Source organism: Mytilus californianus, unplaced genomic scaffold (genome assembly GCF_021869535.1).
Source record: "Mytilus californianus isolate M0D057914Y unplaced genomic scaffold, xbMytCali1.0.p SCAF_4, whole genome shotgun sequence".
NCBI classification, from domain to species: Eukaryota; Metazoa; Mollusca; class Bivalvia; order Mytilida; family Mytilidae; genus Mytilus; species Mytilus californianus.
In genome coordinates this window covers 84,286,927-84,431,105 of record NW_026262690.1, presented here as the reverse complement: position 1 = coordinate 84,431,105, position 144,179 = coordinate 84,286,927, and the positions used below count along the sequence as shown (strand labels likewise).

The following is a 144,179-nucleotide window of genomic DNA, read 5'->3' as shown; positions in this document are numbered from 1 at the left end:
GTGAAACCGTGCAAATTCTAAATTGAAATATCTGGAAAAGTTAGTCATGAAGGTATTTTTCTCTTTGCATATACATGTATATCCACATTCACTTTGTGTCATAATTTCAAGGAAAAATCAATGTAAGATCCATTTTGTACCACTTGCCCTTAACCATCTTCTATTTTTATCAAATGTATATATATACCAGAGGCAACAACCAAAACAACCATCTGAAGATTTTGTATTGTCAATGTGAATAAAACAGTACAAACTGTTTACTCACTAATGACCTTGCACTGCAATCTTTTTTTGACCTTGTACTGACACAATGAGTGAGTGAGTATTATTTGATTATAAACTTACAGTAACATCTTCACCATGAACATTATCCAATCCATCTTTCTGTAGTTCATCTAACATATAATCTACAAGCAACAGCAATTAAACTGATGTTATTGACAATGCATTTGAAAAAAAAATCGATCAAATGCTACAAAATTAACCAGTTAAAGCTAATTGGACACAATAATGTAAAAAAGTAAAGCTATTCAGCAATTTCTCTGAAGTACACAAAAGTAAAATAACAAAAATACCGAACTCCAAGGAAAAATCAAAACAGAAAACCTCTGGTTTTCAAAAGGCAAAATCAAAAGCTCAAACACATCAAATGAATGGAAAACAACTGTCATATCCTGACTTGGTACATGCATTTCCTTATGTAGAAAATGGTGGATTAAACCTGGTTTTATAGCTAGCTAAACCTCTCACTTGTATGACAGTCGCATATAATTCCATTTTTCTGACAACAATGTCTGAAAGAAAAGAAAAATAAACTGTTATCACAGAGATATGTCTCGCCTTTTTGTACTTTTGATAATGCAAATGCTGAAATTAAAATAGCAATACTTTAACATGTAAGTTATGCAAACATTCAAAGTCTATGAACCATGACTGAAGATACATGGCTGAACAATCTCCATGGAAATGAGATGTGCCAATGTTATTATAACTGCATACCAAATACCATTGACTTATCATAAGTCGTTCCCTTTAAACAAACCTAAACACAAACATTAACTTGTAAACTATGTAAAAGTTTCAAAGTCAAACGACCATGACTGAGGGGGTGGGGCCAAATATTCTCCATGGAAATGAGATGTGCCAATACTTATACAACTGCATACCAAATATCACTGACCTACCACTAGTGGTTCACCATGAACTAGACCTAAACACAAACTAATACATTGTTGACGCTGCCATCGCCGCCACTGACGCCAACACCGGAAACAGCATACCTATGTCTCGCTTTTTGACTCCGTCAAGGCGAGACAAAAATGTCAAAAATAGGGGTACAGCAGTCAACATTGTGTTATAATCTTAATCACTATAAAAACAAACAAATATTTCAACAAAAAAATGACATATAGACAAAGCACATAAGCAATAAACTGTTAACACAGAGATATGTCTTGCCTATTTGTTATTTTGATAATGCAAATGTTGAAATTAAAATAAAAATACTTTAACATGTAATTTATGCAAATATTCAAAGTCAATGAACCATGACTGATTGTACAGGGCTAAACAATCTCCATGGAAATGAGATTTGCCAATGCTAATAAAACTGCAAACCAAATATCATTGACTTTTCAAAAGATGTTCCCTTTAAACAAATCTAAACACAAACATTAACTTGTAAACTATTTTTCAAAGTTTCAACTGCATACCAAATATCATTGACCTACCACTAGTGGTTCTCCATAAACTGACCTAATCACAAACTAATACATGTAAACTAAGCAAAGTTTCAAAGTCAATAGACCTTGACTGAGGGGGCGAGGCCAAATAATCTCCACAGTTATGAGATGTACCAATGCTTATACAACTGCATACCAAATATCATTGACCTACCACTGGTGGTTCCCCATAAACTGACCTAATCACAAACTAATACATGTAAACTAAGCAAAGTTTCAAAGTCAATAGACCTTGACTGAGGGGGGCGGGGCCAAATAATATCCATGGTAATGAGATGTGCCAATGCTAATACAACTGCATACCAAATATCATTGACCTACCACTAGTGGTTCAACAAGAACTAGACCTAATCACAAACTAATACATTGTTGACGCCGCCGCCACCACCGCAGCCGACACCGGAAACAGCATACCTATGTCTCGCTTTTTGACTCCGTCAAGGCGAGACAAAAACGAAAGACAAATTTTGACATCCGTTTTTGTGTTATTTGGGGGTAATGCTCTCTAAATAATATTACATAAATCTACTGTAAATTCTAATTCAAAGTTAAAATCAATAGGAAGAAACAAAAGAGAAAATAACTTTCATTTCAAGAACTGAAGTATTTAATTCAAAGAGTCTAAGTAACTCAACATTTATCAACATTTAAATCCTTACCAATAGCATTCTCTAAGTTCTGTGAGCCAGCTATTCTGCTACCAAACGTGTCAACAAAAGTAGCTAGTCTATCATAGGACTGATTTCTTGCTCTTCCATTGACAGACAGGTTAATAATAGCATTAGCTACTTCTAAAAATACATGTAATTGTTCAATTCTATGAATTAAATTATAAATTTTATTAGCATGTTAATCATAAATATAAACCCAGATGTCAAATGACAGATTTTTAATAAAACAAATAGCTCCAAGTTGGGTTACTTTCTGTAATCAATATTTAAACACAATGCTGCTGAATTTATAATTTATTTGGCAAATTTGCAAGTATAAAATCAAAATTTTCAGATATTCAGCTATTTATCATAATACATATGGTTTTGGTGTCATGGTGAACATAAACTGAATGTATATATCAAACAGTAGCCCTTTTTAAACATGCAGAAATGAACTGGCATTCATTAACAAATGTAGAAGTCTGATCAATCTCTTCTACAAACAAATGATAATATACACTACATAACCAAGAACTTTTTCTGACTTAAATAAAAAATGTCTCCAATTTCAGCTACCTTGATAACTCTTTACTTCATCATGGACATCCAAAAATCTTTGTTTCAGAGGAGTCTGTTCAAATGTTTCCACATATCTGCCTGCAAAAATAAAACAATGATTGTCTTATTCTTATAATGAAAGCTGATTGATTTTCCAGTAAAATCCCTAAGTACTTCAAAAGGTTATACTGAAAATTCATTTTTACATTGTATTGTTTGGTATCATTTTTTGTTGTTAAAGAAAAAAAAATACTGTTTTGAGGGTTTATTTATTATAAATTGTAAAAATTAAGATATTTTTATCAAAAAGGTTTTGTTTTTTACTCTGTGTTATAAAGAGAATCATTTGATGTTTTTTCTAATGTCATACATCTTTTTATAGCAAAATCAATAAGCAGTCCTGAGAAGAGTTAGAAAAATAGTAGACCCTTGTTTGAACAGAGAAATGCAACAAAATACAGTCTTTTACGGGCATCTTATGAGAGACAGAGATCTTTAATAGTTTCCAGTCCCAGCTGTTAATCATTTTCATGATTAGATTTAGCCCAATCATTGTGATGTCTATTGAGGCTATTTTTTAATTGTTTTTTCAATTATTCTTCCTTCAACAGGAAGACGTCCTTATCATAAGTTGTATCATAACAAATGGACAACAATGGCTACACAACTGTTTACACCTCAAAAACTCTGAGTGTAAACTTGTGCAGTTGGGAAAGTTTTAAGGCCTAGGAAAAGCTATATGCATTTTGTGTCTCAACAAGAAACATGTTCGTCTCTTGTTTATCAATATTAACCTATAACTTGATAAAGAAAACAATTGATAAGCAGGAAGAAATGCAATATCATTATGAGTCTTCTTAGTTTGTTCTCTATTATGACCTCTTTCACTAGAACCTTCTCCTTTCCTCTATATCTTCCTCCAATAGTTGGAGTACATTGAGCTTTACCACGTAGAGGTTGGTTAGTAGTTATACTAAAACGAATAGGTAAGTAAAACATATTGTACAGTCAAATTCCTGCAAAACAATTTCTATGTACACAAAGCATATTCCACAAGAATTTGTTTCAAAATAAAAATTCCATATAATATGCCAAATCCTTGAATATGCTAAGATGGTCGAGTGGTCTAAGTCAGTTATGCCAACTATCCCGATTTTGGGGATTACAAGATATGCCCCATGGGAGGGGTTGGCTTGACTATTTAAATCCTCTATCATATGAACTTAATACCTCAAAATAGTTATTTAAATGAGTATAATGCCATTTAAGTACATTTATACTCCTTAAAATCATAGTACATCTTATCAAAATCAAGGCATGTCCACAATTTTTTAAAGGATCTTTAAGCCCGGGTTCGGAACTGTGGATTGTTCAAATGAATGTATATTAAAACAAGTGGTGGCACAGTTGCAATTATTCTTCGGAAATACATACCAAGGACGTATGTTAGTTATAAATCCTTGTACATAAGAATGGACAATAAAATAAATATTTAGCATTCTCTATTTCTTTCGGAACCTGCTTCATGCATAAGCCTTACCGTATAGTCAGCAAGAATGAAATGTGCATCCCGCACACAAAATATAAAAGGTCTGTAACTAAGTTTTCTTAGTGACCATATGATTATTTTATATCACAAAAATTCGTAAAGGTTTTCGCGAAACCCTGTGTGTCTCGCCTTCGATTCAGCTGCTGTCAGTGTAAAAGTTTACTTGCTTCAGACATTATCTCTTAATAATAAAAAGGCTTCTGCCAAGGTTTCATGAAATTCTATGAAGGTTTGATAAAGTAATTGATGTGTAACAAACTTTAACCCAAGCCTGTATCTATTTGTTAAATGTAAAAAAAAACTTAAGTCCATTTATCAGTTAAATACGGAGAAATGAAAATAAATACTTGCAAAATTTTGTTCTGAATACTGTATTTTTGTCATAACTAAGTTTCTGTCCAAATTTCCTAAAATATCCCTGGCATGGAGGTTTGACAAAGTTATTGGTGATTGAAAAACTTTAACGTCAGACTGTATCTACTTGTTAACTGTAAAATAATAAGTCAATTTATCAGTAAAATATTGAAATATTAAAATAAATATTTTCAAAATTTTGCTCTGTATTTTGGTCATAACCAAGCTTCAGTCCAAATTTCCTAAAATTCCATGAATGTTTTGACAAAGTTATTGATGTCTAAAAAAAAAACTTTAACCACAGACTGAACCTAAATGTTGACGCCGTCTACGACGGAATCTAGGATCGCTATGTCTCGCTTTTGCGACATAAATGTCGCAGGCTCGACAATAAAATGGAAATTTATGTATCAACACCATATATTATATGGATTTGAAATTTGATGATTTTAAGGCAAATTAAAGAACGTGCTTTCTATACAAACATTTACTACATTTCAGAAAATAAAAGAGATAAAAGCATTATTGTTTTCGATTTTCAGATGTAGCTAAACGAGCCTAAGTCCTTTGGCCTCTAGGAAGACTTTAATATGAGCACAACATAATACAAATGGTAAAAATCAGTTCACTTACGTCAGATCAATACTAACCACTACACAGCTAACAAGTTAAAAAGACAAACGACACATAGCACCAACCTGTGAGTATTCGCAGTTGCTGAAAGCTAGTTGAATGCTCAATTCTAAATAACAAATACAATACCCCCACCCGACTAAAGTATATCTTAGATACTAATTAATAGACATATAATTATTCAGAACAAATTCGCCTGGCCTTTCTTTTAATAAGAGTGTAAATGCTGAAATGTCTCGCCTACTTTACTTATCATGATTGAATTAATGTTAAAAGTGTAATATAAAGTTTTTACTATAATTTTCAAATGAAATTAACATTATCAATGATCATTGTAAATGAAATCAAGGTCAAATGAACCCTGCCAGACAGACATAAACACCTTACAATCATACCATACACCAAATATAGTTAACATATTGCTTGTGGTATCAGAGAGAAACAGACCTAATAACGAAAAATTAACATTGACCAATAAACCATGAAAATGAGGTCAAGGTCAGATGAACCATGCCAGACAACATGTACACCATGCAATCATTCCATTCACCAAATATAGTTTACCTATTGCTTACAGTATATGAATAAAATGCTCCGCTGGGGCGCAGCTTGATACGACCGCAGAGGTCGAACCCTGAACAGTTGGGGCAAGTATGGACACAACATTCAAGCTTGATACAGCACTGAATTTGGATTGTAATTAAATATTTGTCACAGCATAGGTTTCTCACACAGAATGAAAGTAGTCTAAGAACTTAAAATTTTTTAATTTACCTATTCAAACCATATCATTATTATTTGCTTTTATATATAAATCAGAAATAACCAATTTAAAATGGAAAATTTTAAAGAAAAAAAAGGAAAAAAAAATCCCCCCCCCCAAATTTTTTGAAACCCCCTTATGATTCATCACCCCCAAACTCAATCCCAGCCTTCCCTTTGTGGTATGGTACCTTGCAGTACAATTTCAGAGAGATCCATACACTTGAACACAAGTTATTGTCTGGAAACTAGAAAAATGCTTATTTTTGGCCCCTTATTCCTAAACGTTTTGGGCAAGTACCCCCAAACCCAATTCCAGCTTTCCCTTTGTGATATGGAACCTTGTAGTACAATTTCATAAATATCCATACACTTACACACAAGTTATTGTCATGAAACTAGAAAAATGCTTGTTTTTTGCCCCCTAATTCCTAAAATTTGGAGGCAATTACCCCCAAAATCAATCCCAGCATTCAAACCCTCAATCAGCATCATTTAACAGTAATATCTAAAAATGGAAATTACATAATAAAGGTATTAAAATAGAAAATGACATCATAGTCATGGCTAAAAATAAACAAAATCCTTAATCAGCAACATTTTACAGTAATATCTAAAAATAAAATTCCTTTGTAACCATAAAAGCCCATTTAAATACATCATGACAGATATTAAAATAGAAAATGACATCATAGTCATGGCTAAACATAGCAAAAACCTTAATCAGCATCATTTAACAGTAATATCTAAAAATAAAAATTTCTTTGCAACCATAAAAGTAAAACAGAAAATGACATCATAATCATAGCTAAAAATAAACAAAAATTTTTTTTATTACCAAATTTTAAATGGAGTTTATTAAACTAAAACAATAAATTTGCAACCATAAAACCCCATTTAAACACATCATAAAAGTATTAAATAATTCAACTACATCATAAGGCTATAAAAATAGAAAATGACTTCATAGTCAAGGCTAAAGGTAAACAAAAAACCTTCATCAGCAAAATTTTATATTGGCAAATTTCCAATGAAGTTTATTATACTAAAATTGTTGGCAAATTTCCAATGCATTTATTAACAATAAAGTTATTGGCAAATTTCCAATTTACATAATTCAAAAGCAGTGTAAGTGAGATATTTAAATGAGTTTGAATTACCAACCTTACACTGCTTTTAAATAATGTTTTGTACTTATTTGTCTATTAACCTGGAAACCCTTGTTTTTTCACCTTTTTTTCCCTTATTATTTAAAGGTTTGAGCCATAACCCTACCCCAAAGCCAATTCTTAAATTCCAATGTAACCTAAATTTACAATATACATAACTTCAATTCAAGTTTTTGATAAAATCAAACCACATCATTATTATTTGCTTTTATATCTAAATCAGAAATAATTAACCAACTTTAAGTGGAAAATTTTCACACATCACGCCCCCCCCCCCCCCAAACTCAATCCCAGCCTTCAGTTTGTGGTATGGTACCTTGCAGTACAATTTCACAGAGATCCAATTACTTAAACACAATTAATTGTTGGAAACTAAAAAAAATGCTTATTTTTAACCCCTTTTTTAGCCCCTTATTCCTAAACATTTGAGCAATTATCCCCCAAACTCAATTCCAACTTTCTCTTTGTGATCAGAATTAACCAACTTAAAATGGAAAATTTTAAAGAAAAAAAAAAGGAAAAAAAATCCCCCCCCCCCCAAAAAAATTTTGTGACCCACTTCCCTTTGTGGTATGGTACCTTTAAGTACAATTTCAGAGAAATCCATACACTTGAACACAAGTTAATGTCTGGAAACTAAAAAAATGCTTATTTTTGCCCCCTTTTTTGGCCACTTATTAATAAATGTTTTGGGCAAACATTTTACAATAATATTTAAAACTGAAATTAATTTGTAACCTTAAAATTAAATAGAAAATGACATCATAGTCATAGCTAAAAATAAACAAACTATTGGTAAATTTCCAATGGAGTTTATTATATTAAAACAATAAATTTGCAACCATAAAAGCGCATTAAAATACATCATAAAAGTATTAAAAAAAATTTAACTACATCATAAGGCTATTAAAATAGAAAATGACATCATAGTCAGACTAAAGGTAAACAAAAAACCTTCATCAGCAAAATTTTATATTGGCAAATTTCCAATGAAGTTTATTATACTAAAATAATTGGCAAATTTCCAATTTACATAATTCAAACATAGTGCAGGTGAGATATTTAAATGAGTTTGAATTACCAACCTTACACTGCTTTTAAATAATGTTCTTTACTCAATTATTTGTCTATTAAAATGGAAACCCTAGTTTTTTAACCTTTTTTCCCCCTTATTCCTTAAACGAAAAAAAATAATTACCCCTTTTTTGACCCCCCCCCCCCTTATGATTCATCACCCCCCCCTTCCCCCCCAAACCAAGCTCAATAACAGCCTTGCCTTTGTGGTATGGTACCTTGTAATACAATTTTAGAGAGATCCATACACTTGAACACAAGTTATTGTCTAGAAACTAAAAAATGCTTATTTTTCACCCCTTTTTAGGCCCCTTATTACTAAACGTTTTGGGCAATTACCACAAAACTCAATTCCAGCTTTCCCTTTGCGAAATGGAACCTTGTAGTAAAATTTCAGAAAGATCCATACACTTACACACAAGTTATTGTCATGAAACTAGAAAAATGCTTGTTTTTGCCCCCTTTTGGCCCCTTATTCCTAAAATTTCGAGGAAATTAACCCCAAAATCAATCCCATCATCGACCCTTTGTGATATGGAATCTTGTAGTACAATGTCAAAGAGATCCATACAATAACACACAAGTTATGTCTGGAAGTTATAAAAATGCTTATTTTCGGCCCCTTTTTGGCCCCTAATTATTTAACTGTTGGTACCATAACCCCCAAAATCAATCCCAACCTTCCTATTGTGGTATTGAACCTTATGGTAAAATTTCATAGAGATCCATTCACTTAAACTAAAGTTAGAGTGCGAAAACCATTGTGTATTCGGACGACGACGCCGGACGACGACGACGACGACGACGACGACGCCAACGTCATACCAATATATATATACGACCACAAAATTTTTTTGCGGTCGTATAAAAACAAAGATAACCATGAAAACTTAATTGGCTAATGAACCATGAAAATGATGTCAAAGTCAGATGAACTCTGCCAGACAGACATGTACACCTTAAAATAATTCCATACACCAAATATAGTTGACATATTGCTTATAGAAGTTGATAAACAGACAAAACATTGAAAACTTGACATTGACCAATGAACTATGAACATGAGGTAAGGTCAAATGAAACATGCCAGTCAGACATGTACACGTTAGATCACGTTACAATCATTCCATACACCAAATATACTTGACCTGTTGCTTATAGTATCTGAGATGCGGATTTGACCACGTTTATTAACTGAACCTTGACCACTGATCCTTAAAATGAGGTCTATGTCAGGAGAACCCTGTCTGACGGACATGTAGACCTTGCAAGGAACTCATATACTAAATATAGTAATCCTATTGCTCATAATAAGTAATAAGTGAGAAATTCACATGACAAAAAAAACAAGATTTTTTCCCAAGCAGTCGCTGAACCATGACAATAAGGTCAAGGACAAAGGACATATGCCAGACGGAAACTTCGTAACATAATGCATCTGCCTATAAGTTATGAAGCATCTAGGTCTTCTATCTTCTGAAATATAAAGCTTTAAACAAATATTTACGCTGTCAACGGATTATAATCCCTATGTCTCGTATTCTGAAACTTTCGTCGCAAGCGAGAAAAAAATATATAGGCCTATATAAGTACTTAGACAAACTCGCCTGCATGGTTTCTGGGTATGAAAGCTTCTATTCATATAAAGGCCTACTCTATTTCAAGATCCAGTATCCAGGTTGGAAATATCAGCGACTCATACATGTTGTATATGTATCTGGTATTGATCACGGAACCATAGCGATATATATGGTGAAACAGTAATGTTTAAAAGATTCCGTCAAATTAACTCTTTAAGGTTCATCATAACAACCGGACAAAAATGGCTGTGTTTATTTGTCGTTTTTCGGTTTTTTTTTGTTTTTTTTTTGCAATTACGTGTCTGTGTGTCATCATCTTGAAAGTTTGAATATCCTGTTGGTACGAGCACACTAAGTCACAAATTTTCGTTATTTATCTATTCCGCGGTAGTCTATCACAATAAAACTTATTATGCCGTAAATATACATTAATTTATCTATACAATGGTGTATAACACGCCCACTTTGCTGTCTGAAAAAACAAACTCATCAAAGATACAAGGCTTATAATTTGGTATTTGTGGCTGGCCAATCCTAAGCGATGTATCCTTCTTACAATGTATATTCTTAATTGTTTTACGAAGTTTGAACATTGCTAACCTATTGTTGTCTCTATTCTATCGTTAAATCCGTAGTTTAATTGACAGTTCAGCAACATTCGACTTTCTGTAGTGTACATACTAAACTAGCTGAGATCTTGATTTGACATTCATAAGCCCCAATTTTTCAAATAATTGCATGCAAAATACAACGAAGCCAGTCTCATTAACTACTTTATATCAAAGTGTACATAGGCAAGCTGGCTAGCCATGAAATCAGGTTCAACCCACCATTTTCCTTAAAATTTCTGTACCAAGTCAGGAATATGGCAGTTGTTATCAAATAGTTCGTTTTGTATGTATGTTGTTGGCGTTTGTTTTTGTGGCACTTCAGTGTTCCTGTTGTTCATTTGTTTTCCTCTTATAGTTGATGTGTGTCCCTCGGTTTTAGTTTGTAAACCGGATTTGTTTTCTCTCAATCTATTTATGACTTTTGAACACCGGTATACTAATGTTGCCTTTAATTAGCGTTATCATAAAAGCATTCAAACTTCTGTAGTCAACAGCAATACAGTATCAAGTATTAAAAGAGAGGCGAAAGATATCAAAGGGACATTCAAACTCATAAGTAGAAAATAAACTAACAACTTGTCTTGCTGATCATTTTTGTTTCTAAAAGAGTTGCTCTATAATTTATAGTTTTCAAGATAATATGCAAAACACTAAAAATTGTAAAAAATCGTCTTTAAAGAGCAAGAACTCCAATAAGCAGTCGACTGACGAGTTCAGCAATGTTTGACTTATTTGTAGATCTTGTCTTGCTGATCACTTTAACTATTTTAAGATTCTCAGTTTGATTAAATTTCACCCAGTAGTTTCAGAGAAGATTTTTGCCAGGTTAATGGACGACTACGGACGACGGACACCAAGTGATGAGAAAAGATCACTTGGACATTTTTGTTCAACTTTTTATCTTGATAAGTAAGGTAATAAATATCATACTGTTAATTGGATATCTGTCTATATATTATTAATAAAATGCTTGACATTAAAATGTGTATGATCTAAAGAGCAAAGAGTGCTGTTATGTGCTAGAGAAGATGGCTGAAGTTGAACATAGCTAACAAGTCAGTGATTATAGGGATTATATTGCACTTTACTCCAAAAATATGCACAAATTCCTGACTGTTACTATAAATTAAAAAAAAATATTATACAATACATCAACGCTACAAGCTAGAGGACACAAAAAGTTCAATTGCTCAACAGAATGTCAAGAAGGTTCTCCCTGCCTAAGACTATAACCCTTGAAATGATTTTTTTCTAAACTATTCAATGCATTTTTTTCAATTTGTCCATCAGATTAATCAGAATCTAGAAATAATTCTAACCACCATAGTTTTCATCTAATGAGGATTTCTGTATAAAGCCTTCCATACAATAATCATGTAAAGTTTGGTTCAAACTGACGTATTAATTTCAAAGATGACAATAAGATTTCCAATCGAGTTTAAGTGAAACTTATTTTGCATAATTTCTCCCAAATCAGCAAAAACGTGAGGATTCTCACAACCATCATTTCTATAAAGCTAGGTACATTTGTGACTTCTATTCGAAGATGGATAAAAGACCTAGTAGTTTTAGAGAAGAAATTTTAACACTGATCTTTCAGAATTTAGCATTGCCTATCACAGCCATAGTTCATTCGATTGGAGCAAAGTAATGATTATTTTATAGAAGCTTTTCACGTATTCCTTCTGCCAAACCTAGGTAAGACTGGCTCAGTAGTATTAAAATTTTGATATAGGATCCAATGGGGAATCCATGTGGCAAAATTTTGAGGCTGAAATCATCATTTGTCGTAGCTTTGTTCTTAACACACCCTCATTGTCCTAGATATGTGGTAGACTTAACTGTATCTATTGTATCCTTTATTTCAAGTTAGATTGGATAGATGTGTTGAACATAGTCACCAAACTCTGCGGTTATTTAGTAAATGATAGGACATCATATATATAGAGGAACATGAAGTTAAAGGATAATGCTATCTTCTTTTAATTCTTTCGAAGAAGCCCACGTATGAAATCTGCTCATAAGATACCAAAGTGACATTCCAACTCATAAGTCAAAACAAACTGACAATGCTATGGCCAAAAAAGAAAAACAACGAAAAGACAAACAACAGTACACAAACTACAACATACAAAACTAAAGACTGAGCAACGAGAATCCCACCAAAAACCGGGTGATCCCAGGTACTCCGGAAGGGTAAGCAGATTCTGCTCCACTTTTGGCACCCTCCTTGTTGCTAATGTAAGTACAAACCCGGTGATCAGTCTAATTCAATAGGTCACATTCAAGGAAAAGAGGACGTGATTGTGTTTACGACAATTGGAACACATCTGTCGACATCTGTGAAACAGGAATTCCATAACAGTCAACTTACTGATAGCGCCCGTAAATATTTTGAAGGGATGATTTCAACTTCACTACTTTATACTACTGGTTCGATAGCTTCCTTGTAAGCAGCCCAAATTTAGGTATCCAACACAGTGAAGGAAGATCCAATTATCCATCTTTGGTTGAATTTCCAAAGGAACATACTAGTAGAACAAACCTTTGATTACCTCCTTAGTAAGTGTCATTGGGTATATGTTGAGTTTCCAAGCGAATTGTCAATACCTTATTCCTTTATCAAGCAGTTTATGTAATGTGATTTACACACAAAACCGATGTTGTTCTCGACTCTATCTGCGGGAATAACAACATCGTTATCATAAAGGTAGGACAGGTGCTTAGTAACATCTGGATTTTCAAAGATCAAAGTAGCATGTGTTTTCATAGACCCAATCAGTTTTTAATTCTATTTTGTACCAACAAATTTCACATCCTTAACCAATTCAGAAAGAGTACCGGTAACTAGGTCTTCTTTTTTGGCGTTTAACTATAGTCCTCCACTTAATCCATCAGTGTTTTGAAGTTGTGTCTCCAATTGACGTATTTAGCTTCACACTATTTGGGCATTTGGATAACACATTTCACAGAGAAGAGTTATTAAAAATGTTCTGGTCACCAGTATTTACATGGCTAGCCGGATTACATAAATGGGGAACTAACAGTGAACTGATTTGCGATGCAGAATATTGCCCAAGTTGATAGAGACCTTTGTCGGTAAAGAAAAGTTTTAGAAAGGATCTTTTCTCCTTTTCAGCTTTTCCTATGCAAACCAGTCGGAAAAGTCTGTGACTGGCAATATCTGAGATGATACCTGTAAGTTTGTTTTGATTTGAATGGGAGTTTGTAACAATGGTTTCCAAGCATAATTTATAGAGGGAAGGAACGTTGAAAGAGTCGTGAATAAAGCTTCTTGTGAATGTGATGAATACCCAACAGCTTTTGTATAAATGCAGTATTCATATTTAAAATTTGAAAGAAAAAATAACCTAGTAGTTTCTAGAAAAAATTGGAACTTACCAATCAGGATAAACTTTTCATTCAAGGCTTACCATGCTTTTTTTCTAATGATTCAGTCTGATCTAATTGTTTCAGAGATGTTGGGGAAAAATGAGAACCGTTTAGGAGATGAGATAAATGTGACCAGTTAACGGTAGCAAGACAACAAAGTTGAATCTAACTACACTTTTTCTAGAATTATACATCAAACGTTATGTTTTATAGTTTATTTCATATCAGACAGAATATTTAACTTAAGACCTCTAAGAGAAGTCCTGTTTATTTAATTACCAATGAACAGAATACAAATTTGACTCTCGAGTGCATTGATAAAAACATTGAGATATCTGATCAAGCCGTAGAATAAAAATCTGATAGATAACAAGACTAAACATACATGGACTCTATAACATGCATAAAATATTAAACAATATCATTTAAAATCTAACATGATATTTCTATTAATACAGCAAAGAAGACAAAAGTAAAACAATAACAGTTTCACATGATATATGAGTAAAAACAAAGCTCTAAATTGCTCAAAATGTATGAAAGTTCAACATGTGCAAATAATCTGATTACAATGTCCTATACTAGATACTACTGCAAAATTACCAGCCATATTTGTAATCTAAAGCATTATGCAGACTGTTTTATGCACACTACATCCTATTTGGATTTTATTTTACAATAAAAAATTCTACCTAAAAGAATCTTAGCACTTTAAGCTGAAAACTCACTGTCTGAGATCACTATAAATATTTAGTAGATTAATCCTCCCCTAATGGCTCAGAATTAAGTGTGTGTGTTAGGGTTAGGGGTATATTTTTTTTTAAATCTATGTATGATTCTGAAAGCTGCTGTAAAAATTTAAACAACTGTTAAATTTTATTCAATGTGCCTCCTGACCTACTCATATATTCAATTATGGAACATGACTTTAATCAAACTTAATAATGTAATAATACAATGAAACCTGCATTGCCTTCAGATTCATAGTGCTAAAAAAAATGATTCTGTTTAGCTTGTATGAAATAACATGGAAACTGAACAATACATGATAAGAAAATGTTGCTTAGTAACAATAAATTGACAGATAAATTATTTCACGGTTTCTTTGACCAACTTTCATCATAGCATAAGCAAGATTTGAAATTTGAGCAACCTGACCAGTAATATCCCAAAGAATATATAGGGTCAACAGCATATTCAAAAATAACCAAAGAGACAGCAAATCTATAAAAAGAGAAGGTTCATAATATTTAAATGTTGAAAGAATAATATAAAAAAATAACTTTTTGAGATCAAATGAGAAATTGAATTGTTGTGTATCATATTTAATAAAACATACATACTTTCAACCAGTGTGTCGGATGTATCAAATTTATAAAAACGAAAAATATTCTCACAGATCTAAGTTTACAAATATGCCAGCATAAGCCATAACCACCTTTACTTAGCATTCTCTTCTTTCAACAGGCATTTAAAAATTTTCCTCATAATCTGAATTGTGTTGTTTTATGGTTTAATTCTACTTGTAAAATCTCATCTAAGATACCAGGCTTTATAATTTGTAACAATGGCTATTAAACATTCTCCAACCAACCATATAAGATCATTGCTGCCCCCTCTACCAGCCTTGGGACAAATAACTAATGTTGTTTCTCTTTTAGCTGTTGGGTCTCTTTGACATATACCCTAGAACTCCGTTTAGTCAAATCAAAGAACAGTGAAACAAATTATGTCCTTAACTAATATTTACAATATATGCCATTTATAAGTCACCTATAAGTGTACTGATGCCCTTAACATCATAAAACATTACTACATGTACATATACTTTCATTCAATCTACATCTTCTCAATGTATCATTGTTTCTTTAGTACAATTCTAAAATTATGCTTTTAAAAAACTCATCAAAGATACCAGGCTTAACATACACACATAACGAATACACAAAATAAAAATATGAGCTTGCTAATCACCAATCAAAATATCATGTCGTGTTTTGTATGTGTGTAATAACAGTTCATAACAACAGCATTCTGTCCAGCCGTATGTATTGATATTTAACTGGGAACTAAGCAATGAAAAAAGGCAGCCCATACATAGAAACTGAAATGACTGAACCTGAACTTTGGGCAACATTATCCTTTTGAGAGAACATTTGGTGTAAAACCTACTATGTGCTGTTTTTTCATTATATTCAATTTTACTTTTGTAGTTCAATTCTAAAAAGTTTTAAATAAATAGGAACCAAACATTCAAATTATTAATGAAATACTTAGCTTAAACTTCATATAATGCAGGTGGAAAATTACAAATTGTGTAAAAACATTATGTGCTGACAATAGTTTGATTTCACTGCCACTGGGGGTGGGGTGTCAAAATTTTAAAAGAAAAATGTCTCCTGCTGATATCTGGAGAGTTGACAACTATACTTTTTGACATTCAACATTTGCTTCACTCATCACAATTGGAAGATGTCTACTTGCATGATTACCGAGACTTCATAATAATGATTTTCTATAAATTTTCAATAAGAGCATTAATGACCTTTCCATGTAATTATTAAAACTTGGATTCGTTTGGCAAAAATAAAATGGTAATAATATATCTCATATTTTTTTTCCGCTGTTTCAACATCGAATAATTCATGCATACAAAAATTTCAGAATTTACAGTATTTAAGGTCAAGTGTATTTTATCTTATTGTACCTTAAACCAAAAAAAATCCTCTCACAAAGCTAAAACATTAGATTATATGCTGACCTCAGTTCAAGTCAGCCATAGCATATTTTATAGATGGACCATGGTCTTACATCTCAAGACTCTAATCAGATATAACAAGGGGACTGGATTCTAGAAGAATCTGGCCTTTGTATATTTGGGTACAATATTTAAGTGTAACAGGTGAAATTCATATTCAATTAATGAAACTTTTAGAAAGTCTAATTTTGTTCTTTCTTAAACTCCAGAATTTCAATTTACATTTATTATTTTGTATAATGCTTAATTTGTATTAGCTACACATAATTATAATTCAAATTATAACTTAACTCATCATTTTATTATTTTCCAGAAATGTTTGAGGAAAATAATAAAAAAAAATAACATTTTCTACAGTAATACATTTAATGTATAAAATGATAAATAAAGGAAAGCTTTTTTGACGCTTTAAATACAAATCTTTTCACAGAATTTATACAGTTTTAAATTTGTAGTCTGTAATTGCAATAAAAGCTGAACACATTCACCCTAACAAACAATAATAACTGACTAAAAAAAATAACAAACTCACCGGTACACATACCAACCCCTATGATATTAATACACAAAACTTGCCATTGAGAAAACAAACTAGTGGCTACATGAAGTCTGTTCTAATCAAGCAAAAAAATTAATTTTTCTGTAGGCATTGTATCCTTACTTTAAATTATTTTTAGAAGTAAACCAAAACTAAGAGCAGAAGACCTAGGGACAACTTTCCATGAAGGTTTTCTTGTATGAATTGAGAAATTCAACAAAAAATATTTATTGCATGAAAATTCAGTTGTAGCATATGACTGGTAATTAAAGCACATAAAAATACAATGTTTAACAAAAATCGGTGCTCTTAATATCACAGTGTTAATCTTGTGACACACAATTTTACTTGGTAACTTATTCACACTAATTTTTTTGGGAATAAATTATCTGATTCATTGATAAAAATATTATACATTTGATATTTTATACATCAGAATATATAAAAAATTATTTTTACTTATCTGAATTATGAATAAAAATATTTTATATAAAACACAACATTTATAAGTTTCAATAATCTTTGAAACAAGAGATAAAAAAAATGAAGTTGAAAACATTCTTGTTTAAACTGGCCTGAGATAAGACTGAGCTGCAATTTATTTATGCTTGTATGTATACAGTACAGACATATGACTTTTTTTTGTCACCTATGAAAATTTTGAATGACCAATCTAGTCAAAAATAAACACCCCTTACCTTTCACACTTTTTATATATCAAATATTAAAAAAAAAAGAGTGTCATAGTCTAATTTGAAAACAAGATTTTAGTACATCATTTGTCTTTTTACGCTGGTAAGAGAAGTCACTAACAACATTTAAACTGCAGTACATACATACTCATCATGTTAAGAAACATCCTTAGAATTGTTCCTAGAAAACAAACTAAGAACAAATTTTCATAGTTTTCCTCTAAAGCGGAAGTGTTATTCTATTAAATTATCAATTTCAAAAGAGAGCACCAAAATACCGTAATACCAACAAAAAAATATTTGAAACTTCCATACATCAATATAAATGAAAATGTAACTACTTCTTATATTTAATGTCAAAATTTGTATATAACTTTAACATTTCATTTGATCTACTACAAGAATAAATGTGTTGCTTGGCAACTCTCTAAGAATTCCCATAGACTTGAAAAGTAGTGACTTAAGTCAATGTCAAGCTTGGACAAAACTTCCATACTGAATTAACTTAACCTGAATAGGCATGGCTTAAATATGGCTAAAAATGCTATGTTATTAAATGAAGTTCTATTTGAGAAAGGATAAATACTGATACTAATTTTAAATCATCTATATAATACTGTCATACCAATGTAATACAAACCCTTATTGAACATGTTGGTAAATTAATCAGCAACTAAAATTTTTTATTTTTTTAAAAGTTACACAGCCATTAACAGCATGCCTGATCAAGTCAAAATTTGAAGTAATACAATGATTACTTTAGTAATACACTGATTACTTTAGTAATACAATGATTACTTTAGTAATACAATGATTACTTTAGTAATTCAATGACTACTTTAGTAATACAATGATTACTTTAGTAATTCAATGATTACTTTAGTAATACATTGACTACTTTAGTAATACAATAATTACTTTAGTCTCTACTTGAAATACTGGGAAAAGGTAAGCTCTATCCAATCAAGTACTTCAAAGTTTACAGAGATAATTAACTAACATAACAAATATCACTAACAGTAATAAAATTCCAATTTCATTCTATCATTAACAGTATAGTACAGGAAACACTATTAAAATTCAAACCCTGCCCAATCAGGTTATTCTAGGACAACAATACTTTCCTGAAGTAATCAGTCCTTCACAAAAAAACACCTATAGACATATCACATTGACTACACCTGATAACATCTTTAAATTAAAAAATGTAAAATCATATTTACAATTCAATATAAAATTTCAAATATATAAAGGTGAAGAGATAAAATTTAGTGTGACCAGGCACAATATAAAATAGAAACCTAATTGTACCTTCCAAAATTTGAACTACTTGTCCTCTGCTAAGTATACAAGTACTATTATTTTTTTTTAATTGTCAAAAAGGCAACATAACAGAAAATGAAATCATATCACAGAAAATTTAGTTTATAAGGATAATTCTATCACAGAAACTATGTTTCAAATAAGGTTATATGTGAAACTAACACACTTTAATGTGAACAAATTTCAAAACAAATGATTATTTTAATAAAAAGCTTTGCAGACCACATCAAAAATCTTCACAGCCTTTTAAAATTGTCAATTCAAACTGATGATACAGCATGGTCAAGAGAATATGACAACAAATATTCCTACCAAGTACTTTTGGAAGGACCAACAGACACCAAACCCCTCCCCCTCTCACCCCAGCTTGTCTTGCAAAGGACAATTAGAAAAATAATGTATGTTTATATGTAATTGCAATTTGACCCTAAAAATGAAGTACTTGCTTAAACATCAAGTTAATCAAATCAATGGCCATGTATACAAGAAGTTTGAAAATGGAAGGTACATAAGATTTCTATATAAATAACAAATGTGCACTTTATATACATGTACAAATATTCAAAAACTTTAAATAGTACATTTTCAATTAAAATTCAATTTTTTTTACAAGCATTTTTATATACATATTCTAAAACTGTGGCGTAAAAACAATGCACTTTTATCAATAAGACTTAACAAAAGTAGAATGCAGAAACAACAAAGAACTACATGTACTGTAACTATCTCAGACTCTGTCTTAAAAATATAAAGAATACTATGGCTCATACCAGATAAAATATAGTCCTTAATGATATCATGCCTATAATGCTGACGTAATTTAAGTACCGGTACAATATTTTGTAAGATACAAGCCAGGCTTAATTCAAAGGTTGCTCATGAAGAGAAATCTAGTCAGATTTTCAGATGCTACATACATGGCAAATAAAAATGTCACAGAGGTGACACAATAAAAACAATTCGCCAAAATAGTCAAAAAGCGAGATGGTTACAATAACAAGTGTGCACACACAGAAAGGTCTCTCCTGCTTAATTTATTGAGATTTATTCAATGTTGAAAATATTTTAAGATAAAAATTCAAAAAGTAACATATAAACTTAACATTATTAATCAGTGTACTTGTCTAGTGTATTTCTTAAATAAATTTTCATTTTCTTCAACAGCAATCCAAGAATATAAAGATTAATTTTTTATGCACAATTATATTTTTTTGAAGGGTCTATTTTATGATATTCACAATTTTTACATTTGTAGTACATTAAAAAAAAAATTTCATAATATAAAATTATTTTTCAGTATGATTTTAAGAAAGGACCACCAAGTGATTTCAGAAAGAGGCTGCACACCTTTTTCTTTTGAAACCACCATTTTGACCGTAAAGGTAAAGTTAAAATGTAATTTTGTTTTTGTTGTTGTTCAAATGCACATCTTTTCTAAAAGTTCAAACAAACAAAAATATGTATGCTAAATTCATAGCAGATATGTTGTATTATGTGCTTTTGGTAAATTCTTCAGTTTATTAACCACTCACAACTTGAGAATGATTTTTTTGTAATGATACATAATGTTTTTTTCAAAATGAGGCTGTAAGAACAAACAGAATATAATACTGATCTTCTGAATATACATATTATGATTCTAGTGAGGGATGTCAAAATACTTACCTTCTAAACAGCAATGATCCCCTTAATGTCAAAATAAAATGACTGTATCTATAATTCAGATTTTCTAATATGATTTCCAATATAAACCTTCCTAGAAATTTCTTCAAAATCTGTCAAGAAACATCAAATCAAATAGAATGCTTACAAAGCATTTTTCATGTTAGTGATATTTCTAAGGGCCATAAGTATAAGACTGGTAATTTTTTTGGTTATGTTTTGCCAACAGTCAATGACTGAATGACAATGATTAAAAGAAATCCTTACCAAATGATTATTTTTAAAATTGAGGGTTCAAAATAGTGGCCTAACATCTTCTTCTTTTAATCTTTGTATTCAACATCACTAGAGTCAATTATATATTCATTAATAATTTTGATTGTGTTCTTCAGAACATATCCTAATGTATTCATCTTGACAATGGTTGCACAAAAAATCTATATAACGTTGTGAGTTCTGGTCAATATCAACCAACAATATTGATAATAAAAGTCTGATAAATTTTAAAAAAAAATATAAATTGTAATGTTTACAAATTTTAATTTCAAAATTAACCCTGATGGCCTCATGTGTAAGCATGCACAAACAGGATAAAGTAAAGTAAATAACACAGATTTAAAGAAAGGAAAGGTGTAAAATCTACTTGGCCTTATGATGAGAAATGAAGTCATGGAATGTTTGATTATATTTACAGTTGCACCAAGAATGAAAGACAAACAACAACCACATAACCTACAGAATCAAATATGTACCTTAGTATAACAAATGTATGTACCTTAGTATAACAATACACCTTATCGCTATTTGTCCGCCATTACTGGACATCACACAGTTTCAAGTAAAATTTTGACGTCACATTAGAAAATAACTGATGCCACAATGGAAAAGTGGTTGTTGTATGACGTGAATAGTTCAACCGGCGCAGATTCTCGGGTCAAGCGGCGTAGATTTCCAGATAGCGATAAGGTCTATGTTAGTTGTTCGATTCCTAGTCATCATAGATAAAACAGGGATCTAAGATTACATACATATCTTGGTATATAACACCTTGACCACAGCCCTTTCAGCATAGGCTTGTAAAATTTTTATTTGGCAGTAAGAATTACTACTACAGGCCAATAAAATCTTTACAAAAATGTTGCAATGTGTGAGTCCTGTCGCTGCAAAAGTTTACCATGAAGACTAATAATATGTCTGTTTCATAGTCATCAAAGTCAAAACAAGGATCTTACATATCCTAGTTAGAATACTATATTAATATAGTACAATAAACACTTATTCTGTTACAAATATAGGCTGAGTTCACAAGAAAAATCAACATCATTCAAGTTTGGATAAAGAATGTTTCAACTCAAATCACCTTAGATTTTGCTTATTTTTTACTTTTTTTATATGATAAGAAGTTGTAATAATAATTATCATACAACTCTCATTTAAAATTGGGAAAAAAAATAATCTGAGCTGCCATACTCATTTAATTTTTGATTCTCAAATGAATTTCGGCCATATCGTACAGTACAGGCTAACTGTATTGGATTCTGTAAGCTATAATAATTCAACAATATAATCTATAAAGTACACTAATCATCTATAACAATAGGACTAGTCCGATGATTCACATCAGGATGATCCTCTTCGTTGCTTTCCTCCTCAATCTCCTCATCAGTATCAACGACATAACTCTCGGACTCGCTAGCGGAGAATTCTTCACTATTGTCGTCAATCACGATTACATCCTCTTCATTCTCCTCTTGGGAATTGTCTGAATGTTTTCGTTTCTCTCCACGACTACTCTGAAACAACTCTGAGGCACTGCCAGTTTCTTCTGTTGCCACTGTAACATCTTCTGCAACATTGACTTGTTCATTCATGTTGGCAGGTGTATGAGTGCGAGGCACAAACCCTGTACTACAAATAGACGAGGTATTTGATGCACTAGAGATGCTTGATAAATTTGATAAATTTCTCTTAGGTGATGGCTGAGAATTCAACTGACTTGATGATTCGCCAGAACTTGAGGAATGAGTGCTGTCTGAAGAAAAACTACGATCTTCTACTGAATTTTTCATCATTTTACGACGTTTTAGAACCAAAGGGGCTTTTGCCACATCCTGTAGTCTGAAACCTTCCCGAGTAGCTTTGTGAAAGGCACCTAAAGTTACGCTGAGTTGACTATTAACTGTATGATTTAGTACACCCGGTGTCCTCAGAGGGGTACATGAGTAACATGAACTATTATGTCTATTTAGCCATTCATTGTCTTTGAGATCGTCCATAGTTAATCTCTTTGATGGTTCCACTGTTAATAATCCTGCAAACAAAAGTAATTCTTATATACATGTAAATAATAAATATGATGATGATGGATGGCTGCTTAACGTCCAGCGGCAAATTAATTGCACATTCAGGATGAAAATATGTTGATTTAATATGAATATTAACCCTGCTTTGTACTAAACTGACAAGCTGAGCTGGATTTTTAACGTGCTAGTTCACAAGTTATTTACAGTCTGCAGGAAGACATGTCATCTTACCCGGACACATTATTCTGACTCCAAACCAACCAGTCTTTACACTTACTCCTTACTTATGCATACTTAGGGGAGAAGTAGCAAATACCAATTTTAAAGTCTTTGGTTTGACCAGGCTGGAGTTCAGGCTGGAATTCGAAAACCCACTACCACCCCCACTCGACTTCTAGTTTTCCATCTTAGGGTAATGGAATCAAATCAGACAGGAGACTCAATCTTAATTTAGATGATATCTAAAAACATTTTAGAAAATCCTATCAATAATTAATTAATTGTTACTGTGTAATACCACCATTGATTTTCCCCTATTAGTCTTTGTTAAATTTGCACTTTTCAAAAAATTGTGCAGAATTTATCTTTGTTTCAAATAAAGAAATACTTGGCATGAGTAAAGTTTTATCCTGTCCAGTACTATAGAAAAAATTTCACATAACATTTCATTGCATATAAGAAAGTAACCATCACTGGAAGTTAACCAATCAAATTTCCCCCTTTTTTAACCTGTGTACAAGCTTTAGTAACCATGTAACCTCAAGTTTCCAAAATATTCTATAGAAACCCCAAATAAAAAAATAATGGTGCTTTGAAATACCCAAGATATATGTTTATGACCCAGAAATGTTTTACTGCAATGAAATGTAGGATCAATTACCTACAACTGTCAAATTCAAGGGAATATTTTTTTCCGACCTATTTTCGTATGCAACCGGATGTGACGTACTATGATTTGGTGGTATTACACCTAAAGAAGACTTTTTTGTTAAATAAACTGAATGTGACTTTTTTCCTTTGTAATACTGGTTATTTCAAGCATTCCTGTCAAGATTTTTCATAATCAGTTCAATAGTTTGAGAAAAATCTAGTATAATGTAAGACGACATCTACAGTGTTTCGAGCAAAATTTCTTCGAAAAATCCAAACCAAGCCGCATCATGATAGAATATAGTGTGGACCAATAAATGATCAAATATTTATCTCATCTGCCTACAAACAGTTGAATATGATACAAAAGATGACTTTAGGATGATAAATACTACTAATGGACCTCTTTGTCTTCCTTATAAGGTCTCTTTTGGTCCATTTATACCTCTCATTTCCTCAAAATTTCTACTTTTTAGGCCAATAAATAAAATTTTTGGGGTAACTTTCACTCATTTATGATAGAAATGTTATAATAAATGATTAATTGAAGTATTCAAGCTGAATGAACTATCCGTATAAAAGTTTACTGTCTCCAAGGAGGTTTCAATAAGTCCTTACGTAAAATTTAAATTTACACCGCGTTCCATAGAGTGACATAAAAAGCTTCTCTTTTGGTGAATAATTTGTTGTTACTGCTTTAAAAATAATTTCATTTACTTAAAACTATATAGTTTTTAAAGTATTTCTTAGGAAAAATTTTCTGGTATAGCAGAATATAAGAAATAAGGAGAAAAAGCTCCCCAAAAACTCTAAGTATGGCTTGTTCTGTCAACTAATTAATATTCATGGTAAAGTCCTATTTCAAGGAAATTTTCTCATAAAATGTGTTTTGGAGACTCAATCCACTCAGAATATTTCATTATTTGTAATATTTCACTTAAATAGCAAGAAATTTAAACACATGAGAGTACTCACAAGGTCAAAGGTGCATGTACAGCTTCCCATATTAAATAGGTGTAATACCACCATTGATTTCCCCCTATTAGTCTTTGTTAAATTTGCACTTTTCAAAAAATTGTGCAGAATTTATCTTTGTTTCAAATAAAGAAATACTTGGCATGAGTAAAGTTTTATCCTGTCCAGTACTATAGAAAAAATTTCACATAACATTTCATTGCATATAAGAAAATAACCATCACTGGAAGTTAACCAATCAAATTTTCCCCCTTTTTTAACCTGTGTACAAGCTTTAGTAACCATGTAACCTCAAGTTTCCAAAATATTCTATAGAAACCCCAAATAAAAAAATAATGGTGCTTTGAAATACCCAAGTTATATGTTTATGACCCAGAAATGTTTTACTGCAATGAAATGTAGGATCAATTACCTACAACTGTCAAATTCAAGGGAATATTTTTTTCCGACCTATTTTCGTATGCAACCGGATGTGACGTACTATGATTTGGTGGTATTACACCTTAATCAAATCAAAGGAGGATGATAGCTCTGTAGTCTGTCATTGTTCTCAGAGTTATAAGGGCCAGTATCAGTACTTCTATAAATACTACTGAAGTACTAGTAAATATGAGTTGTAATTTTGGCATATGCACCCTATTGACATATGAAACTGTCTATAGGTTGCACTTTGTAAATAAAGCTGTTTCACAAACCACGCCTCTTTTGGGCAGATATATAATATTCATAGATATTTTGTTTTGTTTACCTACTGGTTCCCGGATATGATCTTTATGTTTCATCTCGTAGAGACATAACTTTGGAATGTTACCAGTATAAATACACATGGATAGTGGCTAAATTGAATTCTGAGGAAGACCCAAAGTGAAGGGAGGGGTAGTACAGAATATGACAGTTGTTTTCCATTCGTTTGATGTGTTTGAGCTTTAAATTTTGCCATTTGATAAGGGACTTTCTGATTTGAATTTTCCTTGGAGTTTGGTATTTTTGTTATTTTACTTTTTAGTATTAGTTTAAAATCTTAGAAGTTCGGGTCATATAAATGTTGAAAATATGCTGCACAGCCCTATATTTTGACCTTAGTCGTGCATAAGAGCTTTCCATTCTAAGATATAATTTTTTACGAAACTTCATAGTAAATGTGATACAGTTTTAGCCGTATAAGGAGTTCCTATGGGAAATTGCATTGTCTATATTTACAGAAGTGCAACCTATCTATCAAAAATTTTGAACTTTTAATTCTTGCATTTTTCAAACTTCTTTAAAAAGTTACATTTTATAATTCTGACCTTGAATGAGATCTTTAGCTTGTTCTGAAACATCTTTCCATTCTGGTGTGGAGAAATCAAACTGTCCCCCCTTTATTCTCTTCATGATGGATTCAGCACTGTCTTCATTTTTGTATGTCTGAAATGGCACTGTTCCCGATAACATGGTGTACTGAAAAATATAAATTTACTTGTTAAGAGGGTCTGCATGGAGTTTACAGATTGGAGAATAATGGGAAAAAGTGCAGAATAAAAGGCTAAAAAATAAAGAATAGAGATTAATGAGCAAAATAAATAAAGAAAAGAGAAAAATGGTATAAAAATCAAAGAATAAAGAAATGAAGGAACCCCCATCCAGACCTTCTTATTAACAGTTAATATTAGTTTCCATGATATCTTTTACTAAACTGATAAAACCCATAAATAAACAATTTGAACTGTGAGATATTACTCTTATCATAATATCGAATAATTATTTAGTAACAGGAAGTTGTTATACAATGGATTATAAATGCACCAATCAGTATAGCTTGCTAATATAAAGCTTGATACAAAATTTCAGGAATCTATGATTGAAAGTTTCTAAGAGAATTTCAATGAAAATTTCATACATAGCCCTTATGCATTAGGATATATCAATATCAATTAACATGAAGTAGATGAACAATGCATCTGAAAATGCATCACATGGTAAAGCATGCTAACAGGAAGCTGGCTACCAAATTTCAGAAAGCTCTAATTTGACTTTCCTGAGAAATACAACAGAAACTACATTGAACAGACAAACATAGGTAAACAAGTATCATTCAAATCAGGGGTATAAAAAAAACTAAATTCTAGACAACATAATTCACATGAATAATCAGAAGGTTACTAACAAGAATGAAACCAAGACTACATAAATCACATGATTGATAATTAGGCTACTCATAAGAATGCATAAAAAGAAACTTTTTTTCTCAAGTTTCAAGGGTGAAAAAGGGGGTGCATACTATGCAGGAGTGTGTTTTATACACACCAAAAGAAGGTAATCAAAAGGTTACTCACAAGAATGAAACCAAGACTCCAAAAGTCACATGACTGATCATAAGGCTACTCACAAGAATAACACCCAGACTCCACAAGTCACACGATTGAGTATAACCATCTTTTGTTGTCCATGTTTTCAAAACTTCTGGTGCTGCATATGGCAGAGTGAAACACGGGGTCTCCAATTTCTGCATCTCAGGTTTATAAAATCGTGCAAAACCAAAATCTACTATCTTTATTTCTGCATTATCTGTGTCATCTTGAAATATTAAATTCTACAAGCAAAAACAACAATTCATTTTTTGAAGTACGTTTTGAAATGATAAGATTATTCATAAAGATGAGAATAATAAAAGTTGCTTACTAAACTTTGAAATTTTAAGACTTATTTGTTGATATGGAAATTAATCAATAAACTGTAACTTATAACATTAGCATTTCTGTAGCAGACGTACATTTTTCCAAGGACAAAATTGAACTAAAGCCTGAATCACTCATCTGGAAAAAATTATGCCACATTTATATTTACAGAAAAATCTTATTTACAAAATCTTCCAAGACCAAGGATTTTTGGGAATGTGGCAATACCATGCCCAACTTTTCCTGTTTGTCCTAAAATCTCCCAGACAAGTAAATATGTTCGAACTACTTGTCTCTGACAAGTTATTTCTGTAATAGCACAACCAGTAGGGAAAAGTAAAATAGCTTGGCTAGTAGATTTTTGTATAGTATTAGTCCTTGGACAAGTGAGAAATTTTGATATTTCCACACCTCTTCATATAATCAAAGCGTATATCTTTAGATAATACAATTGGCCACCTTGAACTTGCTTAAATGTGCAAATCTCTGGCACATCATTGTACATCTTACAGTAATATCAAAATAAAGATATACAACCAAATCCCTGTCCTTTGATAAGGGTAATTTTCCAGTTAACTTGTAGATTGTTGTCTCAGATATACTGCTGATTCATTTATTATACTGGTCAAAATTTTCATTGGTTGAGGAAAAATTGATTTTATGGTTTCCACAAATTCTGCGTACAAGCCTCAAGTAATTTGTATTTCATTGAACACTTCAATTAATGGTTCACAAATACAATTGAATAGGTCCTGATAAATCATAAAAATGTTGTAAAATACTGCTTAGTCTGAGGAAAAAATAAATGGGCACCAAATAAATTTTTGAAGTATATCTCAACATGACATAGCATCAAATGTATCACAATTAATTTTTTGGCAGACTGTGAGATCCTCATGAGTAGTAAAGGACGTTCAACACCTCCATAGTAATAATACAACTAATCTTACCTCTGGTTTAAGGTCTCTATGTACAACTCCTTTTGAATGCATAAAACTAACAGCTTGCACAAGTTTAAACATAATTTCACTGGCCTCAGGCTCTGTAAAATTCTTTTTCTTTCTTAATCTGTTTAATAATTCTCCTCCTTTTAACAACTCCATTACAATATATGTGTGTAACTGAAAAAAAAGTTTAACAGGTTCAAAGTCAGTCAGAATGATATTAACCGCTTGTCCAAAATATGAAGAAAATTATAATTTATCCCATTTTTTATTTCATTTTTTCTGGGCCTTTCGGATCTAATTGTATGGCAGTTAGGGGTTGAAAGGCACCTTATATTAAAACTATAGAGGTAGTGGGGTTTGAAACATCTTTTCACACAATTCTGTATAAAATTTCTAATTAAAATTGTATGGCTGAGGGTCTTTTGGGAAAAACAAATTTTACAACAACCCCCAACCCCTAATATAATTACTTTTGGAATAGCCACTACTTGTAATTTTTGTAAATCATAGGAAATTTGGATGAGGCCAGACCTCCAAATCCTTCACTTTCATCCTTGAACTGTTTTCATATGGTTTTGTCATGTATAGAAAACATAAAACAATAAATGTTTTCCCCAAATTGCACAGGTTGTAAGCTTAATTTTTCTTCTTTTAATTGCTCTTACTTGACCGAGTACCAGAATGTCCTCCATAAAGTAGGTAACCTGTAAAAATTATATACTCCAGAGTCAAAAGTCAGTTATATCAAAAGAATACAATTCAAAGTCTTTTAATATAACATTACCTCATCACTGAACACATCCATTATAGTGACTATATTTGGGTGACCTTGACAGTGTTTAAGGATTGTGACCTCTCTAGTACAATCAATACGTTTTGTTACTATTTTTACTGCATACTGTGTGTTGGTGTCCTTTTGAAGGCATTTCCTGCAAGTATAGATACAAAGTTTTCACAAACTATTACTGTTTTAGTTTACAAACATCTTTTACTATGGAACAAATTTCTATGATACCTTCTGCAATGTAGCCAGTGCTGTAGTCATGATTCAAATTTGGATGATATGGAAGGCATTTGCATCCCCAAAAATTTTGTATGAAATAAAGACCACTCTTAAACGTACAGGCATTCATTTGAAACTTCTGAAGCTCTGTGAGTTCTTCGAGCTCACATCAAATGTTTATGGCCAAAAAAATTGAAGGCTCTTAAGAAAGTTCTAAGTGTTCCTTGAAAAACATTTTATATGCAGTGTAAGCACCCCACTGATGGTCATCTCTAATTCCAAAATGACTTATAATTTACAATTGTTAAGCCTGAAGGAATTATAATTCCTAAATTGTTTTAATTCAGTCTGCCATGTCATTATTGAAACTAAAACCACATTTTGATAGTTCAAAGACAAATGATTTGCCCCTCCACACTTTTGTTCATTGTACTTATCCTCACTGTATTTTTTTAAGGAATTTGGAAATGACAAAATGTTTGATGTTTGTATTCAGATTTCTAATTTTTGTCAATTGTAATCATTACTACAAAAACATAAAAGTATTTTACCTGCAAACTGAAAAGCTCCCATCTCCTAGCGGTTTACCAGACAAATCAATTTCATATTTCTGGAAAAATGGTGAACTCTACAAAACATCAATATCTTATTGTATTGGCCAAGGAATATGAATTAATGTTTTAGTCTTATAAGAGATACTGCTTTTCTTTAGTTAGATAAATTTGGAGTACTGTGCTTAACGTCATTATAAACATGCAGTGAAAATGGTTTGTATATCTCTCGATTAATTTTTTAAAACTTAGGAAATATGGCATGCACTGAGACTTTTATATTTCTTGATAAATTTTTATTTATAGATAAATTCTTATGAAAAATAAATGTATTGTTTCCTGAGAAAATAAAAACTCTTTGGTCTTCTTGTCAACTCCAGTTTATAGAAATGCTCCAGGTTCCCTCTATGTAATATCTACTACAAAATACTGTAAATTTTGTGGATGCATAGCATCAAAATTTAGACTTGTCTTTTAAGTTCTAATTGTGATGACAATTAAACAATTTTTGTTTCATATTTTATAAACCTTTAAATATTTCTTCAAAATTCATAGAAATTTTTTGTGTAGAAATAAATCCATTAATTACTTACTTACAATGGTAAAACCACTAATAACTTACTTTAAAATGGTTGGCATATACTATATGTCCTTCACTGGGCTGATTTTCCTTCCCTTTGCACAGTAAATCTGAACTGATTGTGTTATCACTGAATATTATAGATGGTGCTACATACGAATAACCCTGAAAATAAACAAGAGTGCATATGCTGAAATGTCTCGCTTGCTATCCTGACCATTGATTTTATGTTGATAGTCCTAAATATAAAGTTTGACTACAAGTGTCACATTAACATTTTTGATCCAAGAAAATGAGGTCATAAACCAAGCCGGAAATACATGTACACCTTTAATACAATCATTCCATACACCAAATATAGACGACCTATTGCTCATAGTATAAAAGAAACAGACCTAACCATGGAAATTTTATATTGACCAATGAACCATAAAAATGAGGTCAAGTTCAGATGAACCCTGTCAGACAGACATGTACACCTTAAAATCATTCCATGCATCAAATATGGTTGACCTATTGCTTATAGTATCTAAAAAACAAAGTTAACCAGGAAAACTGAACATTGACCAATGAACCATGAAAATGAGGTCAAGATCAGATGATACCTGCCAGACAATATACACCTTACAATCATTCCATACACCAAATATAGTTGACCTATTGCTTAAAGTGTAAGAAAAACAGACCAAAACACAATAAAATGCTCCGCAGGGCGCAGCTTGATACGACCGCAGAGGTCGAACCCTGAACAGTTGGGGCAAGTTTGGACACAACATTCAAGCTTGATACAGCTCTGAATTTGGATTGTGATTAAATATTTGACACAGCATAGGTTTCTGACACAGAATGAATGTGGTCTAAGAACTTAAAAATTTTAAATTGGACATTCAACTATTATGGTCCAATATCCAAAATCTAAATACATGGTTAGATTCAGCATATCAAAGAACCCCAAGAATTCAATTTTTGATGAAATCAAACAAAGTTTAATTTTGGACCCTTTTGACCTCAATGTGGACAAAGTTGATAATGGGGCCCAAAAATCAAAAATCTAAATACATGGTTAGATTCAGCATATCAAAGAACCCCATATATTCAATTTTTGTTGAAATCAAACAAAGTTTAATTTTGGACCCCGATTTGGACCAACTTGAAAACTGGGCCCATAATCAAAAATCTAAATACATGTTTAGATTCAGCATATCAAAGAATCCTAAGAATTCATTTTTGTTAAAATCAAACTAAGTTTAATTTTGGACCCTTTGGACCTTAATGTAGACCAATTTGAAAACAGAACCAAAAATTAAGAATCTAAATACACGGTTAGATTCGGCATATCAAAGAACCCCAATAATTCAATTTTTGATGAAATCAAACAAAAGTTTAATTTTGGACCCTTTGGACCTCAATGTGGACCAATTTAAAAACGGGGCCCAAAATCCAAAAACTTAATACACGGTTAGAATCAGCATATTAAAGAACCCCAAGAATTCAAGAATAAAACCCCATTGAAATTGGTCAAGAAATAAGCAATTTATACGAAGTATCTTCTTTTGTACAATACTGTGCAATTGCATATTTCTTGCTATTGCGCAATACTGTACAATTGACAATTTCTTGCTATTGCGCAATATTGTGCTATTGGATATTTCTTGCTATTGCACAATACTGTGCAATTGAAGATTTCTTGCTATTGTGCAATACTGTGCAATTGAAGATTTCTTGCTATTGTGCAATACTGTGCAATTGAAAATTTCTTGCTATTGCACAATACTTATTTTATAATAATTTACACATCCTGTTTGGTGTGTATCTCCTACCATATCGTTATTATTTGCTTTTAAATATAAAACAGAAATAACCAACTTAAAATGGAAAATTTAAAAAAGAAAAAAAAAAGGAAAAAAAAAAAAATCCCCCCCCCCCCCCCAATTTTTTGAACCCCCTTATGATTCATCACCCCCAAACTCAATCCCAGCCTTCCCTTTGTGGTATGGTACCTTGCAGTACAATTTCAGAGAGATCCATACACTTGAACACAAGTTATTGTCTGGAAACTAGAAAAATGCTTATTTTTGGCCCCTTATTCCTAAACGTTTTGGGCAATTACCCCCAAAATCAATCCCAGCATTCCCTGTGTGATATGGAACCTTGTGGTACAATTTCAGAGAGATCCTTACACTTGAACACAAGTTATTGTCTGGAAACTAGAAAAATGCTTATTTTTGGCCCCTTTTTGGCCCCTTATTCCTAAACGTTTTGGGCAATTACCCCCAAACTCAATTCCAGCTTTCCCTTTGTGATATGGAACCTTGTAGTACAATTTCAGAAAGATCCATACACTTACACACAAGTTATTGTCATGAAACTAAAAAAATGCTTGTTTTTTGCCCCTTTTTTGGCCCCTAATTCCTAATATTTTGAGGCAATTACCCCCAAAATTAATCCCAGCATTCCCTGTGTGATATGGAACCTTGTGGTACAATGTCAGAGAGATCCATACACTAACACACAAGTTATGTCTGGAAGTTACAAAAATGCTTATTTTTGGCCCCTTTTTAGCCCCTTATTCCTTAAATGTTGGTACCATAACCCCCAAAATTAATCCCAACCTTCCTTTTGTGGTATTGAACCTTATGGTAAAATTTCATAGAGATCCATTCACTTAAACTAAAGTTAGAGTGCGAAAACCAATGTGTTTTCGGACGACGCCGGACGACGCCAACGTCATACCAATATACGACCGCAAAAATTTTTTGCGGTCGTATAAAAACTTATCATTGAGAAATGAATTGTGAAAATGAGGTCAAGGTCAAATAAAACTGCCAGACTGACATGTATATTGTAAAATATTTCCAAACACCAAATATAGTTGACCCATTGCATGATTGCAAACAGTATTAGAAAATAAAATGGGGAATATGTCCATTGGACACAGATGATGCCCCCGCTTGCATCTAACGTTGTAAAGGGACATAACTCAAGAACGGTAAAAGTAACGCTACACAAATCCTTACTTGATCTGAGTTTTGTCGTAATAAGCATTGAGTATAAGTTTCATAACATTTGGTTGAGACAAATTTAAATTAGAAAATGGAAGGGGCATAACTCTAGAAAAGTAATAGTGACACCACCCAAATTCAAACTTGATCTGTATTTTGTGGTAATAAGCATTGTGTACAAGTTTCATAACATTTGGGTAAGGCAAACTAAAGTAAGAGAAAGGAAACCAATTTCGGGACGTACGTATGGACGGACGTACAGATGGACAAGGGTAAAACTTAATGCCCCCTCCACTATGGCGGGGCCATAAAAAACAGACCAAAACACAAAAACTTAAGTTTTACCACTGAACCATGAAAATTAGGTCAAGGTCAGATGACACCTGCCAGTTGGACATGTATGCCTTACAATCATTACATACGCCAAATATAGAAGACCTATTGGTTATAGTATCTGAGATGTGGACTTGACCACGAAAACTTAACCTTGTTCACTGATCCATGAAATGAGGTCCAGGTCAATGAAAATTGTCTGACAGGCATGAGGACCTTGCAAGGTACGCACATACCGAATATAGTTATCTTTTTACTCATAAGAGAGAAATTAACATTACAAAAAATCTTAACTTTTTTTTCAAGTAGTCACTGAACCATGAAAATGAGGTCAAGGACTATAGACATATGACAGACGTAAACTTCATATCCTAAGGCATCTATATATACAAAGTATGAAGCATCCAGGTCTTCTACTTTCTGAAATATTAAGCTTTTTAGAAGTTAGTTAATGCCGCAGCCGCCGATCACTATCCATATGTCAAGTTTCTGCGACAGAAGTCACAGGCTCGACAAAAATCTCTAAAATATAGTCCTTAGGCAAACAATTCTGTTTGTTTAATACATCTTGCCAAAGATTTCAAGAAACAATAGGTCAGGTTTTTCTTTTAAAACAATTGATTGATTAGTGTTTAACACCCCTTTCAGCACTATTGTGCTATTTCGTTGCAGTCAGTTTTTATTGGTAGAGGAAGCCAGAGTACCCAGAGAGAACCACTGACCTCCAGTAGGAAAAAAGACAATCCTAATCAATTAAGATTGGAGTCAAGTGTACTAGCCACATGCAGAATTCAAACTCACAACCTCAGCGTTGACATGTTAGTTATACAGCAGTTTGACTACTTAGACCACTTGGCCACCAAGACAACAATATCATGGGCTCGAGTCCAAATAAATCACATGAATACACATGTAATATTTTTACTTGGGACATTAAGCAGCCATTGATCACTGAATATAAGATTAAGTTATTTTCTATTCATTTATGTGTTATTGATACAAAGTTTATCTTAATATATAAATATCAGGTTTTTTTCTGTTTATTTTGGGAACAAATTGGACCATTGGTATATAAAATTTTTGCTATTCACCTACCTTAAATATTCTCTCTGCATTATTAGGAACAATAGCTGGTGAATCTGCAGGTATCATGTTGGTAAATTCTGTGGCAAAGTTCCTAACATCTAATTCATGCTGTATTTTTGGAACAAATGGAGCTGGTGCATTTCCACGGGCCAGTTCATTCCAATTTAGAGTCTAAAAGTACAGTCACTCATACTTATGAAACTGTTTAGAGATTAAAAAACACTTTCAAAATGAAATCATTATTCTATTCATTATTGAAACTATACGATGGATATTTTACATGACTTAACTACTTTAAACATTTAAAAAATCTACCATCTGATTTCTATTTTCTATGTTATCATTGCTAGATATATATGTGCTCTGAATGAGGAATGTTTAGTGAGTATCATTCACAATCTGAAAATAAAAATCTCACTGGCTTTGGAACTTCAAAAGATCTAAAAAGAGTTTACAAAATTCTAGCATTTTAAGTCAAAACTTTATTTGCCTTAATATATTTCATTGTCTAAAAACCCCAATTTTTAATACTGTCAGTAGAATATTTCCTTTGGCACTTTGAATATAATAATAGATTACAAGACACATTATACAAACCTTAAAAAACTTGTGTTTCTTAACTTCTGCAGCTCCTCTAGATCCAAGTCTGTCATGTGGATCTTTAGTTAGAAGTTTAAGTATAAAGTCTTTGGCTTCGGGAGAAAATGACTTTGGTATTGGAGGACTTGCTTTTAAAATTCTCCTAAAAAGGAAAATGAAATCATTAGGTTATTTATTTAACACATCATTAATGGGTGACAAGAAGTCACTTTTCACATATGAACAAGCATAGTAATGGTAGTGAAAGCTACTTAGTAACAGAAAAATATAAATCACCTTGATACTTCTGACTGTGTATTTCTTTCTCCTTCTACTGTGAAAGGTGAAGCACCAGTTAAAAGTTCATAGGTCAAGACTCCTAGAGACCACCAATCTACAGCCTGCAAACAAAATGTGTATATTACTGTACAACTAAAGTTTAAGATTCTTGATTCTGAGAGACTATGATTTAGTAATTCTCAAGGTAGTTCAAGCAATACCAGGTGAGTAAGAATGCCTTTTTATTGTACATCTTTTTGTCTTCAGGTTGATCTAAAGAAACATCCATCATTTTTTAAATTGCTTCATGAACCTAAATATAAATGCTTCTTGAAAAGCTAACATACTTTTTTCCTGATTTCTTTTACCTAAAAATTAACATGTTGTATTTTTCATTATATATATCTAAACAACCACAAAATACTATTATTTAAAATTCTGAAATCTTAAGGATTTCACACACGTAGATTGAAAACTTACAAAATCATGCCCTCCACTGCTGCCTTCAACAACCTCAGGAGCCATGTATTCTATAGTGCCACAAAAGGAAAATGCTCTGTGGTACTGAAAAAAAAACCAACAACTTATGAAGACTTAATTTATGCAGATCTTAAGATTAAACAAAATTTTTGGTTTGGTTTTAATGGATTGTTTTGTTTTTGATGCAAATAATTTTGTTTATTATAGTATTACTATAGTACCACAAAAGGAAATGCTCTGTGGTACTCAAAAAATAATAATGAAGACTTAATTCATGCAGATAACTGCCCTTGAATTTTATGATATACACAATTTTTTTGCTTTGGTTATTATAGATTCTTTTGTTTTTTATATCTCTGTTTATCAATGGTCATGTTTGACCTTATTCTGCTTTTGCCCTCTGACTTATATGCAAATAAATTGTGATAACTTATAGTCTTTCAGATAATCAATAGTCATGTAACCAGAAATTGCAAGTGTTGCATTTCCCAGAAAAAAATATAATAAATAAACCATACTTTCTATTGTCACAATATTGCATAATTTCAAGGAAAGATTAATATCAAAATGAAACAATCTATAACAACAAAGGGGGAACGTTGCTGCTAAATATAATAATCAATACACCATACAATATACAAATCAGTTATGAAGCAGATGACTTCCCATTAGTGGTCTGCTGAAATTTTATCATGTTTAAGGTGGTATACCTTATCTGTTGGTAAAAATTCTTTACTGAGACCAAAATCTGTGAGTACAATATGACCAGAGGAATCTAGTAAAATGTTCTCAAGCTTTATATCTCTGTAGATAATTCCAAGCTGAAATACACAAACATAAATTATACACAAAGTCAGAATGCAATTTACATAATAATCTATTTATAAATCTACTGAACCTTAATTATTTTGTAAACTAAGGCAAGTAAAGAGGATTTTTGTTGTGTAGATTTTGTGTTAGTCTAAAAACTTTATATCTACATGTTTTGAAAGTAAACTTAAAATTAAGCTTATCAACTATGCAAGTTATTAGTTTTTGGTTAGCAATTGACTTTTAGAAGGGTAATCTTGAATATAATCAATGAATGTTAAGCAATCAACGTATATCCACTTACCTTGTGTAATGTTTCCAATGCCAAAGTAATTTCTCCTATGTAAACCCTTACATCTTTCTCCTCAAACTGTTCATTTGAATTTAAATGTGTAAACAATTCACCACCACTAACATAATCTGAAATAGAGTAAATAAGTGATTGTTTCCACAACTGATCAAATCAATCACAGTCACCTTTTCAATTATAAAGTAACTTCATTACACTACAACTGAACATTTTCATTATGCTCCAGGTAATTAATGTGCTCCAGGTAATTATTATGCTCCAGGTAATTATTATCAACCATATCAATGTTCAATTTATCTTCACCAGTTAACAGGGCAATAAGGAACATCACAATCCTATTGTGTTCACCTGTTTTGTAGCTCATCTGGGAGATTATTCTGAGATGAAATGTCTGATATGGCAGATTTGCTAAAATGATTCTATACACCTTATCGCTATTTGCCTGGTGTTACTAGCCACCTTAGACAATACCGTAAAATCTTGACGTCATAAGAGAAAATGTCTGAAGAAACAATGCAAAAGTTACTGTTGTATGATGTCAACAATTCAAGTGTCGCAACCTCTCGAGTCAAGTGTTACAAATTCCAAAATAGCAATAAGTCTATTTGCACCTATTTAATCTTCAGGTCCAACTCCTTCAAATCATAGCAGTTGTCACTCACTCAGTGTATCCTCTTTAATTTTGTGGCATGTAGTATAAGGATATCATGACACAAATGGACATTATATCCTCAAATTTGACAGAGTCTACTTTTTTCTACAATTCCAAATTTTATAGTAATATGTGGTCCTTTTTTCCAGTCCCATCCTCTGAATGGCTGAGTGATAAAAAATTCAAATTGCATAATTATTCTCAACATATCCTGTTGATAAAGAGAGGCGAAAGATACCAAAGGGACATTCAAACTAGTAGAAAATAAACTGACAATGCCATGGCTAAAAAAATAAAAAGACAAACAGACAAACAACAGTACACAAAACACAACATAGAAAACTAAAGACTGAGCAACCTGAACCCCACCAAAAACTGGGTTGATCTCAGGTGCTCCGAAAGGGTAAGCAGATCCTGCTTCACATGTGGCACCTGTCGCGTTGCTCATGTTAGTACAAATCCAATTATAAGTCTAATTCGGTAGGTCACATTCGGGAAAAGGGGACGGATTGTAGTTACGCCAATTGGAACATATCCACTGTTATCTGTGAAACGGATATTCCATAACGGTCAACCCACTCGTGGTGAAACTTTTACATACTCTACACAACAATAGTGATTGATTGATTGTTGGTTGCTTAACATCCAGTGGCAAATATTTCATGCATATTCAGGACGAGAACAAATTAACAATAAATTCCATAGGTAGGTTCTGTAATAGGGGAGTCCGGGATTAAGGTCCGAGAAATTTAGACTGCCACGGGAAATGAGGGTATATTGGATAAGGACAGAAATTTAGCCTTGCAACAGGTCACCTACGGACTCCTCAAAGAGTTGTTGCAAGGGTTCTTAACGTGCAAAGAGCGTGGCATTCTCTTTACACGAGGCATCAGATTTAACGTCCCCATTCTGACCGGACTTGGCTGCAAATTTGTACATCCTGCACAGCCATAACGGACGCCCCACTTTGGCGAGGGTTTTACTGCCGGTCGGAGGAAGACCAATGGTGACCATATTTCTATTCCCCAGTCACCCTTGGGGGGCAAAAATAGTGAGTACATACAAGTTGATTCAGTTTAAAATCTCTTTAGGTTGTGATTTTTCACAATGATTGCAGTTGTTTGTGGATTTTTTATTCTGAAATATATCTGGGTATATTCCTTCAGTATTATATAACAGCGACTCATTTCACAAAAAATCACCTGCATTCACCCTGTTTCACTGTTATTCACTCATCACCAACCAGAGTGATTTTAAACAAAATATCCTTGTGTGTACTGTACATCTGCACTTACCTAGTATAAGGTGCAGCTTAGCTTCAGTTTGGAATGCATAATGGAGTTTGACTAGAAATGGTGATTCCCTGATAGCCTCTAACACCTGTCTTTCTGTACGAGTATGTTCTGTTGTTTTTGTTTTCTGTACTATGGCTGCCTTCTTTAAAACTTTCATTGCATACAGCTTGTTGTCGTCTTTACCGCCTATTTTTCTAACCAAAAACACCTTCCCATAAGCTAAACAAAAATTTAGAGCATAGTTTACATGCAATATTGATAGATTAGTCATGATTTTTCTCATATTTGTTGAAAATTTATTGTTTTATTGTCTAATAGAAGGTCCTAAAAGCACAAACATAAAACTTTTGCCCGATATCCATTATTTCTTTTTTTCAGTGCTGTCCAATTCCCAATTTAGAAACTATCTACAAACTTAGAAAACTAAAGGCTCTAAAGAGTCTGTTTGTCTCACCTTGATTTATTCACATTATCAAAATTGAAGACTAGGCCACACCAATTTGATTAATAGTTCTTTGGACAAAAGCTACAAAAAATATGGTGTAAGAGAGCGAAATTTTTTTGTTTTTATATATTTCTTGAAAATGAGTTTTTTTGAGGCGAGCGGTATAATTGTTTTTTTAAAATGTGTGATTTAGAAGTTGTACAATTTATGTACATGTAATAACTGTGTTATTTCATGGAAAAACAAGGAGCAACAGATGCTCTAATGCATATAATTTGATTTATTGGTGCCTGTACCATATCCGACTTTCTTGTCTGACTGTGGTTTAGTTAATTTTGGTTATTTTCTTCAAGTAAGCTTTGTCTATGTGAATTTTCATTTAAATCCCTATATATATTTAGGAAGCATAGCAGATGCAGTTTTACAAGAGGAATTATGTTAGTTAGGTAACTAAATGACACATTTTGAATAAAATTAAAATATGTGTATGTATCCAAAACAAGAGTGCACACGCTGAAATGTCTCGCCTTCTTTACTAATCATTGATATTATGTTGATAGTCCTAAATATAAAGCTTTATTACAACTGTCACATAAACTTAACATTAACCAAGTAAACTAAACATTGACCAATGAACCATGAAAATGAGGTCAAGGTCAGATGAACCATGCTAGGCAGGCATGTACAGCTAACAATTCTTCCATACAACAAATATAGTTGACCTATTGCTTATAGTTTAAGAAAAACAGACCAAAACACAAAAACTTAACACTGAGCAATGAACCTTGAAAATGAGGTCAAGGTCAAATAAAGCCTGCGTGATTGACATATAGATCATAAAATATTTCCATACACCAAATATAGTTGAACTATTGCATATAGTATTAGAAAAAAAGACCAAAACTCAAAAACTTAACTTTGACCACTGAACCATGAAAATGAGGTCAAGGTCAGATGACACCTGCCAGCTAGACATGTACACCTTACAATCATTCCATACACCAAATATAGTAGACCTATTGCATGCAGTATTAGAAAAAAAGACCAAAACTCAAAAACTTAACTTTGACCACTGAACCATGAAAATGAGGTCAAGGTCAGATGACACCTGCCAGCTAGACATGTACACCTTACAATCATTCCATACACCAAATATAGTAGACCTATTGCATGCAGTATTAGAAAAAAAGACCAAAACTCAAAAACTTAACTTTGACCACTGAACCATGAAAATGAGGTCAAGGTCAGATGACACCTGCCAGCTAGACATGTACACCTTACAATCATTCCATACACCAAATATAGTAGACCTATTGCATACAGTATAAGAAAAACAGACCAAAACACAAAAACTTAACTATAACCACTGAACCATGAAAATGAGGTCAAGGTCAGATGGCACCTGCCAGTTGGACATGTACACCTTACAGTCCTTCCATACACCAAATATACTAGACCTATTGCTTATAGTATCTGAGATATGGACTTGACCACGAAAACTTAACCTTGTTCACTGATCCATGAAATGAGGTTGAGGTCAAGTGAAAACTGTCTGACGGGCATGAGGACCTTGTAAGGTACGCACATACCAAATATAGTTATCCTATTACTTATAATAAGAGAGAATTTAACATTACAAAAAATCTTAACTTTTTTTTCAAGTAGTCACTGAACCATGAAAATGAGGTCAAGGACATTGGACATGTGACTGACGGAAACTTCGTAACATGAGGCATCCATATACAAAGTATGAAGCATCCAGACCTTCCACCTTCTAAAATATAAAGCATTTAAGAAGTTAGCTAACGCCGCCGCCGCCGCCGTAGCCGGATCACTATCCCTATGTCGAGCTTTCTGCGACAAAAGTCGCAGGCTCGACAAAAATGCACCTGAAAGATATTTGATAGTTTTCATTATATGATAATGATTGTTTATTGTTGTAGTTCAGTTTTTCTGTTGTTCCGTTGTTTTTTTGTTATAGTTGTTATAGATGTGTTTCCCTCGATTTTAGTTTGTTACCCAGATTTGTTTTTGCTTAATCGATTTATGACTATTGAATAGCGGTATACTACTGTTGCCTTTATTTATTGGCTGCTTGACATCCGGTTGGAACTATTTATGCATATTTAGGATCAAAATAATGAGTGAGGTGAATATTTCTTGCTTTGTTCTAAAACAACATCCTGACTAAGATAGTTGTATTGCTGTACATGTAGATCCAAATGTATTAAAATATTCCCTTAAAATACCTGTCACCCAACTCACATGCATTTTTCTTACTGAGCAAAATACTCTTTCCTTTTGCTCCTTAAAGCTGTAATGCATTTAAAACTCTTTAGCTTAACTAGAAGTGGTTGAACCAATTACACCCCTAATTATTATGAGCATGCCAATCACAATACGGCATCACCTTGGTCTCGTTGGAACTCTTTAAATTCCTCCCAACAAAGTGTTTTGCTTGCATGCCAAAAGACTAACAAGGGTATATGGGGTTTCATCAACATCAAATACTTCTGTGACTTTTTAAAAAGTTCATGGGAATGATCGGGGGTGACAATGGTTCTAACAAATATTGATGTTTGTGGTCATCGAACGAAAGATTTCTTATTTTTGCATCCTAGAACAGGTCTTTAAAGGTAAAACGAGAAGCATTTCGGATAACTGTGTGTTCAATAACTACTTGTCCACCGCAATGAGCTGACACAACTGCATGTTGGCATCTCAAATTTTGACTTTTTATTTACAAATCGATTTATTACACGTGTTTTTAAAACTGTGAAAACAAAATTTCAAGGAGAAACTAATTTTGGAGCAGCATGCAGACCAAAAATTTGCGGAAGCAGTCATTTTTTTTTTTTATTGAAAAGTCAATATCTCCAAAACAGCACAAAAATCCAAAGAACTATTAATCAAATTGGTGTGGCCTTAGAATGTAATTCATGACTAAGATATCTTTTTGTTAACCTTTTATTGTATTGTATTGTAAGTGATTATACATGTTATATGTAACTACAAACCCATCAACAAGTTACACTTATGACCAAATTTACTCACAAGATGATGTGAATATTGTTTTTTATTTATAACACATTTATTACGCATTTTTCCTACATGTAATTTTAATATGTGTAAACTGGGCCAATGCACTCACACACTAAATAAAAGTCAAAAAGCTTGTGTATTCACAAACCGAAAAAGTCTAAAAGACATTTGTGTAAAGTTTGTGAGTGCATTGGCCAAGTTTACACATCAATAATTTTAAGGAAAAATGTTTTCATCCTTTAAAATTCTCATCCCAAACATTTATTTTTTCCTGTAAATTTTACCTTTCAAGAAACTCCAGCATTCCATTCATGTGTATTGTGCAAGCATATATCACAGTGAAATGGATAAAGTTTCCAGCAACATGATCTATCAACATGAAAATCAAGGAAAGAAATTATAAAAGGACCAATCACAATCAAGTTTTTGCAGATAAGCAAATCATACAAAAATATACACATATATAATTCTAATATCTGCTGAATGTGTGTCTCAATATTTACTACTTACCTCCTGTTCCTAAAACTTTTAACAATTCAAAATCTGCCATTGCAACTTTTCCCTGGCCTGTCATGTTCACTGGAAATGCAAAAAAAATATTTGAACTACAATAAATGGTACTTTAAAGAAATGTGAAATTATTTTATTTTATTGCAGAACTTGTCTGTGTATAGCTGCTTCTTAATATATATGCAAATAATTTTGGATGTAACATGTCTTCTGATTGGCTGAGTGTTTTGTCTATCAGCTCATAGACATAATTTTGTCATGTGACCGTGACGTCACCAACGTTTTTTTCAAAATTTACTCCTTAAAAATGGAATTTAAAATTAAATTATAAGGAATGACTGTAATATTTTTTCTGTCTATTTGAAATAACCTAAAAATGTGGTGCACACTTTTAAATAACCCGCTACGCTGGTTATTCAGTGTGCACCACATTTTTAATGTGATTTCTTCGTAGACAGAAAAAATATTACAGTCATTCCTTTAATTTATCCAAATAGCAACCAGTCACACAAAAAAATACTACTTGTGTTTAGAGTTTACCTACCTGTCCTAATTTTTTATGCCTCAAAACATATTTTGACTATTTTTGGTAGTAAATCATGGCCATACAGCTCTCAACAATGAGCTAAACCTAAACTGCATAGTCACCTATGAAAGGCCCTAACATTATCAAACTGCAAAACAATTAAAACGAAAAAACCAACATGCCATTTTATTACCAAACTGCAAAACAATTAAAACGAAAAAACCAACATGCCATTTTGTTAAAACTTAACAAGATTTTGTCAAGGGGCACCCCCTTGTTATCATCTGGAGAGCAAAAAGACCTATAAAGTTATGATAATAAGGGGCATAAGTCTTTAAACATTAAAGCCAAAGCTTACAAAACTGACAGTATTATATAGCTCATCACATTGTGTTTAAATTCCAAAAGATTTGGTCAAGTAGTAGTTTGCTTATCATCCAGAAATAAAAAGAGTGACGAACTGACAGATAGGTGCATCAATATATATACTCCAGCCTCATTAAGGCAGAGCTATAAAACTTGGTGGAAAATATGCTCACTTTACATATATATTCAGCTTTAAAAAAAACTTGAAATTACATATTACCTGTTTGGTAGTTAATTTCTGCACAGCTATGTAACTGAATAATTTTCTGTTTTGAAACCATACTGAGAAGTGATATTTTAAATGCTACCATTTGAAAAGCAACATCTAAATGACTGATACAATGTATTTGAAAGCACTAGTTTGTTTTTGCTTCTGTTTGTGAATACAAATCATTTGAACAAAACTGTTATTGATTTTTTTTATCCTAGTAGCTGACTGGAAAATCACTCATGCATGTCATGATTTGCATTACGTGCTTCATTAAACACATTTACACTATAATTTACATCAATTATAATAACCATTTTTTTATAAATAATTAAAGGGTGTATAAAATAATGCAACAATTTAATTTCTATTTCTTTTAATTTAGTTTATAATTATTTTCTGCAATATTTAAACTTGGCCATAAGTTCACTTCGTCAGACATTACAAATAATAATATATTTAACTTGTCTGTTGAATATGTTACATCAAGTTAATAAAATGTAGTTGGATATGATTGACAAGTGCTGACCGTATTCGCTTTTACACATACACATATGTTTAAAAGACACCCGGACAGGTAAAAAAGATTGGAAGGTGTCCAAAAGTACATATGACCTGATCATTCAATCTAGGTCAGATTAAAACTGAAGTAGACATAAAAATTGTTCTTCATGGCTGCATTATTTATCTAAAACTAATAAGTAAGGTAATGTTAACGGACCAAGTGGATGTTCATAAACTCTGCAATATTTTCAATTCCAGACTGCAGTTGTTTGCTGTTTTTTTTCGTTGCATTTTTAACTAAATAAAAGGTCCACAAATGCAACCGTGCATGATATTAAGTAGTATGGTATTTTTTTTCTTTTCTGTGTGAATATAGAAGATTTTAGTTCTAAAAACTATGCAAATATATGAAGAAAAGACACCAAGACCATAACAATGTTTTTTTTGCATGCACCTAAAGACACTAATTAACTAAACTGCCTATTCACATCGTAAATATTTAAAAAAAAAAACGTTATTCCGCTTCTAATTTATTGTAATAAAAAGATTTTTTAATTCAATCAAAGACTAAGAAATGAAATTTTATTTGCAAAGTAGTCTAGGTAAACCTTTGTATGAAACATACATATATTATAAATAATAAACAGGCCATTGATATAAATGTTTTCATTGGATGATAAAATGGTGCTTTGTTTGTGGCTTTGCTCCTCCCAATCTTAAGGCTGGATGTGCCTTACCTAATAATGATTTCATGGTTGAGCTAGCAAGGAAGCTAACCAAAGATTCTACCTTTAGCTACACACTCATTGGAATTGGCTGTAAAATACAGATTATTCTTTTTTGTAATCTAGAAACAGAACATAGGATCTTGGTTAAGCCTTGAACTCATCAATTTAGAAAATGGGGAGCCAGTTTAACTTTCATGACTCCAAGACTCAGCTTAGTGAGCACCCTGTAACAGGTATTTTGGTCCCCTGATCTAGAAAAGTTTAAACATTGCTGAAGCTGAATATTTCCAAAAACAAAACTTTAGATAATGATCTGATATTTTTCTATTGGAATAGTTCGATTTCTTATTTTGATTTTGTTTTGTTTGACAACAATTACTTCATTGTGATGCCTATACTTTTCTTTAATCTATCATGATCATGGTGGATGTGCATTTTTAACAACATGAAGGATGTTGATTACCTCCCATTTCTCCCAAAATTTGCAGATCTAAGGATTAACCAGTAGATTCTTTAGAAATGGTCATTTGCATATCATCAGTTATTCTTCAAAACTTGAAATGCCTGATATCCTCTACAAAGCTAATTTGCATACACTTCTCTGTCTAAGTATGATATTCATAAAGTTGAACAGGGCAATAATATTTTTTATGAATAATCAAATGGATATATTTAAACAAATCCATTTTCAGGGTACTATGATGTAAAAAGTATATAACATAATAGGGACATGAATATTTTCAACTGGAAAACATATGTTCAAGAGTCCTTAAATCTAATTTTTAATCAGTTAGATTAAAATTCAAACTGTAACATCAAAATAATATCCTGTTTAGAAAATATCGTTATCAGTTTTATCAATCAGGTCATCACTAAAATGCATTGAGAAGCTTTTTTTAAATGTAGTAATTCTTCAAATATATTTGTTTTATCTTATATAAACTTCAATCTAGATTCTTTTCCCTTTGATAAACTGAAATTTGAGAATTATTTCATGGAAAATGTTTCTTAATTCAGGAAGAAATTTTTTGCAACAATTATTGGAAAATCTCTAGATTTAACAACCTAATAATATCGATAATACAACTTTACTATTTAATTAATAATTTTTTCATTCATTTTCAAAGAGTGAAGGTATAAGACAGGTGCTTTCACTTTAAATCTGTTTAAATTATCGGAATTTTGACAGGTTTATATAGATTTGGGAGGTCATAAACGGTGTACTTTTATTCAGTTACAAATCAGTGAAAAGCACATGTAAAGCTTTTACTACAATAAAAATAACATTTGCATTCAATTTATAGAACGGAAATTACTGCAGATCGTCCGCCCACGAATACTTTGTACATATTGATGTTCGTTTATAGATGACAACCACAACTGTGACAACACCATTATTGTTGCTCGTTTTGTGTCTAATTTCGATCTTACTAACCATCCTTCAGCTCGATTGTGACTGTCTCTGCTTCCGTAGAGGACGCTTCGACATTTTCTGTCGTTGCCATGTCTTTTGTTTTGCAGCAATTTGCGTTCGAAGATCACTTGTAGAGTTGGACAGTTTCCATTCTCATAATACTGTTCCCACAATGCAATGCGAAAACCGGAGGTTAAATAATATTGCTGCTAAAAATAGTAATCCACGTGCTTTTGTTTTGAAGTTCAATGACAGTTCAATGAATGGTCCATATTTAAGCCACTGCCACATTATAATAATATTTAACACATTTTTAGCAATGTCGTATCAATTCATCAAACCTTTTTGTTTAACAACATTAACAGTGTGACATAAGAAAACAGGAAAAAAACTAGATGAACTCCACCACATATGCATGTGTCTGTCCGTCAAGTACAACGTAGTTACTTTGTCTTATGATCTCTTATGGCATTTACTTCATTTGTTTTAAAATGCCTTTTGGATTTTTTTATATCTCTGTTCTCAGTTGAGAATGGTGTGTCCTCATTTCGTCTTAACTGCATACGGTGTTCCATTTAAAAAGGTAAGAAACATGTTTTACCAGTTGGAAAAGGGGGGGGGGGGGGGGTAGGAGTGTTCATTTTTTTTTTCATACTTATACTGGGGGGGGCTAAAACATTGACTGCACAACTGGGGTGAATGGAAACATGTTTTACCTGTTGGAAAAGGGGGGGGGGGGCTAAAAAATTGACTGCACAACTGGGGTGTACTACAGCAAATTTTATGCAGCACATTTTCTGTTTTAGTAATTGTTTAATGTTCAGATGATTAAACCTTGCTTACTAAATAAATGCCTTCATATCATCTGAGTTTCTCATGATATGAATGGATTGTATGACCTTTGAAAAGAAAAGTATTCCTTCAGTTCTAACAATATTGGTGTTGAACAATTGGATAAAATTTCTTTAAAGTATACAAACTGAGCTCTATTTTTTTTAATTTTTTTTTTATTCGAGAAGAATGTTTTTTGATCATACAGCAAAATGTTGAATTTTGGAAAACTTGGATGATCGTGTGAAAGAAAGATATTGGGAATTGTATAAGGCGAGATGAGAATTGAGAAATTATGCGATTATAGTACGAAACCGTTAATGGGGGTAATGATGGTGTTTCCAGAATGGCACTCGCTACGATTATCCCTATGAAATCTGGTCCCTGTCCGGAAATACATTTTGGCTATTAGTCTCGGAAGTAACAATAATTATTTCTTATTGTTACTTTTTACGGGTAATCGTAGCCAGTGCCTTCAAAAAAAAAATGGTAAAAAAAAATTAAAGAAAAGAGAATAATAGGGTCAAACATATAAAGAATAGTGAATAAAGGGAAAAAAGGAATCACACCATCTACAAAATTAATTGCTTGTATAACTTTTAGGTGATTGATTGGTAGATGGCGGCTTGACAAACAATAAATCACAAACTGGTTTTGTCCATTTCATATCAAAATAACTTTATCAAAAGTCAGACAAAAGGGCAATCACGTCAATATAACTATTGATAACCCTTAGGTTCTATTCTTATTATATCACCTATTCAAAGATGATGAAAGAATAGATGTTGTTAATTTGTAAAGACTGTTATTGTTGTTGTTTTTTTGTTTTGTTTTAGCTATTCAGATACATAATACTTTTCATATCATGGAAAGATACTTATTTTTTTTAAATCAATAGAAGAAAAATAAATCTTATTTACTTTCTTTTCGTTAATCTGGTAAGGAAATATCTGACAAGTCAGAAGGACAATTGATTGTCAGCATTTTTTTTTAAAGTTTTGTAGTCTTTATTTAGGCTGTCAGTGTATAACAGTTGATTAACAATCTGAATTAATGACAAAATCATAAAATCAGGGTCCTGGATTTGTTCATAAGTGTCCAATGCTTCAAAATATTTCACAGTTTTTTGTTCACTATAGCAAAAATGAACGGTACACGAAATAATTGTCAATATAATTGTATATCCACGTGTCAGATTGACAGCAACTTTTATCAATTCTCGTGTCATCATAACATTTTTATCAGTTATCAGTGTAAATGTGTCTCCTTGTCATTTTAAATGACAAATTGCCAGCATAAAAAGTAGCCAGTGGAATGCATGTAAGACAGACAAAAGAAACAAAACACAAACAACAGACCAAACAACACTCAAGAGAACAAAGAACGATTTTGCAACACGATCCCAACCAAGAACAGGGTTTTAATTCAGTCACGTGCTCTGGAAGGGTCATCAGTTCCTGATTCACTAGTGACACCGATCTTGTTGCTCAAATCGAGAAAAAATCCGGCAAGGTCGCATTCGGTGATGCCGGTCATAAATGAGGAAAGAGGTCATATTGATTTTGGGCCAGTTATGACAAAAATATTTCATAATGGTCAACTAAATTATGATTGCGTCCGTAAAACGTTGGGAGTGAAAATAACGTAACCTTTAATAACCATTGGTTAAATAGCTTTCTTGTAAGAATCAAATCTCTATCAAGGAAATCATAATCGGTGATGCTGGAATATTCCTGCATAATAATGGAAAGTTCACAATCGGAAAACTGGAGTAATCTCTTTTGTCGTGGAGTTAAGTTTTCAACCAACCCTCAATATCAATTGCTAGATGTATATAGTCGAGATATGCAGCAGATTTAATTGTGTACCTGTGGTATCTTTTATTTCAAGTTAAAAATTAAAATATATGGAATAGATTATATCAACGTAGTCGCATTGGTTCACATAGGATAAACACGTCTGCTAAGCGTGGTAGATATGTTTAAAAGCATTGTGGCTTATCTTGTGCTAGCATCAGACAACTTTTATTAGAATCGATCAGTGTTTTTCTACAAACTGACGTCACAAAAGTTTGATTACGAAAGAAGTATAGTGGCCATATAGTGTGTTCCATATGTCAAACATCATCATACCTTTAGCATAAGCATGTTTCCATTTTGAGTAAGTTATTTGCAAGTATAAGTGTAACAGTAAATTTGGTCCGGTAGTAAAATTTGTCCGCCAGACTTTTTTTCCTAGTTAATCAAGTCCATGACCATTATTTTACTAGGAATTTAAGTCCCAGGACAAATTTTCCTAGGAAAATAAGTCCATACCTAGTAAAATATGTCTGGCACTTATTTTCCTAGGAAAAATTGTCCTAAGACTTGTTTTTCTAGTAATTTTTATTACATTTTAAAAATTATTGAAAATAAAAAAAAACATTTTCTTGGGTAAGATTGGAAAGTTTCATTAATTTGTTCCTATTAAAATAAAAGGACATGGCCGGACGTTATAACCTAGGCATGTTAATTGGACATAATGTCCTAGGAAAATTAGTCTGGGGACATAAATTTTATTAAAATATTAATACACAACTCTAAAACAATATTAAAACATAACATTTAAATTTAATTTCAAAATAAAGGGAATGGACGTTTTTACCTAGGAATATTAATGACATGGACATGATTTCCTAGGAAAATTAGTCTGGGGACATAATTTTTATTAAAGTATTAATGCACAACTCTTAAAGAATATTAAAACATAAAAATTGAATTTCCATTGTTAACATGTAAATAATTTGTTTCATTAAAATTTTCCTTTTAAAATAAATGGCATGGACGTATTTACCTAGGAATATTAATGACATGGACATTAGTCTGGGGACATGAATTTTATTAAAAATATAAATACACAACTCTTAAATAATATTAAAACGTAATATTTAAATTTCCAATATAGTTTAAATGTAAATGATTTGATTCATTAATATTTTTCCTATAAAAAAAAGGACATGGACGTTTTTACCTAGGAAATTTAATGACATGGACTTGAATTCCTAGGAAAATTAGTCTGGGGACATAAATTACTAACATCGGACTAAATATACTAGTAAATTATGTAACCATGGACTTTTTATACTAGTTATATGTGTCCGCCCGGACATATTTTACCAGGACAAATTTATCTCTTACATAAGTGTGTCAATTTAATTACAACTTTTTTTCAGTCGTTAACTTGTCTAACTCTCGAGGTCGAACGACTCGCTTCGTGTATCTTGTTTCGTTATTATTGCAACTATGCCCGTTGCCCAGTGCCGAGGGGGACAATAAACTTTCTATTGTTTGAATAGCCAGTAAATAAGTGTTTTATTATACAGAAAGTACAAGCAAATGTTTGCTTCCAGTAGATAGTCATGTAATCGTCATCATAATTGTGTATGCATGCTGGGGCCAATATATAAAACATGTATTAATAAGAAATGCCTTTTTGAACACATATGTACTGAAAATAATAACTTTGATAATTTAAACGAAGAAGAAAAAATTCATTATTTACTAAATCCATCAACGCCTTTACAAACAAATAAGTTAGGATCCTTCTTGAAAAGGTCCTTAGAACTGAGGGCAAGGGACTCTTAACAACTTGTTTGTTTTTATAAATTTTGATGCTGTTTTTTTATTGTGTGTGTTTGATATGTATGTATATATGTTTATTGTGTTAATACGAATGTAGGACAGAAAGTCACAGGACAAAAAGTCACAGACAAAAAGTCACGGACAAAAAGTCACAGGACAAAAAGTCACAATTCAGTTTTGAGATTATTTTCTTTAAACAAGAAAACACTTATTTAGAAAATAAAATTTTTATTTTTTCTTGAACTATTATATGTGAAGCAACTTTGTAATTAAAATTTATTCAATAAATATCAATAATGATCAAATAATTGTTATGAAAACAAAATGTCAACGTGGCTTGGTACTTACATGGTTTCATTGTGCCAAGAAATATATCCTTTGCACGATTAAAATTTCCTAAATTTTCATTTATCAAGGCTTATGAACAATTTCCTAAATTTAAAAATGAATATATGTAATAAAAAGAAAATATTTCAAGATCTTTCTCTTATATATTCAAACAATTGTCAACAAATTATTTGTGACTTTTTGTCCTATCAAATTTGTGACTTTATGTCCTGTGACTTTTTGTCCTGTGACTTTCTGTCCGTTTACCGTTAATACATGTTGGTCACAAACTGTAAAGTTTATACGACAATAAAATATTTGATTTGATTTGATTTGATTAATAGTCACAGATTACACCTGCTCCTTGTATCGTTATCATAACGTTAATTAACGTGTTTTTATTGATTGATTGCTGGCTATATATCGTCGCCGGGCCAGCTTTTATTGGCGGAGGAAGTGGGAGTACCGCACTGCCCGGTAAGATCCCCGACCATCAGCAGTATTATTTTGGTCATTACGAAATTATTCTTATTTAACAATTGGCAATGCAAACGTGTTTCTCTATGTTGGTAGAAAATTGCCAGTGTAAATGAGTACCCTGGCATGGTTCACCATGTTTACACTTCTTGTCAATTGTAAGCATAAGTTTAAAAGTGTATCATCGTGTTAGTATGACAACAGTTTTATCAACTGTCATCTAATGTCTTCCGACCTTGGACTAATAGATGTCAAACGTGACGAGACTTGACACTTCAACAACTGGAATTTCTCAGTGTCCCGGAGCTACTTTTTAACTTGTAACATTCGATCTACACTACATACAATTATTCTGTAAATTACGTCTTAAAGATGAAGTACCATTATCATATATGACCTTAGAAGCTGAACAAGTCTGGCAGACCTCATTAAAACAATACACGGAATAATTCTGGCAGACCTCATTTAAACAATAAACGGAACAAGTCTGACCTCATTTAAACAATAAACCGGACAAGTCTGACAGACCTCATTAAAACAATATACGAAACAAGTCTGGCAGACCTCATTAAAACAATAAAATGCCACAGTGAACAGATGCTCCCGCCAAATAAAACACCAACAAACCGGATGAAAGCTTTTGAGATTCTTTTTCCTAACAGTAAATCTGAAAACCATGAACATCGAACTTGACCTCAATTTCTTAAAAAAAAAAAGTTGTAAGCTTTCAGTCATAAGTTCCTACTCGAAGTGAACTGAACATGCTATGCTGTATGGGTTTTGCTCATTGTTGAAGCCCGTATGGTGCCCACATCTAATGTTATATGTAGTCATTATATAACATGTACATACATCACTGTTTTTAATGTGTTGAAACAATTTGTCGTGTGAATCTTATAATGATGTATTTCCCATTTGGTAATACTGGTATAAAATTTAAATTGAACTTTAAAAGCGCATTATCATAAATATTTGACGGAGATATAAAAAGTTATATAGGAATCAAATTAACGTACATGTAGAATAACTCTTTATTCGATTTCTTTTTAATAGACAAGCAACTTAGATATAAAGAAAGCATCCCCTTATCTGGAGATATCACTTTTCACTACAAAAAATGTTGATTTAGAAATTTATCCTTTTACAGGGGTGGACCCAGGATTTTAGGTTAGGGGGGCAAACTTAAAATTTTTTAGGTAAAAACTGAGGACAACCCATGCTTTGCAAATTTTAGGGGGGGGGGGCGCACGCCCGCCACGCCCCCTCCTCTGTTTTTTTTTTAATTGGAGACAGACCATGGATTTTTTAACTGTGTAATGTTCCCAAATCTGGACTGCTGGATTTGCTAAGAATTGCTCATAGATTGAGTTCGAACCATTCAAACAAATAAAGCATAGTATCTGGGACTATAATATAGATATAAGAAGATGTGGTATGAGTGCCAATGAGACAACTCTCCATCCAAGTCAAAATTTATAAAAGTAAACCATTATAGGTCAAAGTACGGTCTTCAACACGGAGCCTTGGCTCACACCGAACAGCAAGCTATAAAGGACCCCAAAAATTACTAGTGTAAAACCATTCAAACGGGAAAACCAACGGTCTAATCTATATAAAAAACGAGAGAAACACTTATGAACCACATCAACAAACGACAACTACTGAACATCAGATTCCTGACTTAGGACAGGTTCAAACATTCTCTGAACTAACTAGATGAATAAGACAATGGGAGTTTTGAGATAGAACAGTGTAGTTCTGAGTCTGACAAAAACTCGTAGAGTGTAGGAACTTCGTATTATAGTTGTATAGGGAGATAGACCATATTGTACTTGGATATCAAATATATAGCTATCCCTATCTTTATTAAAATTGGATATATAACACCATATCCAACTATCGCGGTCATCACGTGACTTTTACAATTCAGTTGTATATCATTAATGGCCGATTGATTATCAATGAAAATGAACGGGCTACATAGATTAAACGATCATAACTTTTTTGTTACATTGTGTATTTTACCTTCCAACCCCGCGTTTTATAGTATTTTCATTTTTACAATTAAAAATGTTTTAAGTTTCAGTTCAGAAATATGATTTCTTGCTTCAAATTAAGTTTGAAAATGGAGGTGACATAACCACACAGCCTCCGTTGACTTCTTCGTTAAAACTCAATAAAATTGCAATGGGACCTTCTTATATGATCAATTTTCTCAACTTATTATTTGTTTATAATATCCTTCTAACCCCTAAAAAGATCGACAGCACATTCATTTAAATGAAATCGAAACCCAAATCAGTTTAGGTAACAAACTTTTTGCTTCAAAATTTGATTGAAAAGTTTACATTTTGGCATTCGTAAACAATATTTTGAAAATGGCGGCCGATGTCGGAAGTAAACAAAGACACGAAATGTATATGTGAAATATTTATAAAAGTGTGTCTTATTGTTTTTAGAAATTTCTTATTTCACCTTTAATTTAATAAATTTATTAGAAACAGTCTCTCGCACTCAAAACAAAGATTTATATGCATCAACCATGCATTGTTTACATTGACCATGTTGACAGCGTAGGTCGACTTGTGAAAATATATATTGTAATATTTTTACGATGAAAATAAAAAAAAACTGTTGGATGCATGCGTTTTCAGTTTTTGTCTTGCCTTAAAGCAGCATAGAATCAAATATTTTGTCTTTTTGATAAAGTAGATACATGCTTTTTGTTTTGATAAAATTTCGAAGTTACATAAAAAAAATGGCGACCAACCAATTTTCAAAAGTAGACGATGTTCGACACTAATTTTGCCCATGCAAATAACACAATTTAATTTCACTGTTTATATTGCAATTAAATATGACACGTTATTGTCACTCTAATAATACACAAGGACATAGCTTGATTAAGGAGATATAAAGTCATCAACGTGATCAAAGAAAACAAACACGGCACCTAATCACAATGTAAGATCATGTAAGTTTTGACAAGACTTATGTAGATTAGTATTGTCCGATTCTTATAGAAATAATTTTATGGTATTATTTTGTATTAATAAAAAAAAACCTCGAAACCCCGAGGTGAAATATCTACATTTTTCAATTTTCTAAATCATTCATCACACGGGTTACCAGTAAATTTTTCATAATCCTAATTAAACCAGTAACATGCAGAGTTATCGAACGTAATTATGACTGGTATAGTTGCATATGAGTAGTACTATACAAATCCTTGTTCACACGAAGAATTTCATGAACATAACTCAAGAAACGTTATAGTGGTAACACTAGAATTCTACCTATATCTTCGAAGTAGCTAGTAATGTTGCAAACCTGGGAACAGTATATCTATATCAATATATATGTTCCTGTATGCTACCCCAAAACACTTAGGTCATCTCGACTCTCTATTTTTATATTTGTGAGGCAATTTGAGGTAAAAAAATCGGGAATAGTAACTGCAGCAAGAGAAAATCGAAATTGATCTGAATCACACGGACACTGCGTAGAAAATACTGACAAAGCAGCAACTGAAGCTATTTCTAATTTTCAGGGAGCATTATAATATTCCTGTTTCTTTTCTCCTCTAAGTTATATTTTCTAGTTAAAATCTGATGAAGTTATACGTTTCCTATAACAACCATGATGTCTGAAATATAAGCCAATCAAAACGAATTATTGGACACATCTGTCAGGTTTCATTTTTCATCAAGAAAAATCATTAATCATGAAGAAAAAAAAAACAATCATTTTCCATTTTCTGTAAATTTACTGTGAATAAATTTTAAAATGATTCAAAACATTACTTTAAGGTATTAATACCTCCTGGTATAGATGATAAAGTAAGATTTGACACAACTATTAAGAATTTTTGGTTTTAAATGATCTTCATCTTTGTAATTGATTTGGCTTTATAATAAGAGTGTTACTGATGAGTTGTATGTAAACAAAACATATGTCTTCGTATCAATTAATAATATCTTTCATGAGTTCTTGCTTATTGTTCCCAATTTGTCTAGGTTTCTGAACTGTTGACATAGATATAGGAAGATGTGGTATGAGTGCCAATGAGACACATACATTTTCTACAGTATCCTATTATATATTTCACAGGAATGGCCATCTTAGATTTCAGTTAAAAATCAAAATTACAAATTATTCTTGAGAACAAGGATATCGTCTTCTATGTATAAAAGGCATCTTTTGGGGTTTTTATTGTGTTGTGGGCTTAATGTAACTTGGTTTAATCTTACATTTCCCTTTTAATATTCATTTTCCTCTGACATTAATCTAATCTAGTAAATAGTTTCTAAAGAAGCTGTTTGCCGTTTTTTCCCAATATGGTCCTGTTAAATCAAGTTCTGCTTGTGGCCCACTTAAAAAACAGATTGCAATTCGGATAATGACCAGCATTATTCCATTGGATCTCTTGTATAAGCTATTATTGTAACAGATACTAAAATGAAACTTGCTACGATTACGATGAAAACGTAACAATAACGAACAAATATAGTTATGTTTAAGGCAAATTGCTGAAATGCAAGGTTGGGTTGGAAACTTATCAATTACGGACATAACAATAATATTTGTGTCTACGTTAAATTGGGTTATTGTTACGTCTATGTATTTCGATGTATGTCATATACAAAATTCTACTGGGAAATCTTTTATTCTAAATTGATTTAACAATACAATTTTACATATACATTGTATGGTTTATTTAGAATGGCAACTTCTACACATCCAGTATGTGCTTTTTATGGCTTGTTTCAGGCAAACATTTTTGGTGGAACAACTCAAAGCAACAATCACAAAAGATGGTTGCCGCAAGCTGCACATCGGTTTTGCACAGAAAACAATACCACTCTGCAATGTTCCTTTTGAACGTAATATAGGAAGTGAATAAACTGTTAACAAAGAGATATGTCTCGCCTTTTTTATTTTGCAAGTAAAATGCAAATGTTGAAATCAAACTAGCAAAACTTTAACATGTAAGTACGGAAAATATTAAAAGTCAATGAACCATGACTTAAGGTACAGGGTCAAAAAACCTCCATGCAATACATATGCATACCAAATATCATTGACCTACCACTAGTGATTCTCAATAAACCGACCTAATCACAATCTTAAAACATGTAAACTCTAAGCAAAGGTTTCAAAGTCAATATACCATGACTGAGGGGGCAGGGCCAAACAATCTCCATGGTAATGAGATATGCCAATGCTAATTCAACTGCATACCAAATATCATTGACCTACACGTACCACTAGTGGTTCCCCATAAACTGACCTTATCACAAACAAATACTAGTACATTGTTTAAACCGCCCCAGCCGACGGAAACAACATACTCATGTCCCACTTTTTGACTCCGTCAAGAAGACAAAAAACCATACTTTTGGTTTGGACGTGCTCCATCTGATTTTGAAACGAAGTTACATACGCCACAGATACATACAAGTTCACAATATTTAAGTTCACTGTTGAGATCACAACTGTCAAACTTCACTTTTGATGCATTGAAAGGGAACTTTGTCTATATAAAACTGGACTACAAAATTCAAATCTTGAAATTTTGGGAGTTTTGAGTCAAACGCATCCAAAGTTTGAAATTTTTCACACAAAGAAAAATTGGTAATGGGCCACTTCTTCCATTGTTCAAAATATAAATGACAGTAATAAGGGTAAGCGTGAAAGTTAACTGTGAACTGAAGTGAACTGCATTCTTCTCTTCTAAACATCGAACCATTGAACATTGCCATCAGCACTTCTTAACTATAGTGCTATCTTGAGGAACTTACATGATTTCAAAGAAATAATATCTCATTTTTAAGCATTAAATCGTCCAAAAATTTGTTGCCTTGATATGCACTGTGATATTTCTTTTGTTTTATGGAATTACGCCCCCTTTCAAAAATCCTGGATCCACCCCTTAATATTATTGTAGCAGATTTATGTTTATTTAAAAGAAGCATAGTCAACTGTTAAGTAGACCTGTAAATGTCAACTGTTCATAATTTTTGATAATGAAGAATGCATCGTCTCTTTTTGTATATTTGGAAAAAAGTTTGGGGGATCAACTTTGATACCAATTCACAGATTGTACTGAGATTTAATCAATTACTTCCCCATACATAAGATACTAATAAAATACTATCACAAATTCTTATCAACTGTTTAAAATAAATTGCTTCGCCTAGCGCAGCTGGATACGACTGCAGAGGTCCAACCTTGAACAGTTGGGACAAAAATGGACACAATATTCACGCTCGATACAGGTCTGAATTTGGATTGTATGATTTGAATTTATATTCAATTTTTTGCTTTAGTGCAATACACTATGCTCTTGCGAATTGACCCCCCCCCCCCCCACCACCAATTTTTTTTACCCCGTCCGCCAATTTTTTTTTAACCTCCCCACTTTTTAAAAAAATTTCTTTCCCATAATCATGGCTAAAATTAATACGTGTATACATTAATCAGCATTTTTAAAATTATTAAAATAGTAACTTCTAAAAATAAATTGACAGCTAATCAATCACCTCAAGACAATACAACATTTCTTTATACATAATTTAAAAGCAGTGTAAGGGAGTTAATTCAAACACAACATTGTACTTAAGTAATTGTCCATTAAACAGGACACCCTTGTTTTTTCTCACTTTTTTACCCCTAATTCCTAAACGGTTTGAGCCATAACACCCCAAAGCCAATCCTAACCATCCCTTTGTGGTATGGAAACTTGTGGTATAATTTCAGAGAGATCCATACACCGTTCCACAGGTTATTGTCTGGAAACTAGAAAAATGCTTATTTGGGAGCCTTTTTGGCCCCTAATTACTAAACTGTCGGGACAATAACCCCCAAAATCAATCCCAACCTTCCTTTAGTGGTTATAAACTTTGTGTTTAAATTTCATAGATTTCTATTTACTAATACTAAAGTTATTGTCCGGAAACCAAATGTCTTCGGACTATGACGACGTGATACCAATATACGACCGCAAATTTTTTTGTGGTCGTATAAAAATGATATCCTACATTTTATATTTCCAATCATAAAGACTTATACTTTCTCATAGGAACTATATATTTGAGTGCATTTCCTTAAAATTAAAGGAAACTGTTTCACTTCAAAAACCAATTATTTTATTTCTATTCAGGGCGCAAATTGTATGTGGAAAGAAGGCAGTATACGATTAAAATATTGGTTTACAATTTCAGCCAATCATTAACATGTTTGTCCAACATTAAAAACCTTAGTGGTGATATCAGATCCAGATTGGTTGACTCAATTTCGAAAGACTGTAAATGATGAAAAACAAGCATTCTGAGAGTATTGCATGGCAATACATAGTCCCCTACCGGTTATGAATTCATTGTACTGGAACAAAATGCTAACTTGATCTATAACTTTGCATGGTGTCAACTATACAACAAATATCAAGTCAATATCTTCAAGCATGACGAAAAAAAGTGTGGAAAACTGATTATTTGAGTGAATTTTCTAAGTCCAAGGACCATTACTCTGCACAAAATCATCAGACCGAAACAAAATTCGAACTTGATCTGGAACTTGTCATGACAAAACTATATACCAATTACTAAATCAATATCTTCAAGCATGACAAAAAAAAGTGTGGAAAACTGATTATTTGAGTGAATTTTCTAAGTCCAAGGACCATAACTCTGCACAAAATCATCAGACCGGAACATAATTTGAACTTGATCTGTAACTTGTCATGATAAAAGTATATACCAAATTTCAAATCATTATCTTCAAGCACGAAGAAATTCAAAGTGCTTGTAAACATTGAAGGGTAAAGATTGCTTTAATTTATCAGTGCGAAGTAAAATTAAATATTGCATTGTATAAAGCATTGGTTGTAGTTGATTCAACTACAATTCTGGACAAAGAAAGATAACTCCAATTTTTAAAGATGATATTTTTAGAACAGATATTAGATTCCTGCACCTTGCAAAAATTATGTAATTTTCTTGACAAGTATAACATCATTTTGTAACTTGAATATCTGAGCATATATTTTATTGTTATGATCAATGCACTATATTTTGTGTATCTCAAAGGTAGTGATAAACCTTGGAACATTTAGATATCAAGTCAGTAACATAGGGTTTTGATTGCATTTCATGCAATCTTAACCCCAAAAAGTGTGGAAAACTTGATTTGCCGGACTGACGGATGGACAGACAGACAGACAGACCATATAGACAGACAGAGTGCAAACTTAAAGTCCCTTTGACTTCATCGGTAAGGGACTAAAAATCTCACAAGTTTCTTCATGTCAAATTAACTAAAAAACCTATGGCACTGAAAAGAAACTAAATAAAGTGTTGTTTCTTTATTTGTTTTAATATACAAATGAGGTGATAAAGCCATTAATAACAAATGCATGAACACTTATAAAAATCACATGGTTTTGTCCGGTACAATAGTACCCAAGTCACATGATCACCACATGTACAAAATACACTACACAGTCATCACAAAAAAATAATCTATTATAGCTACTCTCATCTTTAGGTACAAGAAGAAAGTAAATGCAACAATAACAGCACCCTTTACGTAAAGAAATGCTCTACACACTATTTTCTGTTCAACAACACAACCACACATTTATTTACCAGTTACAAAAATACACATTTATGATGGCCATCTATCAACAAGGCATAGAAGGGAAGGTATGTACTACTACAACTACAATGTTTGAACTGGAGATCTCTTGTATAAGTTTTTTTTCTCTAACAGATATTACAATTCTACTTCTTTTGAAGGAGTAGAATACAATTATTTAATTTTGAAGGAAACTAGATATTGGATAATAAACTTAAAATGCATTTTCACTAAATTAAAGAAAATATGGATTGACACTATGAATTATGATGTGCTAAGTAACCTTCATGACTTGTTACATAACATTTAAAATATATCTTAGCTGGATTAATATTTTTCACCTCAAAACCGGTTCTCAAATAAATACCACTATTACTATGACTCTTATTTTGCAAAAAACAAGTCTATTACTTTTGTGTGCATTTAAACTTTGTGGAAATATAAACAGCAGCAGCCATTAATCAACCAATTATCTACAAACAAGACGTCAAATTAAAATTTTTAGAAGAGCTTTTCAAATATTGAGCCTTTAGAATCAATCTATTTAGACAGAACTCAGGTAAAATCTATCATTTACATAAATCAATATATTTCACTAATAAATTTTTCTTTTCAACAGATTATAATTATTTTTAAAAAGTGTTCTGTTATTATCTAAACAGCATTGACAAAAATATTTTTTTTATATACAACTGGTTTTAGCCGTGGAAAGTATTGAAAATAAATCAAGATCTCCTCTAGTTCAATGATATGTGTAAAATGCCATCTACAAGCACCTAGGGGACTAGACCATCAACAGGACGGAATCATGCTAAAGTTCATCAAAAAATAAAATCAATAAGGCACTTTCAATCAACAATGAAAGCCTCACAATGGAAATATATAAATATAATAAATACTGTGTAACATATGGAATGCTGTACATAAAATGGAATGAAGAAATTTACATATCACATGACTTTGTGTTGTTTACATTGAATGATGATGTCACATGACAAATTTGTTAATTCATAATTATTGCTTTGCAAAAAGAAGCTACTATAACAATATTTGACTGATCAAATAAAACCATGTAAACAGCAACCTTAAAATAATGATCCAATTAATCATAGTGCAATAAATTAATAGGTTTGGCAAATGTGCAGATTAAGAAATGATGGTTATGTAACGAAACTGGCCACAACCACAGTAAAGGTGTATCAATTAAAGAATATGTGGTCAAATGTGAAAGTACAGAACAACCTAGTTGCCTTATCTTTAATTTATTTTTAAAAACAGAATTCCTTGAAATACTTTCCCAAATTTGTCCAAAGCTTGCTTAAACTTTTTATTTTTCTCTTTTTTGAAGATGCAGATGGGTCAAAATATTCCTATGAGATAGATGTTTCTATTGTAGATCATATCTCTGCAATGTATATATTATATACTTTTATAAATTAAACTTGATATTTCTGTTGAAACAAAACAAGATAATCATTCTAAATCAATTATATCTAATGCCATACAACCTTTTATGAAATGGAGGGGGGGAATATAGATAACACCAAAGTTTAAAAAAATTACTTTGCAATGAAAGGTGAAATGGTTATCAAACAGTTTTGCAGAGAGACTGAGGATAAAGTCCCATGTCAACAGTGAACAACCTTTCTTATTGTTAAAAGTCACCATCAGATGACAAAGAATAAAAGGTGCACTGAATTTTTCTATTTTTTTTAAATAGATCATTAAAATATTGTTTTTATTTTTCTTAAGACCATTGATTCAAAAGAATGAATACAGACTCCTTTAATAAATATAGTAAAAAAGCAGGTTGTCTGTTTAGTTGACATGAAATAATGATGTTTTCATCAAATTTCATTGCATTTTCATTGATATGAAATACATTTCTATAAGATTTCCTCCTTTTTTAATGAAAATATTAAGAAGGCATTTTGATATATTTCCCATAAAAATTATGCTATTGAAAATATAAATCAGGATTACATTGTTTATAAGTTCATTCATATGAAATATACGCAATGCGAAGTATTTCCTGAAATCTGCTCTATATGCATGCAATGAAATGTACAACATTCAATTATCTATCAATATGTAAATATTGCTTTCGTGAACCAATGGAAAGGTGTGCGATGAGATCACTGCATCATGCTAAACTATGCTTGAGTGAGACAAAAGTGGATAAAGGACGGAAAATAAAGTGTGAGACAGGCAAATAAAGAACAGATTTCAGGATATCATGCAGGTTTGAGACATAAAGCATAAATGGTTACTGATGAAAATGGTTAATGAATTTGAGCATTGGTTAATTTCTAAGGTTATTTTCATTACAAAATATACGGAGGTGATAGATATACTGAGGAAAGCTCCTATGTCTTTTCTGATATAAAGCACTGTTACAAAGCACTGAGGATGAGCAATACATACTGACAACAAAATGGTGTTAAAAAGATACAGCGTCTGTTTTAATACTAACATACTACTTTCTGTAAAGCATTTCTAAGTAAGCTTTTACAGTTAACTTTTAAAGATAGAAAATACAATGTCAAGTTACAGATTCCATGTATGATAATACCGTAATGTAAGGGAAAGGGACTAGTATGAGTATTAAAACAGAGAGAAAATGAAGCGTGTTAACACTACAGAGTCTTTGGTCAGCAGTGAATCTTCACAACACCATTCCTTGTCACCATGCATCATCTCCTGTCAAATAAGAAAAATACAACAGTTACCATCTACTGTATCTCATTCTCTTTCCCAAAATGCAACAGTTATAATTCTTTTTTTTTTTACCACAATGCAGCAAATATTTTACCCTGTCCCTTCCCTAATTCAAATAAATCTATCATATTATTCTTTTTGCATTCTTAAACAATTGTACTGTATAAAATTTCTTATTTCTTTAACAAATATATCATTCTACTTTATACAAAAAAATGTTCTTGTCAAATACTTTCTCAGAGGGTATCTTCAAATTATTTTTTGTCAACCGTAGCTTTATATACCCAACTAAAAATATAAATCTACACCAACTCACAAGAAATTAAAATGTCAACTTATGATAATACAAAAATTTATTTTCGAAGCAATTCCAAATCTAGCAGTAGACTACAATGAACATAGTAGGCGTTAAATACCAATTAAGTATCACATGCTAACGACCTAAACCCATTTTTTATCACAGGCTAGTACACCAGCTAAAACATGCTAAACATGCCAATTATTTTTTTTTGAATAAATCAATACCCTTAAAAGCATGCCAACAATGTTCACCTATTTTTAAAACTATGATGCTGAAATGCATATGTATTGTGAAGAATTGAACAAATAACAGTAAAGATTTAATGTAATACAGAAATCAAGTTTCTTCAATATTTATAAAAAAGTATAATTAGCTTTATTTGATTTCTCGAATTTCTTTTTCTTTTACACAAAAACATGAACAGCAAATTATTCCTTTGCTTAACTCAATGTATCATTTATAAATTCACTAAACATGTGAGGTAGAACTAAGAGGTTGTGAATTAACAAATAAATAACTAACATTAATAAGCAAATATTTAGCTAAATTTTGAATAATTTAACAGTTAAATATGGTATTAATAATCAATATTTGATTCATTCTAACAATATGAATAATAAATTATACACAGCCATATTCATACCAAACAGAGTTAGCTTTAGGGTCTTTTGGTGGTTCTTCATTAACCGGTACTTGGCGAGGAGGTGTATCCTTCCGTAATGTGGGTGTTGATGAACGATAGGTATCTGCCTGAGGTAATTGGCGACCACCAGAACGATTGGCTCCTGGTTCTCGTAGCAAACTAACACGACCAGTTGTTAAGGGTGGTTCTCTACTTCGTCTTGGTGGTGGTTTGGGTGGTGTCCCTTTACTAACATTATGCATGTCTTTGGGTCTATTGTTCATATTTTCCTGATTCTGAAGGGCTTCAAACATATTAGGAGGCACAGATTTTGGACGTTCAATACGCTGCACACGAGCATAATGATTTTCCGGACGATTTTCATTTTGTTTATTGTCATCAATACTGAAATAAATATTGTTTTGTTGTGATTCGTGAAATGTTTGTGGTCTATTTAATGACTGACCTCTCATCAATGGTCCACTTGGAGGTAATTGTCCATTTGTTTGTGGGGATGAATTGTGATGCGATGCAGAAGAGGGTGGTCTCCCTTGTTGAACAACTGGTGAGAATGTCTGATTGCTACGGACAGGTGACCCTGATCTATACCGAGAAGTAGGACCAGACCTAATAGACTGGTCATACTGAACTGAATTGTCCTGATTATTACTATAAAGACTAGATGAATTTGAAGAGTTATGCGACTGTGAAAATCCTGCTAAACGATCCAGTCGATCTGAAGGTGTGTCATTTGGTGTAGGTGGTAACTCACGATTCTGTGGAGATTTATATGGTGACGGATACACATACTGTAATGTCCTTGATGCAGTAGAGGGAGTTGATCCCAGTGAATGTTTTCTAAAGTCAGGTTTTACAAGTGGAGAATACCCTGCTTCCTCGAACTTCCTAATGTTATTTATATTATTGTAAGCAGGAGTAGATGTTTCAGGATGATCACGTTTAGACTGTGGTGGAGTAGACTGATCCAAACTATCAGGTCGACTCTCATACCCACTTCCACTGCTCCCTGCAGATATACGTGACATTCTTGAAAGATTTAATTCTATCTGAGATTGCGACACAACATCTGGTATAGAAATCCTATTATCTGATGGCGGATTTGGAGCTTGTCTTCTCCGTCGATTTACACTATTGTCTGAATTTTCACTACTTTTGGATTCCAAATCCTCTCGATTTTCAGATTTGTTACCCTGAAATATTCATGGAAATACTAATATTGTATAACATAGAAATTCATATCATAAAAATAATAAATATTTTTTCAAATCTTTATATTGTATGATTATTGTATCTATCCTGAAAACCAATGTCATCCCTAAAAATAAACTTTTAATACATTACTTGTAACAAACACAGTAGCTGCCAGTATCAGTTCCTCAAATAATAGAATTTATGATTCAGCATAAATTCGGTTATTAGTGTAAGCTATGTGTGTCATTGGCCGTTCTACTTTTTGTCTAATGTGGGTTATCACTTATCTGATTGATCACGCGCAGTATGACTGCGCATGCAATCTTTTCAATAGCTACATTCGACGGAAGCAGACGGATATATTTTGGTGATTTCAAAAAATTCAGGATTCAGATTGTTTAGGTTTTTCTACTTCTTTTCCAATACCGGAACTCAGGTGGTATATTTAGAATAAGTCTCCCGTATAAATCGCGGGATGTTTTATTTAAATATAAATGTTTCAGAGCAAATTAAATTTCAATTTATTGCTTATTTTACATGTTTGTATATTTTGTCTTATCCGGAGGTAGCGATCGGCGTCTTGTATTAATGATAATTGGGATACTTGAAGTTTCTTTATTCTTTATGTAAGTTACATAGAAATCTATAAGTGTTTATGGTATTTCATCAACAAGATATCAGCCCTTGACACCGATCTGCAAAAAAAAAAAGTTCACTCCGGCGGTCACAGCTTCTTGTTAATTAATCATTATGCATGCTCGACATACATCTGATTATTATTTTGTTACGTTCATCTATTATAATAATTTTGTTTATTTATTTATTTATTTATTTATTTTATTGTTTCCTTCATGTTTGTATCACCACTTAATTAGTTAATATTACGAAACATCGTTATAGATAGTATATTTAATACAACGATTGTAATCTGTCTGTTTTTATTACATGTTTCATTATAAGAGGTTTTCATTATCATAATAGATGTGATTTAATTAACGTTTAATATTCTGGTAATTATCCCTGTGTATGCTTACGTTATAACCTCGTGTGCTCTATTTTTAGTAGCTTATCATTCGGCACAGGTTGTTTAATCAGCCTCCTGGCACGTGTAACCTAGATTAGGTTTTTGTTATTGTATATGCTGACCGACATTTGTGTATAGTAAACCAAATATTTTATTTATGACATTGAAAGGTTAATGTACTTGGTTATAGGCGTCAATGAACTTTTTGAGGTCGCTTTGTAATTAATACTTTACTTATAGTATAAAGCAATATTGTTTGTTTGTTCAATTATATTCTTATAGTTTTAGATAAGATGAACACAAGAGGGTCAAAGAAAAAGCGCAAAGCAGCTACAAAAACAACAACATTAGAAGCTACTACCCGACAAGAGGAAACACAGCTTCCAATAGTAACAGATCCAGTTCCTAACCATCCCTCAACTTCAGGAGGAGTAGCAGTAATGGACCCTACATCAGTGTTTACAAATCGACCAGGTAATGCAATTAGTGAAGATCATCTAATGTTCATGCAAACACCTACCTACTCGCCTAGCCTTGACGATGACATAACATTACATGTCAGTCAGAATTTAAGACAAAAAATTCAAAGGGGCGAGTATGTCGATTTGGCTCTTTTATTGCATAACTCAGTCATTGATAATGACAAGCAAAAAGTCACTTATGAGCAAGGGCAACTTGTCATAAATCCAGTTTTGCCCCAAACAAAGATCACAAACATCGAAACTTGGTCCGATGCCTTTCTAATTTTTATGAGTATATATTGTTCTGTGCATCCCCATAAATTCCAAGAACTTGTAAAGTACATGACTTCTGTTCGAAAAGGTGCCAGACGTCATGGAGGTATCGGTTGGAAATACTATGATGAGCAGTACCGCTTGAAAAAAGCTCGAGACCCAAGTGGGTCGTGGGGTAAATTAGATTCGGAATACTGGATGTGGTATATGCAGTCCGCATCGGTTCAACCGGAGGGCCAAGCCACAAATCATGCCTCAAACAATCGTGCTTTTTACACAAACCAAACGGCTACTACACTAAGATGTTACAGTTTTAATTTCGACGGCATATGTAACAAGCATTATTGTATCTACAATCATTCTTGCTTGCGTTGTGGTCGGCATCATCCAATTATAAGTTGTTTTAAGCAAAACCAGTTGCATGGGCAAGTGTCCAGTCAAACTAGGACTGAACCTAGATTCAGTGGTCCAAGATACACTAGACCAAGGTCTTATTTTCGTTCCCCAAGACCAAATTATCAACCTCAAAGACCAAATGGACGCTTTATGGGAATTAGGCAGAACACCTATTAAGGTTGATTGTTTAGAAAAATACTTAAAATATTACCCAGACTCAAAAACGTCTTTATTGTTATTGGATGGTTTTATGAATGGTTTTAGTCTTCAATATTCCGGTCCTCGAACTCCTTTTATTTCTAAAAATCTCAAGTCAGCTGAACTGCTTAAGACAGAAACGCATTCGAAATTAAATAAAGAAATTGCTTTAGGTAGAATGTGTGGTCCTTTTAAAATAATGCCTATATCAACCTTGCGCACTTCACCAATTGGATTGGTCAATAAATCTGATGGGAGTTTTAGGCTTATAATGCACTTGTCTTTTCCAAACGGTTGTAGTGTCAATGATTTTGTCAATCCCAATGAAACATCTGTAAAGTACACATCCTTTGATGAAGTAATCGACGTGGTGTCATCTCTTGGCAAGGGGGCCAGACTTGGGGTTCAGGACATAAAGCCGCTTTTCGTCTTTTGCCTATTTCTCCAGGTGATTTCGATTTACTTGGAATATATTTTGATGGTAATTTTTATGTGGACAAATCCCTTCCATTCGGTTGTTCTATTGCTTGCGCCTTGTTTGAAAAATTCTCTACATTCCTGCATTGGTTGGTTGTTTCATCTGCTGGTAAGCATTCAGTTAAGCATTATTTAGATGATTTCATATTCGGCGGTTCTGCAAATTCGGATGACTGCTTGGTTTTAATGAACACCTTTACTGAACTTTGTAATGAGTTAGGCGTGCCTATAGCCGAGGACAAGACAATACATCCTACTACAAGATTAACTTTTCTTGGCTTAGAAATAGACACAGTTGACATGGTCGTTCGTATTCCAGTGGCAAAGCTTATTAAATTACGTTCTCAACTTCAACCAATGACAATAAAGCGGAAGATTAAATTTAAGGATTTCGAGTCGCTAGTTGGGTTATTAGCTTTTTGTTCACGTGCTGTGCCATCCTCTAGAGCATTTTTGCGGAGATTTTATGATGTTATTGCATCATTTTGGGTGAAAAAACCATTTTTCTCAGTTCGAATTACCTCTGAAATTCGAGAGGACGTCATGGTATGGTTAGAATTCTTAAAATCTTTTAATGGAGATTCTTATATTATTGGTCTGAATTGGACAGATAATGATATTTTGCAACTATTTACTGATAGTGCAGGCAATGCTGAACTTGGTTGTGGATCTTACTTTAACGGAAAATGGGTACATTTCAAATGGCCAGATTCGTGGGTAGGATTAAACATTTTACAAGACATAACATTTTTGGAACTCGTTCCTATACTTCTAGCACTCTGTATATGGGCTCCTCTTTTGAAAAATAGTAAGATTTTGTTTCGTACAGACAACATCGCGTTGGTTGATATACTAAACAAGAGAACATCAAAATCAAAAAGGGTAATGTCAATAATTCGACCATTCGTGTTGCGTACCATGCATTACAACATTCAGTTCAAGGCAAAACATATTGTAGGTGCCAAAAATAATATAGCTGACGCTCTCTCTCGCTTTCAGTTAGACAAGTTCAGAAGGTTAGCACCATTGGCGGAGGATACACCGGAAATAGTCCCTCGGGAGTTCATAGACCTGATCTCCAAACTGAAATTGACCGACTAATTGTATCAGCAGTCGCACCTAATACGGCAAAGGTTTACCAACAAGCTTTACGGTCATTTAAAGATTTTAGGGCCTTATTCCAATTCGAAGATATATGGCCTATTCCATTACATCACATAACTAACTATATTGCCTATATGTCATTCACTGGAACTGCGGCCTCAACTGTCAAATCGTATATCTCTGGGTTGAGTTTTTTCAGTAAGATTAACAATTATACTGACTGCTTTAATGCTTTTGTTGTCAGAAAGCTACTCAAAGGAATGAAGCGTTCACAGCGTCGACCAAAGGATGCTAGGTTACCCATAACGCGTGATTTATTGTCAAAAATTTATAACGTTCTACCTGCTGTTTGTCATAATGATTTTGAAACTAAACTCTTCCAAGCTTCGTTTTCCTTGGCCTTTTTTGGTTTCCTTAGAGTTGGCGAACTAACCGCTGACCAAAAACACGCCTCAACCCAATCCCATGCACTTGATTATAAAGACATTAAGATAAATCTATCCAGTATTGAAATCCGCTTACGTTCATCTAAGACTGACCAGTGCTGTACAGGAACTACAATTGTTATTGATGATAGGCCTGGTGATGTTTGTGCAGTTTTCGCTTTACGTAATTACTTAAAAATGTCGCTGGTCAACTGTTTTGTCATTTTGATGGAACCCCTATCACTAGATACCAATTTTCGGGAGTCCTAAAAAAGTCGCTGAATATTTTGGGTTTAAGTCAAGCAAAATATAGTTCTCATTCATTCAGGATAGGGGCTGCCACAAGCGCTGCCATGAATGGCTTATCTGATTCTGAAATTCAGGCCATGGGTAGGTGGAAGTTTGATTCATTTCGTTCATATATTCGAATACAACAATGTCTATAACTGTTAGATTTATTTATAATTTTGTGTAATGAACTTGCAATCACTTTAGTGGGACTAACCGCTATTTAAGAATTGCAGGTTCACCAATTACAATTTGGATTGTTGGTTCCTCCTTGGTGAAAAATGCATTTGTTCAAGCTAGAACAAGACCAGGTGGCATTAATCTTGGACTAGATCAAAATGGTGTTCGGCTGTGGTGGTTGAGTAAAAGCGGAATGAGGATTAATGATCTACTAAATAGGATCAAGCTGATGCTTAAATATGAGGAACCCCCAACTTATCTAGTATTACACATAGGGGGAAATGATTTAGGAGAAATTAAGACAGGAGTGTTACGTAATAGACTGAAACATTATTTGAAGAAAGTTTCAGAACTTTTACTGAATAGCACATTGGTATGGTCACAAATTTTGCCAAGACTCATTTGGCGTTACTCCGCTGATACTGAAGCAATGGATAGATCCAGGCAGAGAATAAACAGCTCGCTAGCAAGTTATATCATTCGCCAAGGGGGACATTACATACGATACCCCGATATATCTCCTAATTCTACATTTATATGTCAAGATGGTGTACATTTGACTGATATTGGTAATTACATTTATCTAAACACAATTCAGGGCGCTTTAGAGGCCTGCCTTGTTTACTCGCCACATACTTTTCCCGAATGTAAATCATGAAATTGTATGATATTCATTTGAATTCAGTTTTTATTAAATATTTATAGCTCATATATCTATATGATTATTGTATTTGGCACACAGCTTTTACGCAGCTCTATCCGCTTTGAATGGCGGTTGACCCGTCAGTCATTTATGACTGCCTTGGTCAATTTGGCACATTTCGCTGCGTTTACTTTAACTATGCGTCATTTTGTCGCATATTTCATTTAGCATCCAAAACATTTGATATTGGGGGTCTCTGTATCCCAGGACCCACCACACAAAAAATTATGAATCTCTGTATCCCAGGATTCATTTTATTTTATTGGATGCTTCATTTATTGTAAATATTTAGTTATCTAGTTAGTTATCTAGTTATCTTTTTGTAGTGTGCCAATATGAAAGGCGACTACGTTCATTTATCTATCTATCTAATTATCTATCTGCTATATATATATATATATATCTTAACTGTTTATCTAGTTATATGGATTTATAATTGTGTAGTTTGTAATAAAGCTGTGGCCAAATACTGCCAAACTGTGTTTCTGATCTTTGCGCATCAATAATAAAATAAATGAAATGATTTTTTAGTAAATGAACATGCTGAATGTATTTATTTTTAGTTTTATATTGTTCTGTATATGTATTTAAGTCATTTTTAAAGAGATTTTTTAGTAGCCTGCCTTAAATGTACACGATAGCCACTTCTCCCTTTAGTTTTTTTTCTAACCAGAAAATAAAATTTAAGAAAGCTATGGACTGACATGGCATAACTGAGATACTGTAAATTCAGAAATTATTGCGTGCATTTATTATTGCGATTTTGTCATTTTAGACTAAAATGCGATTTTAATTTTTGCGATATTGAGAAAAATCCTGTTTAATTCATATAAAAAATTTCAAAATGCGAGTTTAAATTATTGCGATTATAACCCTGTCGCATTTTCCGCAATAATAAAAACATCGCAATAATTTCTGAATTTACAGTACTCTATGCATTTGCATTTATTAAAATCTGCTAAACTGGCTTTGATTTATTATGTGTCTTTCTACATATTATACAGACTCTCGTCTTAAAGCTTTCTCATTACTGAAGCCCAAAGGGTGAACTCCTGTGTCTATTTTTTGGTAAACTTGAATTCATTGTTGTTTTTTGTTATTTACACCACATTTACTTTTTACAAAGAACTACAAGATTTGTGTTTTTAAAATAGGCTACATTAAAAAAAAACAATGTATAAGTTTGTTTGCAATGACATACACGACTGTGATTCGATGTTTTGCTGCTCTCTGAGAGGAACTGCTCTAGTGTTAACATTTCATTGTTATCATTCCTGTTCCCAAAACCTCCATCATCATCTTCATCATCCCCAAGATTGGCTGGACGACCCAATCCTGTAAAGCAAGAAATTTCATTATCTGTAACTTTTCTACACGTTAAATCTAAAACGATCTACAGACACCATTCATCAACAGTAACCGCTTTCCACTTGGGAAATATGAAAGGACCAGTTTCTTTTTCTTTATATTTTAAGAACCATCATACAAGTGGTAGATTTGGTTCCCCAAAGTCTGACTATAAAAATTAAAGAATAAGATAGTTATTTCCAATAGTTTCCTAAGGTATGGTATCTCAGAACATTGCAAAGGCCATCATGACATTTTGAATGATCTTTGCAATAACCATGGTTAGGGTACAATAGAATTGAAGGTATCCCGCAGAAATTTAAATTTTGTTATGTTGATTGACCTTACATTGATAAAAGTTAATACACAAAATCAAAACAGAAGCACTTGAACTGCTTATTATCTGGTATTTTATAAAGGACATGATAGAATAATATAACTTTTTGACAGCCAGATTGATAGACATTGTGGTACAAATATATATATTTATGTATAATGGTATTCTGAATTTGTAATGTTTAAAGACAGTTAAAAATGTCTGATTCAGATTTGTTACTTGAATTCAATGGAGAAACTGTTTGGCAAACAGAATCAAAACATATTAAAATTTCTATAACGACAAGTACTTTCAATATCACACCTCACTTGGGTATGATAGATATTAAGCTTTCCACTCCAGTCTTCAACCACTCAATTGCATTTATTTACACATCACAATTTCACTTAAAAACCATAACAACATTTTGTTAGTTATAGATCCCACCACATTTACAAGTCCTATAAGAAGCATACACACAAACGAGTAAATACATACACATATATACCATCACCAGTTAAAAAAATCATACAAAAATATTTCCTTTCTGGAAAACTTCAACACGTATAACACCACATTAATTCTGGTGCTCTAACAATACCTATACATTGTAGTGCTAAAACGTAATAATTATATAGCAAAACAAATCCTTCTAATGATACTAAATCATAAAACACATTAGATAAAAACAAAACAAACTAAAGTTTACCTGGCAACAAACTAGGAGAGCCAGCTGCAAGAAGGTCTTCTGTAGATTTTGAGCCTAAAGGTAGTGAGTACATGTAATGTTAAAGTGGTGCTCCATTAGGATAGGAGGAAGAAAATTAAAAAAAAAATATATTATCTTCTGGAAGTTTTAATTTTGTTTTCAATTTACAGAATTTACTATTGAATGTTAGTTAGGAAAATAATTTTTCTTTTGATTTTTTTCAATAAGTTAAGAATATAAAACTTCTACATACTATCTACAGAATCTAAAAGAAACTTAAAGTTTTAACATGAAAGGCACAGAACTGAATGAGACAAAACATTAAAAATATAAAATAAAAGTAGCTTTAACAGAAATATAGATATAGCATGGTTATAATAAGCTGCTTAACACATTAGACTTAATAATTTTTACAATACTGAATTTTTTTGTTAGTTTTTATTATTGTAAAAAATTGTGACCTGATAGAATTGAAACAAATCTAAATTCACATTTTAAATTTTGATAGCATTATTTTTTTGCAACATTTCCTCAAATCATTATACATGTAATTTATCGTGCACTTTTTGTCAATTATTCGACAATCAAAATAATAAAATGCATGCTAAAGTTCTGAATTTACAGTATTTATCAGAAGTTTATAAGCAATAGATGAGAGCAAAAGCAGTACTTTGCAAAAAAGAGAAACTTATGTAAAAAAAAAATCAAATAATGTTTCTGTTAGTCATCAAAATTGATATAAGTATATACATTTATAAATGGATAGCTGGCATAAAATTTAAATTATGCAACATGAACACAGAAATTAACAGCAAATCAGGGGAGTTAACTTTGAATTTCTGGTATTGTTAAAATTTCCTAGATTTTCACAAAGAACAGCATATACATTAAGAAAAATAAAGATATAAAATTTCAGATGATAAATGAATGAATTGCTTAGAAAGTAGCAAAGAAATAAGAATATGAATGGAAAAGATTGAAGATGATCAGACAACAAAAGTACAACATGTACCATTACCTCTCAATGAGTTATCATAATCATCACCACCACTACTGAGCATGTGCAATGCAGTTGTTGATTTTGCAAAGGTTTTATGTGTGGCCAAGCTTGGTGTATCTAATAAGTTTTCTGCACTATTACTCCTCTTCCTCAAGTCTACACAAAAATAATGTTCAAATATGTTTTATAGACTTCAAACAGCTTGGTATTATTGAACAAAAGATATGGAGGTACTTGATGCGTGCTTATGAAAAGAAAGGAATTTATTGACGCATGCAGTAATCATGGACGACAGATGTAAAAGAGATGATAGACTGGTACAAAGTAGTAGTAAATGGAAAAAAAGAACAGATTTCATACATTATAATCATAGGTATCAACTCCTAGGGTGATAGAACATATGTTACACAACATGCATCAATACATGTTAAGAAAAGTGATCATGCTAATACAGAAACAACTCATGCACTTGTCAGAAAAATTTCATTTTCAAAGTTTGCAGCAGATAAAATGTAACCTGTGATGGCTAAATGAGGACAATACCAACCACAAACATGTATTGGTAATGATTACATATGGAAGTCGCCTTAACACTCTTTAACATGTAAAATCAAAATTACTTAACTTACAAAAGAGACAGAGTAATGTCCCTTACCTAAGAGTGATATAAAAAGAGCGAAGGAATATAAAATGACAATTTTCAAACCTGAATGGCATTTATAAAAATTTGATTAATAATGTAAAGTTACCGACTCTAAAAAAACTTGTACACATCAATCGTTCTTAGTTACCAGTATACCCAGCTTATGGTGTTTTATTTAGGAAAATGAGACTAAATTTAATCTAAGGTTCGCAATTTGTATCTCTGGCAGACTAGAAGATAAGATTTCGAAAGTACACTCGTGATACTTCTACATAGAGTACATGAATTCCAAATGTGAAAAAAAACCTCTGCTATCTACTTGTGCTACATTAAAGTAAATGTAAACCTGAAACCTTGAAAGAAACAAAAAACTGCAATAAAAATTCCATGTGCTGCCTTAAAACTTTAGTGAAAACATGTGTGTATCCTAGAACCTATCCACACATCATACTTGTACTGTCTGACTCAGTTGAATCTTCTTTCCATGTATGGCCACTACCATGAATTCTCAATTCCTCTATTGCAGGTTTAGATACAGAATTAGTTGAACCACTTTCTTCTGATCCTGAGAATCCTTGGTTAACTGATACATTATCTGAATGTTCCCTCTCTAGTGTCTTTATTTCTTCTTTCAGAGTCGATGTGTTTGCCGATTTAGTAACAAGCTTAGGTGTCGATGTGTATGGACCTCTGGGTACAAGTACAGGTGTCATTCTACCAGGTCTTCCAATATCCACCCTTGGTGTAGTATTTTTAGAACCTTTGGACCCTAATGGACCTCCTAAGGTCAAATCAACCCTTAGTGTTGTATTCCTAGAACCATGGGACTCTAATGGACCTCCTGAGGTTTTATCAAGCCTTGGTGTATTGTTACGAGAACTAGCTGTGTCAATACAGGGTGCACACATATATGGTCCTCTGGGTTCCAGTTTCAGTGTTGTATTAGACTTTGCCACTGTTTCCACATTAAAATATCTGGTTGCATTTAACGATTCTGTTCTTAATTTGTCTTTCTTAAATTGTGGTCCATTCTCCAAATTGAGTGTATCATCAGATATTTCTTAATAGACCAGAAATATTAATGTCATAATTATCAATGTTCTCTAACATACCAAGATTACACCAACCACCAAAATCATTCTAACTTGGTACTCTAAGATTAACCATCTATAGTTCAAGTACATTGAACACTTGGTCACAAAAAATTAATTTTTAAATTCTCATCCCTTTCTGCTTTTTGGCTCCAATATTTTTAATAAAATGCTCTGCAGGGCGCAGCTTGATACGACCGCAGAGGTCAAACCCTGAACAGTTGGGGCAAGTATGGACACAACATTCAAGCTTGATACAGCTCTGAATTTGGATTGTGATTAAATATTTGACACAGCATAGGTTTCTGACACAGAATGACTGTGGTCTAAGAACTTAAAAATTTTAAATTGGACATTCACCTATTATGGTCCAATATCCAAAATCTAAATACATGGCTAGATTCAGCATATCAAAGAACCCCAAGAATTCAATTTTTGTTGAAATCAAACAAAGTTTAATTTTGGACCCTTTTGATCTCAATGTGGACAAAGTTGATAACGGGGCCCAAAAATCAAAAATCTAAATACATGGTTAGATTCAGCATATCAAAGAACCCCATATATTCAATTTTTGTTGAAATCAAACAAAGTTTAATTTTGGACCCCAATTTGGACCAACTTGAAAACTGGGCCCATAATCAAAAATCTAAATACATGTTTAGATTCAGCATATCAAAGAACCCTAAAAATTCAATTTTTGTTAAAATCAAACTAAGTTTAATTTTGGACCCTTTGGACCTTTATGTAGACCAATTTGAAAACAGAACCAAAAATTAAGAATCTATATACACGGTTAGATTCGGCATATCAAAGAACCCCAATAATTCAATTTTTGATGAAATCAAACAAAGTTAAATTTTGGACCCTTTGGACCTCAATGTGGACCAATTTAAAAATCCAAAAACTTAAAACACGGTTAGATTCAGCATATTAAAGAACCCCAAGAATTCAAGAATAAAACCCCATTGAAATTGATCAAGAAATAAGCAATTTATACGAAGTATCTTCTTTTGCACAATACTGTGCAATTGAATATTTCTTGCTATTGCGCAATACTGTACAATTGACAATTTCTTGCTATTGCGCAATATTGTGCTATTGGATATTTCTTGCTATTGCGCAATACTGTGCAATTGAAGATTTCTTGCTATTGCGCAATACTGTGCAATTGAAGATTTCTTGCTATTGTGCAATACTGTGCAATTGAAAATTTCTTGCTATTGCACAATACTTATTATATAATAATTTACACATCCTGTTTGGTGTGTATCTCCTACCATATCATTATTAAATATAAATCAGAAATAACCAACTTAAAATGGAAAATTTTAAAAGAAAAAAAAAAATCCCCCCCCAAATTTTTTGAACCCTCTTATGATTCATCACCCCCAAACTCAATCCCAGCCTTCCCTTTGTGGTATGGTACCTTGCAGTACAATTTCAGAGAGATCCATACACTTGAACACAAGTTATTGTCTGGAAACTAGAAAAATGCTTATTTTTGGCCCCTTTTTGGCCCCCAATTCCTAAACGTTTCGGGCAATTACCCCCAAACTCAATTCCAGCTTTCCCTTTGTGATATGGAACCTTGTAGTACAATTTCAGAAATATCCAAACACTTGCACACAAGTTATTGTCATGAAACTAGAAAAATGCTTGTTTTTTGCCCCTTTTTTCTAAAATTTTGAGGCAATTACCCCCAAAATCAATTACAGCCTTCCCTTTGTGATATGGAACCTTGTGGTACAATGTCAGAGAGATCCATACACTTACACACAAGTTATTGTCTGGAAGTTACAAAAATGCTTATTTTTGGCCCCTTTTTGGCCCCTAATTCCTTAACTGTTGGTACCATAACCCCCAAAATCAATCCCAACCTTCCTTTCGTGGTATTGAACCTTATGGTAAAATTTCATGGAGATCCATTCACTTAAACTAAAGTAAGAGTGCGAAAACCAATGTGTCTTCGGACGACGACAACGACGCCAACGTCATACCAATATACGACCAAAAAAATTTTAATTTTTGCGGTCGTATAAAAACATAATTCATATTTTCAATATTTGTTTTAAATTCCAAACAAATTATAGTGAAAATCAGCAAAAAAAAACACACTACTGTTATCCAATTTTTTTGTTGAAAGGTGAGAATCTAAAAATAACTTTTATGTAGCCATTCCATTACTTATTATGAACCTCATTACCACCTATTATCAAACTAAGACCTAAATTTGTCCCTACTCTTACCCAGGCCTATGTATGTATACACTTCTTCGTCTCTTACTGAATAAATTATAAGGGAGAATCAAAGTTAATTCAGGAATATAAAATTCAGAACTCAAAATGTTTCAAAAAATGTGTTCATGCGATGGTGGTCTTGATGTGGACATGCACATTATTTTCTTTTTTTGATTTTATGGGTTTAAAACATGCTTCACAACATAAGCTGGTGAATATGTTAGTACATTATATTGTAACAAAAATAATATATGTGTGTCAATATTTGTACAAATGCATAGCTGAAAGCAGAAACACTCAGACCCGATACATATTTCATTGAAAGTTTGTATTTATTGAGACTTTTGATTTTAACAAGAGCTATTTTGGACAGTTATTGATACACAAATTTGCTCATACAATACACTGAACCTTGATTAATCTTGAACTTGAAGGATGATCTTAATTTCAATAGCTATTAACTTTTAAGTAGATTTTACTGAAATTACACATCTGACCCAAACAAATAAATACATGGTTGAAGTGTTTCTATTTTCTAATGTAACATCTTTCATTGACTACTGAATTGCTAGTTACTTGTAACAAAAGTAAAATGCAGCATAGCAATGGAGTACAATGTATACAGTGCAATTGCCTGGTTATTCAGATATTACAAGATTTTGAAAAGTGCTATAACATGTAAAGAGCAAAAAGATTTGAATCATGATGATATAGTACTTGCATATATGTTCAAAAAGAAGAATATTTAGCTTACTTATTAACAAGAAATTATTGAAAGGACTTATAAATCTAATATTGATAAAAGTAAGGATCTTTGACATAAAAGGCTATTCATCTATAAAACAAAAATCTCTCAAAAGTGAGGATTTTTATATCTATTGTGACAAAGGCTTAAAAATCAACAGCAAACCTAGGAAAACTGTAAGAAAAGCTCACAAACTCAAATCCTTAATCCCCAATTTGTGTAAATATGACAATCTAAGTTCTCTATGGAAAAAATAATACATGTATGTCTTTTAGTCCTAAAGCTTCACTAAAATCCAGAGACTGCTTGAGAATAAATGAATAGTTACAAGGATCAATATATCTTTGTCCAAACAGAAACATACTATTACTATGACATTCCATGTATCTGCAGAATCATACAGATGTAATATCTTACATATCAACTTTTTTTCTAAATGAATCCCCATTTTAATAAATGAAAAGCTTGCAAAATTCTGAAGCTTTTGTAATACTGATGCATAATAGGAAGCCTCTGTTACTGTGCAAAACTTGTATAAATGAATATGGTTTGGATCAGAAATACATTGACTTCTCTTTTAATTCTGAACGTCTCCATCAAAACTTTTTGTTGTTCTTTGTAGTGAACAAAATCCTTTATTATAAAAGGGTTATCATCAAAATTTAACTGATGACATTTTTCTATTTTACATACAGACCTATATTTCTGACCCAATACCATTATATCCCAGTGGACAATTACTTACCTGATTTTTTAGCAGAGTCACCATTTTCAGTAATTTCATTAGATCCATGCGAGGTATTATCGGCACTCAGATCTGTCAGGTTGTTTCTACTTTTACTTCTTTGGTTCTGTGAGAGAAAATTGTTCCAAGTTTGTATTAAATATGTAAACACCATTTGAACATTATAACAACTAATGAACGTTACAATAAATAAAGACTTATGGCACATGTGAATTTAATTTTTCTTAAGTATGAAAAATCTGTTAATTTCATTACATTTCTTCTCCCAAAATACTATTAAAATATAATCAAATACCTTTGACACAAATATCTTTGCAGCTTTCCTTGCAATTCTGGCTCCCAAACCTTTATTCCTGTAAAAGTAATACAAAGTATACAAACTTGTAAGCACAATAACGAATATCGAAATCTGGTATTTTTCTCTGCATTCCAGACTAATTGACTGGTCCATAATCTGAATTATTATTTTATCACTTTCAACAACACTTATGTATAAATATGAATAAATATGTGAAGTGTTTTGATTTTCTATCCTGCAGTATCCTCATTGTGTTAAATTTTTAAAAACTGTTTGTTAATAAAGTTTGTTATTATCGCCACAATGCATTTCTTATAATCCTGATATTGAAATAAATCCCCAGCAAAAACTCTTCAATCATAAAACTTATATTCTTATTAGCTCACTTTGTAGAGGTCTTTAATAATATTTTGTCTAAAAGTCAAATAGTCTTCTATTCTACAATTTAGGAACTTCTGAATTCTGAAGGCTCAAATAAAATACAGTAATTTCTATAATCATCATGAATACTAAATACATTCCGGTTTGCTGTCTTATTAAAAATTACATGTGAAATCTCTTTTGCTCACATAAACTATCTCATTCAAAGTATAGGAAATTCCAATGAAATGAACTCAAATAAAATTCAAAGGTCAAAGTTCACATTCACTGAAAATAGTTTAAAGAAATAATGGAACAAAGCTAAACAGATATCATGGTGAGCATAAAGGTTGGGTGCCCGCAGACATGTTTAACCCTGTCACAATCTGTATGTGCCTGTCCCAAGTCAGGAGCCTGTAATTCAGTGGTTTTTGTTTGTTGCTGTATATCATATTTGTTTTTCGTTTATTGTTTTGTACATAAATCAGGCCCTTAGTCTTTTTGTTTGAACTCTTTTTATATTCGTCATTTTGAACCTTTTATAGCTTGCTATGCCAGATGTGTTTTGCTCATTGTTGCAGTGGTACGGTGACCTATAGTTGCTAACTTCTACACCATTGTATCTCTAGTGGGGAGTTGTCTCATGGGAAAACATACCAAATCTTCTTATTTTTATATAACAATTATTACACTCTACAGCTGTTAGATCTAATCAATTGAACAATTTTTTTTTCTAAAAACACAAGTAAATTAACATACTTTTTCTGTGTTTCTTGTCTCTTGTATGCTTCCATTATTTTCTCTTCTAATCTTTCTTTCTGTCTTCTCAGATCACTAAGTCTTTCCCTAAAATAAAATCATCAAAGTTTGAAAATAATATCTCTCTTGATTATACTAAGAGGAATCTTTTCATTTTTTTATGAATCATAGAATTCTTGAAAGATTTCACTGTTTTCCAAGTATGTTGGACAATGTTAGATTTGCAACTTATTAACTCATCTAAACATATTTTTTTTTAAATTGCCAAACACATTTATACTAACTGATGTACAATTCAACCAATGACTAAAACACTACAATTCCTTTAAGTAATAGAATATCAACAAATACAATCAGCATAACTTTGCATAGAATTTTTTGGTATTTGCTGAATTTTCAATACAAACTAGTTCACTTACAAGTAAGACTTCTGTTCCTCAGCAATGGTGTCTTTACTGTTCAATATTTGTGTCAATAATTCAGAGTTTGTATTAAGCAATGCCTGAACCTGCATCAACAAGTTTTTATTATCATCTTCCATTTTCTGGTTTGCTTGGTACAACGACTGCAAATAAATAGTATAAAAATTAATAATTTAGAAGACTAAATACATTTTTGTTTTGCATAATTCATAATCTTTTCCACTAAAAGAAAACAATATTTTTTCTGATACTTAAACATAAACATCTGAATCTTCAAAGTGTCTTTGAGGTATCTGAATCAAACAGTGAAAAGAAATGTAAATTTATCAGGAAACTCCACGTGAAGAAATAAAATATGACTTTTAACGATTGAACACAGAAATAACTAAACATAAAAAAAACAGTGATTTTAATGAGTGCAAAGACAATTTACATCTAAGCACTAACACAGCAATTTTAGCAACCTTAATTATTAAATTAAGATTCTGTTGAAATAAAATACATTTTCTCCCCTACAATGACACATTGTAGTTATTTTATATTCACACTACATTTTAAATTGTACCTTTCACAAATTTAATCAATCTTTTAAGATTCATTTTTATATAACTTAGCAGTATAAAGGGAGAAAACTCAGACAATGAAACTTTTATAAAGGAATCTAAAGTAAAGTTTCTTTTTTTGTTTGTAGCAAGAAAATAAATCCTGTGACCCCAATTTATATTTATAGTTTCTAAAAGCACATGAAAAGAGCTATCTTTTTATATTTTATAATAAAATTCTATCATTTTGGTTTCTTTCTATCTCACAAAATTATTTTTCCATGCATAATCTATACAAAATCTGTCAAATTTTCAAAAGCTATAGCTTTTATATAAAAAAAGCTTAGTGACAGATAATTTTTATTTTGTTTTTGAAAAAAGCAGGATATAAACTACATTTGGACGAATCATTGAAAAATTCTATTATTTTAGATGCCCTCTCCCTCACCTACCTTAATTCAAATAACAGAAATAATGACTTACATCATACTTATTACCCAGATTACTGAGTTCTAATTCCATCTCATGTAACTGATTCTTATAATCATCACATGTCCCACGTAAACTGTTATAGTCTGTTTTTAATTGTTTATGTTCCTTAGATAAATCTAAATAGTCTTTTCTTATTTTTTCATGTTGATTATACACAATGTCATGTTTTTCTCTCATATGATTATATTCCATTTTTAAACTTTCAAATGACTGTAAATCAGCATTAATTTTTTCCTTCTCCTGTACAGACATTCCGTATGAATTGCCATTTCTTTCCTGCAATCGTATTGTCAATTCACGATTTTCATTTTTCAACGATTTGTGTAAAGATTTCAGTGAACCATGTTGTGATATCAAGGCTTCATGTTCACTAGACAATTGTTCATGTAATCTCTGCAGGTCTTCATGATCACCGACAAGCTGTTCGTGTGTCGTCTGCAGCTCTTCGTGTGTTTGTATCAAATGTTGGTGTTCTGACTCCACACGATTTAATTGGTTCTGAAGAAGCTGACACTGACCCTGAAGCGAGGAACACTGAGCTTGTAAAGTAGAATATTCTACTTGTAATTTGGCAATTTGGGACTGAAATGACGAATTTTGTTCCTGGAGTGAGACTGTTTGTGACTGTAACTGACAATTATGTCTGTCAAGTTTCTGAATCTGTTGATTCAATGAATCTGTATGTGACTTCATGTTTTTATTTTCTGTCATTAGTGTGGCATTCTAAAACATGAAATGCATAAATCTTTTATTTGAATTCATATTAGTACAATATTGTTGTGTAAATACAATTTGTACCATTAAATAATTTTGATCTTGTTTAAAAATTTTTGTTATTCTGCAAAATAAAATAATCAATCTCCTTGTGTATTTAACTGAAAGAAAAAGTAAAACTTCTGTTGTTACTTTAAAAAAATTTTTTTAATTTCTGTTTCAGAAACTAAAGTGTAAATTTATAACAAATGCAATCTAAGGAAATCATTATTAAATTTAATAGAACATTCAAGTAAATAGAAGTCTGTGCATATTCATTTATTTTACTTTCAATTCTCCATAAAAATTTCCCTTTCATTTTCCATGAAAAGATATTGATTGCAAAAATCGAAATTGAATTAATTTTCCATTTTGAATAATATAGCACATTTCAATCATATTCCCAGTGACTTCCTGTAAAAAAAAATTATGGAGGATACTGTATCATGCATAGGTTGCAAATTGCAGAATTAGGAGGGAAGAAATGTTTACAAGTCAGTTAAAAACTTGATACAATGTATTGGTTTTTGGACAATGCCTGTACCAAGTCAGGAATGTGACAGTTGTTTTCCAGTCGTTCCATTGGTTAATATAGTCAAGCTTTTGGTTTAGCTATAGACTTCTCCTTTTGAATTTACCATGGAGTTCATTTTTTTATTGCATTCAGCAGGGTGAGACAAAAATACCAACCGTTCTTTCTAAATTTACTAAATGATCTTTAAGGTCTAATATGTCCTTGGTTGGATTATTTTGTGATATATGTGTATTCCTCAGTGCACCTAATGGTCCATGGTATGTTACTTTGGTGCCGTGCCTGGATAAAGAGAAAGACACACATATAATACCTTGAAATAATGCATAAATTTGCAGACTATGTGATATGAATTTAAATAATCAGTTATTTATATCACTGACATATTACAAATCTGTAATAGGATAAAAATGCTCTTTATGATACTGGATGACTATCCATGCCTTCCATGTCAAATCTCATAAAAGGACACTTATTTTAAAAATGACTTACTAATGCTGCATTAACTTTCACTACATCCTTATTTATGAATTTTTGTTTGGTATAGCATATTCATACAGGGTTTGAATAAATGTTGGAATAATCAGTTTTCAAACTGACAAAGTAGGTAGTTGCTTGCCTGTTTACAGTATCAATTAATTTGTTTATGTAAAATACCAGTTGAAAACCTGCTGCCTTTGCTTACAACTGTTCATGGTATTAATTTTTGCAGTATGAATATCATATGTTACTTTATTATCAATGAAGTTTTAGCAGAATACTAAGTCAGGAGTGGAAATTTAAAGTGCCACAAAATGTTATAGTATTTACCTCTCACTCCCCACCGATTCCTCCTCATATCTTTGTTTCAAGGATTCACACTCTCTCTTCAGAATTCTCAGTTCTTCCTGTAGTCTGACATTCCTGTTCTTTGATTCATCCAGCCTAAATGAAAAGTAAAAGTAAGTGCCATTAAAATTTGATTTTGGTCCTGTATATATAATTTTTATATCAAATTAAAATGAAATTAATTACCAATGTATTTTGTGATGTTTTTTGTCTTGGTTTAACAGTAAGATGAACAAAATATGTAAATTAAATGTTATTAAGCAAATTTTTGTAGATTTGAAGTTATAATTTTATTGATTGATTAGTTGATTGTTGGTGTTTAACCCCACTATCAGCACTATTGGCTATATTGTGGCCGTCAGCTTTTATTAGTAGAGGAAGCTGGAAAGAACCACCACAATTTGGCAGAAAACCTAACAATCCTAGTCAAATAAGTTCTAGTTGAATGCACCTCCACATTGGTTCAAACTCACAACCTCAGTGTTGACAGGCTAGTCATACAGTAGATGTACTACTTAAGACCACTTGGCTACTGAGGTCCCATTATTTTATCGAGATACCCCATTACCGATCTATTTAGCCACAATAATGAAAATCATTACTATTTTAGTAAAAGATGCTTTAGATAATTTTCTCTGTCAATTTTGCTTTCTTGGTTCGTATATTCAATTTAGTTTACTTATAAAAACATGGGTAAACTACAGTTGCCTTTAATATCTTGATTCTAAATTTGCCTGCCTCATAAGCGAAATCCTAAACATTCACAATAGGTATAATTACAAGATTCATAATAAAAACTTTTCTGCAACCTTAAAAAAATGTCATGATCTAGTGGAGTTAGGTACACATGTCAAAGGTAATAAGTTTCAATTTCTCAGGGTGTTCATGTGTAAAGGGAGCTAGGATCTCATTCTTTCAAACGTGTTCCTCAACTCTGGCTGCCTCAGACAGTATATGAGTTCATATTAATACATCTAAACTGATGCCCCCCTCAGCAAAATTTATTATAAGCATTATTTTAAGTGCAGAGAGCCTGGCTTTCTACAATATATGTCTTAGAGTTAATGTCTTAAACAGAATATCAAAACAAATTTTACCATATCAAAACATGTTGACCAAAAGATATTTTCACAATAGTTTACAGCTGTGCAACTAATTCTACATTTTATGCCAGTTTAAGGGCTTAATATATATACCTATTCTCCTGTAAATTTATTTAATCTCCTTTGCACTCATAACTAACACTATATGAATGCAAATCAACCTTAATCAATGACGGTAGAAAAAAGTCAACAAATTACTAGGCTTATAAATCAGTTTTGCCAGATGAGTGTTTTATCTCCATAAGACTCGCCAATAAAAACATTTCAAAGGGCAAAGTTGGAAAGCATTGAAAAATAAAAATTCAAAAAAAAATCATGCCACTGAAACATGGCTCAGGCCATCTATGTCTGGGTTGGTAGAAAAACCTTGGGATTTTAAACATTTTAACAATTTACAGAAAATGACTGCATCTATGTAGACTAAATATTTTTCACGACTGCAATTTGATAAAAATGTTCCAATTTGGAATTCCAAATTTAAAAGGGCTTCAGACTAATCAGTATTACATATAATCATGTACTTCTAATGTTCATACTGGTATTGCTAAATAATGACTTTTAATAGCTTTTAAATTTATAATAATGTATCTACAATGATGATTTATGCAACTTAATCAATTTAATGTAGAAAATAATTTCGAGGCCACAAATGTTATTACGTAATTTCATAATTTTATTATTGAAAAAGTTTTGATTTTCCCAGGAAGACTATTCAAAATCTGCAAATTCATCGATCCAGACAACATTAAATAAAATATTTATCTTGGTAAAAAAACCCACTGTTTCATTTCTCATATCCATTTTTCATTCTAATAAACTTACAACAAAGCATAAAATTTGTCAAAGAAATTTGACACTACATGTCAAGCGAAAGATACATTTAACGAAAAAGTATGTAAACCTAATGATTCTGTCCAGTAAACTTTATTATCGATTAAACATCAAATAGGAGGGATTGATTTCTCTTGTGTTTGTGATGTGAAATAGACCAAGAAATAAAAAGGACCACATATGTTGCTATTTAATTCTTATCAATAGATTATTGTAATAAATTGGGTATCAAGGTGACAAATGTCATGAATTATTTCCTGTCGACACAAAAACCTCAAGGATTGGCAGTACAGTTATTACCTGGATATCCGTTGACTTCTGAGGACAAGATCTTAAAATAACTGTGTTTACCATACAAAGTAAACTTCCCTTATTTGCATAACTACACCCAATCAACATTAAATTAACCCCATCAAAATATAGTTTGGGTTGTTTTCATAAGGTTTAAATGTAAAACTTCTTCAGGTTTTTTATCGTAAATGTTCTCTGTATAGCACTACATTTAAAAAGGAAAAGTAGATATTTGAGACCAAATAAGGAAATAAATTTTACGTTGCTAGTATCAGAGAAAGAGACTTAAGAAAAGCTGCATTCACCAAATTTAACATAAATGCATTTACGGTTGTCATGCATAAATGTAATACAAATTTTTCGTAATTATGAAACATTAAATAAATTGAAGGTTTGCAAATTTCTCATTTAAAAGAAACAAAGGTAGAATGAAAATATAGGGATATTGAATAATATCTAGAATTTTCTCTATCACCACAACAATGACACATCTGCAGAAATTCTACATTATAAACATACATTGATTTGCCAAAAGAAGATAAGCAAGGTGGGTCCACCATGCATTAATTTAAACCATCATTAAAACAATTTTATGGAAGACACTGCATATATGCTAATTCTGTTCTGTATAGAAAGTTGTATTATATTTTTTTGTTCTGGCATTGTCAAGAAAATCAAAGTCTTTTAAATATACTTGTTAAAAAAGTTGTGCAGAAAGTTGAAATCTGTTTTTGTAAAATCTATGTCTATTTATATATATGTGTTCCAAATTTTTTCAAGAAAGTCAAACTCTTGTTTCAAGGTTAGTCTAAGAAAGGCTGCTTAGGCAACAACTAGTTCTTTATGCTACAGATTCATTAAATTGGAATCAAAATTAGCAATAAAGCTTGCACTTATTAGGCATTAGTTTCTCCTGATAAAAATAGTGAACAGTATTCATACAATCTAAGTTTCATGTGATAAGGTTTATGCTTTTTTATAAACCTTTTTTTTAATTTCAAGGCTGCTAGTATATGTGGAAGAGTCACAGTCATGAGTTATTTATTGATTTGGGCTTTAGCACCCTTTTCCCATATCAATAGATCCAGCCCAATTTGTCCTTTTTGGAAATAACATCTAGATTCAAATAGTGTGAAGTGACCAAAATGAATGCAGGTAGATGTCTCAAACTATGAGATTATGATGCACCAAAGACAATCAAAGAGTCATATAAATGTTTACCATTAAGCAATTGTCAAGTCTTTCTATTAATGAGGTATGACAATGCTTCAAATTATTCACATGCAAATGAGCAAAGGTAAGAAGTAAAAGCCAGAAAGTGCCTACCTGCTCTGTAAAGACAAAATCTTGTCCTCTTTGATTTCCATGTTTTTCACTAATGCTTCTTCCATCATGTTCTCTAAGGCTTTGTACCGACTGAAAAATAAATAAAACAATTACAACAGAAATTACGAAAGTATTTAAACATCAAAGTAAAGAACCAAGCTGTCTAACTTGTAAGCTCTCTCCAGATTTCGTACAAAAAAAAAAGGAAAATCAGCACAAAACCATATATCAAAATGTTGGTTTATTAGACCAATAGTTTCTTCATGAAGATATACAATATCAACACAAAGAAAAATGCATACTATTTATATGCATATGTTACATATTAAATCCATTTTTGGATATATATTGATGAAAAAGATGAAAAAAAAAAATTATTTCTTTAAAATCTTAAAATTGATGCTAATCATAAGAAACTAATGCTTTTTGGTATTTAATAATATATGCATATATATTAAAAAAGATATGACGGAGAAACTGACTTCAATCGAGTAAAGTTAAAGCCAATAATTTTAATTCCTCCAGTCATAAAACGCTATTTACATATCAATAAGAGAAAAGGGATGTGGGGCATATTGTTGGGTTCAAGTCAATAAGACAGCAAACCAACAGCACAAAAAAAATCCATAAATATCATGAATGTACATGTATTCTTTTATGAAACTTTGTGATCAGACTTTTTGCATCTTTTTCAAAATTTCTGACGTAAACTAAAAAATTCAGCTTGCTAGTTTGTGTTTAATTCATATCCCATCAATGTTGTAGAATTGAATATGAAATATTTAACTATTTAATCAACCTATTGACTTACACAATGACAATTTCTTTAAGCATTTCAAAATCAACATCTTCAGGATTAGGTAAAGACCATTCATTATTTGATTTTTCATCTGACTTTTCAGATTTGACAGATTTATTTGAACTGATACTAGATACATTGTCAGCTTCCAGCTCATTGTTGTCCTCATCTATGCTTGAATAATTATAATCATATTCTTTTAAGTCTAATAAATCTAGGTCATTACAATTTGAGGAATTAGGAATTTCTCTATTTTCAAAATTATTTGATATATTGCATCCTGAATTCCTTAATGCTTGACTTTGTTCTGTTTTTAGATCTTCAGACTGCCTACTTCCTGGATTTTCAGTAATGTGAGTATTATCTGTTTCCTTGTTTGCAAAGTTATTACTGGTACCCAGACTTCCTGCTTCTATCAGTAAAGGTTCCTCTGAAGTGTTTGGATCTGACCTCTCTGTATCTAAGGACTGATTGATTGATACATAAAAACAACATTGTTCATCATCAGTTTTATGAGTTTCCAATTTTTTCACGTTGATCAATTCATTTTTATTTCCATTATTATCCATAATCCCATCATGGTTTCTATGGATACCATCTTCAAATGACACATTATCATCACAATCTTCTTCAGGACTCTCAAACAAAGTCAACTCTTCTAAATCAGAATCAAAAGGATAAGAAACAGCATTATCTTGATTAAGTGAATTTGTAAATGTTTCCCTCCTACTTCTTGCTTCTGGGTCACTATAAGAACAGTACTGAAGATTCCTGTAACCATCTGTTAGATTATGACCATTAAATTCCATACTGTTTCTATGATAGTGTACATCATGGTCACTAGAAGTACTCATTTGGGAACAATATCTAGAGTTAATATAATCAGCAGCATAGTTTATATTAGTTCTTCTATAGTCAACATCACAGTCACTAGCAGTACTTGTCCTAGAACAAAATTCAGCTTTGCCATGATTGACAGCACGGTCATGAGAGTTTCTTCTATTTCTTCTGTAGTCCACATCACAGTCACTCATCTGAGAATAGTTTCCCGAGTTCCTGTAATCAGTAGACCCATTCTGATATGTAATATAACCTACATTACCTGGACTAAGGTCTACATCGTTTCTACCACAGTCCACATCTTCTTCAATTGAAGTGCTTGTCTGAGTGCAATACTTCTGTTTTTGATTTTGTGCTGTATTTTTTCGTATCACACTATAGTTTCTACTCTCTTCAGACAAGTCGAGACTTTTTGAATTTCTATTAAAGATGGTGCTGCTGTCTAAGGAATACCTCTTTTTGAAAACATTTTGATTTTCATCCTGTTTATACCGTTTAAATGGGACATTAGCACACCAAGTTTCAGTATCAGAACAGTAATTATCCACTCCATTCATCGTATTTTTACTACCGTCTACCCTTTGGCTACACCAGGGGTACTTATGTATAGAATTCCTTATTCCATTACCACTGTAATCTGAACTATTTCGAGTAGAGATAATTTGTGATTTTTTTCCACTTATGCTATCATATTCACCCTTCACCTGGGCTGGTATCTGATAAGTCTGCACATCATGTGCATTTCCATTTGGAAGTCCTTCAGGGTTATCAGCCCTATTTATCTCCAAACCGGTATCATCTACCATGCCATACTTTGATAAAATTTGGTCTAATTCACTCTCTAAGTTAAAGCTTTGTCTTTGCCTTCCAAGTTTCTTATCAAACATTTCTGGAGTGTGACTAGCAATATTATTTGATGCAGCAACACTGTGTCTATAACCACTATATCTTATATCCATTTTAACTAAATTTGCTCATCTAATGTTACAAATGTCTACTACCTTTTCTTTAAAATTTCCAAGTCAAACACTTTCAATCCAGTTCATTTAATTCATTAACTGTCAAAAGGATTTAAATTTGAGAAAAAAACATCATATAGTCCTTTAATCACTTTGTAAAAATCTACGCAAAAAGTGACCAGTTTCTGACAACCAGATGTCCTTCTATTTTAAATTCTGGAATAAATTTCTAAAGTACTTATTTAAATTCCCAAATCAAACATTTAATTCCAATCCATTTGGTATTCATTAGTTATCACTATGCTGTAACAACTAAATGAAGCTGTATTCAATGCTAATCCTTTCACAAAACCTAACCATACAATTCTAAAGTGGTAATAAAAGTTCTGTAATAATCATAGAACCATGTCCTATTATTTTATTGATTTTTTCCAGGGAAACTCTCTGTCCAGAATAATTTTCCAACCGATAATTAGGTCCATTAAGTATCCAATTTCATATATAAACATTAAATGAAAATATCTTTCTACATGTATGTCACTTCATTCCTTTTTCAAGATAGATCAATGAATTGTAGGACCATACAGTTTCTTAACACATAAAACTTGGGTCAATAAATCATAAACCACGACATATCTCATTACACTGTATAAGGAATAGTTTTTCTAACGGAAACATTTCTGTGTTATTCCACGTGCTTTTTATTTAAATAAGCATAACATATTATAAATTAACATCCTGTCCATAAGTAGCGTGGGTGATACTCCCAGCTGTTCAACTATCATAACCTTATACAAATCAATATCTCCAAAACTAAACTTTGGAGCAAACTTTTAAAAATCAATTGAATTTCATTCAAACTTTTTTCTGAACTCAGCAGAAAATATTACATAAATTTTAATCAATTCTCTGACGGTATGGCTTTATAAAGTCTTTACGCAACTTTAGATTTTTTATATTGAATTTCAATGGAATAATGTTTAATATGTATGTAAAGTTAACAAAAAGTTTTCCTAAGACTTCTAGAAGACAAAACATTAAAGCATTAAAATGTTGCCACCCCTGTTGACAAACTTGATGGGAAAAATAAATAAAGCACATAATTAAATATTTAACAATATATAAACTTCAATTACAAACAAATGAATTTTATCTATGTTATTTAATAACGTGTATCGGTGCATAATAACTGTTTTTATCCTTTAAAACATTTTACATTTAAGAATGAATCAGATCTCCCTGAGAAAATTTAATACTATAAAATACCTGAATTATTTGTAATGTATCATTATAAATGTTGCAAAATGAATGGTGATGTACTCAAATTTATCACCTCTAATATAAAGTATGTTTGCAATAGTTTAAATGCACAATGGACGAAGATCTAACAGACAATTTAAATTCTGAGATTTTTTTCAGACAATATTTTCAATTATTTCTTATGTAAAAAGGGGGATGTGAATTTAGAGGTCACTGTATAGATGATAATGGAGAAATCAATTTTATTTTATCTATTTTTGCAAGGATTTTACTTTTAAAAGGTAGAAATTGGGTTAAGCAAATAACTTGAAATATTAATTTTTTTTAACAAAATGGTGTAAAAATAAACACATAGAAAATTAAAATCTTTTTTGTGCACTCATTGTGAGAAAGATTTATATTTTTCAAACCATTTAAAACTTAAAAATTTTAAATGAAGCACAGCTATATATTTTTATCTTAAATGATTGTGGAAAAGGAGAAATAAATATAGCGTCATTTTAAGTCAAAACATGTATATAAATGTATCATGAGCCCTTTTGCAAATACATTATCCACACAGAAGTTCATATATTAATGACGTAAAATAAAATGTACACCACAGAAGATATGTTAAGCTCACATCTATCTTACTCTGACGTTTAGGGTTGTAACAAAATATCAAAATGTTGCAAATCAGGGTATGCTTAAATTTCCATTCCATCTAGTGCAAATTTGGACCACATGTTAAAGTGCACTTACATAGGTAACAGTAGTGTCAGGGGTCTATTTTAACAATAACAAGCATATTCCCCCTCTTAATACATTAGTTAATATATCAGAAGTAGAGGTAAATCCCTTCAACATTTTCTTAAAAGATGATAGTAAAATACAGTCTGCATCAAAATCTTAAGTTAACATAACCTTTGAAGGACAAATTAGCAAATTTTTAGTCAATTAGTCATTGTCATTACAGGTACCTCTACTTTTAATTCTAGTAAAAGTGAAAACCCCAAAACTTCAAATGTAAGATGTTATAGACCAGTTTGCTTAAAATTTTAAAAGCTGTTACGCAGATTGAATCATTTTTTACAGATGACACATAAATGTCAGATGGCAGTAGAAGTCAAGCTTAGTGACAATGTTCCAATATGTCAGATAAATTATATAACTATATATACAAAGTATTTTTATACAACTTTTTATGAAATCTCAACTAAAGACAAAAATAAATATGCCTCCAGACAACGTACTAGTTCATTCAAATGGCAATATTTTCTTTTTAATTTTAAATGATTTTGTTTTTTTTAAATCTGCATGATACTATTTTTAACCCAAACTGACTATTCAGTATATTTTTTTTACTGAAACTGCACTGGTGAAATAATGTTTGTTCATCCCCAGCATTGCATGCAAATACCTTTTTCAAAATCTCATTTCTAAAATTGTATTTGATGAAAAGTCTGAGATCTCAAGGTCATGATATCTTATGTTATATCATGTGTGCATCTTTTTATTATTATAGTTTCTCACACACTTCATGCAAAAAAAAGTTTCATTCCTTACTCTCCTAAATGAACTTTCTCTTTCATACTGTTCCTTTTTCTTTGAAAGAGAAAGTAGTAAAATTATGGAACTTCTCATAAAATTACTCAAATCCTGATTTCTACCTTTCAATCAACTAAAAACCCCATAACTTGGAAACTTAAAATCTACAATTTATAAAAACAAGAGAGCTCACGTCAATAGATATAAACAATTCACCAAAGTTTCATGCAAATTGATTGAGGCGTTTTTGTATTATTGTCTGACATGTTGACGACGGATGGACAGATAACGGTATACCATAATACATCCGGTAAACGGGCGTATAAAAAAAATCCTGATTTTTCGCAGGCTCACGTATACCTTGACCACAGGATATATATCCCTATACAAGAGATTACCCATATTAGCTTCCTACTTAAACCTCAGTAGGAACCCTAAATAAAGAAGCCAGATCTAGGATGCAAAACTAAGTACAAAGAGAAGAAACAATATAAGTTTCCTTAAAATCTGTTGTCTCTTTGAGGAGTTGTGGATTGAAAGGGACATAACTCAAGAACAGTAAAAGTGACGCCACCCAAATTCAAATTTGATCGGAGTTTTGTGGTAAAAAGCAATGTGCTCAAGTTTCATAACATTTGGTTGAAGCAAACTTGTTAGTGAAACGAAAAATTCAGCAATTTTTCCATTTGTAAAAGTCATAACTCTAGAACGGTGAAAGTGACGCCACCCAAATTCCAACTTGATCTGTGTTTCGTGGTAATAAGCATTGTGTATAAGTTTCATAACATTTGGTTGAGGCAAACTAAAGTTAGAGAACAGAAACCAATTTAGGGATGTATGTACATACAGTTTACAAAGGGACATAACTCAAGAACGGTGAAATTGATGCCATCCAAATTCACACTTGATCTGTGTTTGGTAGTAATAATCATTGTGTATAAGTTTCATATCATTTGGTTGAGGCAAACTAAAGTTAGAGAACAGAAACTAATTTTAAAACATACGGATTGCATAACTAGTGTTTATCCTGAATGTGTTCTATCATCCCCCTTAATATACGATATACAATATAACTTACTTGTCATCTTGTGAGTGTTCAGCCATCACTAACTTTTCCTTGTTGATACCAACTCTTTCTAACTCCCCATTCAACTTTTCTAGTTCATTGCTCAACTGCTGACTTTTAATCTTTTCATTAACCAATTCCTAAAACAAAACAAAAGTATACATCATATCATATAATAACAAGACCAATACCATGTCTGGACCTGTGTCACTGCATGCAATCGATTGAGGTAACATGTATACAATATAATACTGAAGCATAACTGATCATTCCCTAAAATCATTAGACTCTAAAGCCAAGAAAACATTGGTGACCTTGTATGAGTGTTGCAAAATTTCAGACTATTAGCTGCTTTGCAGATGCTAAAATTGCTTACTAACTAAAACTCAGCTTATCAAGCTGCAGACCAAATATAAATCATTCCAATCTGATTAAAATACCGATTCTGTGTTCAAAGATCTGACAACACTCCATTTCACTTTCTGTTCTGGTAATGATTACATTTTTGAAGGTGTTTATTATTTCGAAAGGTCTTTAAAACAGAGAGTAGAGTGGATTCTTGTAATAGAAGCCAAGAAAAGTTTGAATTAAATTTTCATTATTCAATGAGTGTTGTAAAATTTCAAATTATCTGCAAACAGGAAGTGGTTGCATGGCAGATGTAAAATTGCTTACACTCTACAACTGAACACTTTCAAGCTACAGATCAAATATAAAATTATTCCCTTCCAAAGAGGTCATAAAATTTTCCTTGTTCTGTAAGTAGTGTTGTAAAAATTCAAGTCATGAGAATAGCCCTCACTAGCACTTTAGAACAGGTGAGTGAAAAAGGATGAAAAAAAAAATACCAGAACTAACTTCCTCTGTACAAAACAATTTTGAAAAAGATGAAGGGTCCTCTTCATCTCATAGTATGTCTAAATATTATAATTGGATGGAAAGAAATATTAAAATTAATAAAAGGCTTCGCTGGGGCACAGCTTGATACGACCGCAGAGGTCGAACCCTGAACAGTTGGGGCAAGTATGGACACAACATTCAAGCTTGATACAGCTCTGAATTTGGATTGTTATTAAATATTTGACACAGCATAGGTTTCTGACACAGAAAGAATGTGGTCTAAGAACTTGAATTTTTTTAATTTACCTATTATGGTCCAATGTCCAAAATCAAAATACATGGTTAGATTCAGCATATCAAAGAACCCAATATATTCAATTTTTGTTAAAATCAAACAAAGTTTAATTTTGGACCCCAACTTGGTCAAACTTGAAAACTGGGCCCATAATCAAAAATCTAAACACATGTTTAGATTCAGCCTATCAAAGAACCCCAAGAATTCAATTTTTGCTAAAATCAAACTAAGTTTAATTTTGGACCCTTTGGACCTTAATGTAGACCAATTTAAAAAACGGGACTTAAAATTAAAAATCTAAATACACGGTTAGATTTGGAATATCAAAGAACCCCAATAATTCAATTTTTGATGAAATCAAACAAAGTTTAATTTTGGACCCTTTTGACCTCAATATGAACCAATTTGATAGCGGGGCACACAAATAAAAAATCTAAATTCATGGTTAGATTCAGCATATCAAAGAACCCCATATATTCAATTTTTGTTGAAATCAAAAAAAGTTTAATTTTGGACCCCAACTTGGACCAACTTGAAAACTGGGCCCATAATCAAAAATCTAAACACATGTTTAGATTCAGCATATCAAAGAACCCCAAGAATTCAATTATGTTAAAATCAAACTAAGTTTAATTTTGGACCCTTTGGACCTCAATGAAGACCAATTTAAAAAACGGGACCCAAATTAAAAATCTAAAAACACGGTTAGATTTGGCATATCAAAGAACCCCAATAATTAAATTTTTAATGAAATCAAACAAAGTTTAATTTTGGACCCTTTTGACCTTAATATGAACCAATTTGATAACGGGGTCCACAAATAAAAAATCTAAATACATGGTTAGATTCAGCATATCAAAGAACCCCATATATTCAATTTTTGTTGAAATCAAACAAAGTTTAATTTTGGACCCCAATTTGGACCACCTTGAAAACTGGGCCAAAAATCAAAAATCTAAATACATGTTTAGATTCAGCATATCAAAGAACCTCATATATTCAATTTTTGCTAAAATCAAACAAAGTTTAATTTTGGACCCTTTGGACCTTAATGTAGACCAATTTGAAAACTGGACCCAAAATTAAAAATCTAAATACACTGTTAGATTCGGCATAACAAATAAATAAATATGATCAAAGATTTTACAAATCTAATGCGCCATACTGTGCAATTAAAGATTACTTCTTAAAATTTTTCAATATTTGAAATTTGAAAAAAAAATAATATTTGAAGAATAATTCTTTTTAATTTCTGAAATCTGAAATGAGAAAAAATTGACCTCCCACAATTTCTTTTTATCCCCCCCCCCCTTTTTTCCCCAAAAAAATTCTTTCCCTCAAGATATGGTCATAATCTCAATTCAAATTTCCAATGGAGTTGGCAACCATAATTACCTATTTAAATTTACCATAGTGCTAGCTTAATCTTTTTTATAATAGAATTAAAAATATAGTGTCAAATCTTTCATATGGATTTTTTTGTAAAAAAAAAAGATGCAACATTTGCAGATATTTTTACTGGTCTTCCTTTATAAATATGCATTTCTTTAAACATAATTTAAAAGCAGTGTAAGGGAAGTAACCAAAACGTTGTATTTGGATTACCTCCCTTACACTGTTTTAAATTATCTTTATTGTTCATTAACCATTACTTTATACATAATTTAAAAGCAGTGTAAGGGAGATAATTTCAATGATGTATTTGATTTATCTCCCTTACACTGCTTTAAATTATGTTTTGTACTAAAGTATTTGTCCATTAACCAGGACAACCTTGTTTTTCCCCCTTTTTTGCCCCTAATTCCTAAACGGTTTGAGCCATAACCCCCCAAAGCAAATCCTAACCATCCCTTTGTGGTATGGAAACTTGTAGTATAATTTCAGAGAGATCCATACACCCTTCCACAGTTATTGTCTGGAAACTAGAAAATGCTTATTTTTGGCCCCTTTTTGGCCCCTAATTCCTTAACTGTTGGTACCATAACCCCCAAAATCAATCCCAACCTTCCTTTTGTGGTATTTAACCTTATGGTAAAATTTCAAAAAGATCCATTCACTTAAACTAAAGTTAGAGTGCGAAAACCAATGTGTCTTCGGACGACGACGACGACGACGCCAACGTCATACCAATATACGACCACAAAATTTTTTTGCGGTCGTATAAAAATCATGTTTCATAAATTTCAGTTGACTTTTTAATAAAGTATTGGGCTTGGCTCTTTTCTACCCAGGCTTTGCTTAATCATTTGTTGCCAGTCCTGGCCAAAAATTTTTAGAATGGCCAAGGTCATATCATCAAAATCAAAGGAACAAAATTTAATCTATCATATCACTATGTAAAATTCTAACTTTGCAAACTCAAGTTTTCCTTTTAAGCAAAGCAGCAACCAACATATATTTTGTACTGAAGTAAAAATGATTTGCCAAATTTAAAAGAAAGCATAGCTCTAAATATCTTTATTTAGTTATAAATCCATAGTGTTAAACTTTAATATTAAGCAACTTTAAAATCTAAAATTACAAAATCCATGACAATGCATTAATTCAATTTGAATTTAAAATTCTATAATAACAAAATTCATGACCATGCACTATTTAGAAACATCAAACTCTAAAACGAAACCCACTATCAAATTTGTACCCCAATAAAGGCAAAGAGTTTCATTGCTCAAAAAGTAATTTATTTGTGATCAGCAAATATGTTTTGATTAGGCCAAACCAAGCAGCTTTTAGCCCCTTATCTTCAAATTATTTGTCATTGATTCTTGAAGCTCTGAAAAAATTCTGCAAACATTGAAGTGTTACACAAGAGTGCACACGCTGAAATGTCTCGCCTTCTTTACTAATCATTGATATTATGTTGATAGTCCTAAATATAAAGCTTTATTACAACTGTCACATAAACTTAACATTAACCAAGTAAACTAAACATTGACCAATGAACCATGAAAATGAGGTCAAGGTCAGATGAACCATGCTAGGCAGGCATGTACATACATTCCATACAACAAATATAGTTGACCTATTGCTTATAGTTTAAGAAAAACAGACCAAAACACAAAAACTTAACACTGAGCAATGAACCTTGAAAATGAGGTCACGGTCAAATAAAACCTGCGTGACTGACATATAGATCATAAAATATTTCCATACACCAAATATAGTTGAACTATTGCATATAGTATTAGAAAAAAAGACCAAAACTCAAAAACTTAACTTTGACCACTGAACCATGAAAATGAGGTCAAGGTCAGATGACACCTGCCAGCTAGACATGTACACCTTACAATCATTCCATACACCAAATATAGTAGACCTATTGCATGCAGTATTAGAAAAAAAGACCAAAACTCAAAAACTTAACTTTGACCACTGAACCATGAAAATGAGGTCAAGGTCAGATGACACCTGCCAGCTAGACATGTACACCTTACAATCATTCCATACACCAAATATAGTAGACCTATATTGCATCCAGTATAAGAAAAACAGACCAAAACACAAAAACTTAACTATAACCACTGAACCATGAAAATGAGGTCAAGGTCAGATGGCATCTGCCAGTTGGACATGTACACCTTACAGTCCTTCCATACACCGAATATACTAGACCTATTGCTTATAGTATCTGAGATATGGACTTGACCACGAAAACTTAACCTTGTTCACTGATCCATGAAATGAGGTCGAGGTCAAGTGAAAACTGTCTGACGGGCATGAGGACCTTGCAAGGTACGCACACACCAAATATAGTTATCCTATTACTTATAATAAGAGAGAATTTAACATTACAAAAAATCTTAACTTTTTTTTCAAGTAGTCACTGAACCATGAAAATGAGGTCAAGGACATTAGACATGTGACTGACGGAAACTTCGTAACATGAGGCATCCATATACAAAGTATGAAGCATCCAGACCTTCCACCTTCTAAAATATAAAGCTTTTAAGAAGTTAGCTAACGCCGCCGCCGCCGGATCACTATCCCTATGTCGAGCTTTCTGCGACAAAAGTCGCAGGCTCGACAAAAATAAAACCTTGACTTTATGATGCATGACATGATGTAGTAACTTTAAGTGAAATATTTTTCGATTATATCTTTTTTGGAAGTTATAAAACCTTAACTCTTTCATAAATTGTTGAGGGAATTGTTAAGTCGTAAGGAAGGATTCCCCAGGTAGAAAATTTATTCATGCTTCAATTCCCACATACTATTTAACCCTTGTCAACATTTTAAAAATGCATAACAGTAATTGAAGTTGTAGGATGAAAAAAGTCCACAGGGTTTTCATTTTGTCATGATCGATATTTAATAACAGAAGACCAAAAGCATGAGATTATGAATGATATCAGGCACATCATAAAGTTTTGAGAGAATATTTATTAAAAATTATTATATGCACAAACGAAAATGTCTGTAGCCTGAATTGCTAATTTAGGTCAATAATCTCTTGTGTAGAAATCCAAAATTTTTCACTAAAACATTTCACAGACTATCTTGACAACTGAAGGGTTCCATCAGCTTTTTTTGACAAGAGAAGGCATTCAATAATCAAGGAAGGTTGTACCTTGACCCCTAATATAAACAGGGATCTGCACTGAACAAACACATGCATATATAATATGCAACTTTGAATTTTAAACGAATTGGAACAAGTTACTATGAACACTGTATATATAATTATCTTGCCACATTCTGAACAGATCTAATCAGTTATGTCATTTGTTTGGTAATGTCAGTTAGGGCTCAGACATAAATAATTCCAATTTTTGCCTTTGACTACTAGAGGTCTAAATGTATATGTTTCAGGGTTCTCTCCCTTTATTTGAAAACAAAATTAGTCAATAAATATTCAACAAAAAATGGATGACCAAAATCAAAAGGTTTCAAAATTGACTTATTCAAGTCAAGAGGTTACCATAATTGGCTATCTTCAAATTAAGACCTTTGTACCACTATACCAAGGTTGTGCATCTAAAGGAAATTGTGACCACATTGCTAGGCAATGCTCTCTTTAAATAAATGACAAATGTGGATAGTGTCCAGATGTGGACACAGATGATGCCCCCTCTTGCATATCATATAGTTATAAAGGGACATACATGTAACTGAAGAACGGTAAAAGTGACGCTACCCAAATTTGAACTTGATCTGAGTTTTGTGGTAATAAGCATTGTGTGTAAGTCTCATAACATTTGGTTGAGGCTAACTTAATTAGAGAACAGAAACTAAAAATTCAGCAATTTTCATACGACCGCAAAAATTTTTTGGTCGTATATTGGTATGACGTTGGCGTCGTCGTCCGGCATCGTCGTCCAGCGTCGTTGTCCGAAGACACATTGGTTTTCGCACTCTAACTTTAGTTTAAGTGAATGGATCTCTATGAAATTTTACCATAAGGTTCAATACCACAAAAGGAAGGTTGGGATTGATTTTGGGGGTTATGGTACCAACAGTTAAGGAATTAGGGGCCAAAAATAAGCATTTTTGTAACTTCCAGTCATAACTTGTGTGTTAGTGTATGGATCTCTCTGACATTGTACCACAAGATTCCGTATCACAAAGGGAATGCTGGGATTGATTTTGGTGGTAATTGCCTCCAAATTTTAGGAATTAGGGGCCAAAAAAGGGGCAAAAAACAAGCATTTTTCTAGTTTCATGATAATAACTTGTGTGTAAGTGTATGGATCTTTCTGAAATTGTACTACAAGGTTCCATATCACAAAGGAAAAGCTGGAATTGAGTTTGGGGGTAATTGCCCAAAACGTTTAGGAATACGGGGATAAAAAGGGGCCAAAAATAATCATTTTTCTAGTTTCCAGACAATAACTTGTGTTCAAGTGTATGGATCTCTCTGAAATTGTACTGCAAGGTACCATACCACAAAGGGAAGGCTGGGATTGATTTTGGGGGTAATTGCCTCCAAATTTTGGGAATTAGGGGCCAGAAAGGGGCAAAAACAAGCATTTTTCTAGTTTCATGACAATAACTTGTGTGTAAGTGTATGGATCTTTATGAAATTGTACTACAAGGTTCCATATCACAAAGGGAAAGCTGGGTTTGAGTTTGGGGGTAATTGCCTGAAACGTTTAGGAATTTGGGGCCAAAAAGGGGACTTCAAACAAGCATTTTTCTAGTTTCCAGACAATAACTTGTGTTCAAGTGTATGAATCTCTCTGAAATTGTACTGCAAGGTACCATATCACAAAGGGAAGGCTGGGATTGAGTTTGGGGGTGATGAATCGTAAGGGGGTTCAAAAAATTTGGGGGAGGTATTTTTTTTTTCTTTAAAATTTTCCTTTTTAAATTTGTTATTTCTGATTTATATATAAAAGCAAATAATAATGATATGGTTTGAATAGGTAAATTAAAATTTTTAAGTTCTTAGACCACATTCATTCTGTGTCAGAAACCAATGCTGTGTCAAATATTTACAGCAGATTCCATTGAGTGTGTAGTGAAAGGTAATGTCTTTGGTTAGCTTGCTTGTTAGCTGAACCGTGAAGTCATTATTGGGTCAGGTATACTACCCTCCTTTCAAAGTAGCATAGTCCAACAGACAGATCGATTGGTTTTCTGTCGGACTAGTCTATTCTTAAAGTAGGGTAGTTTACCTAATCTAACAATGAATTCACGGTTCAGCTAACAAGTAAGCTAACCAAAGATATTACCTTTGGCTACACACTCAATGGAATCTGCTGTAATCACAATCCAAATTCAGTGCTGTATCAAGCTTGAATGTTGTGTCCATACTTGCCCCAACTGTTCAGGGTTTGACCTCTGCAGTCGTATCAAGCTGCGCCCAGCGGAGCATTTTATTCTATTTGTAAACACGCATAACTCTTCAACGGTTGTGTATAAGTTTTATAACATTTGGTTGAGACAAACTAAAGTTCGAGAATGGAAATGAAAAATTCAGCAATTTTCATGTTTATAAAGGGACATAATTCAAGAATGGTAAAAGTGTCGCCACCAAATTTCGTACTTAATCTGTATTATGTAGTAATAAGCATTGTGTATAAGTTTCATAACATTTGGTTGAGGCAAACTAAAGTTAGAAAACGGAAACAAAAATTTTGTACTTGATCTTAGTTTTGTGGTAATGAATATTGTGAATAGGTTTCATAATGTTTGGTTGGGGCAAACATAATTTACAGAATGGAAACTAAAAATTTTGCAATCTTTCGATTTATAAAGGGCATAATTCAATAATGGTTAAAGTGACACTGCAAATTCAACTTGATCTGTGTTTTATCAGTGGAAGTCAAAATTAAACATTGCATTGTATAAAGCATTGATTGTAGTTGATTCAACTATAATCATGGACAAAGGAAGATAACTCCAATTTTAGAAATTACTTGATATTTAAGATAAAAATTTTGCAATTTTTCCATTTATAAAGGGGCATAACTCTAGAACGGTTAAAGTGATGCCACCAAAATTCAAAGTTGATCTGTGTTTTGTGGTAATAATCATTGTGTATAAGTTTCATAACATTTGGTTGAGGCAAACTCAAGTTAGAGAACGGAAACCAATTTTGGGACGTATGGTCATACGTACGTTCGTATGTATGTACAGACGGACAAGGGTACAACTTAATACCCCCACCGCTACGGCGGGGGCATAAAAAAAATGGCTTTCTAATGCAAAATTGACATAGATTATTACTTATATAAAGCTACACTCCTAGAAACCCTCAGAAAAATTTGTATATGTCATTGGTAATGTAGTTTGGCCAAAAAGTCAAATGAAATGTGTTCATCCTGTTTATAAAACATAAATTGACCTAAACAAGTCTGTCATTTTCTGACCTACATGAGTCAAAAATTATTTTAACGTTTTTCATCATAAAACACTGACTTCTGTAAGTCCCAAACAAATAAATGTGGATAGTGTCCACATGTGGACACAGATGATGCCCCCGCTTGCATATCATATAGTTATAAAGGGACATAACTGAAGAACAGTAAAAGTGACGCTACCCAAATTTGAACTTGATCTGAGTTTTGTGTGTAAGTCTCATAACATTTGGTTGAGGCTAACTTAAGTAGAGAACAGAAACTAAAAATTCAGCAATTTTTCTATTTATAAAGGGGCATAACTCAATAATGGTTAAAGTGACACTACCCAAATTCAACTTGATCTGTGTTTTATCAGTGGAAGTCAAAATTAAACATTGCATTGTATAAAGCATTGATTGTAGTTGATTCAACTATAATCATGGACAAAGGAAAATAACTCCAATTTTAAAAAAAACTTGATATTTAGAAGAAAATAAAAATTTTGCAATTTTTTCCATTTATAAAGGGGCATAACTCTAGAACAGTTAAAGTGACGCCAACCAAATTCAAACTTGATCTGTGTTTTGTGGTAATAAGCATTGTGTATAAGTTTCATAACATTTGGTTTAGGCAAACTTAAGTAAGAGAACAGAAACTAAAAATTTTGCAATTTTTCCATTTATAAAGGGGCATAACTCTAGAACGGTTAAAGTGACGCCACCAAAATTCAAACTTGATCTGTGTTTTGTGATAATAAGCATTGTATATAAGTTTCATAACATTTGGTTGAGGCAAACTTAAGTAAGAGGACGGAAACTAAAATTTTTGCAATTTTTCCATTTATAAAGGGGCATAACTCTAGAACGGTTAAAGTGACGCCACCAAAATTCAAAATCTGTGTTTTGTGGTAATAAGCCTTATGTATAAGTTCCATAACTTTTGGTTGAGGCAAACTTAAGTTAGAGGACGGAAACTACAAATTTTGCAAATTTTCCATTTATAAAGGGGCATAACTCTAGAACAGTTAAAGTGACGCCACCAAAACTGTGTTTTGTGGTAATAAGCATTGTGTATAAGTTTTATAACATTTGGTTGAGGCAAACTCAAGTTAGAGAACGGAAACCAATTTTGGGACGTACGGACGTACGTACGTACGTACAGACGGACAAAGGTAAAACTTAATGCCCCCACCGCTAGGGCGGGGGCATAAAAATACTTGTTTATGTATGACATCTATGAACTGTGACTGAATATGGACATTGGACAAGGTATGACACTCTTTGCAATAAGACATCTGAAAATTAAAAATAAATACTGACCTCTCTGAGTGTTGCTATGGTTTTCTTGTTAATATTTGACTGTTGTAATATCTCTCTATTTTCTCTTTCAAATTCATGCAACTTTGAAGATGTCTCTTTCTGTGTTTCTAACGTCCGTTTGACACTCCGATGTTCTCTTTCCATAATATTACACTTTGTAGTCAGTTCATCTACAGTAGTGTCTTTTAACTGTACTGACTGCTTCAGTCTTTTGTTTTCTTTTTCTAGCACTGCTTTAGAAGTCTGTAATTTACTTACTTCATTTTCAAGTTCTGAACTTTCTTTTTCCACATTATGTAATCGCTTACTTGACATTTTCATTTCTTCCATAGCTTTTTGTAACTTTTCATTTTCGACCTCCAGATCAGTATTGTCTTTCTCTAACTGATTCAGACGTTTTGTGGTTACCTCTAGAGATTTCTGAATTCTCTGATTTTCATTGTCCAGATCTAACAGATCTAATTCCATTTGTTCTTGTTTAGTCCTTTGATTTCTCTGATTTTCCAGACTTTTCCGAAGCTGTTGTATTTCCCTATTCTGTGAATCTTTTTCACTTTCTAATTCAGCTATCCTTGAAGAAGCACTTTTCATAGAGTGTAATGACCTTTCCAACTTTTTATTTTCCACTGTCAGGTTAATATTTTCTTGTTCTAAACTTTCCTTTTTCTGTAATGCCGACTTCAGTGTCTGAACAGATTTTTGTAACTTTCTGTTTTCTACTTCCAAATCAGAGTTTTCTTGTTCTAACACCTCACTTTTGTCACATATCAACTGCAGAGTTGCTATATTCTTACGTAATTCTGAATTCTCTTTTTCAAATTGTGAATTTTCTGTTTCCAATTCATTTATGTGATCAGAGTTTAATTTTAATTTTGAAAATGATTTTTGTATTTGTCTATTTTCATGTTCTAACTTTGATGTCACTTGATTTTTTGCTGTCACAGTTTCATGTAACTGTTTATTCTCTTTTTCTAATTCTTTCAGACGTGTATCATTCGTCTGCTCATTTCTTTGTCTTATGACATGAACCGTCTGCTGGAGGTTGTCATTTTCAGCCTCTAATTCTCTGACTTGTCTCTCATAATTATCTTTAAGTGTTTCGAGAGTTTGAACAAGATTGTCTCTTTCTCTTGCTGCTACATGCAGATTTTGTTCTAAGTCAATACACTGTTGAGAAGAATCGTTTGAAGAACCCTGAAGTTTTTCTATTTTCTTTGCTAGTCTTTGGTTTTCTTTTTCTAATTCCAAATTTAGAGAAGTGTTTTCTATTAAAGAACTGTCACGAAGTTCTTCAATTTTTTTCTTTAATCTCTGGTTCTCCAGATCTAGTCTTAGCACTTTAGCATTAGTTGTTTCTGCCATTTGATCAGATAAAGTGCCACCAATGCCTGAAAAATTAAAAATGGATTAAAGTTTAAATGTAAAAAAATAAACCCAAATATGGTTTTCTACAATTATAAATCTTTCTTGAAAGCTTAAAAATTTTAAATGCAGATTTTTTTTGCAAGTCATGACAAATAATATTGAGATCCAAGTAAAATATCAACGGTTCTGTTAGTTAGTTTGCTTGTTTTTCTTTTGTAATTTTTTACCTTTATCAGATACCTCTGAAGAGTTCAAAGTTTGGAAAGCTGAAGATATTACTATATTTAAAGCTATATAACCAAAACAGGTCAAAAGGAGACATCTTATGAAGTAAATAAATTTTGTTATATTAAATATTGTGTGTAAAAAGCCAGAATTGTGTAAGTTCCTTTTCCAGGCAGCTCTCGCTTTTGTCCTATTTCTCTGAAGTCATACACATAATCTATTAGTTTATTTTGCACTTTTTTGTTGTTGTGACTTTACACCTAATATTGAAGACGAAAGAGTAAATTCCAATTAATTTTCATTATATCACTTTTATTGTCTTTATTTGATTTGTTTTTATAATTACATTCAAACCTGGGTAAACCAGACCCTGAATAAACAGGTTTCCTGTCCATTCCCGCCTATATTATAGTCCCATTTTTTCCCCTTCAAAGTCTTTGTAAAAATACCCCCTGTAAACCAGACACTGTGTATTCTGAATTCCGGTCTAATAATGAAGTCTCAATACTCTTAATTACATTAATTATTATCTGTCAAAATGGGTTTGTTTAATCAACATAACAGTATGGATTGATATGCAATCAAAACATAATTGTTTATACAAGTTGGTGTTTCAGGATTATCAATTATCAAGGTGTTAAACCGTGAACTCACAGTAGCAACTTTATTATTGAAAAACCATTTAGTTTTAATTAAAATAATCTAAAAGAAACGCCATATATCTCGCATAGAACTTGCGTTGTGACTTTGATAATTTTTTCAAATCCTGGAGTAAGAAATGCTGGGTGCCCTGTTGTGAACCCTGAAACCAATGACCCTGATAATGAAGAAGACCTGGATGACGACATTCCATTGTCGAGTTGATGGGTATCGTACATTGTAGGACAATATTTCGATTATGATGAAATTTCGGTTGATAAAATTCTTGCTTTTTAATCGGCTATACCAACGTAGGAAATGAACAATGGAAGTCAAACAAAACTCTTGTTGAACAATTCAAACAACGCGAGGATTCTGATGCAAATGAAAACAATGAACTCAAAGTGAAAGTGAAACTGATGAGTCGGAGACTTAACCTACAGAGGTCGATTTGACATACGATGATATGAAAAAAAAAAAGTTAAAATATTATTTTTTTGAATTTGGGGGACAACCAATTTCTGAAATTTCTAATATTTATACAGGTTTTACTGTATATATATTTTCTGTATGTCAGCTATAAAATCGCCGAAATTTCTAACTATAGCATGTAAAACTGTATACAAATGAAAGACACAAAACTAACAAAATTACCAGAAATTTTAAGTCTTGCCGATTCCAGTTCGTGTTCCAAATTTGTACTTTCGTTCATGTTGGATTTCTTTTCAAACTGTAACTGTGCATTGTCTTCCGTCAGAATCCTGATCTTTTCTCTGTCAGCATCTCTTTCCTACAATAATTAATATTTCATTTCTTAAGTATTAAAAAAGTTTAGTATATACATCAAATGTTAAAAATTGTGTAAAAATTAACAGAGATCATTCAAAATTACCTCCCCTTAACTTAAGCTACAATTTTATTTATATAGTTGGATTGTAAGTGAATGTTTTTAAATGTATATATTTATATCAGTTAATTCAGTTTACTTATTATGTTTAAAAGTATAACTGAAGTCAATTATATGCAAACTTTAACATTGTTAAATTGAAAGCACATTTTTTTTCCTACAAAAAACACCTATTTTTAATAGGAAATGCAGTTTTAAAATGCTTTTCACTTCTTTTCTTTTCAATTGTTTTTTTTTTTTTGTGTACTTCAAGTGGTGAATATTTTTTTTTCTAAATCAAAACAAATTTCAACAATTTATAAAACTTTTGGAAAAAGTGGACCTTGTCCTTTTGCATTTTCAAAGCCAAAAGTGGTAACACTCCTTATTGACATCTACATTAAATGATCCTTCACAGATATGGAGCTTCCATCTGCTAACTGACTCACTATGACACACAGCAAGGCTTTTTTGTATAACCTCAAGAAGAATGAATCCCATACCTGACTACATGGAACTTGATTGCTAACAGTGTTGAAATTTGTTTTTTTCCCAAGGATATTTTAGTTTGTTCTTGTTGTTCCATAGTAAATAAAACTTGTCTTCGAGATTTAAATCATTCTAATTAAAGGGAGATAACTTTTCTTTTAACAATTTACTAACCAATGTCATTTCTTCTACTTGTTGTCGATATCTCATCAGTTCATTTTCTAGCTCAATCACTGTTTCTACACGCTTATGACTGGTTGACAGTTGCTCCTCTAATATGTTCTTAGTTTCTGTCAGTATGGCATTATCCTCTCGAAGTTCCTGTAATAATGGAATGTACATATCAATTGTCCACAAACATAATTTTATCTTGTAAACAATACTATAACTGTTCATAACAATTTTTGTAAAAGTTCATAACCTTTCATTTTAATTTCAATTTGATAACTTTTATATTCTAAAGAATTGTTCAGTAAGTGAATACTTATATAAAGTTAAAATCTTAAATTGAAAAAGAAATTTTCTTTTGTTTATACTTTTATGTTAAAATTTTGAGAAATGGCTACTTTCAAAATGAAATGTTTCATCACTCCAAGTTGTCTGGTTGGTGGAAAATAATCATTACATATCATGTCACTTTTTCCTAGTTATAGACATTAACATGTTCAATAGTATGACCTACTTACATTGACCCTGGACTTGTAGAATTCCAACTCATTCAACTTCTCTTTACACTTTGTCAACTCAGTCTGGTATGAATTAGACTGTGCTACCTGTGATAAAAATAGAAAAAAAATATAATGTCAAACTAAATCTAGATATACGAGCTGTATTTCACTGCTTAAAATGTCAACATGGTTTCATCTATTTAGAGCACTAGTATAAATATATGTGTTTATTTGTGTTTACTCCATCAGCAGTATTTGTATGATATAAAACGCCCACTATGACAGTGTTCTTCCGTCAGCAAAAATACCGACCAGAACAACAAATTTGAGCAATGAAAATAAATAAAGGTACACAATAGCTAGATACTATGGGAAACTGCAGTTATATTTGGCTATCAAATGCTGACCTTTTGTCCACTAAACCCTAGATTTAATGGGCTCAGGCAAATGGAGAGGTAACAATTCGAATGTTGCATGTTATCAAGATAGGTTAATAGGAAAATACATGTTTACAGTGTATGCAACTGGTAATTTTTTATGAAGATTTCTCACTTTACTTTTTGAGAAATTATCAAGTTCAAATAAGCTGAATTATGACAGGAATTAGTTCACATTTCATTAATATTGTGATCTTTTTAAGTTACTTATCAAAAGTAAATGTTTTCCAGGATTTATAACACTTACCTTTTCTCTCAAAATATCAAGTTCATCTCGCAACAGTCTAGCAGCTCTTGCATCTTGTATCAATGTGGCATTCTGTAAAACACAAACAGTTTTTTCAACTCTGACAATAGCCTAGTAGAAAATAATTCTTAATATTACCCGTATGAAAATTGTTCTTTAATTTGGTTGATCAGACTTTGGTGTCAGATCTGAATCTATATGAACTCCCTTATTCTATAATGAAAAAGACTTACAGGTTTTCTGTAAAGATTAGTAGTGAATATGAGCTGTCACCTGATAGACTAACCTTTTTATACCATTTCAAGATTTTTAAATTCAGAAATTTTTATGTTTTAATTTTGCAAAAAAAGTGATGAGACTAGAATTAAGTTTAATTGAACTTGTATTTTAATAAATTTTATTCATATTACTGAGAGCTGTAATTTCGGAAATCAAAATAAGTAAACTTGCATTTTTGTCAGTTAGTGCAATAATAAATCAAGCAATAATTTTTGAATTTTCAGAAATATTACTCTGTGTACAACAAAATACAATAATTTCAAAATATTGGTTAAATATATTTCTGTATTTGGAGGTATGCTACCAATCATATAGTTGGTCCGAGTACACAGTTATTTCGTAGTGCATTTCTTTTAGACAATAAATTAAAATTAAAAAAATCCCACCTGTGCTTTCTCAATAATATTTTTACAGTGTGTTGTACTACTTTTGGGACAAATTATATCAAATTTATAGAAAACTTCATCGGCTCTAACTCAAAATATGGACAATTTCATGTTAAGGGGGTCTTCAAATCTTTTGACAGCTTCCGAAGTGCTAATTTTTAACATTTTTCAGCTGGACCAAATCACTACTTTACTTTGAAATTTATGACCCAAATTTTTTTACAGTGTCATTTCATCCCCCTTCTTGCTATTTGAGTCATAAAACATGGAGAAATAAATTTGGAAGGGGTATAAAAAAAATTGGCAAGTAACACACTGTCCACACTAGGGACTATATTCGTGGACAACGAAAATCAAAGGACGATAACTGTGTACTCGGACCAGTTTGGATGTACTATCCAGAGAATATTACTCATGAAACACTAGATTTTGAAATGGCAAATTATGAACAGAAAATACACATTAAACATAGCTCATATTGGAACCTACAATTTTTTTTCTAAGAACATTATGTGCTATGGAAATTTGCATGGAAATAGCAGGTAGATAAATACGAACATATCTTACATTATATATTTTATTATAAATTATTCAGAAATACAATGATTTATTTTTTATAAGTGGACTGCAGTATATCTAACCTCATTTTTAAGTTTGGAAACAATCCCTTTATTATCATCCTGGTCTACTTGTAGGTCTGAAATCAATTCTTGCTTATCTTCCCTGGAAAATAAAAAATAAATAATTAAAATGATTGTAAACAGTAATACTTCACGATGAACATCAAAAGCTATTTTTGGAAGTTTTGTGGTACTACCAGATGACCAAACACTAGCTGCTTACATGCTTTTTATGTTAGCTAATATTGTAAACCTGTCAAGAAATGGTTTAAGGGAGACAACTGCAGTATTTTTGTCATGAAAGTTGGTTTGCAGACTATACATAATTGTTCATATTTATTCTTTGCTAGACACTTTATTGTTACACATTAACCAATGATATTTCTACAAACCACAAAAATATATCTTGAGATTTTCAGGTATAAAAACATATCTCAAGAGTTACAGTCAAGAAAAAGACAATATATCATCACTACATTTTCAAGATTTAAAATATGTTTAACATTGTTATCTTAAATCAATAAAAAATACTTCCACTACAAAAAGACAGAGATTATAAATATGAGGATTTTTTTAAATTCTTAACCAAAGGATTATTTGTTGAAATATATGAAACTTTTAATTTCAAATACATGTAAAGAATTTCAAAAAAAGTTAAAAGTTTTGAATAAAAAAAATGGGTATTATTATTGTCAGCTCTATAGAGTTTAAGGCATATGTATTTTGTACATAAAATTATACTGATTCTTTACTGATGAAGGTAAATCTAGAAAAGTGCTTTGAATGCATGGAATTTATAACGCGTTGTTTTCTTATTTTATAATTCTAGTACAAGTTACAGATTTTAGCTTTAAAGTTTCTAATAACTAAAAATTCCAGCACAAGTTTTCAGATTCCAGCTTTAAACGATTTTTATAGTAATCTAAATGCCCTAGTTTCCAGATTTAACCTTTATACTATTCCCTTATCTACAATTACTGTCTTAAGATTCATGACTTGAACTTTACACTATTCCCAAACTTACAATTCCTGTCTAAGTTTCCTTATTTTTGCTTTACAATCAGCCAGTTCTACTACCATGTGATGTTTCTCTGGACTAGTGGGAGTGGTCAGGGGTAGAGCAGTATTCCCTCTGATCTGAGCCTGATAGAAGTCTCTCTCCTGTGCCAATTCTGTAAGGATCTGTAATGTAAAAACAATATGTATATTTTTCCAGTTTCAGTGAAACATATTGCATATGTTATGTTATTTGTACAAATGTACTGATAAAATGTTACTAATTTTAATCAAATTATGAAAGAAGTTTTTTTTAGCATCACATACCTTATACAAGTCATAAGCACAGAGACCATTTTTTTTAAAATCTGATGTGCTATAACAATGGGTATACAATGAAAAAATTTAAACAGATCTTAAAGTCTAGAAAATGTATTAAATATAAAATAAAGCAAACAAGTGAAACTGAGAGCTACTGCTCACTGATGATACCCCTGCCCAAATATTTTGGTAAACAGGAAGTTGTTGAGTGATGAATCTGAAAACACATCACACAGTATAGTATTTTCATGGACTAAGGAATATTGGTAATATTTGATTTTGTTTTTTTTACAAAAGTTTGAATTCAAACCTACAGAAATATGTAGTTTGTTGACCATTTAAATTTGTGGTTCACATGTACCCACGAATAATAATGAATCCACAGTAATTGAACAAATTCATCAAATCACCAGCAATTTAGTTTGGTAAACGTAGGAACTATTTTGTTTTAAATATGTACTACTTTCCAGTATGTTTTTTTTTACTGGGCCCGATTTGGTGGTGTTGCGTCTTACAAAGTCTATCCAAATCATTATTGCAAAGAATTCTGCTCAAGCCGGTGCTAGTTGTCTTCTTAAACTTGCAGTGAGGTGAGAGTTTTTTGTTCCGTGTTGAAGGCCTTACTGTGACTTTGAGATGAAGAACAGCAATAAAAGCGCTGTTCCTTTGCTTTTTGTGTGTTTTGTACATGTACTGATTTTGTGTCATGGATGGATACCCCATATCCTTTGTTTTTCTATTATAACATTTGCTACACTTCCAGGCTACTATATTCATTTATTAATTTTTAAATTATTTTGGTGTGGCATAACTTTAAATATTGCACCTCAAAATAATCGTCTCTCTCTTTCAAAAGTCTTGTTACGTGGTTAAACATTTTTTCTGTATACGTTTCTAACTGTTCTGTTGGTTCTATGTGCATGATGAATTCTGTGTCATCTGTAACCTGCAAATATAAAACAAATAAAATAACATAAACATAAACAAAGTTGGGTCAGATTCTTTCATACATGTTTTTTTCTTCCAAAAAGTCACCCATCTGCGTAACTGTAGGAAGTCATTCACTCCCAAGTTAATCTTCAATCTGTGATTTTGTTGGTTCAATTTTTTTTGGTGGTTTGTAGAAATATCTTTGGTTCATGGATTTTTAATTTGTGGTTTTAGATTGCATAAAACAAATTAACTGAATATACATACATGTAATTTGTTGCAAATTAAAATTGAAATTGAATTATTGAATCCATAAAAAAAATACCAAAAAAATCAAAATACTTTTATGGTATGGATGGAAAAACAGCAATAGATTCTATTTGACCATTGCCATCTTTAGGTCTTTGATTTTCTATTCATAATTTGTCAAAACATGTATGATGTTTGTCTTTTACAGGATACCAAAATGTTTGAGGTAAAAAAAGACCTTGGTGAAGATAATGACATTGTTACAGTAAAGTTACAGAATCATACTTGATAACTGCTAATAAGATAAAAGCAAATAAAATAATGCCAAGATAAATAATTTGAAAGCGTTTCCAAATTTCTATTTTTACCAAGTTTCATGATAATCAAGATCTCTTTACTGGCATAGTTAACTTTGCATCAATAAAACTAGCAAAATTTTCTGCATGATTGTTATGCAGATTATTTTTGGAATTCCTACTTGAAGCATCCAATTAGTAACAGAGGCATTAAATTAATGATCAAAGTATTGATTTTTGTAGAACTGAAGCACACTTTTAGAGCATGTTAAATAAAATGCTCCGCTGGGGCGCAGCTTGATACGACCGCAGAGGTCGAACCCTGAACAGTTGGGGCAAGTATGGACACAACATTCAAGCTTGATACAGCACTGAATTTGGATTGTAATTAAATATTTGACACAGCATAGGTTTTTGACACAGAATGAAAGTGGTCTAAGAACTTAAAAATTTTCAATTTACCTATTCATACATGTGATGGACTGTGAAACTCAGATCAGGAGATTGGGAAATTTTGGTCAGGAGATTAGGACTCAGATCAGGAGGTTTTTAATCGACATTAATTTTGTTGTAAATGTAACCGTGTGCTGTAAAAATGGTCTTTTAAAGTGTGTTTTCTTTAACTTTCCAACCAATTTATTATGTTTATAGTACCCTTGTACTTATAAAGTTTCTCCATCTTTATATTCTTCATGTTCAATCTAACATTGTTTTTTTCCAGTATGTTCTTTAAATTTTTTACTTCATATTCTATAAAATAATCATTGCAACCAGAACATTTGTTTAGCTGTCTGCAAATAGTTTTTATTTTTTTATTTTTTCTCTTGCAAATAGTTTTTATTTGCAAACTCAGAAATTCATTCTATCTGTAAAGTTAGGGTCATAGTTATTATATAAATTTCAATTTAAGCCTTAAAAGGAAGTATAGAATCCTCAAATAATTTTCAAATTATTATTTTTTTATTTGTCCTAAGACATTTAAAATCATTTAATAATCATCCTTTTATGATTATTTGTTCAATTTATATTTTATTTATATTCTTTTAAAAATTTTCATTATTAAAAGGAAAGTAACTTAAAACAGGATAAATCAAGGGAAGTAACCCAATAAATACACAGTTTTTGTTACACAACGGCAGTTAGCCTGAGGTAAAAATCGTTGTTTACCAGTATGTTTGACACCCAAGCTGACAAGTGAAGCCATATAATTATGCATGTAAATTGATTTACAGGTAAGATATAACTTCAGGTAATGTCAGTTACACCAGATGCCTGAGATGTTATGTTGGGCAGAAATTTTTCATTCATGAAAAATTTCATACACGGGATTTTTTCAACGGGAGGTCGGGAGGAGACCCCTGAAAACGGGATTATTGTACTCCCGTCGGGAGGTTCACATGTATGCCTATTCAAACCATATCATTATTATTTGCTTTTATATATAAATCAGAAATAACCAATTTAAAATGGAAAATGTTAAAGAAAAAAAAGGAACAAAAAAATTCCCCCCCCCCCCCCAATTTTTTGAACCCCCCTATGATTCATCGCCCCCAAACTCAATCCCAGCTTTCCCTTTGTGGTATGGTACCTTGCAGTACAATTTCAGAGAGATTCATACACTTGAACACAAGTTATTGTCTGGAAACTAGAAAAATGCTTGTTTTTTGGCCCCTTTTTGGCCCCAAATTCCTAAACGTTTAGGGCAATTACCCCCAAACTCAATTCCAGCTTTCCCTTTGTGATATGGAACCTTGCAGTACAATTTCATAAAGATCCATACACTTACACACAAGTTATTGTCCTGAAACTAGAAAAATGCATGTTTTTTTTGCCCTTTTATGGCCCCTAATTACTAAAATTTTGAGGGAAAACCCCCAAAATCAATCCCAGCCTTCCCTTTGTGATATGGAACCTTGTAGTACAATTTCATAAAGATCCATACACTTACAAACAAGTTATTGTCATGAAACTAGAAAAATGCTTGTTTTTTGCCCCTTTTTTGCCCCTAATTCCTAATATTTGGAGGAAATTACCCCAAAAATCAATCCCAGTATTCCCTTTGTAATATGGAACCTTGTAGTACAATTTCATAAAGATCCATACACTTACAAACAAGTTATTGTCATGAAACTAGAAAAATGCTTGTTTTTTGCCCCTTTTTGGCCCCTAATTCCTAAAATTTGGAGACAATTACCCCCAATATCAATCCCAGCATTCCCTTTGTGATATGGAACCTTGTGGTACAATGTCAGAGAGATCCATACACTTACACACAAGTTATGTCTGGAAGTTACAAAAATGCTTATTTTTGGCCCCTTTTGGCCCCTAATTCCTTAACTGTTAGTACCATAACCCCCAAAATCAATCCCCACCTTCCTTTTGTGGTATTGAACCTTATGGTAAAATTTCAATGAGATCCATTCACTTAAACTAAAGTTAGAGTGCGAAAACTAATGTGTATTCGGACGACGACGCCGGACGACGACGACGACGACGACGATGCCAACGTCATACCAATATACGACCACAAAAATTTTTTTGCGGTCGTATAAAAACAAACGAATCAATACTTAATTTTAGACAAATTACACATTCCACAGGGAAAATTATCTGTTTTGTTAAAACTCTTGTGATTCTGTTTGTAAACAATTGATTTAAAGTAATTACCCATACAACAAAGTTAATATTTTTATGGTGAATTAATTTAATTATCTAGGAGACAATATACCGTGACAATGCAGGTCTTGGACATTCCCAGAATAGTTTCAGTTAATTCAATAATTTATCTATGATCATCCGACAGTGAAATGAACAAATCATCTATTAACTTTTATTATTGTGTCTTAATTGTTTGATTTTTATCTGGTAAATTGCTTGAAGCAAGTAACTTGTTTTTTTGTTGATTGACCCACCACTGACCCATAACATATAGAACTAGTAGTATTTTAATGATCTGTATCACTAATAATATACAATCCTTCTAGATTATCATTTAATTATGATCATTGAATCTAACAAATAAAACTCAGGTTGTAAACGAAAAAAGGTTTTTCAGTGCAGTTTTAGGAACTGGAATGTATACATAATTTATGTAATATATTTTCACCTGACAAAGACCGTCTTTGAGTCTTTAATGAGGAGAGTTTTGTTGTTTTTTTACAGATGCTTTCTGTCTTTAAACTAACTTTATATTTTACAATCTTCCTATCAACAGGACTTTGATGAGTATTTAATAGATTTAATTACTCTCTTTGATGTAAAATATATTATTCAACACCTATTTCAGAAAATACAACTGTCCTAACATGTTACAAAGTATTCAATAATCCATTTCCTTTTTTTGCTCTTGAAACTGTTTGAAAGTTAATGGAATATTAATGGGTTTTAGATATTTTTTATATTTACATCGAAGAATGTCTTACGTTAACATGACCCTTCAATCTTAATCTACAATACATTTTTTGGTCTGTTAGTCTGCTAGGGCATTCTATCACTTTTTACATATTAATGCAAAAGTGGTTATCTTTAATGGTGCAGGAAATGGGAATGCACCGGAGAAACCTACATCCATTGTTAAGAGTATTGTAAATTCAGAATTTAAAATAGAGAAAATATTATGCAACTGACAACACTGCTAGATCAATCAATGTAATTGTTCAAAATATTGTAGAAGAATATAACTAGCAAAAAGTTGTAGGTTTGTTATGTTCTTCTTGCTGATTTGTTTTTGCATTACATTTATAAAAACTTGACATTTTGGGGGCATTTACTGATATTGACAAACTCTTCTCACATAATGGTAGATCCAACATAAAAGACCTAAAAAAAAGCCCAACCCCTCTATGGTAATAAAAGGTCTAAGTAAGGATTGGAACTTATCAAAGTGCTCAGTCACCACATTTTTTGGAGTGCACCGTCATTTTATTGTAATTCTTTAACATGTATAACTCCAATTTTCATCCTTCACAGTAAAGATAAATAGATGATTGTTTTCCATAGCACAAGAATGCAGAACTCATAGTACAGAGCAAGAATTCTGACAATTAATGGTTTGTTGATATATAATTCCCCTGGGTCAAATATCCATTTTTTCAATTTAGACATATAATTCAATGAATATGTTATCTTAATCACCAAATGAATAATTGACAGGCAAGAAACACAGAATTTGTTATTACAATCAAGGGAGGAAATAGCTACAGGGAGAATTTTATCATTGACCCATCACGCCTATCTAAATGCTTTCCTTTGATATCTGAATCAATCAATAATTACAGGTATTTATATATAGAAAGTGATTAATATCAAAACCACTAGCCCTATAGGTAATAATCAAGGTGAAAGTACAAATGATTAGCTTCACACCTACTCTATAAAACTAATTATTGTCTCCTTGTCACTTGTTCTACATGGTAAATCTCTAAAGCCTATTACTTTGCCTAGTTAGCCTATAAAGTGGGGATTCTGTCATTGTTAACAGACTCAACGAGACATGGACAGATGTCAAGTAAAGTCTTAATGGGATTTGATTACAAAGCAGTTGTCAATCACTGCAGTTGGAATCAATACACATCTCAATAAAGTAACGGATCTCCTTGGTTTGAAGACAAACGATTAGATCAGCATCTCATGCCTGAAGTTATGTGCTTATGAAAAAAGGGGGCTTCATTTTTCATTTTTCAATTATATCATAATGATAACCTGATATGTCATAATCCCGTCTGTATAGATTTTAAAGACTGTATTATTTGGTTAGCAGAGTAGCTCTGATTTCATATTCAATTGAAGTGTTTTGTATTGCAGACAAATTTGGGTCTTTTATTTCAAGGTTGAAATTGAACGCTCTTTATCTCTTATTCATCAACATTATTCAAAAACAGTATCTTCAGTGTAAAATAACTTCAAAGTTTTAAAATTCAGAGCTCTTAATCTCTAATCCATCTACTTTATTCAAAAACATGATCTTCAGTGTAAAATAACTTAAGTTTTACATTCAGAGGTGCACTTGATTTGCCATATGACATTAAATAATGTACTAACCATAATAACACATAAAACAGACCATAAATAGGCACAACCCTAGCCATTAAAAATTATTCTCCAATGCTTCAATTAATATAATAAGTTGAAAAGTAACTACTTCAAATGAACCTTTACATTGTGTTTCATTATTAATCGCAGGACACCGATTTTCAAGGACCTCGTGGGTAAAGGTGAACCAAGAATTTCATTGTTTGACATAGCTCAAATTTTCTATTGGCTAGCACTAGTATGTAGACTTTAGAAAAATAAAGAAATCAAATGAAGCGCTTCATACTAAAAATGTGTGCACGATCAATGCTTTTACAACTCTATAAAATTATAAAAGAAAAAAACATTCAATTCTTATAAAATTTTACATTTTTATGCTACAACAATGATATTAAGAGTTATAAATATAAAGATTTTTTATTTAGGCATTATTTTAACATTGACACAGATAGCATGTGCAGTCATAGCTGTTGTATTTCATACAGAAATAAACAAAATATTGGAGTGCCTCGCAATTGTTGTCAGTCAATCAAAATTATGTATTTCAATGAAATATACATGTAATTATTCACTTGTAATATTAATTGGTTTTCTGTAAATCAAGAAATCAACTTGTTTGTAAGTAAAAGCCATCGTACTTTTCTCGCACCATTATTACCTCTTTAATAAGCTCCACAATTTCATGTTGCACGTGTACATCCAGACTTTTGATAGTATCAATGAAGTTTTCTTTCTTATCACACTGTATTGCACAACCCAAAATTAACAACAACACTTTCTTAATTTCTGAAAAACTGGCTTCTGAAATTATAAAATTAAAAAATTAAACGATAAAAAAAACACAGCATAATTAAATAAGGTTGATTTTTTAATCTTTTTTATAAGACATGTTATTGGAAAACACATGTTATTGGAAAACACATGTTCATTTATAAACAACAGCCATATTGCATGTTTAAATGAAGTTTGAAGGTCTTTCAAATTATACTAAAGATATTAAATAAAATAAATATACCACTTCAAACGAAAAAGTTCACCTGCATTTTTAAAAAAGGTCTTATTAAATGCACTGTAGTGCAGAGAGGAGAGTGTTATTTCAGGGTAATTTGTTAATTCTGTAATTGCTTTGCTAATGCTTTGGACTAGAAACTAAAACCTTGTGTGCAAAAATATTCATCTATTCAAATAAAAAAGCGCTTTAATAATTACATCGGAAAAACCTTATCCCTGAAAAAATCAACTTAAATGACATGTGCACGTCAGTTTTTTGTACATCCATTTATACTGAAGAAAATCTGGGAAAAAAATTACCCCAATTTTAACAGCTTCTTTGTCTGATAACAGATGTCTTTAAAGATAATTACAGGTATTCGACAAATTGAATCTATCTGTCCCATTCTTACAAATATCAAATTATGTATAATAAGATGAAACTACCCCTCAATACCAAAACTAATATATAAAGACCAGTCAAAATTCCTTACAAAACTATAGATCTACAAAGAGACTCTATTGTAGATTTTATGAAAAGATTTCGGTTCAACTATTTTTTATCATATTGATTTGATAAACAGTTATATAGATAACAAAAGATCCTCTGTACTGGTACTGGCAAATAGACTGGCATCAAAATTTAAATCTACAAGATTACATAAAATTTTTTGTTGACCTAACACAGGTATATACTTGTAAAACATACATCTTTATAAACAATAAAATGATACTTCAATTTATTATGGTAATTTAAATCTTATAACATTGTCATCTTTATGTCTATAAAGCTTTACTATAAAATGTCATTTATAGTGATGTGACCCTAAATGATCCGTAGGAACTATATAACCAGAACTTGACTTTCTTATGAATAATGGTATCAAGTATTGCCATCTCTAGTGTTAATGGACCTTGGTATACTAAAAATAACAAATCATAAAAGTGTGACCAAGTCAGTTCTTTTATTATCATTTTGAATGCAAAGATTTAATTTTTCAAATCAAATTAAGATTGAGTTATGGTACATGTCTGCCAAACAAAAAATGTCACTGCCCTATACTATTGAGAATTTGCTATATATGTGATTAAATAACCTACATGTAGATTCCTATGTGAGATTTCTTCCTTTTATCAACTACAGCAAAATATCTACGCAAGGCTTATGTAGTGATAGTAAACTACAGCAAAATATGGTCAACAAATCCAGGCACATGTGGCTAATCTGTTGCATGTAAACTACATCAAAACATTGTCAGACCAAGTAAGGTACATATGGAAGAACGATCCTTGTCAAATAAACCGAAATATTAAAAATAAATGGGGAATGTGTTCCATGGACACAGATGATGCCCCCGTTTACACATAACTTTATAAAGGGACATAACTCAGGAATTGTAAAAGTGATGCTACCAAAATTTGTAGTTGATCTGAGTTTTGTGGTAATAAGCAGTGTTTCATAACATTTAGTTGAGGCAAACTTAAGTTAGAGAACAGAAACAAATATTTCAGCAATTTTTCCATTTGTAAAGGGGCATAACTCTAGAACGGTAAAAGTGACACCACCAAAATTTGAACTTGATCTGTGTTTTGTGGTAATTAGCATTGTACATAAGTTTCATAACATTTGGTTGAGGCAAACTAAAGTTAAGAGAACGGAAACAAAAAAATCAGCAATTTTTCCATTTGTAAAGGGCATAACTCCTGAACGGTAAAAGTGATGCCACTAAAATTCAAACTTGATCTGTGTTTTGTGGTAATAAGCATTGTGTATAAGTTTCATAACATTTGGTAGAGGCAAACTAAAGTTAGAGAACGGAAAGGAAAAATTCAGCAATTTTTCCATTTGTAAAGGGCATAACTCTAGAACGGTAAAAGTGACACCACCAAAATTCAAACTTGAATTGAGTTTTGTGGTAATAAGCATTGTGTATAAGTTTCATAACATTTGGTTGAGGCAAACAAAAGTTAGAGAACGGAAACGAAAAATTCAGCAATTTTTCCATTTGTAAAGGGGCACAACTCTAGAATGGTAAAAGTGATGCCACCAAAATTCAAACTTGATCTGTGTTTTGTGGTAATAAGCATTGTGTATAAGTTTCATAACATTTGGTTGAGGCAAACTAAAGTTAGAGAACAGAAACCAATTTTGGGACGTACGTCACAAGTACAGACGGACAAGGGTAAAACTTAATGCCCCTCCGCTACGGCGGGGGCATTAAAAAGAGAGTACATGTATAAGAACTGATACTTGTCAACTTCACCAAACTTGGATTGAACAATCAAGATCACGAGAAAGAATTGAAGCTTGTCAACTACATCACAATATGACCAGACTTCAATGGCACATATGAAAGAACTTTTTGCTTATAAATGACCACAAAAATATACAACCAAGTGAAATATAAATGGTCTCTTGCTGCTGGTTAACTACAGCACAACTTAGATATACAGCCAATGCAAGATTCAATTAAATATGATTGCAATTAAGCGACATTAGAATGAGGTTCAACAGAAACAGGAAACTATAGTTGTTTGGGATCTGTGCATGGTCAAAATGATATGATCATGTTCCTGTGTTTGTAGAAATCATTACATGAAAATTTACATAAAATACTGTTTTATATGCATACATATATATCATTTATGGATTTAAGTTCAAGTTTAATGATGCAAAGGTAATTACAAGATTCAAGTTGTAACACGGTTATTAGTGCTTGTTGAAAAGGATGTAAGGCAGGGTATTGATAAGAGTAGTACATTGTACTTCCAAGAACGGAGAAAAGACTGAAAATAGGAGCTATCTTTTAGGAAATTTTATGAAGTGATCTAAAAGCAAATTAAGAAAAAATAATCCTATACTATAAACTTCTGAAGAAGGGTAGATATAATAGCAATTACTCTGCAGCTTATAATTCCTGAAAAATTACTTTTTCTTTGTGTGGAACAAAGAAGAGCATATCTTTAACTATGATGAGTTGTAAATATAATATGGGGACAAAGTCCCCAATTACAGTAAATGTTACCTGATGATAGCGTTTCTTTGTTTACATTGAAAATAAAGTCACAACAAAATTCCCTAACAACAGGACCAACGTCGGAAACGTTTCCGTATTTCCGTTTCTTTTTTAACAGATTCTGAAGTTAAAATATGCTTGAATTAAAAAATCTAATGTATACAGACATCGTCCCCTTTCACAGGTAATGCCTGCCTCATATTATGCACATTGCTTTGATCCTTTACACAGCAAATAGGACACAAAACAATGCAAACAGCCTTGTATAACCTACCTTTTTCTGGTTCTTTACATATCTGTTGAAAGTTGGGTAACTTTACTATCAGTATCTGTTGCAAAGCATCCTATAAGTAAACAGAAATAACAACTGTATAGTACAAGCTTTAATCTACACAAACAAGATATATATATACTTGAACAATGTATTAACAAAATTACATTCTGCCTCATTTAGGTATATCACAAGATGAGCCCATGCATCCTGAACTCACCATTTTTCCCAACATGTGAAGTCTAAAGATGCCACCCATATTGTTTATGAAGCTGAGACAAGTTATCACATTCTCATGATAAAAGTTGATGTACTGTAGATTCATTTTTATTGCAATCTTGGGATACCAATTTTGGGAACTGAAAACATCTGACAGTCATTTAGTCCATACTCAAGGCTGTTAGTGTAAAGACTTTCATATGATAAAAGAAAATTTAGGTAACTTTAAGGGAGGTCTTTTCAAGACAAACATAATAAACCCCCTTGATCTACTGTTATACACTAAAGGAAAATACTGAAAATTATTACAGCAAGGTTATCTCATAATGGATGATAATTGAACACTAGCGATGAAATGCAAAATGAAAAACACACATGGGATTACAGGCAGACAGACAGACAAAGTAATGTGTAGGTATATACTATGGTATTTATAAATTTGGCAACTTTTATAGTGGGATAATTATAAAATACCAATAATTCTTAAACGTAATGGTGTCTGTAGTTTCTACACTAAATTGTGTTCTCTCAATCAGTCAAAATACATGTATCAAAACCTACTAGTTAGGGTAGATAATTGTAGTCCAATTTATACTATATAATAGTAGCTTGTGTGAAGTATAAATATCTGCTTAGTCTGATGTCAGAGTTTTACCACTCATTGTTAGATCAAGTATACTTCAATTCTAGAGGATATCCTTAAATTATTCTTTATCTAAATAACTGGTATAAAACACGTAATTTGTTTAAAAAGTCAATCACATCCTTGGACCATATAAAATATAAGTGTTTAGTCAAACACAGGATGTCTTCAACAATGTAGGAAACAAATATGTATATTTACATAAAAGTATATTTGAAATTCAAAGAATGTAAATTGAGGGCAAGTTTGAGGTTTATTCAACTCTTCAACTTTTGTATAAGGTTTTGGATTTCAAATATTTTGACCTCCGGCATCACTAAAGAGACATTAATTGTTAAAAAGTGCATTTTGTGCAGTAAAATTTACACGGTGAATTCAATTTAACCACATCAAAAATAATGCAGAAAATATGACAAGGATATTAATTGCCTGTTCATCTGGTTTAAAACAGGAGAAAACAAGCAGTATCTTTATTTTCCCTTTTATCAAATACCAAATTAATCAGCAGCTAAATCTATGCCTGCAGAAATGAAATCTAAAAAGTTTTTATCATTCTTTTTTTTTAATCTTTTTGTGCAAGCCTCTTTGATATTTGCCTTAAGTTTTAATATCACCTAAACAGAAGTACTCTATTTGCAATTGTCAATGAAGAAATTGACAAAATTATCAGGGACTTGAACAACTCAGTTGCATAGTTTGATAAAAAAAAAGTTAGTTTGTAACAAACAAAATTTTATTAGGGAAAAGCTTTTGAAGAGATCCAGTCTGAAAAGAAAAATTTGCTATTAAAATGACAGAGAATTGTGAGAGACTGCAAGGGCACCTTCACATTTTGATCAGAGGGGCAAGGGTATCAGCTACAATTGAGCCGTTTTGCAACATAGATTTATTGGTAGCTTGATATGTACATTTAAATAAAATATATATATATATATATATATATTATATATGTAGCGTTTTATGTACTGTATCCTTTTAAATTTATATTACATAATGTTTTCATTTTACTAATGCATTATAATTTTTCAAGTTACTCTATAGGACTTACTTAAAGTATGCTTCAACAACTTATATGTTAAATATTAGTGTAACATTGTGCCAAAGTTATTTCAGCAATACCTCGTAACTTTGATTAAATAGACGATAAATACAACTTTAATACAGCCAAAGCTTCAATGGTTAACTTGTTCAAAAAAAATAATTGGATCTGGAAACAAAAGATCTAGAAAGTCATTAAGAAGATTAACTCCCTTTTGTTGTGAGTTTAAGACTTTGAAGCGGAATGCAGGTATTGTTAGACTTAATGACATTGATCATTGGAGCGTGTCAACAAGCCTTCATAATCTTCACTCTCCCAACTAATTCATTTACCTTGTTCAAACATTGGCCCAATACACATTTATTCAACCTTGTTACCCTTATAAAGGTCGAAATGAAAATATTGTTTGCACAATGCCTTGATTATAATAAAGCCAGACAAAAATATTATAAAAATTTTTAAGGATATAATCACAATAAAAAAACAATTCTTTTCAATATAAAGTTCAAGTAAATGATCATAAAAGCTTGGCTGTAAAGTTTTGTAAATATCTCAACATCTAAACCATGAACAAACAAATCATTTGGTGCTATGCACCAACACCTTAGGTGTATGTATGTGGAGTATATCAGTAAAATCTACATGAACAACTCTCGATATTTACTTGTAGAACCATTAAACCATAAACTTACTCTCTGTTATACGGCCATATCCTAGTTAATTTGGAGTGATAGTCGATAAGATTTCTTTAAATTTTATCACAAACAATTCTAACCACTTTCACTTACTTACTGTATGATTTCTATAAATTAAAGTCAAACTTATCTATTTAAACAGTCCTTCTAGATTTATACCCACAGCAATTTAGTTTTTGGTTACAAGTACTTGTATATAGTTTCACAATAAAATGATTTCAAAATTTTCCCTTTCTCTTTTAAGACTAATCATTCATCAAAATAATCCTATTATTATTTGAATTGTTTGTTCAATCTCCTTGAAAGACATAAAGTTGGTCTATATAAAAATAAGGAGATGTGGTATGATTGCCAATGAGACAACTATCCACCAAAGTTCAAATGAAGTGAATGAAAGCAATTATAGGCAACCGTACGGCCTTTAACAATGAGAAACACCCATACCGTATGGTCACTGTTAAAGGCCCTGACATGAAAAATATGAAACAATTCATTTGAGAAAACTAACGGCCTAATTTACATTTTATTGTGGAACTATATACAAGTATGATTATTTTCACAAATGGAAATTATGCATACTGTATGAACACTTTATATATGCATAGTATAGTATATGCATAGTATAGTATATGCATATATAAAGTGTTCATACATTACAGTATGCATATTGTAATCGCAAATGTTGGCTTAATCTTACAAGGGTGGAAAGGAGGGGACTGGATAGTAACCCTTGGCTAGCAAAGATGAAGAGGAGGGGACAGGGTAGTTACCCTTGGCCAGAAAAGATGGAGAGGAGGGGACTGGATAGTAACCCTTGGCTAGCGAAGATGAGGTATTGCAGAAATCCTATAGTCAATATTCACAATTTGAACAATGTATATTTAAGTAAAAGTTAGAACTCTAGATTTTGTTACGATTTTTGAGTTGTTGGATTGCTGTATCAACAATGTACATCCCACAACTCCTGTCTACGAATACCAAATTATCAGAGGTGACTTTAGGTGGGTGTTTTGTCAAAAAATTACAAACTACAAAAGAAACTACATGCAGTTATATATTTTTATTTTAATGAAAAAATGGTTGAATCAACCAAATAATTGTGTTGTTAGTACGTAATCCAAAGGCAGATTTTTTTAATTATTATTTTCTATAGTCTATATAAGTATATCTCATCATGATTTTATTTTCAGATAAAATTTCTGATTGACTGAAAGTTAAAAGGTCACATGGCCTTTGGATAAATTAGTTTCTAGTAGAACATGTAAATCTATAATCCTACTGAAAAAGAATTTGAGATTCTATCAATGAATTGGAAAAAAAATTAAACATCAATTGAACCACCTGGTGTCAGATAAACTTTCTTGGGTCTACAGAATAATACCTATCAATCAATTTGTCATACCTTTGAATAAATTCCAACCCTATACTTTTGTTTGTCAAATGAAACTAGTTACCATAACATTCATTCTCATTGACAAAGAAAAATGTCTCAGTCCAGTGGCTTTATTCAGATGGTTTCATGCAAAGAAGAAATAAAAATTGCCTCTGTACATTACTAACATCTCAATTCATGTATAAGATGAAGAAAATGGGGAAAAAAAAACTTGTTAAAATTATGTTGAATTTTTGGAGAGTTTGCATTGGTAATGACTAATCGCAAGGAAAATGTTCTGGATTTTAGTCATCAAACATTAAGAAATTCCCAGATAGTTAGACAGACATTCAGACAGACAACCAGTCAGAAAGACAATATGTCTGTCTCCATTTTTAGTGGGGTTTTGTTATAATATCTTCCAAACACATAAGGCCTTGTGAGAGTGGTAAACAAACATTTTCCTGAAATCTCAGATCAGACAGAATATGAAACCTTTTTTTATACATGCTATATCATTGAAAACTGACAATATTATTACAGTCAAAAGATCTTTTCACTTTACTTAAAATTTATTTCAAATGAAGACCAGAGAATGAGGCTCAAGCATCCTACGACTTTGGCGATGGATCAAATTGTAGAAATTTGTCAATTTTTATTCAAAACTGTAGTATAATTTCATCCCAAAATATTGTGTACATAAAATCTTATTAATGTAAGTAAATTTACTTAGGAAATTGACTCTGTGTTATAACTAAATTTTCTTCATAAAATTCACTTAAATACCCAATAAATCATTCAACTTTCAATAAAAAATCAATCAAAGTCACAAAATTGTATAATTAAAAAGTTAAATTGGCATCATTTACTCCAGATTATTATTATCAAAATGTCTTCCAATCCTGAAGTAATTAAATAAATTACTAAACTAATCTCTAGATGAATTTTAATTGAACAAAGGTTACATTTTTCTGGACTTAAGTCACAGTGATTTATTGATATAAGATTATAATAATCTAGGATTAACCAGGCCTATTTTTATACCCCTTGTTGATCACAGAGATTTATTCCAAATCAGGTATTGACTGATAATACACTTGCGATAGACAAGAACTAATTGTTCACAGTTTTAAGATTAGCAAACCACAACATGATTCATGTGGTATTTTCTATCTATCAAAAATTGGTGAACAGTTCAGTGTCATTTTAATAAAATGACCCCGTAAAATATTATTAGTCTGATCTCATGGGAAAAGGCCTAATATTAACATAAATGCATGTTATTAATATTTTTTTCAATTTAAAAACATGTACTTAAAATTTCACTGCTCTATACAATTTACAGGTAAATTTCAGATTTAGATGCAACAGATATATATAAAAATATGAACTCACAATGAAATGTATTATATTGTAAACATTTCATAAACTTCAATAAACTATGGTCCCATGGCCTTAACTTGTAACTAGCTGCCTCATTGAAAATTACACCATATCACTTTATTTTCTTTAGCACAATTTGAAGTAATGCAAGTTGAAATTACATAATGATTCATAATAAGGTTTAAATGTGAATCCAAGTTCAATGCATAGATAAAGTGTAATTGTCATCCAACAAAAATGTCTGCTCAAACCTATGCAAGAGTTTTGAACTTGTAGTGAGACATAAGCTTTTGCTCCATGCACATCTTAATTGTTGATTGGCTCACTGTGACAGAGATGCAGAACAGCAATAACAGTGCTGTTCCTTTCCTTTAATGTAATGAAAATGAAATACATTTTCCTATGAACCCAAAGGGTCAGGATTTTTCTTCAGGCTCTCTCTATGGATAGAATACATATGTCATGTATATTGTATAGACACAAATAAAGGAGGGGGATGTGTCCATTACATTAAAACATCTCGGAATTAAAGAACCTTAGTGAGCACGCTCACATACCCCACGTCCCCACATTGTCACTGGAGAAATAAAATAACTGTAAGAAAAAAAAATTGAATCATAATTTCCTGTCGATATCAATGTTCCAGCTAGGATTTGAAAATAGAGGGGCGCGTTTTTAAAAAAGGGCACTTTAGCGCGTTCTCCTGAAAAAAATCAAATACTTAATATTACCACATAATGACATATTTTTAGCAAGCATGTAGCTAAGTTAAATACTCTATACTATTACATACATTGAAAATTGTGTAGGTTTGGTTGTGAATTTAAATAAGAGTGCCAATGAGACAATTGTCTTTATTTCGATCTTGAGAAATAGATTGAACAAATAAGTTTGTTAATTCAACTTTGAAAGTTTATTATCAATTCAACAAGCATCTCCGTAAATTTCATGTTGAGCGTATCTAATAATATCAATAATTTTGTCAAAACGGATTTCAATAAGAAAATTGATACAAAAATCGGACTTTCGAGAGCTCCGTAATCGGCACAATAATAAATTAATTCGACTTTGAAAGTTTATTATCAATTCAACATGCATATCCGTATATTTCATGTTGAGCGTATCTCATAATATCAATATTAAAGTTAGTCAAAAAGGATTTCAATTTAAGAAAAATGATATAAAAATCGGACTTTCGAGTGCTCCGTAATCGTCGGAATTTACAATAGAAGAACAATTGCGATATCTGATAGAAACCTTTCTTCTCCTAGATTTTTCATAAAGGTAAAGAATTAAATTATTTTTTAACCTTTGATGGTCATTATTCTTGAATAAAAAAGATGTAATAGACTGGCATGTCTTTGATATTTTCTTCTTGTCATTTTCTCGAGTTGGTCAATTTTTCTTTTTTTCGTCGGCAATTTGCGTGTTGACGATTTACAATATACTATTGGAATGATTCTTTTTTAATGAACGTTATTTTATGAATAACAATTACAATAGAAATGAACATCGTTCACTTTTATTTTATAAATTCTATTTTGCATCGTCAGGTGTTAAAAAATCAATTCATTTAACTTGGATGTTTGGTGCTTCAGGGCAAAGGGATTAGACAGGGTCGTAAATTTCACCTGATTAAGTAATTGACTCTTATCAAATAGGTGATTATAATACAGGTAACAAGTGTTAACAATTTTAATCTGTTGTCTTAATGAAGTGTATGTATAAAGAACTCAACAAAATGGCGACAATATGAGGAAAAAAGATCGTTGTTTAAACTTTTTTCAAAAGGGCACAGAGGGGCGCATAAAAAAGGCAGAGGGGCGCAAAATTTCGGGGGCGGGGCGCGGCGCCCCTCCATTTCATGCTAGCTGGAACACTGGATATGCACATCTACATAGTATGTCCTTATTATCTGAAAAGGTTTCATGAAATTCTGTTGTGTGGTTTCAGAGGAGTTGCGATGACAAACTGTTGCAGAGGTATATTGAAGCAAATAAGTTCAAAGGGGCGTAGCTCCTAGAAAAAAAATTGAATCGTAATTTCCTGTCGATATGCACATCTACGTAGTATGTCCTTATTATCTGAAAAGGTTTCATGAAATTCTATTGTGTGGTTTGAGAGGAGTTGCGATGACAAAAGGTTGCAGTAGTATATTGGGCAAATAAGTTCAAAGGGGCGTAACTCCTGGAAAAAAAATTGAATCGTAATTTCCTGTCGATATGCACATCTACGTAGTATGTCCTTATTATCTACAAAGTTTCATGAAATTTTGTTGTGTGGTTTCAGAGGAGTTGAGATGACAAACTGTTGCAGTAGTACATTAAAGTAAATAAGTTCAAAGGGGCGTAACTCCTAGAAAAAAATTTAAATCGTAATTTCCTGTCGATATGCACAACTACATAGGTTGTCCTTATTATCTAAAAAGGTTTCATGAAATTCTGTTGTGTGGTTTGAGAGAGAGTTGCGATGACAAGAAACAGGACTGACGGACTGACGGACTGACAGACGGACGGACGGGTCAAAAACATTATACCCTCCGCAACTCGTTGCGTGGGGTATAATGAGTACAGATGTTCATATATACTGAAGGTAAAATAAAACTTGCACTTCAAATTTTATACTCACAGTGTTCTCCCCAGGATTTTTGGATAGCACCAGGGTAATGCGTGTCAAAATGATTTGTACAATATGTTGTGTCGTGTTGCATTGCTTTTTTTTTCTTGTTAGTTTTTGTGACTTACCTTTTTGTCTTTGTTTTATTTACTGTGTTATGTAGACTTTGGGTCAAAAAATTACTGGTAAAAAAAGAAGTAAATCAATAAACAGTTTGTATACTTTAATTTCTTTTAAGAATAAATAAAAGAAAGCACTATTAGTCTTTAAACTTAAATCACTTTTTATATTTTGATCAAGCCAATTTGTCCTGATACTTGTAGTTACACTACACTTTCCCCATTTTTGTTAGATTACACCATAACAATTGAATTTATACAAGATTAAATTTTAATGCAGAACCTCTAGTAAATTAAAAACTATTTTCCATAGCTTTAGACATGATTTTTGTAAACAACAATACAATTATTATTAGAATCATTATTGTGTTACTTGGTAGATAGACATGTAAACTAAATTTATATCATCTATATGTACACCCATATATCATATCAAGCTGAGGTCCAATCAATGTCTTAAGACTGGGACTACTTTAACAGAAATCAGTTACCAATCTGAAAATACTACCTATTTATTATAATATGTCTGTGCATTAATAAAAGTATGATTATCAAAAATAATTTGCAATATATTTTTGTTGGTATGTTCAAAGAAAGTTTTTATCCTCAAGGTAACATTCTTATATAATTCTGCATTCAATTTGTACTTTATTTCTATTTTCAATGATAGATGATATTTTAGGAGCACTTATTTGTAATAATCTAATTCAGGGGAAGTAACTCCAACACGTTTAAAATACGCAAATTATTTATAACCAAAGGCTGGAGTAATAGAGTTAATGAACAAATGTCTGCTTGTCCCTCACAAATCTGATCATTAATTATGATCTCTTAATTAATTAAAACACAAAAGAATCATGTACATCGATTCAATCCAATCATCAAGGTTAACCTCAAAAGGTAAATCGATCATGTGGTGTAAACAATCAAGTTGTTTGAACTGGTTTGAACTGGTCAATTTTCATCTGAAATTTTATACCCCACGGTAAAGGTTAAACAAGACGTTTAAAACTTTACTGATTTACGATTTTTTTACCGAAAATTTTAGCACCACGGAGAAAAATTATACATCGCGGCAAGAACGATACCACCACGGTAGAAAATTATACATCACGGGCCCGCGGTCCTTTAAGGGCCTGGGGAGAACACTGACTCATATGCAATGTTTTAATCTACTCCCTTAAAGAGCAATGAATTTGTTGCATGAAACATAAAAGTACCTGTTTGTTTGAAATCTATATTACAGAAAGGTAAAATTCATAATTTATATAACCTTTTGTTACCTGCAACAATATAAACCCATTAAATATTTAATTCACCTAAGTAACTTTTCCTGAAGTCATACAAAATTAACATATTTGGGGCAATATCGCATTATGGATGTCATTATTAAACAATTTGATATCGGAAAATTTCTATGTAGGTCTGCCAAGTTGTAGGGTTTCTGTGAGTCGACATTATTTACAAACAATAACTATAAATATGACCATTTAAATGGAATTAAATGTAACAAAGAGAACTATATGTACAGTTACTTTGAATGGCAATTTTATTCCCCTCTTTTGATGAAATATGAAATAACTCAATAACCGAACACGAAAAATAGAATTACACTTGTCAGGGTAAAATGTTACATTCATTGATAGTGCCTGTTGAAGCATGCATTATTAATATTTTGACGCAGGTACAAATAAATATAACGAATCAGGTAAATGATTACAGGTGTACCGTCTTACTATGAAAAACATTTAAAGGAATTTTGACATAACAGGAGTAAACAGTTTAAAGTGAAAACGTCTTTTGTATATAATACATAGATAAAGCATTACTTCATAGTTCATGTACACACAGGCATTTTCATAACGTTTATTACGCATAGGAATTTTTTCATAACGTTTTCAACTAGAATAAAAACATATGTTGTAAACTGTTAAAAAATATCCGACAGCTGTCATGGAATGTGAATTTTTTGTCACAATATAAATATCAATCTTATGAAACTCCCTAATGAGTACATGTAGGCTTAAATAAAAACAAACATTAGTATAGGACCCAGTTGTTTAAAACATTACTAAGATTTATCCAGTAGATAAACATTATTACATGTACAATGTAAATGTATTCGACAAAGCATAACAGAATTACTTCTCAAAAGTCAAAAACAGTTTTTCAATCAAACAAAAAATCAGAATTTATACTTGAAAACAATTGCAGGTGTATGATTCATTAATTTATACTTAGTTTTCATTTTAATACATTCTTCATGATAGTTTATAAAAGTACAACTAAACATATAAGTAAAATAAGATTTTTTTTATATTTGTATAACTGGCATGTGATTATCCTTTAAACATGATTGAAACAACAGATACATGTATATGACTAAAGTGAACTCTTTCATTATCATGACTATTCTCATACTTTTTTGAAACCCAAAATTATAAAGTTAAATGCTAATTGTTGTGCACCATTGGAAATTATGTACAAACTGTAATTAATTTTAATAACAGTTCCTTATCTTAAATTTGTGTACACACGTTAACAAAATTGTAGAAAACTGAAGGTGAACATTGTCAGATATTTCCCCACTCTTATATATGTCTCAAAGAACTGTCTTTCCTAATAAACAACCTTGAAAAAAGTTGCATACCATTCAATGTTAAACCTATTTCCCCTTCCACTATGTCAGAGTGAAGCACATGTGCATTATGATATCAATTTTCAACAAAATAATGTTATAAATGTTACAATCTATAATTAACTGTTAAGAATCTGCAAACAATGTACTATGAATTAGGTCTATATACAAACTAAATCTAGAAGTACATTAACATAGGGAAAAGCATTTTCTATCTAAACAATTATGTAATGTACATTTTCTAAGACCATATATACATGATATATATCTACATGCAATACCATCCACTGTTAATTTTATCATATAGCTTTTGATGGATAATGTACCAGGACAATTGTAATCAATTACACCCTTCCTATTCCTTTCATTTATTGAAAAAATCTTCTGATAAAACCTACCCATAAAGTAAAACCTTTTTCTATGGTTTTGTTTGGTAGCGGTTAAATCAATATCAACATTCTTGTGATAATCACCGATAATGATTGAATTGCATGATAGTCAACTCTATAATACATGTAGACTGAAATAGATACACTGCGCAAGTAATTTTATACTGGGAAATTATTATGGACTGAATTCTAACTGTAAAATAAGCAAAAGAGTACACATACATTTGTATAAATGTACATGTATGTACAATGAAGTTTCATGTTACATATTAAAGCTCGGCTGTGTTCTCCTAATATACATGGAGAATGATTTTTTGATGGACTTACCACATAAAATGATTTGATATTTCGGATCAGTATATCCCAATTCTGTAATCTACTGTTCATATCATCTACAGTATCATTGACATTGTCATAGACCGGTCGACTGTCACTGCAATATGGAAAATTTAACATAAAATTTAAAATATGTTCTTTCTTTAGTTTGGACTGTATTCACAACATACTTTTAAAGTGTCACATCTGACTATGAAAAAAGGACACTCATTGAAATGTTTGCAAGTAAATAAATGTCAAAAAAATGCCTAAGTCCCTTGACATATTGTCTTTTAATAACATCAAATTCATTGTACTGGCATGACATGTACATAAGAATGGAAAAGCCGAAAAAGATAGTTTGAAATGGTTTACATGGCATAAAGATAACTAATCTAAATGTACGTTTACACAGGTAGAAAATAACTTCAGTTAGAACAGATTATTATATTTCAAAGTGAAATTACTTGAAATTTAAAAAAAAAAGTGTTTTTTTTTCTCCAGCAACAACCTCTAACAATTCTCTCTACACATTTCTTTGTTGATAAAAGGAGATGCAGGCTACATACAGTAAATGACAAGAAGAGACAAAATAAGCAGATGACTTAATTTGAAGTGAATGCAGCCATTTATGCAGCTACATGTACACACTTCTGTATAAAATCCTGCACATAAACTTTTAAACCATGTTCATTTTTGTACCCGGTTCACATTTTTCTAATCTTAAAAATGTAGTAAGCTTTTGTATAATACATGTACAATGTAGCTGACAAGACAGTGCAAAACTGATAATGTCTGTCTGGCCTTCATGTTCAAATGTACATGTACCTTTCAATTTATAAGGTTTTGATATTACAAAATACATGTAAAAGGATACATGCTAGTATGTACATTACGTGATGATGATGTGCATGTACAACATGTACATTAGTACATGTGCATGGGATATTGTGTCTCTTAATAATTAACTATTACCGCACATTCTTGTGTAAACTTAGTAACTTACATTTGTTGAAGCACTTTATTCAGAAAAATTCCATCATGGAGATCTTGAAATTCTATTGATCTTCCATTTGCAAAAGTCTCCACCTAAAATAAACCAACTAAATTAAATGCAAAGAATCATGCATGCACACAAAAATTATATCAAGCAAATATTTATATAGTGACCTAAAGTACTGTTGTCATTTGGTCTCTCGTGGAGAGTTGTCTCATTGGCAATCATACCACATGTTCTTATTTTCATAAATACAACAGTTCTGTGATTTAATCATTTAGTTATTTCAGATGTCAGTAATTACGAAAACTACCTGTATTTACACTAACCTGACCTACTTTTTTAGTAACCTAATTGTTAGTGCCTACGCTAAATATTTTTTTGGACAAGCAGTAAAAAATTCAGATTGTTTGAACTTTCTCCTGTTTAAAACAGTCAAAAACATATCTAAGAAAAAAATATACGCTGAATGTACAATGTATGTACAAATTCTAATTTTGTTCAGCCTCTTAGCACAATCATAGGTACATGTATTTACTATTATTTTTTACATCAATGTTATAGGGTTCTCTATGAGTTGACAGTCTGAATTTGCTGTTTAGGTTGTATACATGTACTGTCTGGTGCAGGACACACTTCACTTCAAACTTCAACTTCAATTAGGTTACTTATTAACATCCGCAACCAGACATTTCACTAAGGACTATTTACACATGTGCAGAGGAGCCTCAAAAGTTTTAAAAGAAAAACGTATTTACACTGTATAATTATGTAGAAGTTTAGCATACTCCCTTGACTGCCAGCTTAAATGCGTCCAATTCTGGGACGGCTATCACAGGTGGTGGTAGTTGGTTCCATAAGATAATCGGTCGTGGAAAGAATGAGTATTTACATGTACATTGAAAGAAAGGACTGTTGTGACTGTATAGTAACTTGCCACTAGTCTGCAAGCAGTACTTAAAAAAAATATTGGTACCAACAGTATGTAAATTGTTCCTTTATACAAGGATTTGTATAGTAAGATTAAATCCTTGCATTATATATAAGACTTTACTTTTTTATATCAAAAGATCTTTCGCTATAGGTACATTGATTACGACATCATGCAATTTTCATGGATTGTTTGGCAGTAAAAATTTTCCCGTATTTGAGATGTTTGCCCAGTTATGGCATGTTTATTTTGAGAAAAATTGAAAAGTATTTATTCATTAAAACATTTGAAGGAAACGATTGACATTGCTTCAAAAAATAATTAAGTACAAAATGTACTCAAACTTTTATCAAAGCTTTTTCCCATGTGTCCAGAAAATATTTTGTGGTGCAGTTGTAGTAGTGTATTATGGTTAATCAATAAAAAACCTTTAGATTTTTTTTTAAAGTCTCATATGTACTTTTAAGTCTATGTTATTGATAACTCGCTTGCATTCCCCGACTTCAGGCATGTTAAAAATTAGTCTATAAATCGACACATGACAAACTTTGCATGAAAAACATATACATTACCCAAAGGACGAGTGGAGACTCCATGAAACTTGCGCATGATGCCATTTTCAGCAGCTTGCCTGGTCATGCATTCACATTCTTTCGTAAAAATACAAAACAAAATCAGACGCAACAAATTAGATTATATTCCAAATAAAATTAATGATCATAGTTTGTCACACGTAAACAAATAAGCTACACAAATTATCAATCAATTTATCCTTTTGCCATGCACTAGAATTTGTTCGTTATTAAATTCCATATTAAAAGTAAATAAAGTGAGAAATGTGTATTTAAACCTCCGTCCATTGCTCGCGAAGGTAACAGCACTGTAATTAACCTTTCTTTCGAAATTCATACGCGACAGGTAAAGATTTATAAACGCTTTTAATGTTTAAATGGTTGAAATCTCATTAATTTATATTGTCTTTTTCAATATATTTTCTATGTCCGTAGTATTGTTTGAATTTTAAAAATCAAAGGTACATAAAAACTAGTTTCTCATAAGCACTATTTTTACGTGTAGACCGGAACTGGTATGAGACGACATCTATTGGGCGATGCTAATGACGCTAAGAAAAACTAACTCCTCTGAGAAAATATAAGGACTATTCGATTAGCACAATCAGTATCAATCAAGCAACTAAATACAGAAATTTACTCATTTTTAAATAAAAGCTAGAAGACTTAGCCGAAATTTCCAGAAGTAATAAATTTAAATAAACACAATTGTTTTATTCATATTTTTATTTTCACTGGTTTCCGATTAAAAAAAAAAGAAAAGACTCTTTGAAAGAAAAGCGGTATGATATAAACATGTGCCGCCGGTACACGCCTGGTAAGCCATAAAATCTCAACCAAATGGTTAAGCGAGAAAAAAGTTTACTGGCACTTCCTATTGAGCTTTTCTGGTACAAAATATTAAAAATATAGATAGGGTTGGTCGACTTTTCATCAATTTATTGTCAATCTGTAAACATTTTCTTAAATAGGAGAATGTCATGCCATATATAACTGAGGTCTCGTTCATTACTCGGACCAGTGTGATTTAAAATGACAGCGGAATGACTTTTCTCCCGCAGGTAAGTCACGGTGGGTAAGGTTGTCCTGCGAGAGAACGTTTTGTGCTGGTGATTCGGTCCTGAATGGTGCTGGTGATCATTAGAAATATGTAAACAAAGACGAAAATGACGAATTTTGACGTTTTCTCGCATAAAAAATGGAAGGAAACAGTTGAGATGTTTTAATTTTGTTTCTTATGGGTTCATAGGCAAACAATTACAAATGGGACCCTCTAAACTGTTTCAGTCAGCGTAACACAAAAGTGCTCTTTTTTAGAAAATCTAGAATTGAAAAAATAAAACAAAAATGCTCCTGGAGTCCGCTTTCTATACCCAAATCCACACGACAAAATTTTTTTGTGAAAAACCTGTGCAATTTATTAAAATTGTGCATTTTCTCAGTTTAGACATGTCCTGGTTCTGTGCTGGTGGGTCCTGTCATTGTGCTGGTGGGTCCTGATACGGTGCTGGTGATTTTGGGTAAACAGTTGGTTATATTTGAAACAAACGTTACAGAATCAATAAAATTGGGCAGATAATTGTATCCAATCGGATTTGTGACTCCTATTTTTACTGATGTGCATCCATTTGGCTGTTTAATAAGCGTATTCAAATAATCGTAACTTATATTACATAAAAGTGCCGCTTGAACATCTTCCGTCCAATATCAGATGAAAATATATCTAAGGCCAATTAAAATTAATTGATAGATTTTCATCCCCGCCCGCCCCTCTGAAATCGTCCCGCCCCGATTTTTTTTATTTTTAAAAATTTACGATTTCCGGATTTTGTTCATTTCCGTTACCGGAAACCACCGATAATTTCGTTTCGTTCATAACTTCCTGTAGCAAATTTCGGTTTTCGTATTTCTTCGAGTAATTTAACAAAAATGATTAAGTCGAAATATTCTGCTGCTCTATGATGACAACATTATCTTCCGAGAAAAGAGATTGCTTACGAGAAGGGCATGAAATATTCGGGTTACGAGTGACAGGCGGTGTCCAAGAACGCAAATCGCGGTCAGTGATTAGAAACCTGTGGATTTTTTTATTTATACAATGACTTTGTGTCAGGAAATTTGGACTGTGAATGATATCCAAAGCACAAGAATCGTGGAATACATTGCTGCAATAAAAAACATGACTGGGATAAAGAAATTGACACAAGCACGAACTTGTGCGATCTAAGACCATATATTGAGTACAAAAAAGTCTGCCAATGTAATGCTATGTCTTAAAACTTTTCCAGATACACAGGGTTATCTGTACTCGGAGTAAATTTTGAGGTGAAAATGCAGCATAAACCATAGTATTTGCAACATAGTTTGAGCTTTAATTTCACTCTGTACTCATAATACTTGTAATGGGCACTACAAAGCTAAGTACTACTTAGAAAGCAAAATAAATTTGATGTAGGTAGTCTAAAAGAGAACATTTCTCCACCTTTTTGCTATTTACTAAAAATTGGTTTCTAAAGAGGCAATCACATGTAGAACAGTGGTTGCCAATCCGAAATCTTTATTAAGAATTTGAAAAATTATGTAGAATTCCTTATATATACATGATATAAGCTTAATATTACCCTTGCATATGAACAGTCTGATTGAAACCAGCCCCCAATATCTACAAAGGCAAATGGAAAGTGGGGGCTGGTTTTAATTAGACTGGCATATGAAGAACACGTCACAAAAGGGTTTCGGAGGAAATAAAAATTAAAAAATAAAATCCTCCCACCCGCCCCATTTTTTTCAAAAATTTGGATGAAAATCTACTAATTAATTTTAGTTGGCCTAATTAGAATAGTTTTATTTAAGATATTAAATGCCCTTAAATTGATGATTCTCTACATAATATGCTAACTAAAACAGTTTTAAAAGGTGCTTAAGGTAAAGCGACATGTATATTATAACGACAATAAACGTTGACTGGTTTATTTCAGTTAAATATACGAGGTTAGATGATCTTACTACTGGTGCCTCTAATTTCTTCCTTAATATGTACACTGTCTCCAATACATTTCGACTGGATAAAAAAAACGACCTAGACTTGCTTTTCATACATGACTGATAAAAACTCACTAGATTGGAACAAGATGTGAACAATTGCAAGTCAAAGTATGACCTTCAACAACGAGCAAAAACCATAACGAATACTAGCTATAAAAATCACGGTAAACGATTAAAAAAAGAAGATCTTCGGCCTGATTTAAAATACAACTTTGAACAAAAAACAAACATGACAGATAGCAAGCATCGACAACCACTGGTTTTGGGCACTTGTGACAGGGCTGAACATGTTTGTTTGCGCTCCACACCCCACCCAACCCCTCCTCCTTTCCTCCTTCATTGGTACAGTGGTGTAACAACACAACACTTAGCACACAAAACAATAACATAAAGACACAAATTATGTAACCACGAGAAATCGCAGCTACTGAAAGCTAGTTCAACTAATAGATAAACCATGTTCTCTAAGATTAAAATCTCAATCGGTACACATCAAACAAATTCCGCAAAAATTAAGTTTACATTTTAATTTTTGTTTTAGCAAAACTTTAAAACTTTTAAATCAAATTTTCATGGACTTTGATCCACTTTTTAGCTCCCACCCTGACGAGCCATGTAAGCTGTCGTTATCCTGTTGCACCTACCGCCCGTAAACTTTCATATTTCCATCTTTTTACCCAATTCATACGTGACAGTATTATTGTCCTAGTAACTGGTGTTACCAATGTATCAAACATTCTAAGTTAAAAAAATCCACAATACTATATTCATTTTGTGTGTCAATTTGTTTAGACAAAACAAAACTGCAAAAACTTCGAATACAAGAGAGTATTTTTTTTAAATATCATTATTATCTGTCGATTTCTAGATCTATGCATAGTATTTATTTCAGATGACATGGATTTCACACCCTGGTGATCCTGCTTCCCTTTATATATTCATATCTATCGTCCTTCCCTACGTCTATATCACCCTGCTCAGTCGCTCCGTAATTCTCGTATCACGGCTTTGAGACGAGAGCAGGCATTATCGGTAGCACGGTAGTATTTGCATTCCAGAATTCAGGTTGCTCTTTTGTGTACCCTACTTAAGTCAATGTATCTGAACATTATGATTGGACAAAAAATACAGTATCAACTGAACATACTTTCCCAAACTGAGGGATTAATCAGGTGTAGAAAAATATGAAATAATTTTACATACAGATGAAAATGAATTTTTGAGAATTTTTTTAAATTGTGTATTCACTGCACGATAAAAGACCTAAAAGCACTAGTGGCCTTAGGTTCTTAAAGATAGCAAACAAAGTAAACGGTCATGATACATATTCAAATTCATTTCTGAATAGTAAAATGAAAGTACTTCAGTAAACTGTGAATGTAGAATTTTTAGCAGTGTTAGAAAGTGGTGAAAATTCTAAAAAGGCTATCATTATCCCTTATGGGCCAGGAAATACTACCGTGCCACCTTATCAGCGACGTCACAATGTGAGAGGAGACGTTATCAAGCTTGCTTTCGTCAAGCGTAAAACTGTCTTAGGGAGGGGGAAAAGACCAGTTATAGAACGATAAACAGATAATCGGGTTTTCTTCGTATAGATATCGTAAAATATCTGCCGCTCGACACAATGTGAAGCCTTTTCTCTCGTACGCTCGCCAAAAAGGTTCACATTGTGGCTCGCGGTTGATATTTTACGATATCAATGTGTAGAAAACCCGATAATCTATACACATATATAAATAAACAAACTAAAGGCTGCAACTGGTATTTTTGCATTTAAAATGATTCATTACAACAAGAATATTTGTATTGAATGGAAACTGTGTGGGTCAAAATCTTGTATTGCTGATAAATGTTGCTGGACCAAGTTTCGGCATCTGATCTGAATTTTATGAAAAGGGTAAGGTAGATAGACATTGGCCTGATGAATATTTTTACTCGGTAAGTTTTGCTCTACCCATGCTAACTGCTTGAACTTTTGCGATATAAACTAAAAATTCGAATATATTTTAACAAACAGTGGTCATGTTTGTTGATGAATATTGTTTTTCCTAGATTCACTCAGGAAAATTCATTTGGTAACATTTGGTCAAGCAATTTCAGAGAAGATTTTTTTTTAATTACGGACGCCAAGTCAATATCTCACACGGCCCCTTGATCCAGGTGAGCTTAGAGCGAAACGGGTTGATAACCAGTTGAAATTAAACCAAGTTTTGTAAAGTTTGTATATTTGGATTGTTTAAAACTGTTTTTATAGCTATTAAAAGTAAAATGTAGGTGTATAATTTAAGATTTTTTGCATGAAGCTACGAGATATTGTAATTTTTGCACATTTAACAAAACAGCCGATTTCGTTAATTCAACTGAAATAAAGACATGCACGAAAAGATAAAATATTGATCTTAAAAAGCATTAATTTGCATCTCTGCCCCCGGCAACAGTATTTTTTTTTGGGGGGGGGTCTAAAAATGGGCAATTATCTTATCGTAAAGAGACAGTCGAGTACACATTTTACGTTCAAGGCGTGTTTGAGTTGATTGATTTTTCCTTAAAACGTATAAAATAAAAATAAAAAGTTTGATATATCTGGCTTTAGATTCGATTTTTTCTTTATATTAAGGCTACATGTTAATATAATAATACTGAGAATTCACAAGTACTTATAAAAAAATGAAATAAATGGATGAAGTGAAATACCTTTGTAACGAGTCATTACTACAGAGAAGGTGTGTTTGAAACACAAAAATTTAAAGATTCGTGCTATTACAAATATTGAACTAAAAGTGTATTTCTTAGTCTGTTTTTTTTTCGTTCACTCATTTTTCACTCATTTTCAATTAAAATTTAGGCATATTTTATTGTTATTCAGGAAATATATTTAAAAATAGAAAATTAGGACACATCGTTCACTTACTCCCCCTTAATTCTTTATCAAAAATCCTTGACAACAGACTTTACTTTTGGATCTTTAAAATGCATAACTTAAAAAAATCTTATTTTTGTGTGTGTTATCTAGGTTATCTAGACTTCA

At 31.9% G+C, this 144,179-nt stretch overlaps 3 protein-coding genes across 9 annotated transcripts in view; all 3 read right to left on the bottom strand.

The window, feature by feature from the left end:
- Window positions 1–3,428, bottom strand: part of LOC127737116 (carboxypeptidase Q-like) — an 18,804-nt gene extending 15,376 nt beyond the window's left edge. Inside the window, exons 1-4 of the mRNA XM_052247649.1 lie at window positions 3,413–3,428; window positions 2,972–3,052; window positions 2,402–2,533; window positions 346–407 (exon numbers count right to left, since the gene is read on the bottom strand). Of these exons, the coding sequence (XP_052103609.1) occupies window positions 346–407; window positions 2,402–2,533; window positions 2,972–3,052; window positions 3,413–3,428 (291 nt within the window). The remainder of the gene's footprint in view (window positions 1–345; window positions 408–2,401; window positions 2,534–2,971; window positions 3,053–3,412) is intronic.
- Window positions 3,429–14,278: 10,850 nt separating this feature from the next.
- LOC127738749 (ribosomal protein S6 kinase alpha-5-like) lies at window positions 14,279–47,673 on the bottom strand. Its single transcript, XM_052250094.1, has 16 exons — window positions 47,528–47,673; window positions 43,761–43,829; window positions 39,764–39,982; window positions 37,811–37,926; window positions 37,407–37,517; window positions 36,697–36,780; window positions 36,235–36,338; window positions 35,956–36,100; window positions 35,368–35,529; window positions 30,980–31,102; window positions 30,358–30,434; window positions 29,588–29,732; window positions 28,807–28,977; window positions 27,568–27,771; window positions 26,489–26,639; window positions 14,279–23,362 (listed from the first exon to the last, which is right to left on the bottom strand). The coding sequence occupies exons 1-16, from the start codon at window positions 47,595–47,597 to the stop codon at window positions 22,632–22,634; spliced, it is 2,682 nt and encodes an 893-aa protein (XP_052106054.1). The 5' UTR covers window positions 47,598–47,673; the 3' UTR covers window positions 14,279–22,631.
- Window positions 47,674–61,108: 13,435 nt separating this feature from the next.
- On the bottom strand, window positions 61,109–138,406 carry LOC127738747 (girdin-like). 7 transcript variants are annotated; one of them, XM_052250087.1, is made up of 27 exons: window positions 138,104–138,406; window positions 136,610–136,692; window positions 135,616–135,721; window positions 124,179–124,248; window positions 120,556–120,698; window positions 114,218–114,337; window positions 113,099–113,256; window positions 112,096–112,177; window positions 110,790–110,861; window positions 110,124–110,210; window positions 109,612–109,758; window positions 108,717–108,852; window positions 105,834–107,221; window positions 95,611–95,738; window positions 89,148–89,237; window positions 85,579–85,692; window positions 84,927–85,050; window positions 83,475–84,206; window positions 82,447–82,592; window positions 82,028–82,114; window positions 80,906–80,963; window positions 80,611–80,716; window positions 76,244–76,852; window positions 74,150–74,203; window positions 72,979–73,112; window positions 65,058–66,247; window positions 61,109–64,095 (listed from the first exon to the last, which is right to left on the bottom strand). In XM_052250087.1, exons 1-27 carry the CDS (start codon window positions 138,146–138,148, stop codon window positions 64,089–64,091), a joined length of 6,216 nt encoding a protein of 2,071 aa, XP_052106047.1. In that variant the 5' UTR covers window positions 138,149–138,406; the 3' UTR covers window positions 61,109–64,088. The 7 variants fall into 7 exon arrangements, with proteins under 7 accessions (XP_052106047.1, XP_052106050.1, XP_052106046.1 ...); XM_052250090.1 differs by lacking the exon at window positions 76,244–76,852 and adding an exon at window positions 79,130–79,165 and having other exon boundaries at window positions 61,109–66,247; XM_052250086.1 differs by having other exon boundaries at window positions 61,109–66,247.
- Window positions 138,407–144,179: the final 5,773 nt, after the last annotated feature.

Coding starts and splice junctions, on each gene's coding strand:
- LOC127738747 (XM_052250086.1), bottom strand. CDS start 138,148: ATGGCATCATGCGCAAGTTTCATGGAGTCTCCACTCGTCCTTTGG. Junction 110,211..110,789: donor TTGATATTTTGAGAGAAAAG/GTAAGTGTTATA, acceptor TTTTTATCACAG/GTAGCACAGTCTAATTCATA. Junction 89,238..95,610: donor GAACACTCACAAGATGACAA/GTAAGTTATATT, acceptor TTTATTTTTCAG/TCGGTACAAAGCCTTAGAGA.
- LOC127738749 (XM_052250094.1), bottom strand. CDS start 47,597: ATGGCAACGACAGAAAATGTCGAAGCGTCCTCTACGGAAGCAGAGACA. Junction 29,733..30,357: donor GGGAGCTTTTCAGTTTGCAG/GTAAAATACTTT, acceptor CTATACTTGCAG/GAAATGCCTTCAAAAGGACA. Junction 23,363..26,488: donor AGCTAAAGATCTCATTCAAG/GTCAGAATTATA, acceptor TTTTGTTTGCAG/GATTATTAACAGTGGAACCA.